This window comes from Myiozetetes cayanensis, unplaced genomic scaffold (genome assembly GCF_022539395.1).
Source record: "Myiozetetes cayanensis isolate MyiCay16 unplaced genomic scaffold, myiCay2020 scf10, whole genome shotgun sequence".
Taxonomy (NCBI): Eukaryota; Metazoa; Chordata; class Aves; order Passeriformes; family Tyrannidae; genus Myiozetetes; species Myiozetetes cayanensis.
In genome coordinates this window covers 17,083,810-17,210,959 of record NW_026086605.1, presented here as the reverse complement: position 1 = coordinate 17,210,959, position 127,150 = coordinate 17,083,810, and the positions used below count along the sequence as shown (strand labels likewise).

The 127,150-nt window shown below is 38.9% G+C and overlaps 1 protein-coding gene across 3 annotated transcripts; it reads left to right on the top strand.

Moving 5' to 3' along the window:
- The first annotated feature begins 49,664 nt into the window (after window positions 1–49,664).
- On the top strand, window positions 49,665–113,229 carry PCGF5 (polycomb group ring finger 5). 3 transcript variants are annotated; one of them, XM_050338978.1, is made up of 11 exons: window positions 49,665–49,731; window positions 58,459–58,570; window positions 79,184–79,493; window positions 89,023–89,119; window positions 93,508–93,563; window positions 93,686–93,745; window positions 97,161–97,309; window positions 98,532–98,630; window positions 99,637–99,726; window positions 101,569–101,628; window positions 103,805–113,229. In XM_050338978.1, the coding sequence occupies exons 3-11, from the start codon at window positions 79,382–79,384 to the stop codon at window positions 103,850–103,852; spliced, it is 771 nt and encodes a 256-aa protein (XP_050194935.1). In that variant the 5' UTR covers window positions 49,665–49,731; window positions 58,459–58,570; window positions 79,184–79,381; the 3' UTR covers window positions 103,853–113,229. The 3 variants fall into 3 exon arrangements, with proteins under 3 accessions (XP_050194935.1, XP_050194954.1, XP_050194945.1); XM_050338997.1 differs by lacking the exon at window positions 101,569–101,628 and having other exon boundaries at window positions 49,670–49,731; XM_050338988.1 differs by lacking the exons at window positions 49,665–49,731; window positions 58,459–58,570 and adding an exon at window positions 78,673–78,789.
- The last annotated feature ends 13,921 nt before the right edge of the window (window positions 113,230–127,150 follow it).

Genomic DNA, 127,150 nt, shown 5'->3' with positions numbered 1-127,150 from the left:
CTTTTTTTTTTTAATTGACATTCCGATCACTGTAAGACATTGGAAAGGGTAAGCGGCTTATGTACAATGCTTGTAGCAATATCTTCCTGAGAAATTGATTATTATCTCTAAAGTCTCGTAAACCCATTCTTTTCATTGCTATTTATTCTTGGATGATAAACAATTTTAGGGGAAAGGCTTTCTCTCATCATGATGACAGTCTTCTATATTTGTTGGGAGGAATTCTCTCAGGGATTACTAAGCTAGAATGATGTCTCTGGTGCTAAAAGGGCCTGTGATGTGATAAATTAGTGTAAAATTTAAGTTAAAAAAATCAGTGTAAGATCTCAAAACAGCAAGATTTGCATTTTTCTGGAACTTTGTCAATCAATGGTAATAAGCCAAATAATAGATTATGTCTTATCATGAAAAAAAAAAAAGAAAACTTAATACTGTTTCTTCAGGCAATATTTTCCTTTTGGATATGAGAGAATAGAGGCACAGATGCAATTCGTTAATTTCTGAGGATAGATGGGATACAGACAAATATATGCAGATGATGCGTGTGTTTTGGGGAAAAGGAGCTATTGAATCCTTTGGGAAAGCTCTTCTTTTGCCATGAATCAGAGTAGCTTGGAGAATGACCACCATCAGAAGGCAGTTTTATAAGTGGAAGATGCACTAATCTTTGCATTCAAAGAGTGTGGATGAACGCCAAGAAGAGTCAGTTCTGTAATTGTGCAATGCTTGGAGCTCCTGTCTGATGAGGTATAAAGTTGGCTGTAGGCATGTGGATCACCTGGCTGAAATGTATACAGCTGCTCAGGTGCTTCAAGTACGACTTGTACATAAGTTCTTCACCAAATCAAGACCTAACGATCCCACATGTTGTTTATATCATTAACATCATTAGCATGCTGCATTCCTGACACTGACCTTTCAAGGTGTCTCTCCTTTGAACTATCCCCCAGTAATCTGAGTACGTCCAAACTTGTCTTCTAGTCCCCATCATACCTATGCCCTCCCTTTCCCTGAAATGAAGCTGGACATCAGGTGGTTCCTTTACTACTCAGAATATATATGACATTAGAGGATGAGTCCCAGAACTAAAATAGAGTATGTGCTAGCAAGAGAACCTTTCAGGACATTTTTTTCCAAATCTAAGTACAGCAACAGTATCATTCCCCTCAAGTGGTATGTCCTGAATCACACTGCCAGACTTTTTTTTTTCTCACCAGTTTTGCAGCTCTGTGTGGCTTTTTCTAGTTTACAAAGGTGCTGCAACAGCTAACCCCAGTCTGTTCTGTTCTGTGAATCTTATTTGGGAGATTGTCTTAAAATCCACAACCCTAAAGGATGGCTGCACGGAGTGCTTCTGGTTTAGCAGAAGCAGATCACAGCAGAGACCTGATGTAGAAAGAGAAATGTTTGCTTTAGGAACAGTTTAAGGAGCTGTGAACTTCCTCAAGATTTGTTGTATTTGAAGATCACTTTTCCTTCTTTTTGCTTTCCTTTTTTTCTTTTTTTTTAAACAGTCTGATATATAAAACTGACTCAGCAAAGGCTAAACTGGAAGCTTTAAGTGGGTAGAGCTTCCTCTGCAAATGGTACATAAATCCAGAGTGAGAGTAGCTTTACAGGAAACCTCAGTGCTCTAAGAGGAAACAGAAACCAAATTCTCGCATCATGAGTGCTACCAAGACCCCACAGCTTATTTATCTTTAAAGCATTCCATCTATGATGACTAAAACAATAATAAAGACTGGAAAAGAATATTCCTTGATTATCCCAAGTTTCTGTTTTAAAATGGTGGCACACAGTGGGTAAACCCACTTTAACCAAAGGCTGGGATCTAAATTAACCTGATGGTAAATGCTTTTAAGCTAAATGTCATGTAAACCAAGGCAACACTATTGAAATAGCAGAAATGCACTGATTCATATCAGCTAAGACTCTTGGCTTATCACAGTTGCTTAATATTGGAGGGGAAGTAGCGTAATGAGCTTCTAACCTTGTCCTGGATCGTAACCACTTAATCACCTTTCACCAAGTGATTTCTCGTTACAGTGGTAATAGCAGATGGTCAGTGGGTGATGTGTGACGGGAATCTGAAAAACTTTTGCCACTCCTCTGAAGGATAAGGGCAGAGCAATGATCAGCAAGGTGTAAGGCAACTGGATATTGTCACAAAAATCCTCCACAGAGAAAATACAAAAGGACAGTAGGCTCAGCATGGCAGAGGGAAAACTGTGGCACACCTTGTTCCCTTCTATAAAAACAGAAACTCTCTGGCTGGTGTAAAGAATGTTTGTAATTAATTTTTTTAATAGATTAATGGTAGAGTGAAAGCATCATGTGTGATAAAGACGATATTGCCACATCCTGTCAAGTGTACGACCATCCTGTTTTCAATGCTGTCACTGCTGTACCCGTCTGTCTTACATTTTCCAGCACTCTGCCCTTGGCTCTGTCCATGCATCTGAAGATGCTGCCCTTTGGATGCCACTGTGCCTGGCTGTCTCTTGTCCTTTTCCTACTGCTAAATAAGTAAAGGTATGAAAACATCAGTTGCTGTGGAGGGGCTATACACCTAAGAGGTTATTGATCCAGCAGACTATGTTCCACATGTACATCTAACATATACTCTTTGATACTTTTTTCAAAAAGCAGATTGGTAATTAGTTAACTATGATATGAAAATTATACCACTCATGTTCCAACTTTTTCAACATAGTGATATGTATGTCTGTCTACTTTTTCTAAAGTGATCAGGTTATTGCTATGTCATCTGTTTAGAGACTTCTTATCAATGTGTATTTTTGTGTATGAAACACATACATAAGATGCACATTGTCTCCATATGGGAAAAAATACCCACAAAACGATTTCACCTAGGAATATAAAGTTAGTCTTCAGTACAAAATTAGACTGTAAGAAATTGTTAAATTAAAAAATTAGATTACAGTTCCATTTTTTTCAGATCAGTTGTTATTGAAGAAACAAAGGAGTCATAATCTGGGAGGTTGCTGGTCTGGCCAACACAGTCCTCTGGTGTCAAAACCCAAACCAGCAAGGAGTCAATAATTGCATCACTTAAGATACACCTTAAAAAAACCCTCCTCAAATGAAATCAGAATTGGAGATTTCACATAATAGAAAAAAATACAACTGTGATTTCTATTTAAAAACAAGGTATTTGAATTTATCTGAGGCTGTGAGCTTTATCATAATGGCATTTCTACAACAAGCAAATCGGATAATCCATCTTAACGGATCCCACTTAACAAGCAAGTGCAACAAAACACACCAGGAGGGTTGTTATCTGTGGTCTAATGAGTATATCTATTGGCTGCTTGCTTTCCTAGTCAGCAGTATGGGTCAGGGTCCCACTGCTCCAGCACATCAGCATGATGCTGTTCACGTAACCTCTGACTACATTTGTGTGTGGTCAACGATGTACACTATTCCTTCAGCTGCTGCAAAAAGGCTTTTCTGTATCAATGTGGAGTTGTCTAAAAGGTTTCTGCCATTCATAAACACTCCAGAACAGCTCCAAGTCAGACAGGAAGACAAAAGTGCTTAAAGTAGAGAAGAGTGAGAGCCTGCCTGCAAATCCTGGTCACTTGAGTCATGATCCGGCAGACATCTACGCTGACCACCTGCTCTGCAGTAAAGTACAGGTAGTACTTTTGACTAGCAACAAGGGAGAATTCAACTTCATTTCAGAGAAGCTGGCATTTTTTAACTTTACTTTTATTTAGAATTTCACATTGTTTAACTTAAAGCCTCCAGTTTTTGAATCTTGCTATAGCTTTGCCTGAAGGCTCCTAAGTATTCCCTCTCACCCCAGTAGTGCAATGTCTTTTTGCTCTGCTATAGTTTTTGGTGATGCAAACCTCCCTCTGAAATGCTGCATAGCATGCCCAGGAAAAGATCTAGCTCCTAGCTGTCCTTCTCTCCTCACTTACACAGCAAAAGTAGCAGCTCAGGAGATGCAGGAGAGCTCCACTGGGCAGCAGTGCAAGACTTCACAGGCTGTACCCGAGGGACTGGTGTTCACTTTCTGCTGCTTCTATTTAAGGAATTCTGCTCTGCAAAGGTAGCAGGTTTTGTGTGGGGCTGCTTAACAGCAGTGACCAAATAACCTCCAGCCATTGCTTTTCCCTGTAGCCTCACATTATAGCACATGTTGAAGTAGTTATTCAACAGGATTCCCAAATCGCTCTCCAGGCAGAATCAACCCAATTACATTCCTCCAAAGGGGAGACCGTGGGAGATCATCTAGTCCAAGTTTCTGCTTAAAACAAGGTGAAAATTCAATTCAGATAAGGGTGTTCCAGGCTTCATCCAATCAGATCCTAAAAACCTCCAAGGAAGTAGATTTCATACCCCCCAGCCATCCAATACCTGAGTAGCTTCATAGTGATTTCTCTTTCCTCATATGCAGTTGAAACTTTCCCTCTTTCAATTTGTTATCATCCCTCAAACCTCTGTAAAAACCTGACTCTGCTTTCTTTTTAACCTCATAGGCTGTTCTTGCTTTCCCTGAAACCTTGTCTTTTCCAGGCTGAACAAGTCTGGCTCACCCAGCCTTTTCTTACACGGTCAGTGCTCCAGCCCCCAACCATCTTGGGACTGATTTTACATCATTGTTTGGACACGTGATGAACATACTAAACGACGTTGTACCAGGAACTGATCCTTGTGGGAATCTGCTGGAAATAGTTCCACTCGTTACTCTCACCACTTTGCAATCTGTCACTGAGCCAGCTTTTAGTTCTTCCAAAGTACATCCTTTTAATTCCATACGATGCATCCTTTTTAATCGTACCAACATATGCCATGAAATGAAATGCTTTGGCAAGTCCCAAGTAAACTGCATTAACATGAATGGTGCTCTCTACCAGACCTTTCATCTTGCAAAAAGAGACTTTTTTAAAAAGATCTGCTTTGCTTCCAACCACCTGGATGCATGTAATGTGCCTGATTCTTTCTTGATAAAGTTTTGGTTAATTCTTCCCTCTGTTTTCCCAGAACCCAGTCAGGTCAGCCTCCCTGTTGTTTACTCTTTCATCACTTTCAGCCAATCAAAACATCTTGGGAGCTAAGGGAAAACAAAAAGGAGCTTCTCTGCTTTATTGACACTGAAGCTGTCCTGTGAGATCTTTGGATGCAATCCAAGAGGATGCTCCACCTTAGGGAGGTTCCTGCATCTTGTGAATAAAAAGGGAGCTCAGGGAACCAAAGTGAGAAAGGATTAGATGGATTTTCCTTTAAAATATGAAGATGTTTTCATAAAGAATTGATTTGTAATCTCTTAGCAAAACAGAAGTGTGTCACAACACTTATAACATGTGCACTCAGGTAGAGCAGCCTCTCTCTCATTTATAGAAATCATATCCACTGTAGCATTAGAAACAGCTTGAGGAGATTTTGAAAATCACTATTACCTGAAAAGAATAACCCTTTTATGTTTGGAGGTTGGGGGGACTGTTTATTATTTGGGTTTTTTTGCTTTTAACATATTGCAATTAAAATGTAAATGTGTAAATCTGCTTCACATTAAATTGCTGAAAAGCTTTTTCTCCCTTTCATGAGATGAGGTTTTGTTGCCAGTGAGGTATTACTGGATTTGTATCCAAGCTATTTTTAACAAATATCTCCTTTGAACGCGATAATACCAGGGAGGGTGAAAAAAACACTGATGCAACTTTGGAATTACATTACATCATATTATGTTGGTCATCCTCTTGAGGCTAGAGGGTAAGTATTTCTGTGACTGCAAACACAGATAGAAAAATCAGTTTGCTCTTTTTTTGTCAATTTGTTATAGGTACATGGCATATACTAAAAATGCAATTTGAATTTAATTTTAAAGAAGAGAGTAATTAAAAAACAACCAAGAAAAAAAAAAAGCAAGCAAGCAACAAACCCCAAGTGCACCTTTTCCTCTAAAGTTTGTCAGATGATGAACTTGGAGAAAACCTTGTGCCCTTCTTTAACACAGAAGTTTTACAGGAGTCTGTTGTGACACTTCGACATGGGATTTCTGTACTCTGTTTCATTTCAGGAGAAAATGTAGGGAGTGTATGCAAAAGGAGGAAGTAGGAGTGAATTTATCTAAGTTGGTTTCTCTGGGTCTGCAAACTGCGATGTATTCATCTGCAGACACTATTTTTAGTAAGTTGTTATTTTACAGGGAAAAATACCAAAAATTTCCCCCATAGCTATTTTGTCTCAGCCAAGGCATCTTCACACCACAGTCAGCTGGATAAGGAGACCATGGGGTAGGCCATTCCCCCAAAAGTCTGTTATCCAAATTAAGGAGCTAGGAAGGTGACTAGGCTGTGATTAGGACGAGCTGGTTCTTCCTGAGGCTATGCCCATATCTAACTCACATACCCTATAAGAAATTTTCCATGAGCCCTGCTTCTTTTTGCATGTCTTTTTAGACCATCTGCCCGTGTAGAGGCAGGCTATTTTCACTACATACAACATGATAGAAAGATGGGAAGATACTTCTTTTCCCCCCCTCCAGTGTATCTAGGGTGAGGATACAGGACAGCATTAATACAAATGAAACACTCAATTTCATGGTAAGAAACGTAAAAACGAACACCTAGTTTCCTTTTTCTGATGGATATAAGAAAAAATAAGAAACTGAAAGTACTGAAGGGCATTTTCATTTGTCAGTGCCCAAATTTTCAGATAGTTGAGGGCTCTAGCTTGGCAGCCACAGCAGGGAATACTTTCAGTGAGGTTCCTGTCTGAATAGCATGAAGAGGCTGTGCCTTCTCTGCCACTCAGATTCCAGACCACTGTGCTGTCTTTCTTTCAAGTGAGTTGGCCATTCGATTCTGTTGAGAAACCTTATGTTTTCAGATAGTGTTGCATGATCAGGGGGGGAAAAGACATTGCTTTCTCACTTAGCAGCACGAGTCAGAGAACGACTTTGGAGGAAATAAGAAATCACCAGGGTCTTTGCTAAGAAACTGCAGGTTTTGAAACACATCACAGTTTTGGCTAATTATTAGGTTTTCTTCATGAAATCTCTCTGCAATCCTTAGCTTTGACAGAAAGTGGAAAAGAAATACTGAAACATTGTATGTCTAAATTCCACTGGGCTCCTGGCTTTCCTGAAGCAAGGAAGTATAGGGCATCTCTGACTGGCTACAACTTTGCCTGAATTCCAGCTCAAATAGGTGGAGAAAAGCTTTTTCCTTTCCTTTTCAATATTCTTGGGCCTTGGTTGTCAGAGGCCAAAGACACGGTCACATTCAAACTCTTAGGTTTGCATGGGCTGGCTTAGAATGCCAGACTGCTGAGTTTATAGCCAGGTACAGGTGAATTTGTAATACTTGCAATTTCCTATTGGGCTTCAGGTACAGGTGAATAGTGCACGTGTTCATTATGCTCTAGGACAAGAAATGATTCTAGAAAATATGTGAAGGCAAATCTAATTTTGCTTTTATCTTTATTACAAGGTGGTAAATATCTAGCTATCAATCCAAGAAAAGCAGCAGCCTCACTGTCTGGATTCTCTTTACCTTTTAGCTGAAGCATGTCACCTAATCTTTCTAAAATTTACACCACCTGGACCAAAAGCCCATGTCCTGTATCAGAACTCTTGATACGTACATGAAAATAATGAGTGCATGTTTATTTGGTGGCTGGCTCTATGAAGACGGTGAAGAAGTTGTCTTTATCCCCAGGTGCCAGAAGTCATTCATAAATAAAACTAGGGGAAAAAAAGTAATACCTTGAGTATGGGATTAAAATGTAATTCTATTTGCTTTTAATTGCAACTATACATTTGAGAAGGGCACTTGTTAATCTCTTATCAAAGCATGTATGTTTTTCTTTGATCTTACTATAATTTATTGTCAGCAGTTACCACAGGCATCTGTAATCCTGCTTAAAATCCCTCTATGCATTCTGCTACCTTCCAAGCTGACCTTTTTCCATCCATAGTGGTGAATGTGTTCTCCCTTTTGTTTGCATGTGCATCTCCCATTTGTCTCCATTGGAGTTACTGGCACTCACATACACATGAATAATCCTTTGAAGTGCGCCTTTTCTTTATATTTGTTTCACGTGATCATTAATTAATACGATTATTTGCTACTCAGGAAGATCTGAGTTTCTTATATATTAATGGAGCCTTTAGAATGTGGGAAAAAAAGATAAAGAGTTTCTTCATTGTTGTTGTCTAAGAATAATGGCAGGGACATATAGCAGGTTTCACAGAGTGATTGAGTTTCACTGACATCTTTTATTTAAAGAAAGACTAAAATGGAAAGTTTCAAACATGCAAAATGTTATAAACTCTGTCCCCTGTAGATGCCAAGGTAACTGGCCTTGATAGTTTTGAAGCAACTCCATAGTTGTTTTGTACTTGCAGTGAGGTGCTGGTCTTCCTCACACACAAAAGGCATTTTGCATCATGAACTGTCTCAAAATCACTTACTTGGCACAGAAGTACTCCAGTGAAGTGTACACTTCTGAAAATGGTATCTAATACACTCAGAGACTACAGTACCCATTTCTTACTGAAAATAAAACCAAGCACAGTGGACTGTAGCAATTACTTAGAAACCAGAAGGGAATTAGATACCAGTTCAGAAACAGAATCAGGTGACTTGCAGGCTCTTGGTCTGAGAGTACCTCCATGTTCATGACAAAGTTACAGCCAGGTGGAGTCAGTCTATGTGGTGCCTATGGATTTGTTTACAATACAAGCCTACAAATACAAAACTGAACAGATTTTAAATTTTTGTAATTCCAGTATTTCATTCAAGCAAATAATTCAAAGGTTTTGGGGCGAAATAGTAAATTTTCCCTGTGCATTTCAGGATATTTTATCTATTGCTTTTTCTAGGTAGTGTGCAGTTCATAACTTATATGAGTTGAAGTCTATTGCCTAAAATCAATAGTCTCCTGAGATGCCACAGATGAGTATGAAACTTCCCAACAATCAGCTCTTACCTTAAACAGGCTAAAACCCAGTTGGCTGAAGCTAATATGGCCAAAACAGAATTGATGCTAACAGAAGAAGCCCTTGAGCTATTCCATTGCTATTTAAGAGCATCATCAGTTAAAACCAGAAATCCCCAAATCATAAATTAGTCTGCATCACCTTTTGAAAACCCAGTAATCATGAAATAGGTGCTCCCTTCAGCATCTTTGCAGAACATTGTGCCATAGTTATTCTGGACTTGAATTGGTTGCCTCAGTTCACTTAAGATGAAACCCAACCATTACACCCTCTCTTTGACCAGTGCGCAGCAAATTTATCTCACTTTTGTCCTGCCATCTGTGTGCCGTCAGCCAGTGAGATGGTTCATAAAGAACTGTCATGTGAAGCAGAGCATACAAATGAAAGCATTCCTAGATGCAATCAAATGACCACAAACATCACTATGTTAAAGTGCACAACTTGTCTCTGTGTCAAGGCCTTTCACCTCTCTTTCAGGATGGTATTTTCCTAAGTCCACTAAACACAAAAATGCAACCACAAGACTTCCCAGCTGAGAGGAACAAGTTAGTAATACCAGTTCTGCTCACAGGAGAGAAAAGGAAACTTATCTGAAAAATTCACTAAGTGTTGATTGTTCTAAACATAGCCTAGCCTCCACAATCCTCTCTTCCCAGTTTACGAGGACATTTATCTGTGAGATTTTTGCTAGGCTGAACTAGTGCAGTGAACTCTGTGAGCTTTGCATACATTCTGCCTCATTAAGATGGCTTGAGCATGAGGAATAAAAGGGAATAGCTGCTAATAGTATCTTTTAAAAAATGATGGGAGGTATTTATTACTCATAATAGTTGCAAGTGAGGAAGAGGAGCCAAGTAACTGTTAGAAGCATCAGTCAGAAGTGGACGAACTCAACTACTCTGAGGATCTGAACATGGAGCTGCAAACACACTTCTTGATCAGAGCAAGTGCAACACCACCCCCACAGCCTCTGCAGCTGCAGGTTGATGGAGCCATTAAGTCCAGGGAAAACACGTGGGGTCAGAAGCTTGCAGAGTTTTGGCTGAGGACTAATAACTGCAACAGCTGCTGACTCCCCCTTCTACTCTGTCTGCTCAGGGAACACAAGACCTTCGCACTAGAAACTATTCCCAGCTGCAGCTGGTAGATATTCGTGACAAACGTCTAATGGCTAAAATTGTGCGTTGTGGACAGTGTCACCTTTCATGTCATATGGGGACAATTGTGTGTTCTCTACTGTGGCTGGGATACTGAGCTGTCGTCTTAACATCATCTGGAGCTGTACTCCTAGACCACCAACTGCTGTCACTGAGCAGTGAGTTCTGACTGCTGCTGATGCCTTCTTTGTATCAAGTTACTGTTTTCTACCACTTCAGATATACCAGGACTGAGTAGCTGCCACTGTGTCTCACTGCAAGAGAGAAAGTGTAACTGTAGTAGCCCTGTCTATGAATTGCATTTAAATCAGATTCAATTCCAGGTTACAGCAGGACAAGGGACATGCGCATCCTGTTGCATAGTGCTTGCAAGTTTGGGCTTCTAAAGGCAGTGTGCCTTTTGTGCTGATGTCTGGTATCATCAGAAGAAAACACATGGAGGATTTATTCTGTTGATGAATGGAGGGAGCTGCTACCAACCAATGTGAGGTTTCCACTGGATTACTCTGTAATTCATTTCTTAAAGTAATCCTGAGTCCATCTTCTGGGAAAAACATGCCTTTCTACTAATTTACACTGTAGAACTAACCTGAAATAATATTTTCATGAATCAATCAATTTTCCAACTCACAGAATTCTGCAATCTTACAAAAATCTGCTTTTTGTTAACATACAAAATGAGATGCCACAAACAGCCCGAGGAGCTGTAAAGCACACAGAGAACTACTATACTGTGTCGGGGTGCAGTGCAGGCCAGTGACCAACAGTGCAGTGCATCCCACATATGGGAGCTGTTGGGGACACACAGTGCACCAGCTCTTTGTAGGCTCCAGTGCTTTTAGGGCACTTCAGTCCAGGCACAAGGGGGTGGCACAGTTGATCTGATCATGTGTCATGTCCAGACACATCCTGGATATGTTGGACTTAGGGAAAACAACAATTTGGCTGTGTTCAATAGCCAAATAACCAGAGGATTCCTCTTGAAGTAGGTTGTATATTGCCACCCCAAGGGTCAGTAGAATTGGTTCATCTGATAATCATGTGTGATCATCTGTCTTTTTCGAGCTCTAAATCTAGATTTGATGGACAGAGATTTGAAATCAAGGCCAAAAGCTCAGCCAGAAGAGAAGAAAACATTACTTGCTTTCTTTGCTGTGTAAGACAAAAAAACCTAGAGCCCAGTTCCTCTCCTATGGAAGGACAGGACACATTGTATTAGACACTAGCAACCTTTAACAGGTTCTGGGATTATTTTTACAATTACAAAAATAAGCACATGAGTTCTTTCTTGTTTACAGGACAAATGTTGTCACAAAATAAATCCAGCAACAAAGGGGAGTGGCAGGGAAAGATGGATAGCCTTTGGTTTCACTGACAGTCTAGTCAGATGAAAATATCTCCCCTATCTCTGACCCTCAGGGTGTGTTGCTGGTCAAGTGAAGCCAAGTTGCATAATGTTCAGCCAAGAGAGAACCAGTTTTGGGATGATGAGATTTACTCGAGCATATTTATGTGTATAGACTCAGTTTAAAGAACCACTGCAATATTTGCCATCAAGTAGGGAAATGGCCTCATCCTGAAATGTGCTGAGATCACTTGCCCAGTGCTGAATCACTAGACTCCTGTGGGAGTTAATCAGAGCTGAGAGCTTTTGATATCTTAGGGTGTACTTCATATGCAGTGTGATGTAAAGGATACTGCTTCTCAAATGCTGACAAGCCCTTCTTTTCCCCTGCAGTTTAATTCTAGGATTTGGCACAGAAATGTGTATTTTGTGTCCCCTGTTGTCATCACACACATAAATTATAGTTTAATTGGTACAGAGAGATGAGAAGTCCTTTTTGAGTAATTTTTCCATAGCTAAAAGGACTTTTACTCATGCAAAGCAGAAAAATAGTGCCTGTCCCAGGGTAAAACTGAAAGTTAGCAGAACTTGAGTCAGTAATACCTCTTCCCATTTCTCTGATGTGCATCCTGTCTCTTGACATGTACTAATTTAATCTTTCATTTTATAATGAAGAAATCCCTGAAAACATAAGGTTTCTTAAAATTTGCAGGAATATTGTTTCTGGTTTGACTTGGGTTTTAGTTCTGTAGTTGAAGAAAATATTCCTAGAAAACTATTGAATTCAATCTGTCATTTGATTGATCTGTATTTTTAAATTCACTTGTTACAAAAGAGTATCAAATATTTTAAGGAGCATTTCAGCTCAAACTCAGCCTCTGAACTGGATGCCAAGAAACAACCAGTTTACATGAAATGATGCACCTGAGAAGGAAAAAAAAATAGCCCTAATGATTGGCAAATTTAGGAACTTGTTCAGAATTCAAAATTATAGGTTTTGGCTGTCATGTACATGAAAAGAATCCTTCCTAGTCCCTCTGACGGTGGCGTTGTGTCTGCACTTATGAGTGTCATAAACAGATTGTACCAAATCCATTCACAATCACATTTCTTATATTTGCACTCACACTATGATTCATTGTGAATGCCATCATACTAAAAATAACAGGAATGGTGATTAATTATATTAAGTGCAAGTGTAGACATTGCTCCTTGCTATATCTCTACTATCCTTTCAATGTTTCTTTTACACCCTTTCTAACGAGACAGTGAAAGTGAATCTCTAATCCATAACCTCTAATCTCTGATACTATATTCTAACATACTAAGCTGTTCTTGAAATAAACCCCTCTGGTTTCCTATCTCATTTGTATTCTCCAACTCCCACCCACATATTTGGAAGCTTTTGAGGCATAGTTTGTTGTTCATACCACAACACAAAAGACAACTATCCATGGGGCTGCAGAATTGTGTGGCACTAATTTACATGAAGTAGGAATTCATAAATCACAAGATACTTCTCTATGATAGTATGATTTAATGTAACTTATTCACATTCATACCATATCTTCTTAAAGCAACTAGAAACACTTCTATTTGCTTATCATTGCATTTTCAATAAATGGTATAACAGTTTATTAGAATACTAGGAGGTATTTAGCAAGTAAGTTACTTTTAACCACAAAAATGCCCATTATAGCTCATGAAGAATTAAAACTACAACAATATTTATAAAGAATCATTAACTGATTCTTCTTTTGTAAAAAATTCCAGCCACCCCTGCCCTCTGCTAGCAAGCTGTGCTGAACTAGCAGGTGTTTCTACTAAGGACCACAGACCAGCTGACCCCCTCCAGGTGGTTCATAAGAGAGGAGAGGAGAGGAGAGCAGGCCACCTCCACGTGGGAAAGCAAGTAGGAGTGCAGCAGCTTTGGGAGACAACAGGTTCACTTCTAGCCCTGAACTGAAGTAAGTGTTGCCTGTGTTTTGGGCTATAGTTGAGCGAGATCTGCCTGCTTTCTTTACAGTAATATGCTGTAGCCTGTTTACTGTGTTTGTGTTTAATTGTCATATGTAATGGTGCCTCAAAGGAGTTGTGTTTTGAGATTATTGTCTTTGTGATCTGAGATGTTGTATAGAAGTTTAGACTTCTGTTTGTGTGTTTGGAATCTGTTCTTTAATTAGCTGCCCCAGGGTGACTGACCAAAACAGGAGGCAAAAGTGGTGTAAAAACTTTGCAAAGTTCTGTGATTCTGTAACTCTAAGTTGCTTGCCTTGCTTCTAAGAGTTCTTTAATGTCTATGACAAAAGATAATTCAGAGGAGAGGATTGGTAGAACACACCTGTTTCTTGTAGAGCAGTAAGAAAGGAGATAAGATGTGACTACAAACCTTCAGTTTGTGTGATGGACTACTTGTCAATCTTCTGCAGTAGCAGTATTTTCAGTGGGATGAAGGAAGAAAAAAAAAAGGTCACATTTGCTTTTTTGATCAATCTGCATTTCTCTGTTACAGCCTTCTAGTTCCTCGTTTGAAAAAAAAAATCTTGAATGTTCAGAAGGTCACTCTAACACTTGCAAAAAAAACCCAATCAAACAAACAAACCCCTACTCACCCTTAAAAACCTACTATAAATGCCTTGTTCCATCTTTGATCCCAGTTTCCACCCTCAGGATGCAGAAGGGATGAACTAAGAAACCACTAAGGCATGGGGACTACCCTGAGACATACTACTTATTTCAATATATTTATGGAAATTACTGCCAAGTATTCCAGGGGAGGGGGAAAGAGATGGGTGCAGGATGTTTGTGTTGAAATGTTCCCAGAGCCTCCCATATGCAGAGAAGTACCTGTGTTTGGCTGGAGCAGGGCATGGAGGAGCTCAACAGCTGCCACACGTGGCCTCTGCTCCAAGGGGTTCATCTCAGCTCAGGGTAAAGGGTTGCTGAGTCCTGAAGGCAGCAGGTACATTGTGAAAGGGCAGTGGTTGTTACTGAAAAGTACCTGCTGGCATCAAGCTGTGTTTTGACTGGAAGTACTCCAGTACTCACCTTAATGCTTATTCATAGGTATCAAGGAGTGTGAAAACCATGTTTAGTTGAGTTGCCAAATATCATAGGCAAAGAAGCTTGAGTTTTGTAGGGGTTCTCCTTTTTGGTCTTGCTGTTTCACCAGAGTTGGAGGGATCTCCAGCAGCTTTTAAGTCTCTGCCTCTCTGTAGCCACCAGCAGGTCCTTGTCAAAAACCTAATTTTATCATTGACTTTTTTGAATAATTACAGGCCTATAGATGGGAAAGGGTAGTGTCTTGTCTTGTATCTATGATGATGCATCATGACTTACTTTCCCCCTGAAATGCTTAAAAACACCATGAATGATGTTTTGTACCTCTTGTGGCTGAATCCTGTCCCTTCCTTAGCACCCAGAGCAGGTGAGCTGGATTACTAAACTGTGTTTGGCTGCAGGTAACAGCCAGAGCCTTCCTGTGACTCTCTAGCACTGCTAACACCCCTGCTAACTCTCTCCACAGCTCCTTGTTACAGGCACTCTCAGTGCAGACATTAATTGTTCCTTCCCCTGTTCCCCAGCAGCAGTGAGGCTGCAGAGGAATAATGCACAACAAATAGTTTGACTCATGCACACCTTTAGCCTCTCTACTCAGCAATGAGACCTGCATTTGCACATCAGCTTACGGAGGAATGATTTCCATAGCAACAGCAAGAATATGTGGGATAGTATGAATACTGCCTTGGAGAGCACAGAAAGCACCTTCTTAAGAAATAACTGACTGCATGGGTTCTGAAAAAAAAAAAAAAAAACAGTCGCAGTTGGCTATGTGGAGGCAGTGTTGTGTAATTTTTTTTGTTGCTGGTAATAAAGAATTCATGTTTTGTTTTAGACAACATCACTTTTTAAAAAGATATTCCTGTGTACAGAGAATGGGGGACTTCTGCTTTGTGTAAACTGTTAGTGGATGCAGAGACCACGGAAAGATCCATGGTGATTCTTCAGTAGCACAGTGAATTAATAGTCTTAGTGAAGATCTAAAGGGAAGTTACCTGAGGCAAGCATCAAGGGGAGGGAAGAATGACAGCTTAGTTGATTGAGGGGGCAGGGAAGCAGGATCAGGTGATAGTCCCTTTAAATAACAGGTTTTATGGTCACTACTGAGGGGCAGGCTTTCTGTTATCAGAAGACAGGGAGGTGATGCTCTAGTACTTGGGGATGCAGAGCAACAAGACAGGAAATATGGATGAAGGAATGACAACTGTTTAATTCTTGGTGACATGCATATGTCTGTCTTCCTCTTGCTGCTGTTGTCTTCCTGATTCTCTTCCTATTTGTTTTTTGAGAGGTTTTTGTTGAGCAGCTCCATGTAGCCACAAAGCAGACAAGTATCTGAACAACCCCACAAGGCTTCTCTGGGGAATATGGTCAGACAAGTGTGTTGATATCTATAGGTTCAGATGTGTTACTGCCTCAGGAGGATTGGCCCTTTCCTTCCTGGTCCTTTCATGAGCTTCAGGAAAATGTGTCCTTGGGCACTCACCTGCACCAAGCTCTGCAGTGCCAGCAATGCTTACTCGGATACAAACAGCTCTGCCTTTCTGAATGGCATGAGACTGGAAGGAATTGCTTCAACTCATTATGGGTGGAATGAAAAAAGGAACAATGATGATTTTGTCACTTCCTTAGTAAGGTGGTATGTAACCAACAATGTGTGCAGTACTGCAGCACCAGTATCTTAAAAATAAACAGTTCTGGAAGAGGAAAATTTCTTCATGTTTCTCATAGTACTAAGTTTAACAGCGAAAACCATTTTAAATCTTGAATCCCATGCTTAAATTGGATGCTGCAGAAAAGCTCCACATGCCGTAGAATTTCTGTCCCTTCCATGCATTCCATACTCATCTGGATGAGTTTTCACAGCCCATCTTTTTTTTTTTTTTTTCCCCCTCTGCCTTTTGGTTACTATTCCTAAAGCAGATTTACTTATTGACTTACACAACCAGCTAATATTTTTTTTTCTTCTTCCCTAGCCTGAAGGCTTCTGTGCACTCTGCTTCTAGCGTTCTGTAACTGTGCATGCAAAGTCAGCAGCCACACTGAGAGACTTGGGAACACACCCAGTTTAAGGGATAGAAGACATGCCTGGTTTTGTCTGCTCCATACTTAAGATAGTGAGAAGGCCAGTGTGGGCACTGTGACCACTGGCTGTGGCCCTGTATGGCTGTGTGCCTCTAAAACAGCAGCTGGAGGACTAGCTGGGCTCCCATATTTGCAAATTCCCTTTGGAAATACATGTGCTCTGGCACTTGTCCTGGGAAGGGACCCTAAACCTGTGTGAGCAAAGAGCAGGTCTGTAGGATTTCTTCAGGCAGTGGAACTGGGAATGGCAAGCCAATGGCAAGCCCTGACTGCAGAGATCAATAATGGTGGGTTATCCCACAGTGTTTGCTGCTGTGGGGTTTAGATCTCAGGAACAAAGCAAGCTATTTTCTTTTAATGAGTATCGTGTACTTCCAGCTTATGCTTTAATAGGATTAAACAGTCTCAGCATGGCCTTGGCAGGATTTCGCATACCCTAGGGCAGGATAGTCTAGACTCCCTGTCTGCCCCAGGCATCCTCACCCTCTTGATCCTGGCATGTGAGGAGCATGGCTCTGTGGGCACCCTGGTATGGCTAAATCCAGTCCTAACACACACTGCCTTAATCTGGGATCATGTTATTGCCTGTATAAGAAGCAGATTATTACCTGCTAACCTGAATTTTAAAAAGGCAAAGGATGAGCTGGAAAAACTGCATTCACCGATGGAAATATTATACTAAGGGATACATCTCTCTGAAGAGAATTGGGCAGGAACCATAAGTAGTTCAGTGGAATCTCCCTCTGCAGGAATCTTTCCCTCCTCCCTCTTTTTTCATCTTTTGTCTTCTGCACATGACTTGGTCCTGTATAGACATGTAATGTCTAATGCAGTGTGACCATCTGAGAGTGTCCTTGTTCATGGGGTTGCTTATTCCAGGCTGATGTGTTGCAAAGAAGGCTGAGAGTCTGAAGCAGCATGGAATAACAGCCCCATGCTGCTTACACTTGGTGTAAGAAATGAGTTTCACTCTGGGAGCAGGGGATCTCGTAAAGTGAGACTTGAGTGCCACCTTCTCACTCTTTCTTCTCTGCATTTACTTTATTCTCCCTCCAGCTATATCTGCTCTGCTCACATGCTAGCTCTCCTGGCAAGTCTGAAATATGGGAGTTATAGACCCACATTTCAATGCCTGCCCAGCAGACACTGTCGAGGACATGTGCACTTTCAGGATGGAGATTTCCTTTTGCTGGTGTCTCTGAAGGCAGCTCTGTGGAAGCAAGCTCCAATTAAAATGAAAGACTGTAGAAGACCAATACTGGAAGCTTTTTTGTTTTATCCCATACATCTTTTTTCTTCGTGGCAATGCCACGTGTCTGTGTCAAGGCTATAAAATAAGATACCTCTTTTACAGAAATGAATAAATCAGATGCCATTGCCATGTATACTGAATGGAGAACAAAATAGCAAGAGCAGCTCATAATAAAGTTCCTTTTATTGAAGCAGTAAGGGCCCCCATGACCTTCCACCTAGCCTTTAGGAAAGTGACTCAGCTTGGCAGCACTAGCAACAAGGAGAAGATAGCTTTAGAGTTGTTTTGTTAGAGGAAACACACATTAAATACAGCCTTGGATTGATCAGGTATTGGCTCCTGAAATAAGTGTGACAAAGAGGATCTGCTTTCACTTCTCTAAGTCTCATACAAAGCATGTGTCTTGAAAAGAAAGCATCCTCTGCTTCTAACACTGCCTCTCTCTGCCATCTTTCTGGGGAGGCACTTGTAGAGTGGAGCTGAACAAGGAAATTCAGAGCCTTGCCAGAGGCTGCAGGGTGAGGCTGTGGCAGAAATGGGAGGATGCAGCTCTCTTACCTTAACTGAGTTCTCACCTTTCACAGTTGTTTGTAAGTCAAAATCAGTGCTTTGAAGTCTTGCAGTGGAAAGCTCTGCAGCTGAGTGGGATATTGAACTCTTTCTTACATAAATGGCATCAGGAAATAGAGACCCCCTCACCCCATTTTCTTTTAGCTGCTCCTCTGTCATCTTCTCCAAACATAGGAGCTTCTATGAGAATGATCTGGTAATCTGCTTACCTAAAACATGCAGGTGAAAAGCCACTTACAAGTCACTGGAGTAGATGGAGCAAGATAAACAGGGGAATGAACTGAAAGCCCTTGTGAGACAGGCAAGCAAATCCAGTGCTTCCATGATGGTGAGAGTGAACCTCCTATGGAGAAAGTCTGAGTGGAAGAATTGTGGGGGAGAAATGAATGTGACAAGCTGCAGAAATCACAGTGTAACTGGTCAGTGATCCTTGTGGATAATGAGAGGTAAAAACACTGCAGAAGTGTGCTTCCCCTGTGGAGAATGACAGCACATGCTGTTTAGGGCGTTATTTCTTGTGCAGGCTGACAGGAGTTCATGCCAGGTGATGCACTCTCACCTGAGGAAGCTGATTTGACAGACCAGTGTGGCCCTCTGAAATGAGCCATCTTTCTGCCTGACTGCAGTCCTTTGGGTGTGACTTCCTGAGGGCAAACCACTGGTCTGCTCAGAAACTCACATCATATGTGGCCTCTTCGATAGCTCCCTTGGTAGGAGCTCAGCTGCAGATCTGGGATCCTTGTGGGACTTCATCAAAGCATTCTGGACTTCCAGGTGAAGAGAGTTCAGAGAAACTCTTGTGTTCCACATGAAATGTAATAGCCAGGAGCAGAGGAAGAGAGCAAAGGGGACCTGTTTTGCTTTTACTTCTGAAATAAACTTACTCAGCAGCTCTAGGGAAGGGGACATTTATTGGTGTAATTGGTTGTACATCTTGAAGGCTTGTAGAAAGCATGTTGGTGATCTCACTTCTAAAAAGAAGTAGCTGAGAAATTATGGAACTGATTCTTACTGGTCTGCTTCTCATGTAGGTACTCACTTATTGACTATGTATCCTCACTTCATAGCAACAGGGTGGTTGTTTCCCTACCAGAAACTGTACTTTTACTTTCTAAACAGTCTCTGAATCTATTCTCAGATAGATTCAGAAAGCAGAAGCCTCTGCTTTCATCCTTGACAGGGCCTACACAGCTCTGGATTTAAGCCAGGAAATTCTGCAGGTCCATACTCAAAACCATACAGTATTGCTTGGTACTTTAATTATCTGCTGCTGTAGGTTGTGCCTGCAAACATCTGCAGTTCAGATTCAATCATCACAGAAGATGGCTTAAAGGGTGTCCTAGAAAAGCAGGTGCCCTGTGGTGTTTCTATGTAATGTAGGAAGACTTGACAAATGGCTCTGGGAGGGAGGAACCAGATCAGTTTAACTTGAAAACTCCTTAGTGAGTGAAAACTTCATCTCAATGCAAGGAAAATATGCTTAAAGCTGAGGAGTTTAGAGGGTAAATGGATTTTAGCAGTTGTGCTGAAAATGCTTATGTCTCAGTGTTGGGGAGTGGGCAAGGTCTGCTGGTGTTAGCTTCCCAGGGCAGAAAAACTGAAGTCCAACCCATGCTGGGCTCTTCAGAGGTTTTGGGGAGAGAGGAGTATGAGCAGGAGGGCCCTGCATACCAACCAGCAGTGAAAGAGGGAGAGGAACTTCTGTTTAATAGCATGCTGGAGAAAATGGCTCAGGTTTTCCCAGGGCAGCACTCAAACTGTTTACAGTGCTTGGTTAGCAGCATCTGGGGATGACAAGTTTATTCAGCCTTGTCATCTAATACAACAATGGGTGTCTTGTGAACAAAATATCTCAATGCACTGCATAGCAAGCGAGACCTCTCCAACACCAGCTCTTGGAGGGTGGGATGGTTGTCATGCCACACCCACACTCTACATGATGATGCTTCTGTAAGCTTCTGCAGACCCTCATTTTTAACAAGCAAAACTCCTATAGCTAGCTCCAGAGTGTTTGGAAATTGAATGGGGGTCATGTCTTGTGTTCAAAGCAGATGCAGACTACCGTTAGTTTGTTCTCAAAGGGTATATTTGTTTCATGCAACAGTGCACAGTGAACTCCTCCACACACACTTGGCAATTGCTGACTATTCTCTGCATTTCATGTGGGGCAGTTTGGTGCAACATGACCATTTCCCTGGGCTCCAGAAGCAGTAGAGCTGTCTGGAGGGCTGCAGGCAGCCCTCTGGCTGCCCTGGGCACTGCCCTGTGTGGATGTTGCTTCTGTTGCAAAGCTCACCTGATTCTATGCACTTTCACTGTCAGCACTGCAGACACCAGTACAGCTGGCACAGAGGTAGCTCCTGTGACTTTGCCACAGAGCAGCTGTGTCTGTAGCACCTTTAGCAATGGTAGCACTGGGCAGGGATTTAGACTCTGTCTAAAGAGTCTTAGGCTCTCAATTAACCTATTGGCCACTCCTCTGTGCTGGCATCCTGGCGAGTTGGCAGCCAAGCCTGCAGATCCCCCACAGTCAGTAAGTGCACTTGCACATGCAGGTCTGGAAAGAAGATGAATCCTTCTTGGAACATTCTCCAAAACAGTGAAACATGTTCTCCTGCAAGCTAGAAATTGCTGTAGCTTTCAACAAAACAAATCCCAAGAACAAGTTGCATATCATCCAAACTGTAGCAGAACCGTAGTAGGATGTATGTTCTCAGGGGGAAAAAAGCTACTAAAGACAAGCACTCTGCTCCACGTGCTTGGGGGATAGGGCTGGGGAGGGTGAGGAGCAGAGATTGGAACAAACAGCATGTGACAGACCTTAGCTGTGTTTTCTTATGCCAGGCTGGAAGATGCTCAGAAGATAAGCTGAGTGTAGGAACCTGGACAGAGCAGTGCTGAAGAGATTTCCATGGATCACTGTGCTTTGGTTACTAGGGCATTAAGCAAACTGCTTCAGTGCTTTTAGAAATTTAATAAAGTGCATAACAGTTAATCCAACACTGAAAGTTAAATGAGATATCTCAAGAGTGTCTTATCTTGGATGGACTTGGAGAGGATCTGGGTCAAGGACATCAGCTGTACAAAGCACACATCCAAGTGCTACCTCAGGATGACCAATGTGGCTTGCTATCTGGCATTGTTTCCCAAAACAAAGCACTCACCTATGCTCTATTTAAATAAGGTTTAAATGTGGTAAAGAAGGAAAACATGGAGAGGAGAAAGCTTACTTGTGAAGACTATGGTGAGCAGATTTCTAAAATGAAAGGGGAGGGAAGAAAAGAGGAGGCACTGTAAGATATAAGGTGGCTACTCATGATGCAAAACTTTGCTTTTTTTTTTTTTTTTAATTTAGGTTTCCCTCAACCTACTTGTAAGACCTATTGATTAATCATCATAAGGATGGGTGATTTAAAGCAGTGAATTACTGGCTATGGAAATATTTACCTTAGAGTCTTCATAAAAAATTTAGCTTGTCCATATTTCTTTAGTCAGAAAAACTTATCTTGTTCTTTCTGGTTTTTTATCTCATGATATTACAGGGGTTTTGATAACCTGGCATAGACTAGATGTGATAGGAGAAATGACAATGGCATAGAGGTACTTTCTGTGGATGGTAGAGATACAGCAAGAAAGTGTCGAACTTGTGCAAACTGACCCATGAAGAATTAGTGGAGAATTGGTAGTTATAAGGTACCCCATACCATTTATTTTAAGGAAACTATAAGCAACTTTTTGGGATAAAACTTTCCATGCTGCAAACAAATCCTCCTAGGAATTTTTCTCATTTTCAAGAGACAGGCTTCAGAGCTCAGAGGATACAAGGATTTGCAATGTGGAAAACATTCTGGCAACTTACTCCAGGAGAAAATGTTTTGAAATTATTTGTTTTGTATCAGAGTCATTCCATAATGAACCAAATCTGCGCTTTTATACGTGCCATACAATGAACATGGCAAAAAGAGATGTTCACATATATGCTGGAAAATACAAGTGTGATGCACAGCTGCTTAGTGCTCTGAGCAGTCACACTGTCACAGTGCCATCCTTCCTGTAGCACTGCTTCAGTCTGGATGTCTACTGTCTTCAGTGGCTGACTGAGACACAGTAATGATCAGCTCAATCTTACATATATCCCATGATTCCAGATTGTTTTCTCAGCTTAATAGTCAATATCCATGTGGACAAATATCAGTGCTTTAGCTCCAGCTCATGCTTTTGCAGAAGGCTATACTGATGTGGCAGCCTGACTCCTTCAATTCAAGTGACTTTAATTGTTCCTGAGATACAGCAACCAATACCAGGCTTCAAGTGGGCACCACTGTGGGGGTTATGGAGTCCCCTCTCTGACTCCAACAGTAATTACTGGTGATCTTGCAATAAAGCTCTCTTGGTACTATCATGTGAATAAGCTGTGGTATTAAAATTGCAGCACTCATCAGAATGATGACAAAAACTTTCATATGCTTGTCCCACTTCATTAGCCCCTGAGTATGAATAAATGGAATAAAATTTCTTCCTGTCAACTGCTGAGTCCCTTCAAGACAAATCCCAGTATTTCCTGTTGCAGTAAAAAGCAGTCATGTTTGTTTTCAGGTCAAGTTAAAAGTAATTTTTTTGGTAATGACATGGAGCTATCAAAATAACCCATTTCAAGGTAGTCAGAAGCTTGAGAATGACCTTTAGTCTAGAGCAGATTGAGAAGTCATAAAAGGGCTAAGATAATCACAGAATATGATCTGTTCTGCAGGGTGCTCTAATCAGATTTTCATGACCTTTTTTCTTTAAAACAACTTTATCATTAACGTAAACATATAAATGTTGCTCCTTTGCTTTTCCTTTTTGATTTTCTTGTTTATTTCTTAACTATAACAGTGAAGGTATTGCAATTTCTCTATTTCAAATAATTTTTCACTTTCTTCTTCTCTCATTTTAAAATCCTGAGGATAAGCCTTCCCTGAAGACTCTGGTTTCCCAATTTTCAATAACTCCAAGTTCACCCAGCTTAAGCTTATTCTCCTCCTTGTGCTTTTATTGCTCTTGCTTTAGGTTCTGCTACTGCATGTGTGGCAGTTTTGCCTTGATTGCTTTCCATTTTCTCCTCTGCCTACAGGAAATTTCATATAGCAGTCACCCAGTTATTCATCCCTTTTTGATCCTTGCTCTGCTACAATTTGGAGTCTTAATGTCTTCTCTCCACCACTGTCTCTCTCAACCCTAAATCCAAATCAGAATATCAAGTAACTTGTATTGTGTACTTTTTCTCTCTTACAGTCCCTCAGATCTTAAATATCCACTAGGATGGATTCTTATCAGTTGTCTTGATTTCATGCTGTTTTGCTGTTGAGATCTTCATGAGAAGTTTCCTTTGGCTTGCTACTGTCACCATTTCTAAGATGGACCTCAAAATCTCCTTGGCCAATCTCACACAGGGGCTTTTTGCAAAGTGGGGTCCTCCACCTGCAGGGATGGCACTTCCAGCCTCGAGCTACTGTGGGGTGCCTTGGGAAGCAGAGCCTCCCTCAGTGGCTCCAAAGTCCCTTGGTGTCTCTGGCAGTAGGACTGATAAGGGGTTTTTTTACATATTGTCTTTCCAAAATGAAAACATTGATTCACTAAAAAAGACTCATCTTTTAATGGAAAATTGCTCTTCCTCAAATTCTTATCACTACCAGAATACAAAAACAGAGCAGCAAATAGCTACTGATTAAGATGTGTTCCCTGGAGAAACAGGTTCAATGCTCTCATCAGAATAGGATGTGGTAAGGCTGTGAGCCCAGGTATATGGTGTCTCAGGTAAGTGCCTGAATTATTACAGGATAGAAATTTTATGCCTGTTTACCAAGCACTTTCCTCTTTTCTTCATTCTTTGGGGATTTATGTAGCAAAACAGTGGAACCATTTTTCCATAAAACTCCATTAACCTTATGCTAAATTTCTATTTTTGAACTGTATATTTGATTTGTCATATGTGGAAGTTTGCTTAGGGAGGTCTTGGCTGGCACTTGTTAAATCTGTTTGCAGATTACTAAATCCTATTGCATAAGAGGACATTTGTGTAGCCAGGGGCCATGCAAATACCTAGATAAGTGCTCATGTGGGTAAATTTCTTCTAATAGCTTTTTCTTTATGTGCAAGTAACAGTTGTTTTCCTGCCAGAGAAAAGTATTGCAATAAACATGAAATACAAAACCATGAATAACTGGAAGTACTTCTATCAATTAAAAATACTTCTAAAGAGAAATGTGAAGCATTTAATAATGTTTACATGTGGAGTTTGGCACTCATTCTTTCAGTGCTGATACAAGATTCCAGCAAGAACAGATAACTATGAGGAAGGTAGTTCATTCTATTGATGCATGCTTGGCTATCTGCTGAGCTTTCTTAGGAAAGTGAGATGATCTGAGCTGGGGGTATTTTTTTATAAACTAAAACTGAATAGTTTTTTCCTGATTTTAACCCTGAATAAAGGAGCAGGAAAATGAGTGATACGCAGATGTTCTACTTAGGATACTGTACAAACTTGCAGAGCTGAGCAGGCAAGAATGAAAACTATCACAGTGGAAAACAGAAAGCAAAAATGGACAACTAAAAATTGTGACATAGTCCTAAAAATGAAATATTTTTCTACATTTTCTCTTGCTTTGACTGCACCATGCGTCTATCTCATTCCTTATTATATGTGTTAGGGAGAAGAGGGAGCATAAATTGAAACAACCCAAAATGCATGCTTTGCCAAAGTAATGAAATTGCATTTCACTGCTGTGATGACTCCCTAGACTCTGCCTTTTGCTTCCTGTAAGCCCTTTTTTTTTTTTCCTGTGTGATCTCACAATCCTCTGCTGCACCAATCCATTATTGCTTCTGCAGCCACATAGAGTTCCAGACTTTTGAATTTACTCTCATTTGAACTTGATGCACATAATAACCATGCCTCCCTCACTAAGGCATAACACTCGGCTGACAGCTGGGTAAGCCCCTCAAATAAGGCCTTGGGCACTGCAACATGAGTTCTTGGCTGAAGCTTTCAGGTATAAAAGTAATGCAAATAAATAACTTCATGTTATCATGGTGATCTGTGTTTTGCTTTAGAAGTCAGCCTTTTCAGTAAGTCAACAAGTGAAGCATAAAATTACAGATGTAAACTTGTTCCAATGGATTTGTGCTCATGATCTCTGTTGCTTATTGTTCTTATGTAGTTGTTTGGCCATGTGCAAAAGGATGAGAGGAAAGGACTTGTCCTTCAGTAAGGGGAGTAATTGACTTCCAGTGCACAAAGGACAGTCATTGCAACAGTCTCAAAATAATAATAATGCAGGCAAGCAAGCAAGAGCATTGTGTTGTCATTATACCCCCTGAATTCTAGTTACTCAGGGTTTACTCTGCCTTCTACCTGTAATGGTTTAGTGGTGCTCATTAGTGCATCTGTTTACTGCTGACAATATAAACATGGAAGAGGATTTGGGTCAAAAGACACAGCAGCTGCAATAAAATTACCAACAGATTAATCAACAGGTGTCTTATCTCTGTAGGACTGAGTTATGGTCCAACCCCTGTTAGTTCTACAGGCTGGGGAGAGAATAGGATCTGTATCAGCTGCTAAAAGCATCTTCTTTGTTTTCCAAAGTCAGAATAATTACCACTCATCCCAATTTAATTTGTAGTAAAAAAGCCCTAGTACTGCATAACAGCACCAACACAATTTCTTTTCACAGTGACTGATAAATTCTCTTGGACTCCAAACTTCTTTTTTACTTTTAGGCAGCTTTTGATTTTCCAAAAGTGTTCTCATAGGGTTACATTTGAACAAGTTTATACAAACAGACTTCATTAAAGTAGCAGGGTAAATTTCAGACAAACCTGTAAATTTTGGAGTTTAGTTAACTCAGCATCTGGATTCTGAAAGGACAGCTTTCAAGGATAAGAGATTTCATACAATCCTTGATAAATAATGTTTCTACCAATAAAACTTGGGTTGTGAAAGTAATTCTTTACTTCCCTTTTCACCATTTATTAAAAAATAACCTTTTGTGTGAGAAAGGTGTCAATGGTATTTGAACAACTTCTCTACTGTTGATTATCCAAACTTTTCATCCTCATTTAACTCCACTCATGTCATTGGCAGTGGAGGAATACCCAGTCTCCTGATGATCCATGAGGCTGAAATAGGTTCTACAGCTAAGATCACTTAAAGGATAACTCAAATTTATATTCATAAGTTGTGCATGGGTGTGTGTTTTTCTCTCTGATTGATGCAGTTTCTCCTATAATTGAGCCTATGAAGCATAAACAAAAACTTCCTCAAAGCTGTGCTTCTAGAAACAAGACGAGAGAGTGGCTTGCCATTAGAGTTGCTTAAATTATCAGGTGCTTTTTGATTAGTGGCTAAGCTGGAATGTTCAAGAAAAACGTTGGGTTGAGACTAAGTGAAATTCTCTTGGATTTGTTTTCCCAAGAAAATAAGGAAAAGATCTTATCTGTGACTGTTTCACTTGGCTCAGAAGCAGAAATCTTGCTTTGCTTTAGCATCTGCTTGGCAAATTTCAAAACAAATGTCAGCTAAATGTCAAAGTATTTTGATTTTCCCAGTTTTTCCTCTTTGGTCACCATTATATTCTAAATCTGAACTGAATTAATGAATGCTTTCTCTACCTATTTCCTTTTCCCAATGAATTTTTCAACAAAATATTTACTGAAGTGTGCTTTTAACTTCAACTTCAGTTGCAGAACTCCAATCAGAAGTAGGTCTTGTGGCCTTCGAAAAGGTTGGGCATTGAAGTCTTTGTCCAAAGAATGACAGGCTGCTTTTCTGCCAGTTAAGAGCCTTGTCCATGTGAGGCTCCAATTTCCCTCGAGTGGGGTTGGCATTACTGTTCCCAGAGCTGGTGTTGCTGCCTGAGGCCCTGTTGCACCAGGCACTGCCCTGGTCCAGAGAATAAAGCTGGTCCCTGCTACAGAGAAGTGGAATTACCTCTCCAACCATGCAGATGGTGATGTGGAGGGAGATGAGCAGCCAGTGCCTCGGGGAGGGTGGGCAGCAACCACTGCACAGGGGGCAGTGGCAGTGACAGCCAGGTACCAAACAGCTGTCAGCTCTGTGTTGCTACCTAAGAGAGACTTGAAGGCAGAATTCAAAAGGGAAGGAGGAGTTCCCTGTAAACATTGGCAGAACCATCTCTCCTCAAGCCTGAAGGGCAGAATGGTAGGGATAGAAGTGCCTGCTAGAAACTTCCAGAGGGCAGCAAAGCCTGAGAGTGCTGTTCTGCTTAGGGCCAGGCAGCATATTTCCCCTCCCGCTCTACACCCTGTGCCCATTGCTATAGCAGATCAAGCCATTCTGTTGTGTAGGAAGACTGAACAAGAGCTGCAGACTAAATAAAGAAAAATAAACATAAAAATAGTCATGTACAATGTTAGCACTGACTGTGGTACAGAACCATCTTTCCAGTATCTGTGGGGGCCTGGAAGATGGGAGAAACCAAAAATTCAAACCATCTCCTTCCTACCAGTGTGTTAGGATGACTGTCCAAAGAGATGCCAGACAAATAAACCAGATTCTTTGGTGGTTTGAATATGCCTCCATTCTGGATCTGAGTGGCAGCAGGATCAAGCACACTGAGCCCTATTCTAGGTTTTATGTGCTGATTCTGGATGGAGATAAGGTCCAGGCACCCAGGTCAGGTCAAATGTTGGTTCCTTGAAGTTTTTTGTGCGCAGGAATCCAAGTTGTAGTTTCTTCCAGTGTTTGTACTGTGGCACAGTAGTGCTTGGTATTCCATGGAAGTGCTCAGCCTTAGTCCCCAAATTGCACATCTGTGTGACCCTTAAAGCAGTCCCTGCTCACTTGCTTTATGCTTTCTAAAGCACCCTTCTTGCAGTGCTTTAGGATGACAGAGATGCATGTGTGTGTAAGAATTCATGCATATGTAGTTTTTAGTGATGAAAAGGGTTTTTTGCTTTAATTAGTGCTAACTTTCAGCAATAAGGCTTTATGCATTTATTGGTGTGGCTGCCAAATTTGTAAACTGAATGATTCAATAAGTCTTCTTTTCTTTTGATAATTGCTGTGAAACAAGATGATGTGAGAAAACTACACACTTCTTTCAACGTTGAACTGTAGATGTGGAATATTTGAATTAATAGATTCATTCAAATACCTCACTTTTAGCCTTGTCCATTCAGGAGGAAGGTTAAAATCACAACTTGGGTTGGCACAGAATTTTAGTCAAGAATAACATGAATCATATTATCGCATCAGAATATTTTAGCACCTATTAAAAAGAGGGGTAAAGCAGAAAGAGGAAGGTTTTGAACAGACTTTCTGTTCTATAAAGCCCAAAATGAAAAGCTTTGCATGTGGGTTTCCTGTTTGTTTAGATTTATCCTATAAAGTTCTAAATGCACTGAATATTGTATGAAAGGCCCTTCAGCAGTGGCTTACCATTGATGTTAAAGGGAAGGGTGAACGTTGAGCTGTCATATGGAACTGTTGCAAAGCAGCATGGAGATAGTCAAAGAAAATCACTTCACTGTCCTGGGTAAGTTAAACTGACTGCATCACCTGATGTGTCCTTAGGTTACCTGCTACCTGCTCACAGCGTTTCCAGTCTCATGCTGAGCTGTGATCTGGTCTGCCTGTGAGTCTGTCCTGTTCCCACAGTCTTCCTGATCCACTGAACCCAAAACATAGCTTCTTCCTTCGGTTTTGACCACCCTCTCCTTTGCTTATTTAGATTGAAAGCACCCGAAATGCAAGTTTGCCCAAGCCCTCTGGATGGTGCCAAACTGCATAATGTCTTTTACAACTGAGGACTCTGAGCAAGAAGCTTTGAAACTCATTGCTTACTTGAAACCCCTCGTAGGGCTAGACCAGCCCTTAACTTCATAGCTCCCTAAGTTTATGAAATAGTTCCTGGACTCCTCTTATTCAAGCGTTGTGTTATGATTACCAACTATTTTCCTTTCCTTTCTACTTAGCAGTAGGAAACAAAATGGAAGATTTTTTGCCCCGTTGTGACACAAGGGAGTTCTGAGACAGAGGATGACACAGGATGCACTCTCTGCTATAGGTATCAGAAAAAAAAAAAAAAAAAAGGTGTCTTTTTAGATTATTAGTGAGTTTTATGACCTGAAAAAAAATAAGAGATGCCCTGAAATTGTTAACTGTAAGGACAAGGGGAGGATGTTTTTTTTTCTTTTGGTGTGTAGTTAAGAGAAGGAAACCTGGCAACCCACAACTATCATGAATACTTATTTCAGTAAAGGATACAAGAACTATAGTCCAAGTTCAGTAGATGTTATCAGCTTCTCTTTGTGACCACAGTAGTGTCTGGTGGTATACACCCTTCTTCCCACACAGGAAAGACAGATGACTAGTATCATGAAGGTCAGCCTGATTAATCACCACTGATTTCCCTCTAGGGAGCTGCAGAAGAAAGGTTCTTTGGAGACCAGTTTGCAACAACATCCCGTAACAAGGTCTCCTGGTCAGTATAAAGGCACTTTGTTCATGGCTCTGGCTGTGAAAGAGGAGACAGAAATTGTGAAGGACCATGCAAAATATGTTCCCCAAATTTAACTATTAACATGATTATGTTAAGTGGAAATACCAGGTTATCGTTGCCAACCAATTGCATCAAGTTTTACTTAATTTGTGGCCTGACCTGGTAATACAACAATAATTAAAATGTACTATCCTCATTAGAAGGAAGGAAAGGTTTGTTGTACAAAAGACTAATTAGATTACTTATACCCTCAATGTTAAGAGCTTTTGAAATCAAACCAATAACTATGTATAATTCATGAGACTTGTTTTTCTTCCATGTGTAATTACTAATCCAGAAACCCACCACAAAATGAATTGTGATTTACCTTTGAGGAGTCTATAGCTTCTCAGCTATGGATTAAAGGAATAAATTACACCTTAAGAGTTTAAAAAAACAAAACTAAACTGTCTGAGACAGAAAGGATCACAGTGAATCTAGACCATTCTTCCTCCACAAAGTGGGAGAGACTACATTCTTAAGCCCTAGTGATGATGTATTTACTACTGCTTACACTCTCCCTCTGTCTTCCTTTCCTCTTGGAAACCCTTGATGATGGATATTCTATGTCGTGTCTACAAAACTTGCTGCAGAAATTTACTAAAAGGATGATTTCTGCCCCCTTGGGCTGTAAGCTGCCTGTGCATCTGGAGTGTTTTGAGATGCATAAATCCTTTTCCATCTAGTATGCTCCCAGCATATTGATCAGACATAGCCTTGATGATGTTACCAGCACTCTGTAAAACAGCCCACACAGTATGGGTCTATTTAGCTGGGGAAAAAAAAAATCAAACCCAAATAGCAGAACAATGTAATTGAGGTACATCTTAACAAAAACACCAAAGCCATTACCTTAGACTGTTTCCTGTTGAGACTGTGGAAGGTTTCTCTCATGATTTTAATTGCATAATTATAAAATTTGACTCAGCTATTAAGTTTTATGTCAGCTCAATCTGACAAAGCTAACAAAAAGACAGGGCTCATACACTGAGTTTTCAGTGGTCTCAGAGAAGTAAATCACATGGAGGATGCTTATTCAGTCGTGTAACTCCATATCAGTTTTTGCCTCCTGGGAATGAAATGGAGTCCCAGTGATGCCAAAAGTAACTAATAATACATTTTCTGATGACCAAAAGAAGACTGAAGATGCTGTGGGCCAAATCTAATGCAGCTACAGTGTTTTAAGGCAATTGATTTATGTCAGTCTCTGTTAGTAGAAGATTTAATCCTCCATGTTCAGATGACATCACTTTGGAAAAGCACTTGTTAGACAGTGGGTTTTTTATCCCTTGCCCCCGCCCCCACCTTTAAACAGTAATAATGAAATGGCAATGTTAGCTGGCTTACCCCACAACACACATCCCCACCTCAGAATTCAAGGTGTATAAGGGCTGCCCCTAAACCAATCCTGTGATAGATACATAGCTCTGGTACTTGCCTATTCCATAGCCTGGCTAGAGAATATGTTCCTACAGAACTGCTCCTGCCCTCCTGGCCAGTGTTGTAACAAGTGCTGTTTGGGGTTGGCCTGATACAGAGCACTGCAGCAGGGAGCTCAGAGCTTGGGGAGTCTTTATGTTGTAGAGGAAAATAAAACAATGAAATTATAATCTTTTCAGATAAATGCAATATGCTGTACAGCTTCAGAAATCTGCCTGGAACACTCAGGCAGGCTCTGGGTCTGTTGCACAGAGAGACCCACACTATACATCCTAGAGGGTAACTAGTAGTCTTCTCAGGGCCAGGGAAAGAAAAGGGTAGGATACTGAGATACATTACTGTCTTTGCCATTGCAGTGGAGAAAAGATGTGTCGAGAGTTGTTAAAGATGCAATTGCTTTATGGTTAAGTGCAAAGTGGCTCTATTGTTGCCCAGAACTCTTAAGGAGAGAACTCACTGCTGTTGATTTCCTCAGTGTATGTCCTAGTTATGGAGGCTGTGTGCTAGGGGGTTGGGATTTGAGCCAGTGTTTGGCAACTCCAGAAATCAAAGACTTAGCACTTCAACTCATTTGCAAGTACCGTATAATGAGCTTTGAGAATTCCTCTTTAGTCTGAGTTTGCTCTCAGAAGGAGTTCTGTAGCCTACGTATATTAGGGCAGCATAAATGACAGATGAGTCAAAGCCTTTTTTAGTCTCTTCTCTTTTGAACCTGTAGAAGAATTATCTGACTTGACTGTCTGTGCTCTCCTGAAATTAATTAGAGCTTTACTTCCACTACTTTTAGTCTCAGTGAAAGTTTTGTTTCCTGCTCATCATGACAACAGTGAAAAACTTCTGAAACAATATTTAACAGCAAGCTCAGCACTTTCAGGTTCCTCCAAAAAAATTCAAAGGTGAGAGTTTAGATGTTTTCCCCACTGTTTTCAGATTCTAGGAAGGTAACTAAAATCTTGAAGCTAGCAGAAAAGGGGACACATCATCAAAGCTAAAGACTACAAAACCAAGCCAGATCACAACTGAAGTGGGCTTCAAGGCTTTCTGTGAACCCTCTAACTGCATGGAATAAGAGACACTCTTTTGTTCTTGTTTGCCTTTTTTTGAAAACTTTATTTTTAATTTTGAGATACATTTCACACATTAGTTCTGAAAAGCATCTGGTGTTGCCCTAGCTACTATTGAAGTCAGCTGAAGCTTCAACTCATGAAATGACCAAAGACCAAGCTCACCAGAGTGACCAATTGCAATGGAAAAGAAAGGAGTATGGTCCTATTAGGGAATAAAGTGACTCACTGGGACTTAGAAAAGATGGTTTGGTAGCAGACTTCTAGTGTGATCTCTACACGTCATTTCTCCAGTGCTTCAGTCACCCTTATTCTACCAGAAGCTATTTCCTTACACTGCAGGAAATTATCTAAGACACCTAGCACATAAATGACTTTATGAATGCCAACTCTTAAAACGGACTCAGGCCACCCTTCTCTCTAATGTAACTGGGATTGCAGGTCTCTGGAGTCATAATGTTTTCTGGCATTACCTTGGAATCATGGCCACAACTGCCAGAGCTAAAATGTGAGTAAGGAGTAACAGTGTGACTGTGTCTGAGAGCTTACAGAGAGTCACATTTTGATACTGCTACAGATGGCAGTTCTAGGTATGGGACATCTCCAGAAGTTATGCTGTTCTCCTGAAAAGTAGTGAAGTTACAGCTCTTGCTGTGGTAAGAAATATTTTCTTGCACATTTAGGACTTGCAGTGGATTGTATACTGATTGCCTAACACCAGCCAGAACAGCCCCATTCTGGAGTCTCCTCCAAAAGGAAAAACAGGAACACTGATGTAGGCAAGGACTATCTGAAAAGTGAGGAGAACCAAACCTGAGCAAGATGACTAGGACAATGAAATCCAGTCTGCTTCTTGTTGTGTTGTTATTCAGGGTTACAGTGGAGAAGTCACACAAACAAGAGCCTCTCATGTCCAATTTCTTCAACAATTGACAAAGTAAAGGCAAATGCAGGCTGTTCACTGTTGTGGTGTTCAAAGTGCTAAATACCAGCTATTCTCTTGTGGTATTTTTTGATAAAGACAGCTAAATAAGAGTAGGGGGAAGTGCAAGGCTGTTCTAACTATCCTTTTATATGGATATGTTTGTATATATGTATTTATTTTAGTTTTTATGTATATAATTGTGTATGTACAACTTTTGAGGCTAACTTTGGGCTTTAGATTGGACATACCTTTTTTAGATTTGAGTTTGTTCACTGGGTAGATCTTTGCAAAGTGATAAAACTGCACTGTAGTTAAAGATCACATCAGTCCTGCCTGAAAATCTCAGCTTTTAGTGAAAGCAGCAGGAATTAATATTGTTATCGTACCTGCTCTGACTCTGGTTTAAAATAAAATAAATAGCTGATTTATTAAAATTTTATTGTTTTTCATTATTACTATGAAACATTGATTTATTACAATTAGAAGCTAGGCTCTGCTGTTCCAAAATACAGGTGCATACTGGACCAGTGTTGATGATAAACCCCTGCTAGTAATCACATTAGCATGAATTAGAGTATCCACTGCTAAAATGTTTATTATAAGATCTACTCTGCAGAAATCTTGCTTTGCATGGTTATTATCTCTCTTGCCTAACATCCTCTTAGCTCCATTACTGTAAGCAGTATAAACTATACCTTCTTCTGCATGTTTCTCAAAATGTCTCTTGTTGTGAAGGTAGAATCAAGAGGAGCACTTGATGCAGATCATATTGTGATGCTGCTGAATAATGAAGAAAGAAAAATTGGTAAAGGAGTGATTTGAATTCTGCCTTCTTATGGCTGAATGGAAACAGGAATTGGGGGAGGAAAAACTTTCCAGAGTGGGATCTTGAGATAGAAAAAAGCCCTTGGTTCTAGGAAGTGTTCAAAATATAAATTATAAATGGAGAAGCCATTTTCTGTTTTAAAAAGGTGTATGGATTTGTATCCTACCATCTCGAAGGCGACTCAGTTTCCAAATCTGAATGTTTCATTGTAGGATAATGGTAGACAAATATTTGTATGTGAACTTGAGATAAAGCCACAAGGGAGGACATGGAACAGCGAGAAAGGTAGCATTTCTCTCTCAAGCATACTGTCTTCTAGCACAGAAAATATGAGTTCTGAGCAGATATATTTAATATCTCATCTTAAGAAAATGAAAAGGGCGATTTCTAATTAGTGCTCACCTGATTCCCCAGAGCTGCCAATGCCAAAGAACTTTGCTTCATTTAGATCCCAACAAAATCTTTCTTACCAGCAAAAATGTGATTCTGATCATCAAACTCTAGTAAATTCTGGGTTTGTGCTACCATATTTGTCATTTTACAAACTGGTACTCAGTGCAAAAATAGAAATAATAACACATGCTGATGCTTGTACTGGATCTAGCATACCAAAAGTAGCAGTTCAGGTGATAGACAAAACTGGCAGATTGCCATTTAGACACAAGAAAACAATTCAAAAGTGATAAGAAATTTACAAATGCTCTGTATATGACAGCAGCAGAGTTCTTGTCCGCATTAATGCCTTGTTATTTCCAGGTTACTCCAAGTCCAGTGTGTGTGTTTGAAAAATGTACACCTTCAGTTGAATGAAAAAGCTTGGATTTTAAACCGTAGCATGAGTGCCAGAGGTGGATGGAGATTTTTGGTGACAGGGAGGGACTGAAACAGTTTCAGCTGCTCAGGTTTCAGAATTGTTTAGTTATTTCTGGGTTGCTGTGTAACTGATGCAAAACACAGATAAAGAGCTGGGGCAAGGAGAGTAAAGGCTATTACTAGATCGGTCCTGAATGTGCATTTATTTCTGCCCTCAGCAGTTGTAGCAGTCACTGCTGCTTGCTGGGGATTTTGATTCCCTGGGAGAGGAGGCCACCAGAAAAACAACCCTGCAACAATGAGTACAGCTTGTCTGCTAAAAAGAAAAAGCATGATTGTTGTGAGAAAGGGTACCTCTATAACGAGCACTTACATTACCCTGGAACTTGGCACTTCTCTAACAGTTCTCTGCACACAAACTTCCCAACCAGCTCTTTATGTGTACACGGACAGTTAGTAAGAAAAATTGTGCTGTTACCCCACACCAGAAAAATATAAGACTCCAGGTATATTTGTTAGAGGAGGTCTGTATTGTCTTGTGCAAGACTGCTCCATTAAACACAAGAAATACTAAGGTCTGGACTTGATTTGACCAGCATATATTGCAAGGAGCAAACTTGAAGAGAACTGTGCATCTGCACCAGCTGCCAGGCAGTGTGCATGGTCTCTGCCAGCCTTTGCATTGGCATTTCCCTCCATGGTGGGAGCCAAGAAGGAGATGAGGAAATGGGGTGGAAACTGAGCAAGAACTACAACTGGGAAGACAGACAAAAGAAAGGATGGGAGATGTGTGTAAAGCTGGGAGAGGACTTCAAGGAAGTGGTGCTGTCAGGCCATCATTACAGATCTTAATTTAGGGCAAATGTGCCTTTATGGTGCCATACAACCCTGTCCCCTATCACCTGTGTAAATGCTTCTAGAACACCATAAAGGTGTCTTGTAGAAGAGGCACCTTTTTAGGCTATTCATCAGAAATATTTTTTTTTAAATATGGTCAAATTGTTGGCTTATCAGTACAGCCAGGGTGCTAGAATTTCTGTGTCATTCATATGATAAAGCTATTAGGAGAGAACCTCATCCATGACTTGTTTTTGCTTCATTGCAGAGCTAACACTCTCCAGGTTCGGTAACTTGTTATGACTAACAACTTTTTGGAAACACTGAAAATAGCTCATGGGGAGGGAAAAGGAAGGGAATCAAAGGAGACAATTTTCCAAAGCCGAGCTTCTGCAGAATCAAGGAGGTGTTTTCTGAAAGTTTGCTTTGATCCTGTTTCTAGTGAAAAATACTGTGAAAAGAAAACTGTATGGCTTACAGGATAAAAAAAAAAAATCTCTAAAGGGATTAAATCCTCATTCTTCTACTTGTCTGAACAGAGACTTGTACCTGACTTGTCTGTGAAAAAAAACTTAGAAAATAAGATGGACATGTACTGATGTCTTTTTGCTTCTATAATATGAAATGCCATCCACTAGATAAAATATCTTTAATGCACTATTTGCTATATTGATATTAGGATGATGAAGCATGTCCTTTGGCAGTAGTTTAGTGAAGCTCAGTTGTGTTTACTGTAAGAAAAAGGGAAACTACTGAGGCAAATGAGAGCCATTAAGATGTTTTTAATCTGTTAACAATATTAACCTCAGTTTCCTTTTATGTGTGTAGATTTGCTGTGGATACAAGTAGGAATTGCTTTTTAGGTATTGTCAACATATTGTTTAAATTGTTCTTTTCCTTCTTTGTAACTTCCTTTTTGTGGGGCTTGGAATTCTTCGTCTGGTTTTCTAAGGAAACAAGGCTTATGCAGTCATGTGATTTGGATGTGGTCTTGCATCTGTTTGTCATGCTGTGGCAGCTTTTTAACTCATTAGTAAACTTTAACCAAATTACAGAGCCACAGAAGTCTCCAAGCACTTTATATTCTTATATATTCATGAAAATCAAAAGTCCATTACAAAGGGGAAGAGAGAAGCTTTAAGAGTGGGAACTATTTTACAAGGGAAAGGGCCTCTACTAACGACAAGACACAAAAGATTCCACATGAATATGAGTATACTAAATCCAGATAAAACTTCCTTTAAAATTCACACCCAGTTTGCTACCAGTGAACTCAGTTCCCACACAAAATCCATAGCAAACCAGGCTCCGTGAATTCCTCTCCTCACAGAACCATTTGTTTTGTGCATGTGACCTTGGCCAAGGGTAAGTTAGATCCAAATGCAGCCTGTACCTTACTAACCTTGTTTATTCAGGCAGATCTGGACTAGACATGAAGAAATAATTAGAAAAATGCTGCATTTTATGATCCATTAAGCTTTCAGTTGGCACTTTGTGACACAGTAAATAGAAATGCACAAAATCATTTCTAGGGCCCTTTATTAATTGCTCTGTTTCTGGGAAATCTGTTTGGAAAGTGGCCTGTTAGCACTGCCTCCTCCTCTCTCCTGCAACAGCATGCAGCTTTTTCACCTCTAATGAAGTTTAATCAACACACACACACACACAAAAAAAAAGTGATAGGCGTTCCAGGTCACAGGCATTGGGTGACTGAAACACTGAATGCTTTTGACAGAACAGAATGCACTTTGCAAATCTTCCATTGTTCTTGGATGAACAAAGGTAGAAACATGGACTCCTTACTGCATTCTCTGCAGCAGTTTTGTCTTGTTGGGGGTTATTTGTGTCTTCATTTTTGTGTAAGTGAAACTGTGAATGAAATAATTCTTTTGGCATATAACTGCTGTTTGAATTCTCATTCTGTTGTTCAGTACTTCTGAATAAAATTAACCATAGTGATCCATCAGTTATTTTGTGTTGAGCTACGGGCTTTGTTTTCCTGAGGTGTTACATGTATTTTTGTTACATAAATCAATTCAAAGAAAAGATGATATGTCTTATAAAGCATTATTTAATGTCTTACAGTGTTACAAACCTGATAATTGTGAAATTTTTGTATTATTTTCTATACATGAAAATCAAGAGTTTCTATTATTATTTGCTCCCTGAGGAAGAGTCTTAGAAGGGAAAACTGAGAACAGGTTCAATTTCATAGTTACAATGTTTTATACCTGAAACAAAGCTACTGTTCTCACCTAGTGCTGTAAGAAAGCTCGCACGCAGAAAATGTTTCCCTTTCATGTTGCTCACTTCCCAGTTTCAGTACTGATGGAAGGTAAGAACATTCAGCTAAGATCACTTGGGTTTTTCTGGTTTTAGCAGGTGGTGACTCTTTAAAGATCTGTCACCTTTCTCTTGCTTCACTAAAATCTCTTGGCAGGGATAATAGCTGAGCTGAGACTGCTTTTTGTTCTGTGTACAGTTACCTTGTGTTCACAAAGGACTGGTGATGTCGCAGCTTGCATCCCTCCAACAGTATTACTGGTGTGCTAGAAGTAAATAGAGGTAAACCACTGAAGCAAGACAAGTTTCAGAGGTGCACTATTAGCTTTGCTACCAGCTGCAGACAACAGCCAGGATTCAATGGCAAGTTACAATCTGAAGGCTTCTTGACTATGTTGCAATAGGATTACTTCATCGGTGTTGTATTATTTCCACTCCCTTCCATGAGGACAGCTTTCTATTTTTTGCTGTTAGGGAAACCACATTGCCTGGAAAGATATCTATATTAAGATGACATATTATATGCTGTTGGGAAATAGATTTGCATTTGATTGGCTTATTCTTAGAAGATTAGTCTTAGAGACTAACCATATACAAAAGTATTTCTTCAAATGTCATTTTGTATGTTTAATGTACAACTCGAAAAGGAAGGCTCTGCTAAGACCTGTCTTCAAAGATGCTTAAAAACTTTCACAGGGATTGAACACAGGCCTGGCCACCAAATGCTCTTATAAAACTAAGTACTGTGTGTAAAAGGATGCTCTTGTCTTCTGTAGTTCTGTACCTTCTGTTCTGCTTAAAACAATGTCTCCTGCCTGGGCTCAGAAAATCTGCCTGTCCATGGGAATATTAGTGCAACAGAAAGGAGAACAACTGGAAAGACCCAGAGAAATATATAATTATTGATTCAATTTGCTGTGATTTTTTTAATCTTAAAAAATTTCTTACTAACTTCTTGGAGAACATGGAACTTGAAGTACTCTGAGGTTAGTGGGATATTTGCATTATTAACCCCTCCTCTCACAGTATCTGGAACAAATGTCATAGTAGTTTACAAAGGATTCTACTGGAAATCCAAAAGTGTCTTAAAAATACAGTAATATTGCTCTACATAAAGCCACACATCTCTGAAAATCTAGCTGCAGAATGAACCATCACAGTACTATAAAGCTGAATAGCTTTAATACAAAATGCTGAATTTCCAAAAGCTGCTAGCAGTAACCCTTCTGTTTTATGCACTATTAAACTGGTGTGCAACAGGCTATCACTGAACGTTCGTTCCACATTTTGCTGAATGAAGAATGAATGCAAGGCATCATCAAGGCAATGCAGGTACCTTCCCTGCAGAGAGCAAAGATGAACTAATCAGGAGCTGCTGCAGGGATGGAAAAGGAGAGGTGTGGAATACCAGCAGTGTGCAGCAGTGATGCTTATTTGGAAACTGTGAGAGAAGGAAGCAAGATGCTGGAGCTATTATATAAGCCATTAAAAAAAAAAATAAGAAAGAAAGAAAGAAAAACACCCCAACCAACTAAAACCAACAAAATGCAAAAAACCCCCCAACTCTGAACTGTTAGCTATATGGCCTATTGATGCTAATAGGAAGAGTACTCACTTGGTGTCTCCCTTACAGCTGGAAACAGTTTGGTAGTGGATGGATGTTCTCAGAAGATAAATTATCTGTAACAAATACTAGGAGTTACTTTTGGCCTCAAGAGTCTGGCTAAGCATAAGGAATGTATGAACAGCATTACCTAATCCCACTAGTTGTGAAGCTAATTAATTTAACCTTTATAATTTAACCTTCAGTCTAGAACTTGCATTAAATCTATTTCATAAAGGAATGTGGCCTCTTGCTAACAACTCATCACCCTTCATATCCCTAGGTCTACTTACCTAGGAATGCAGTTGAGGGAAAACTGTTGAGGGAAAGTGGTTGAATTTTCTGAAAAGGAAGATGGCATTAAAGCAGGCATTCTGTCAGGAGGGATTAAACTTGGGCTGATTAAATTTGCCTAAAATCTGTGATGGAGACAGAAGTCTTCTATCTACCAGGCAGGCTTAGCATAGCTAATGCCAGTGCAAGTCTATCCTGTCGCACCTTGTGCTTCTTTCTTCACCTCTTCAAGCAAGGCAACTGTGATAGTGTGGCAAGGACACACCTAGCTCCAGTTGTCACTCTTCTGTGGCTTTGCAGTCCAAACAACCTCCTGAATCAGTGATAATAAACAGAAGATCAGCACGTGTTTTTACAAGAGAGTAGGTGTATTTTTCATTCAAAGTCTCCCAGTTCCTCCTCGTTCCTTGGTGTGATGCAGCCAGGACCACACTGAAGGTATCAGTACATCACTAAGGGGCTCATTCATGTAGAGAGAAGAAGAGGGGCTCCATCTAATGGTTTAAGAACTGCTGTTCTAAATGAAATAAATAAGTGGGGCCTCAGGCCAGGCTTACTCAGGTTTCTGAGGCTTTAGAGATTGAAACATCAAGTGATAAGCAGTCAGATATCACTAGAGACTACCACTGGTCAGGGTTCTCTCATTTAGACAAATATCCTATTTCATTATTTATTTCACCAAATACTGTGACTCATTTTTGAGCCTGGTACTTGACAGCTGAAAGAATTAATTTCAGATAGAAACTAAAATTTGTTTGCATTGTAGAGGATTTTCTTTTTGAATGAAAACACAACTAGTTATGTCTGGGCTTTTGAGACCCAAAGTTCTAAGTGGTGTTGTCACAGTAAAATAAAATTCACTCTACTCTATCTGTCAAAGGAAATCTTAAAATATTAGTAAAACTATTTGAAACTGAGAATAGCAACACTCAAATATCTATATGTTTTGATATTTGGTCCAAAAAAGAGGAATTTTATTATTTGTATTTCTGCATATATGTAGTTACAGCTGATGAAGCCTCACCTGTGTGTCAGCTACTAATCCAAGTCTGACTGGCTTATTTTGTATGGTGGGAACAGGATTATGAAAATTATTTAGTTCCATGTAGGAAATAAAATTGGTCAGGAACCAGATGTTTCCTACCTTAGCTCTAATATATGAGGGCTTTTTAATTAAGTTTCCAAGGTATTTGCTACCTTCTGTTTTAAGAAATATGTAGACATAACATAGTCTTTTAAAGAAAGAAAGCCTTCTGTGAAACATGATTTAGAGTTGACTGGTGCCACTGGTACCCTTTCTTCTTGCCCTTCCTAGATGAGATGTCTTCTTGAATCACAGCATTACAAGAGAGAAATAAGATTGTAAATGAGGACATCATCCTAGCCAAACAGAACCTATCCATGTCTCACTTGGGTGGTTCACCAGCTGGTTTGTGCATCCATGTTTTTATTTCCTCTTCCACAATGTCTATATCTAAGCAATTATGAAGGCTTCTCTTTTCCTCTAGTTGGCCTACATAAGTCTCTCTAGTGCACTTAATTGGTATATTTAAAATTAGTGACTTCTATCAGTAGCTAAGGATATGTGGGGCTGGACAGATTGTAGCCGAGAAAATATAAACTAAACACTCAGAGAGGAAGAATAAAATTGCAGTAATTACAGTCCTCCAGCCTGGCAAGTCATTTAATGTCATTGGCATACTTCATCCATGTGATCTTGTGGGCAACAGATGGAAAAAAGTGGTATTGATTTTCTTGAATTGCCCCTCCAGAGTTTGTGAATGAAATCCCCTAAGAGCGTGAAAAGGCCTGATGCTGCCACGGCACCTGCAACTAACCCTCTGATGGGCTGAGAACTTCAATTGTACTGGCACCTTACATGCAACCTTTCTCTCTATGGTTTTTGTTTTTCCAGTCTTTGTTTCCTCATGCTCTTCTGTTCTTTCTCATTTCATCTCCCCAGCTATGAATCAGTCTTTATCAAATATGCTACATACCAGTGAAAAAGTAACACCTTAAATTCAAAATTCAAATTAACTCTATAGCAGTGCATATGGATCCTGAATTTGGCAGGAATTTAGATGAGATCTTGAAAGTTTCATTACATAAAATTTGGGGGTGTAGAGTTTTTCAGTTTCACCAATTCATCTTGTAGATTTTTTTCTATTTACAGCTTTGCTTGTATGAAAATAGATTCACTGTTAAGCTTAGATGTCCACCTGCTTTCATTAACTTGTCACTAAGAATGCCTGTAAATTTGGTTGCCTAAAGTTCTTCCTCAAAACTTTGAATTTCGGATTAAAAGACCAATATGTTTATCATCAGGTTACAGAAAACATAGTTTGGACTTTTAATCAGCATTATAGGAAATTGTTTAGTTAGTACTAAGTTTCTGAAGGCTAGATCTAACTGGAGTTCAGCTGGGTGTTTGAAGGAAATAAGATCTATAGAGCCACAGTTTGTCCATCTGCTGGCTTCCCATCCCTAATGATGTTTCAATTTACAGGCAAGTTCCAGCTATATTTGACAGATAGAGACTTGGAAAACATGAAGGTCCTGGAAGAGTTCTGTGTCATTTACAGTGAGGAGATTAAACATACCTGCTGTATCTGTGGGTACTGGGGTATTTAGGCCCTCTAAATACACATCTCTGAACACACACAGTTCAAGGCCATATACCACGTGCTTCCATTTGTGCCCTAGAAGGTGACGTGTTTGTTAGGTTGTTGTTTGTTACCAGCCCTGCAGGGCTGTAAGAAAATGGATTTACCCCTTTGTGTTCAGCACAGGGTTTTGTCCCACTAAAGTTCTACTGCCTGCAGCAACCAGAACATCATGCAAGATTGTTGCATTATCATCTGTCCTTCTCCCTGGCCTTGATTGTGAGTGCACATACCCAAAGTAACACTCAGTGTCAATGTTTCTGTGTGGGATTACAGCACCACGAAAATTAAGCAGTTGGTCAGTAGTTTGTTCATTCAAAAGTAGCCAATCAGAGTGGAGGGATAGGCAGAGAGAGGAGCCAGAAGTGAATGAAAAGGCCTCACCTTGCATTTGATAAACAAAAATAACCTGGTAACTGTTCTGATTAGAAGTATAAAGACAAGTCTGTCAAATTCTCCTTCCTTATCTCTTGGCTCCAAATCTTTTCTATGTTTGCCAAGAAAATATACTAGTACGCCAATACCTGATAAGTAAATCATTCACTGATTCACTTTCAAAACATATATATGTTGCCGGATAATAATTTACATTCTCAATAATAACTGTTCAGACTGCTCACATATGCTTTTACAGTAGTTTTACAGGTCATTCAGGATTAAGAACTTCTGGATCACTGTTGTCTGGGGAGAAGTTTATAAAGAATGTTACTGTGCTTCAAGTGATGGTGCCAGCTGGTACATGCAGAGGGAATAAAGAAACGTGTAAAATAAGTTCATGATATGGGGCAGAAAAAAATGAAGATTTATACTGTACATTTTAGAAAAATAGATTTTTTTTTTTAAATACAATATAGGGTGTGCTGAGTCCTTAGTATTTGGCAGTGAACAGGTTGATCCTTAAAGTTTAGGAAAGCTCCCTCTCATATAGGAATTTTTCAATCTATTTGTGCTCTATCCTGTGGGAAGATAGATTCTTTTTAAAGAAATTCAAGGAAGATCTCTGATCTGTGGGATGGATTTGTCACACAAATCTTTCTTTCTCCTCTTATCCTTGTACTATTTCATCCCATTGTAAAGGAAAACTCCAGTATCCACAGCTCTAGTTATCTACATCAAGACCTCAACTACTTTGTCCTAAATATTTAATTGCCTTAAAAATTGTGCTTTCAACAAGGTCCACAGACTAAACTGAAAATAAATACTGCATAAGCAGAATTTTTTTTTTCTCTCTACCTTTTAAAAATATTTATTCCTACATTCTAGTTGATATATAAATGAAAATTAAAAAATGTATTTGCCCTTTAAGTACTAATATGTTCAGATGCCCCAGTGAGGATTGTGACAAAACATACCAGATGAAACCCTTATGACTTTAAGTATTCTGAATTTTAATTTAGAAATTGGTGTAATAGAAGAACCTGACTGGTTGGAATTTATCTTACTGTTCAAATTGCCAGCAAGACCCACTGCATGTATTTTAGTAGAAACTCTAGAAATCTACAAAACCTGATTTCTAGGGCTCTTAGAAAAAAAAAAGTGTCATCCTACTTTTACTTCAACTATGGATGTATGGCTCAAATCAACACTATCAAAAGAAAATAAGACAGAATGCAGGAAATATTTTTTTTTTAGGATAATCTGGAAATGCTTACATAGCAGGGAATAATACACATGATCTGAATTTTGGCATCTAGATTCACCTCCTCCTTGCGAGCACCTACTTTTCTCCTTTGCCTTGTGAGCTGTTTTGCACACCATGGGTTACAGAAGGGAGGTGAAGGAGACCAGTTATGTCTCCATCTGTAAATGAAAAGTGTTCCTGGAGATTCTGTTCTTCCATCCTCCTTTCCTTCCTTCATTCATTCCATTTGGCAGTGTAAAGGTGATTGTCTGCTGTGGTCTCTGGGCTGCGAAAAGATCGACTTCGTTCAGTAATTATGCTCTGAGTCTCTTGATAAGGGAACATCTCCTCAGTGAAAGGAGATGTTGCTGTCATTATTGAGCACAGGTATCAGTCTTGTCCTGCCATCCCACTCAAATAAAGCATCAGTAGTTAGTCTGTTAAAATCTACTCTCACAATTCTCTATGAGCAGAACTCCCCAATGTGAAAAAGGAGACCACCTCTATATGCCCTTTTCCATTTTTGGGGAAGATTGCCCACAATCATAGACAGGTATTTTATCCTGCCTGTAAAATGACATCTTGTAATAGTCTCTTATATGATGTAATTATACCTTAGTTCATGTTCCATAAAATGATGAAATTCAAACTACTGCTGGGAAACACCTTTCTCTTATATTATAACTGAAATGCTTCCTAATAATACTGAGCTATAGATCACGGTCGAGTTAAAAAGAAGTAGTGAAATGGAAGGAAGGGGAGAAAGTTTCTGGAATGGTGTAACTGGAGATATGAGTTGTCTTAAAGCTCTAGAGCGGGTCTGTGGAGACTCCTGCTGCCTTTGCAGGAGTGCAGAATGCCCTGATGAGGGTCTAGTCCTGATACTGCTGTAGCTGTGCTTATGATCTGCTCCAGCACTGGAGATGTTTGTCTTTTATGTACATATTTATAATGAACTAAAAAATTATATTAAATGAGCCATTTACCAAGGATCTCAACAGCTGTGTCCTGAGGAGAAAGTAAACTCTGAAATTTTCTTGTTAGGCTCTCTATCAACTTTGTAACTAGGCAGCTGTTCCAGCTGATGGAAGATAGAGGGATCATCTGGTAATTACTCCTCCTGCTGGAGCTGAAGCCAGGCTGAGCAGGTGTTTTACAGCTCTTTCCCTTTGCAACTGAAGGAAAACTCAGTCTAGTCCGAAGGCCAGAGAGCACTTGTTTTCTGCTGTGTAATTCATGTCAGGATGTTTCAGTATTTACAGAATAAAAATAAAACAGTGCTCAAGTTGAAAATATCCACCAAAAAAAGCAGAAATCACAATTTAGTCTCACTGATGGTACAAGATCTCTGGAATTATAGTAACACTAATCTGTGCTCAGTAAAACCCAAGGGTGCCTTTAGCTGACCAATAAGCAATTGATAACCTTGCTTGGAGAGCAAATTAGTTACACGAATGAAACTGATATGCTTGAAATGCAAAATCATAGTGTAAAATAGTATTTAAAATAGCACCATGATTCTAAATAGGGAGTGAGGATTGGTGATACTCTCTTGTGAAATGCAAGTAGTCATGGAGTGCCCTAGAACTCTGCTAAACAAGAGAGCTTAGTAGTCAAATTCTGGATGAAAAGGAGAGAGGAATTCATCACTCTCTGGCAAGAAGTCCTAGCTCATAAGAAAGCTGCATAATTAATGCTAGATATTTTAAAGCCATGATTTGCAATTTCTATGTGATCTTTGGAAAAGGAAAAATGTACCCTGGCAATATTCCTGAGGAGGTAGGGAGGGCACCCAGTGAGACTTATGTATATTAAGTCAGAAATTAGAGCCAGGGATCTGAAAGATCCCTGATATACGAAAAGGTTATGGCTTGTCCTTCACTGGAAATTATGTGAGCTTATTTGAGAATAAGCAGAGACACACAGAATCTGCTAAGGAATTGAAAGTTAACTTACAACCCTAAATGTAGCAACTGCTGAGAACCAAATTAAACACTTTGATTTTGCTTATTTTTGAGTTTAAAAAAATGTTTCCCAACCACATATTTTACAGTTGAGAGGGACATTCATGCCAGTTCTCCAAAGATACATTATCAGAAGAGGAGCTCCAGATGTGGCTGTTGTTCTAATCAGAGTTAACTGACATCTTATAAAAGCCATCATCTTATGGAAACACCTACATATTACAAAGCTTGGCTCTCTCAAGAAGAGAGCCCCAGGAAGTAGTTCAAGGCTTCTCACTCTACTAGAAATAAAATCAGCAGAGGAAGTGAAAGAAATATAATTAGAGAACAGAGTCTTGAACCAGACAAACCCTTTTGTCCTGTATGCAAAGTCTACTGGGAAACTGCAAAGTTGTTTACACTAAAAATTCAGTACCATCTAAGATATAAAATAAAACTGGAATCTGTAGTTCAGGTTTTCATAGGCACTTAATGGATTTAGACCTTTATGTCTTACATTTCAACAAATCAAATGAGTACTGCCAACTCTTGTGCTTTGATTATTAGACTCTCACTATTTGGTGTCTCCTGGGAGACAAGAAAACATGTGAGAAGATAAACTTTCATCTAAATTTATGATTACATATGTATGTACTTCTGTTTAAATATGTGACCCTCTTGGCTGTGAAGAAAACCTTGAAAAGGGAAATCTGAATCCATAATTAGGTAGACAGAGAACATTTGGTGAAAGAACTGTCAGTACTGAATCATTTTTCACATTGCTTTTATTGTATGCCTTCCTTGCTGTCTTAGTAAACAAAATTAATCTGCTCTGCCCTCTGTCCTGCCAATGTCTAGACGGTTACTGGTAGCTGCATTTCCTACTTTTAACAATACCTTGTTATTGTTTATCTTCTTTATCTTTAAAGAGGTATCTATACCTCTTTATCTTCTGGTATGGTTTCTTCTGTGACTTCAATGTAGGTACCAGTTGTTCCTCACTGGCAGTTGTCTCTCTAATGGTTACAATGTGGTACTATCTTGCCTCCCAGAAACCAGGGAGCTCTCAGAAGTTTTAATGCAGCATTCATCTTCCAGTAAAATCATTGAGTGCTCAAATACTTTCATGTACAGGAATAAATTCGTTCTCTTTCTGACCTTTTCTTTCAGATTGTTTTTTCATGAGTCAGACCTTCTCTATTTTCTGCAAATGAAAACTTAGAGTCAGAAGTTTTACTTACCAAATCCCCCAAAACCAAAGAAAATCAAATAAAACCAAACAAAACATCCCAAGACTTTTTGTGATAGGACCCAGGTAAAACAATTCAGATGTGTCTCAGCTTTCAGCGAGCTTGATGTAATAGCTTGAGGTATGGACAGTCTAATTTATTTTCAGTGAAGTTTCTTTTATTCTCTAAAAAATATTCTGTGCATTGTGTGACCCCCATTGAGTATGAGAAGTTGAATGCATTGCTCTGATATAACAAATCTGGCTAAGTATCACAAACACAATTGTAACTAATAGCTGACCTGACAGTCAAGACCAACACTAGTCTGACCAGCAAAACCTCAGAATATTCACTTCCTGACAGGACCCACTGATGTCTAAATAAATGTGATGCTGTGACCTGATCAGATGATGCTAAAGCATCTTAAATTCAAATATCCTGGTAAGTCCTCCCAGGAAGTGACTAAAAGGGAAAAAGTTCTAAGTAAGCAGGAAAAGGAGAACTCTTCCCTAGATAATGTGTTTGTTTTTTTCAATGCAATGCTACTTGGATCATGGATAGATTAAAATGAGTCCTTCAAAACCACTCTCCTGCTTTCCATCTAAGAATGGAAGTTGAAGTCATGAAAGGTGCTTACGTGCAGAATACTTAGCTTGAAGTCAGCATCAGCAGTCCTGCTGGTCAACTGCTCTACTGACTTGCAGGAAAATGGTTCTGGCCAGGGGCCTTATGCCAAACTTTGTGCAAGAGGCAACATGAAACAGTTTATAGGGACTATTGATTCTGTTACTGGTAGTGAGTTGAGTGATTTACTATTAAATGCCAGGAAAACTTGATTGAGAAGCTTACTCATCTGAAAATGAGTCAGGGAAATTCCTGTGGTGCGTACTAAGAGTGCAAACTGGGGATTCCTACGGCAAAGAGCACTCACGGCATGTATTTTGATATTACATTTATTGCCATTGCCGACCGTGGGATGAGAGTAAAAGGAACATTAAGGTTGCTTAGTTAGAATTAATGAATACATGACTAATGTCACGCAACGGTGTTCTCATTAATTCCTTGGTTAAAACTGTTTCTTTCGGTGGAAATTACCAAGGATGAGTCACAATCAGCGCAGCAGAAACAAACTAAGGAGCAAATACCCATCACTGCGATGGCCTTTTGCTTACAAGAGGAGGGGTGGGGAGATGTTTCTGTGCAGCCGCTGTCCGCGGGCATCAACCCTCTCTGCCGGGGCGTGCCCGCCTATTGCCTGAACTTTGAAGTTTTCCGGATGCGAAGAGCATAGAGCAGAGAGCATGCGAAGAAGGGTCTGACTGGCGATGTCGTGTGGGTCGTGTGCTCCCGTCACCAGCTCCCCCCGCGACGGGGCCGCACCTGCCCGGGGAGGGGCGGGGAAGGGCTGCGGCCGCTCCCGTTACCCGGCAGGGGCCGGTGCGGGAGCCGGAGGGAGCGCACGGCCCTCTCCGGGAGGGAACGGCAGAGACCCCGCGGGGCAGCCCCTCCTCCGCGGGCGCCACCGCGAACAGGGGCGGAGGCGCGGGGCCGCCAGAGACACCCCGCGCTTACATAACGAGCGCCTCCGGGGGCCGCTCCGCCGGTGCCCGCCGGTCCTGCCTCCGCCCGGCCGGAGGGCGGCGGACAGACCGGAGCCCTCCCGGCGCCTCTGCCGGCCCCGCTCCCGCCGCGGGCACGGACCGGGCAGCGGCTCCGCCGCCTCAGCGGGCACACGCAGGGCGCATGCGCCTGTCGGGCCCGCCGGCGCGCCGGGCATGCGCGGGGGCGGCGGCCGGGCAGCGTTCGGGGGCGGGCGGGCGCGGGCGCTGGCGGAGCCCGAGGGGCAGCGGCCCCGAGCCCCGCGGGGCTCCGCCGGCGGCCGAGCGGCTCCCGGGGCCGCCGGGGCGGCAGCGCCCGAGCCGCGCTGTGCCCCAGTTTGTGTCCAATCAGAGAGTGCAGCGCCTGACACCGGGCGGGCGGCAACGCGTAAACAAGCCCCGGGAACTCCTCCGCCCCCTGCGCTCCTCCGCGCCGCTCCCCGCGCCGCCCTGCAGCCGCCCCGCCCGCCGACAAGTCCGGCGAGGCGCGTTCCGCCGCTCCGCCGCCCTCCCTCCCCGCCCGCCCGCCCAGCCGGCGCCGCCCGCGCTGCCACACGCACCCACTCCCGCACACGCCCGCGGTGCCCGCGGCCTCTGCAGGGGAAGGTAAGGGGCGGGCGGCGGCGAGGAGCGGGTGCGTGCGGGGGGATCATGTGTCATAACAAGTTGTTGAACGTGACATTGCTCTCGAACCGCGGCGGCGGCGGGCGCGGGGCCGCCGCCGAGTAACTTTGTCCCGCGATTCGGCGCCGAGCAGGAGCCGGCCGGGCAGGGCTGAGCCGGCGGGGCCGGGACCGCGCTCGGGAGGGGCCGGTGCCGATCGCGGTGCTCGGGTCGCCCGGGGGGGACGGTGGGGTGACGGGCGAGGGCTCCGCGTCTGGCGGCTGCTGCGGGAGCCGCTGCCGCCCCAGCGAGGATTTTTCTAGCAAGGCGGCAGGGCGGGCAGTGAGCGAGGAGCGGGTGCCGGTCCGGAGCATCTCCTCCCGCGGGCGATTATGCCCGCGGATGCTCCGTGGCGGTTTTGGCTCGCTTCCGGCGTGATTAGCTCGGCTTATTATGTAAGATGTCACCGAAGGAGGAGAGGCACAAGCCCTCGGTGTGGCGGAGCGGGGGACGCGCCGGTCCCGCCGCGCCTTCCCAGCTCCAGGTACCGGAGCAGAGGGAGCAGCCCCGGCCCGGAGCGGGCGGGAGGGAGGGATGGGGAGCTCCCCTCCCTTCGCAGCCCGCCGCTGGAATACGGCTGCTCGTTTTACACGTGGGTTGGGTGTGTTCCCCATTTGAGTAGGAACGTAACCTGCTCTGGTTCCTCTCCCTTGTTTGATTGCTTCTTTTCTCTTCCAAAATGAAAAATAAACATTTGAGCATAAAAAAAGTTTAAGAACTTGATTTTTTGCTTTCTTTATGTACATGTTTAGTATGTTACCATGATCTGGAGACGATTGAATGAATCATCAGTTCCATGGAATAAAAGCAAGTGAATCATCTCGCATACACACGCACAAAACTGAGAGGGAGCGTAGTTGTTACCGTAGACAGTGAAAGGTTAGTGTCAGTTTCTGATGTGCAATGGGATGGCAGGAGTATAGACAGTGCTCAGAAACCCGGCAGGTTTCCTGGGGCTGGTTTGTGAACTGTGAAAGTTTTACAACATTGAATTGCAGTTTTTCTGGCTCAGAATTTGGATGGTAACCGCTTTCAGTTATCAACTTGCTACCCGTTATTTTAGCCAAATTCTCAGAAGGGGGATGTAAATGTTAAGAGCTTAGTAGCTGTGTTATTCGAAGTGTATTAATTTAAAGTAAAATTTAAATGAAAATGAAAAAAAATAGTGTCACACAGTGTTCATACCCTGAAGCCAGAGACAGATTCCAGATGCTTTTAATCTTTGTTTTGTTTTTGCTTAGTTTTATTAAGCACAAAAAGTCTCGGTTAAAGTAAAAATATGTATTTTTAAAAACTAAAGCCAGTTTATTTAATAAACACACTGGAGTTGTACCTAGATAGACTTCTGTTCCTCATCCTCTTGCCTGTTGCTCTTTTAAATGGGATTGAGGCAGGATCCTATATATAGTTGCTCTTTCAACTCCAACTTGCTTCCAAAGGGGAATTTCCATCCTCCACGTTTTCTTGACACATCTATCTCTCCCTAGAGCTATAGAAGGCATAATATGAATTTTACAAGATTAAGTCCTCTTTTTTTCTCAGCATACCTGCCACTGGTGAGAAATGAAGTCACTCATTATAGTGAGGAGGTAGTGATTTATGCATACAACCGCTTGGTTTTACAGTATAGAAGTATGTGAAGATCTTTGTATGTCTTGCTGGTAAACCGTTCTGTTTCCTGTGGCATCCTTTATCTCACTGCCTATGTTTTGTACCTCTAGTCATTCTCTAAATAAGAATGGAAGACTAAATCAATCCCAGAAAGGGTCGGTCTGGGTATTTGTCACTGTTGGGGAGAAAGGATGTTAACATTTTTGATATCTGGATCTGTACACCAGCACTTCATAGTTTAACTACAAGATTGGAGAAGCTAAGTTTGGGAAACCTCTGTTACTTCAGGGTTCATTGTATTGTTTCAACACCTCACTATCAGAAGATTCTGAAGTTATCCAAGCTAAGACTGCACCGGAAAGTGAACATGTAATAGGGAATCTCTTAGGTATGTTGGGTGGTCAAGTTAACAAACAGGAAAAAATACTGGTTTATTTGTGCATTTAATTCAACAGCCAAATAGCATTAATCCTTTTATTTTGAATTTTCGTACATAGAAGGTAAAACGTACAGGATATGTGGTGTTCTATGTCCCAAACCTCAGCTGAAAGTAGTAAAGGAAATAATACTGAAGGTGGACTCGCCACTCTGCTCCAGCTGTTTGTTCCTGCACTATGTACACTCTGGGATTCAAAGAAGAAGTGAAAAATTCTAGGTTTCACTTTTAAGCCTACAGAATGTGCAAAATAAAGTGAGATAAAGTGTACTGACACAGACTAAGGCTAAGATAATAGTTGGTCCTGTGCAGTTCCATTTTTAGGATTGGTAAGTGCATTACTCTAGGATGCACAGCAGAACTTTGTGAACTGTGGAGGGGAATGCTGATAAAAGTGAATTGTCTGAACTTTGTATCTTGATTTTTGCTATGTTGGGGATATATAGGCTTTGTTCTTATTGTGGTCAATTTATTTTACACTGCCTTTTTAAAGAAAATATATTAACTTACAATCTTTCTGTGCTTTGAAAGACTGGTGTCAACAGTATCTTCATATGCTCTTCCAGCTGTTTCAAGTAGAAATGAATGGTTAACATCCCAGTAGGAAAACAAAACAGCCTTCTTTCCTTTTTGCAATTTGGTTTCAAGACCCTCTCTAGACATGCAGCAATCCCAAGCAAGGTTTTGAACTACTCCATAGAAAGACATATTGCTCATGTTGAACAAGGGATTCCTTTCTCCAACTATTGAAAACTTTGCACCAAGTGCACAGTGGCTTGGGGTTGTTTGTTCCCCAAATCCTCAGTTAAAAACATGTATGGTGGTTGTCTGGGAAGAAGTTTAATTTCTATTACTAGTCTCGATTATTTATAATACTAAGAAATAGTTGGAAAAAGTTGATACTGTATCACTCAGAGTTGTAGCTAATCTGTTTTTGAATGATGCTGGGTAGAGCCTTAGACATTTCTTACAGTGAAGCATATTTTCCTGACTATTGTGTTTTTATCTTCAATTTTTTCCAGTAGATGTAGTGTCATGAAAAGTAACAGCTTGACAGGCTTTGAGACTGAAGCCCATAATGAGCAGAGCAGGTGTAGCACTGGCAGCAGCTCCACTGGGCTGTAACAGGACTGTGTATATATGTAGCTGTGCGCCCGTGGGAAATATCAGTGTTACTGTCTATCTTGATTATTGCTTATAAAATAAAAATCGTTCACTGCCAAGTGTGCGATGCTTCTGGAATGAAAGATACATAGTATTACTTGAGCACTGTGGTCTCAACAGCTATCACTAGGAGTTCTTGCATGTGAAACAAATAATTTTGACTGGTTACCTAAAGCTGAAACCATTTATCCAATTATTAATAGTTAAATTCATGCACATCTCAGCAGCTTTCTTAACAGCAGACCAAACTGTTCATTTGCTATTGTGCTTTGGTCATCTCTTTCCTGTTAGGGAATAATTTTCTTCCTTTGTTTGCCATCAGTTTATATACGTTTTGAGACTTGCCTGGAATTAAATAAGTAGCCTGCTAGTTTGCCTTAATAATCCTACTCTCATAAAAGACCTGACTAGGAAAAGACAAGAAGACGTACTTTCTTAGAAGAGGTTTAAAATCAGAGTAAGTTATTGGGAGGATCTTCACTTCCTTGAGATACTGTTGTGTTCCTGACTGCTGCATCACAGAGAGCTTCAAGTTGTTGTAGTCTGTAATGGTTCAGGAACTGCCTTCTCAGTCATCTGCAGTGGCAGCTGAGTTTGCACTCATTGTTTTAAAGAGTGCAGCCCATGAACATGGAGCAATGACTGCTGAAGAACCAGGTGTCTGCACTGCAAACGTGCCTTTGGCAGCCATTGTGCACAGCTTCAGTATCGGCTCTTCCACAAGCAGGAAGACCACTTTGTAGTCATACCATTTCTACTCCAAGGAAATTCTTATCAAAAAGAACCCTTCCCACACACCCCAAATCACCAGTGGAGATGTACCAAGAAGCAGTGGTCAGACCTGAATGGTGAAGCTGTGATTTTTTTTCTTGATTCTTGGGTATGATCCTCAGTCCATGCATATTACTGAAGGCAGTGTTGTAGAATTATTTTCTGGCAGCTGAATCAGTAAGTACAATCTGATACCAGTAGGGAAGGCCCTAGTTTGTAATTGACATAAAATTGCTTGCATCCAGTTTGTTATTCCCATCTTCCAAACTCCACCCTACACGCCTGTTTCGCTCACCTGTTGTTACAGCTCAGTTTTTGTAATATGATCTCTTGGGGAAATACTTTGTTATTAATTCTGTATTTGTAAAATCACAGCACCTCATATTCTGGCTGGTTTGGCTTCCGGTCTCTATGGAAATAAGTAATAAGTAATAGCTTTCATTTTAGATCTTTTTGCCTGAAATCTTCACTGTGTTTCTATCCCAGTGCAAGGAAAAAACCAAAACAGTTCTCCTGAAGTTTTAATAGAACATTTGTTCAAAGACCAACACTAAAAGTAACTTATTACTCCAAATAAACAACAGTACAAATGAAAGAGAATAGCAAATCTAAATTCACATTTTTGTGACTCATGTGAAGCCCCAATGATAGAGACTGAATAAGAGATCAGTTTTGTTTAATATAGTTCAACTGGAAAAATCTCACAGGAATTCTCAAATGTGATGAACTTCTGTAAGGGACAGATTGGTCGTAACTTTCGTAGTATCTCCTGATTTTTCTTTTAAAAAAATAATTTGTGATTTTCTTGTGTAGCCAAGGCACTCTATAGTACTTGGAGTAGAGGTTTATTCAGTTGTGAACTTGGAATCACACAATTCTTTTTGTACCTGAGCTATCCTGATTCCCTTCAGAGAGATGAGGAGTTAGAGACCAATTATAGACAGATGAAATAGCTACCATTGACTTCTTCCATGAGGAACCAAATGCTGGGATTATAACTTAATGCAGAGGCAATTTATCTTCTCCTTGTAATTGCAGAGGTGACTGTACATTGGCACTATACCACAGTATAGGAAATACATTGATTTTCCATGTAGTGTTACATAATACATTCATGGTAATTTCTCTTTGCAGTGGTCTTTAATACTATTAAGGTTCATGGACTGCTTTTTCAGGTGTAGTATACTTGTTCTGTAGCAGGTTCAGTCAGTACTAATGAATTCCATTTTACCAAACAAAACAAGAAAGTACCAAACTTAGTTTGTAACAGCTGTGAACTACTAGTTGTATGATCATATTTTGATTTTATGACTTTTTTTGAGACAGTAACTTAAATTTCTCAGTGGCGGCAGCTGACAAACTACTTTGCAGAAGTAGAATAGCCCAGATTTCTCATTAGAACTGTAAAGTATTCTAATATGTGTTCATACACCTAGTGTGGATGTATGAGAATGCACTTGGGTTGATTCTTATGTTGTCATCTGCCTGTAGATATTTTCGTTTTCAGTAATTTTTAAATGGGGGCAATGTATGTGAATAAGAGCTTTTAAAAAAATAAACACAGATAATAGAAGACAAGAACATTGGGTGTAACAGGTGTATTCTGCCACAGTTTTTTTGTGAGTTTTACTGAGTACCTTGAACCATTAAGAAGTTCCTGTTAGGGAACAGTCTCGATTTCCAGTCTTGGCATTCTCCTGTTCGCTACATTTGTCATAGTCTGTGAATTTGTGATGCAGATCAAAATTACTGGTATGGCCCTAATTGCAATTTTAGCTTTGTCAGTCCAGGGATAGTGCTGCTGGCCTTGATCAATAGCAAGGCTTGATTCATGAAAGCAGTTCTCCAAGACTTAACACTGAGCTTCCCTGGTAGTTGCTGATGTAAGAATACAAGGTAAAACTGATGACATGATGTGTAACGAGATAACTAACTTCCTGAATCTGAAATTACATAGAAGACAGAAAGTTATTTTTAATAGCAGAAGACTTTGCTTTGTGCTTCCTGGTTCTGGTTGTTTCTTTTAACGATGCTGGTAGAATATTATTGCTTTGCTAATTCCATTTGGATTGGAAAGTCTGTTTATTAGATTATTCCAACATGTGGTCCAAGTCTCCAGAAGAGAAATTACCACTTTTCTCTTAGATGCAGAATGTACCAGGATTATCTGTTTACTTAACTTTCTTAGATATAATTTTTCAGATGACTTTTTGCATTGTGTTACGCCTTAAATTTACATCTTTGTGTACAAAGCACAGTAAAGTGAGGGAATCCAAAATTTAAATATTCTGAAGATAAATTTCAGTGCTAGTTACTACTGATCAGATCTGACAGAGAAATTCTCTCTGCCACAAAAAAAAGTAGTTGATCTTGAGATAAAAGTCTTAAGTGATTCTTAGAGAAGTGTTACCACTGATTAAAGCAAGTGTAATTACATTTATTTCCTTCCTCAAGAAGAATGGAATATGTAAGAAACCAGGCTCTTGATTAATTTCATAATGAAAACACAGTTCTTTTTTGAGATGAAAGATCATTTCTTAAATAGCCAGTGTGTGGATTGAATGAAGTTAAAGATGTTTCTTTCTTTCGTGGTTTTATGAAATTGTTGTTTACTTTTTTGAAGAATCATCAGTACTAGCTGCAGAGACAAAAGATCCTTTATACGATATAAATGATATTTTGAGTAAGTATTCTTGGTTGATTTTGGCTGTAGAATTTCCCTGCATACAAAGTGATTTTGAAGAGCTGCTTAAATCAAACCAATATTTTTCAGCTTTCCATCTTAACTCTTTTGATATATCATAGATAAAGTAAATTTTTATGCTTTCATCCCAAATACATATTTACAAAAGTACGGGTGTTTGGAGTTTTTTGTGTAGATAGTGATCACAGAGTGCCAATGGATTTATTTGCAATAATGTACTAAGTGATGGTGCTTCACACAGGCTAGTGTTTAAAATCTACGGATGTGTAACTCTTGTGCATTAATTGCTAAAAACTTAGAACATAAATTTACATGGGATTGGCCTACAATTCGAAATTGCCATTAATTGCAGAGGAGCCTTTCCAGTTAATTTATTGTGAAGCTGGATGAAACCAGTGACAGATTTGTAACAGAGGAGCTTTTCTATAACATCTGACTTCTCAAGGTATGATAGCTCTTATTGCATCAACTGATACAATAGGGAAAACCACACAAACTATTGGGCATACGAGCCCTTCCTCAGGTTTTGAACAATCACAGCAAACTATGAACTAGGGGTGCAGTTTCAGCAGACATCTACAGCTACTGCTATTGAATGAGGGAAGTGCTGCTACTATGTCTTATGCTGTGTGAGCCCTGGCAGTCATTAAACCCCCAAATAAATTAGGTTTAACTAAACCAGCAAGAAACTACTAAAAATAAGTTTTCTGCTGGTCTACTGTATTAAATGGACTTAGAGATGGATCAACAAGCTCCAGAGCTTCCCTTCTTTTTTGTTTCAACTGGTTTATTAGATCAGCTCTCCTTTCAGCTACTGGTAAGATTTAGGACAAATTTGGAATAGTTGCTGTGAGTTTAATTTAATTGTGGCAATTAAATAGCTAATTGAGGAAAAGTGTGGTTATCACCTGTAAAACAAAGGAGTTATTAGTATGGGCGGGAATTGTAAGATAGTGCTTCATCATGGGCAGATGGAAAACAGATCATTACCACCAGAACATTGAAGGCTTTAGCTGGAGTGTCACCACGCCGTAGAGACAGTATATCCCATTAAGTCTATTATTTTTGATATCTAGAAGATCTGTGAATACTCATTTCCATGTTTGACTTGGTGATCAGGGGTATGAAGTGAGGGATTCATTCTGGCACTACATTTCTCAAGCACCTCTGACATGTAAACATTTGCTAAGATCTGCCAAACATTGGACTTTTGGGTTTACAGTTTCCATCTTTTGGTGTGTGTAGGGGGGTAATATGTGATCACACTGACAGGCGATGTGCTGACTGAAATTTCCTGCATTTCTTACAAGTGACGACAGCTACTTGCCACGTAATTTTTACTGTGTGTTTTCAAAGGCAGTGTCTTGGGTCCCATGAATCCACAGTAGTATTCATAAAAATACATATAATTTAGAACTTTAGCTTCTTCTGATGAGAACTACTGTAACTTAAGCTTCAGTTTGTCCATTTGACTTCATGCCAGTGTTGAACATGACTGTAAATATAGGAAAGCCTAACCAAAAGTACTTCTTGTATTTACCATGGTTAAGTTACCATAGGCTGTTCTAATATAGCTAAAGATACGTAGCTAAAGATGTTTAGGCTGTATTCCTCCTCTAGAGTAAAGGCAGTAGAGCAGGTCTTTGCAGCATGCCAGTTTGAAGTACCTTAGGAGGTCCCTCCAGGAGTGAACTGCATTGCAATTACCTGCACCAGACATTACTGGGCTTAATGACTAAGAGTGTTCTTCAAAGTTGTTTTCCTGTGAGCAAGTAGGTGCTAAATATTTTCACTGGGGGGGGAGGGCTGGAGTTGCTGTCTGTGTAAACATATGTTTGCAGTCTTTTGTTTTTTAGGTTTTATGCTTGTGCTTTTCTCTGCAACACTTCAGAGTTAGCAAGGTTTCATATTCAAGGGTTTATTTTTTCACTATCTCTTTTTTTTTTTTTTTTTTGCATGTTCTTTCTTATCTCACAAACACAAGGAACTGATCGAAACTCCAGGTAGAAGATAAGTTTTGGAATAAGAAGACACTTGTGTACACTGAAAAGAAATCACAGAAGGATTGTTGAGAAGAATCTAGAGTACAAGTTCTGGTATGAAATTCTAAATATTTTCCTTGGAATTCAGGTCACTTGTCTGCTCTGGAAGACAAGCCTCACTTAGCATAGAGTGTAGCATGTAAAATAGTTCCACTGTGTCTGTGCTGACCAAGCAATGATTACTTCTGACTAGAAAAACCAAGTTTAAATGGGTTCAAACTAGCATAGCTCCTAGTCTGTTGTACGTGGTATCCACTGAAATATATGTCATGCTTTAACCAAATGTGTCTCTTATATATAAGAAAACTTTTTATTGTATGAAAACTGGCCATAAAGTCAGGTCAGCTTTCTAATGCCTGATTTTTTGCCACTGTTAAAAATGTTTTGAGTATGATTTTTTTTCTTTCTTAAGATGTAGGAAGGAAAACGATTTGTAAATACTATTGAGATGCATTCTTCAACCTCCACAATATAAAATCAAAAGGCAATTAATTTTCTAAACACTGAAGAGGTTGAAATATTACACACCTTTAAATAACATTGTATCAATATTCACCTGGAGAATACCTCGGTCTGTTTCTGACTTTGTATTTCCACTGAAAGCATTAGCAAACATTCCATGCTTAATTTAAGGGCCCACAGTTTGAATCCTGTGCAGAAATTCTGAACTTAATCCTGTGAATTTGCACAAAGCCAGAAAAAAGGTCTTTCACTGAAAATCAGATAGTTAAATTAGAAAATGTTAAATGCTCTTTTTTCACGCCTGTAGCACTAAAATTGTGGTTTGTTTTGTTTTCTTTTTACTATTAAGTATTTCCAGAATTGTGTTATGTAGCAACTCATCAGAACAAAACCAGGTATACTTGCATTACAAGTTGACTGACTGGAATCAGTCACCTAATCCTAGAGAAATGGCTTGATTATTTTTAATCTTATGTAGATGGACTTATTGGTAGAATTTCAAAAGCTTTCTCTTTGTAAGGACAAGACAGAAGATGAGAAGGTTTCCATGTGTGTTTTCTAGGCCCTCATCCTACGTACTGTTATATAAAAACACCTGAAATTCAAGCTATGATCTCACTGTTTGCAAAGTGCCAACTTCAGTTCATGTGAAGTGCTGCTGCTAGAAGTTTGTTAGTTCTGTGTTCAGGGCGACCAGAAGAAAGGAAAGAGATCAGGGAGAAGAAAAACTCATTACAAAATTAGTTTAGGAAGATGACACAAAACCTAGAATAAGGACCACTGTATCAGTAGAAATTAAATGGAGATATAATGTGGCAATTTTCTTAAAGTAATGTAGTTGTGATTTCCCTACGACAGACACTTGATTCAAATGTTAGACTAGAGTCGGCTTAGTTGTGAATCAAAAAAGCATCACAAAGGAGATGGAAGCCAAAGAATGCATATGGGGGGGCTAGGCATTCATATCCTACCAACTCTTTCCTCGCTTAAAACTGCAGAAATAATTCTGCAGTGTTTAGTTGTTTCTCAGGGAAACAGCAGGAAAAAAGCACAGAAAAAATGGGAGCGATTCTAAAATTGATATATTCCATATAAATGTAATTAAGCTCCCTGGTATTAGACGAGTTCAAATAGAAATCTCATAGTCTTCCATGACCATATTCTAGATCTAAGATCTGAGATAATAAAATAGAAGAATAGGATAAATAGCAAAGGAGAAACCACTATGTAGAAAACTATTTGTAGGTTCTATTTACAGAGTGCCTTATTCTTCCATCACAAAGCACAGACTTCTAAAGGAGTTTTGAAGGGTCATGGTATAATCAGTTGCCAGTGTCAAGAGGAGACAAAGAATGAAGGTAGTCTTAGATGAATGGGCAAGGGGAATATCAAGCAGTTGTTGAATTACATTTATTCAGTGGTTGTTAATGCTGTGATCACCACTCATACTGAACTTGGTTCTGGCAATTGCACTTCAAGAAGGATGTAGAAAACTTGAAAAGGGTATATAGAAGACTTAAAAGAGTGATATAGTGCTTGGGACACATGCTTTATCATGAAAGATTGGGGGCACAGCTTAGTAAAAGTAAGCTAAGGTGGCACTTCCAGACAGTAGTCTCTAAATATTTTCTTTTGGTCAACTATATGGAAACATTTGAGATAAAGTAAGTGATATTCAAAACCAGAGTATTCAGTCTAGCTGATTAAAAGAAAATCAAATTACTGTAGCTTAGCAAATGAGGTAATAACAAACAGACTAATTCTGATTAGTATTAAGGATTTATATTTTTTTTAATAGTTGGAACTACTAATGATAGTTGTAGATTACCCAGCACTAGAAAATTTAGAAGGATGATTTAGTCAAAATAGTCTGTTGAACTTCATGATAAAATTAATATATGTATATATAAATTGTAAATGATTTTTTAATCTTCCCTTGTGGTGGGTAGTATTAAAAAGTATGTGGAAAATAAAGCAATCGTTATCCCTGTAGCTCTGTAGAAGATAGCCTTTGGATGTAAGGAGAGCTGTGTACTGTATTTGCATAACATGCTGGTCTCAAAGTAGGTTAGACAGCTGCTTGGCCATTTAGTTTTCTGTAAAAATACTGTTCCCTATTTGTTCTGTATTAAACCCTTCTCCATTTACATTTTTATGTTATTTAAAAATAAATATAGAAAAGATGTGTTGTTTTAACCGTTGATAAAAACAAACTAGCTAGGGTGCAGAATGGTCCAAGATCAGCGTTCCAGAAGAGTTCTTTCAGAAAGAAGAAAGTCAGACTTGAGTGAATGTCTCATATTTATTTTTCAAATAATAAGATTAGAGAAAATAAATACTGTGTGGAAGTGTATGCTCAGCTTCCCCAAAGTAACACAAGGATGTATGTTGTTTAAATAGAACTAACAGATGCTTAGGAATCTAAAGAAGCCAGGATTCCTATCTTTCAGGCTTCTCTTCATTGTGGCAGATTTTTTTCATTCCACTCATAGAAAATAAATATTTTGTTATGATCAATAAACATCCTTGTTAATAACCACATTCTTTAAGCCATTTTTTTACTATATTTCAGTGGTATGCAAGACAGAGCTTTGCTTTAGATGTACAGTAATCTTTAAGCCCCTTTAGGAGATTCTCAGTTTGCTCTAAGAAGTAGATTATACTAGTTCTGCAGTTCTTCAGTATTCATAGTATTTTTTATATGTGACAGTGAGGCAGTGTTTATTTTAAGAGTCCAAAGCCACAGGTTCAAATCCCCTTAAAGTCAATAGGGAAAATTGCTTGCAGTGACTTTTGACTTATATAGCCTGAATGTTTTGATTTCTATTTTACCCATAAAATTTATGTATGAAAATCTACTGCTAAGTGAGTTTTTTATTTTTGATGTAATATGGCATTTCAGTACTCAGTGAGAGGACATTAGGAATATTCAGTAATGCAAGTGGTGCCTTACTATGAATGCAGTAAAAGTAACAAGTATCAGTGAAATGACACCCAAAAATACTATCTAGTATATTTGTATCTAGTGTATTCCAAATCTAAAAAAATACTCAATAACTTGATATAAGTAACTGTCTGTTATGAGATGGTGTCATTAATCTGTATGGCTCCTTACAATGTATTTGTTGCCATATAAATGAAACATCTTCCAGCAGTGCAGTAAACAGTGTGCCTAATATCTGTCACTTGCTTTTCGTATGCGTACTCTCCCCAAGGAAAGAAGCATGTGCAGTACACAGGCATGTTTTGGTAGAATTTTTGGGTTTATTTTGGGGCAAGTGTGTTGAAAGCATTTATGTTGACAACATGTAATCAATATATAGTGTTACACAAAATTATTCTGTTTATGCTGATTGACCTATAGGCAAACTAGAGACTGAGTTGGATATTGCCTGGGTAAGTACTTCATCTGACACCCAGCCCACTGCCACACTCTTTCCATTGCTCAGAGATTTTGGTCATGTCATACAATGCACATCTGCATCTGGCCATGGAGAAATGGGACAGCATACACCTGGCTGTAAAACAAATACAGGCTTAGTCATGTCACAAGTGTGCATAAACCCTCAATACCTACTCATACATTTCTGAACAACATAACAGAAAGGTGGGAAATTACTAATTTTGTTGGTTATGTTATTTTTGTGGGTTAAGCCCAATAGGCAACTAAGCACCACGAGCTGCTCACTCACTCACCTCCAATCCCCTATGGAATGAGGAAGAGTAAAAGTAAGAAAACTTGGGGGTTGAGGTAAAAAAAAGTTCAAAAGTTTATAAAGTGAAGGTTAAATGAAAGATGACAGAAAAGAAAAAGAAACAAAACAAGTGAGGCAAAGGCAATCACTTTGTACCTCCCATAGGCAGATTGATGCCCAGCCAGTTGCCAAGCAAAAGGTAGCTAACTTCCCTAAACTCCTTTTTCTCCCTTGTTATGGCTGATCATGGTGTTCTGTGTCATGGAGTCTCTCTGATTAGTTCAGATCATCTGTCTGGTTGTGTCCTCTCCCAACCTATTGCACACTCCCCAGTCTTCATTGTGGTGAGTAGTGAGAAAGAGAGAAGGCCTTGATGCTGTGCAAACACTGCTCAGCAATATCTAGAACATCAGTGTGCTGTCAGCATTGTTTGGGTCAGATACCTACAAGACAGCACATTGTGAGCTGCTGTGAGGAGAGTTAACTCTGTCCTAGCCAGTACAGTTAATTAGCAGGATGACCTAGGAAGCATTTGAGACTTAAGCTATAAAAAGCTAGAGAGAGCATCTGGATAACAAAATGTTTTTCAGGAACAAAGAATACAGTATTTATTTTGTAGGTAACCTTGGTGCTTTTGAACACATATCATAGGTCTCATGGCAGAGGAGATGATAAGTATTTCTAAGACTGGGAAGGAAATCCACACATAAATGATATTCAAGGTACATATTTGTGTGTCCCAGTGAAGTTACTCAAGACTTGAAAGAATTGAAAAATAAGAATTCATGTTTTTCTTGGACAGAAATTTGTACTTAGGTCTATTTCATTCCTTTTACTGCAGAAAACAGACTACTTATACAGTTGTGTTCATTGCATAATGCTCAACTTTCTCAAACTAGAGTATCAGTTTTCTTCTGCAGGAGCTTTTTGGATGTTTTGCCTAAATGTCTTATGTTTCTTCCTACTCCTGACTAACATAATGCATTCCTTTTTCTAGAGAAATGAGATCTGAAAGATCATACTTGGCATTAGTCTCTAGTGAAACTGAAATTTTTACTGGAATCTACTGAGAGTTTTGCAGGTTTACTTGCAGTGCTGTTTTGGGAATAGAAAGAAAAGAGGTTGCTGTCATTTTTGTTGCCTTACTGAGATATAAGCAGTTCAGCATTCCTTGTGAGTAGTTTTCTTTCCATAACAATGCTTGAATATTGTGTGAAAACTTTAGTCTTTCCTCATGTCTGCTCACATGTCATTAGTGAAGTGAGCCACTGTCTCCACTGTGAAGTGTTTGCTTGAGGGCTTATGGAGTATGGAAGTATTTTAGACAGAGTAGAAGGTGCTTATAGTATCTAACCATCCTGGGCTTGGGATGTGTGAAATTTGGAAATGTCATGTGAGCAGTTTCTGCCTGTGCAGTTGTTATCACAACATAATGTAATAAAACACCCTTGGAATTATAATGCAATCTTTGTGGCTTCAGGACTGAGACGTGTAACAGGCTGGTAGACCAGAGGACTGCTTCAGTTCTTGGTATCATCCACAGGCTTCCAGCATATTTTGTGTTTTTGTTTCAGTGACTGTAATATTAACTGCTGCTTTGTAAATGAGCGTAACTGGGCATTTTTATTTCCTTTTTAATAAGTAATGTATAGCTGTAAAACACTATATTAGTACTAAATGTGTACTAACAAACAATCTCTTCATCACAGCAGAGGTAAAGGACATTTAATTACATCACAGAGACATAAAAATAATTTGTTTCAGAAAGTCATGGCAGTATTATGTTGGATTAGGCTCTGTAAACAGCAGTATTCAAATTCATGAGATGTTTGTTAATATGAAAAAGATTAGTTGATGGGTCTGATTCTTTATCATCTTAAGCAGTCATTTACTGTTGCTTAAAAGTGAATGCAAAAATGCAATTAAAACACAATATTCTGTTTCAGTCACAAGTGCATAAAATTATGTATCTATAAATACACAGACACATACTATATAAGGTATGAAATTCCTAAGAATCCAGCTTTTTATCTTCAAATATTTTAGCTTGCAAAATGTTATACCTACCTCCATATGCTGAAAATTTGAGACTTAACTTTTAATTCGTTACAAATCCTGTTCTAAAACTAACTGCAGATATCTTGATTATTTTCAGTAGCTAGTATCAATAGAAATATGAGGCCAAATGTAGGTTAAGTGTTCACTATGGCTATTTTTTTTTAAATAAAATCTCTCACCTCAGAGATTAGGTGTCTGGCTTAAATGCATGTCAAATGATCTTTCAGATGAAGAGGAATGTTGTGATTAACACATTGTATTGGAATTTAAGAGTTGGAGGTTTAATTCCTAGGCAGTCATGTCTTCCTGTGTGGCTGACATCAGAAATTTATTAGCAAACAGCTAGAAATATTTTACTCTTTATGTAAAATGGGCTCAGTAATGCAAGCTTTTCTTCACACAGACTTTTTAGACCAGATGGCCTTTTAAAGAGTGTGTTTCTACTGCAGCTGAAGGTATATTAGCTGAATTGATATATCTGCAGTAAGTATAATCTAACTAGCTTTGTTAAATACCAATAAAAATAGTGTTGGGTGTTTCAGTAAATGGGACCCAGCTTGCCCTTAGACCCTTGTGTGACGAGGTTATGCTGATGTATGTGTTCACTTCCATTATTAATGGGGTTAGCTAGATTAAAGAGATCTCTTTTTCCCCTTCAAAAAAAAAATTGGTTTATTTTTATCAGCTTTTGTCTTCTTTACTAAATCTTGCAGTCAGCCTTTAGATTTTCTTCCAATTTATTGTCCCATAGAGGCAAGCATTTTCCATCCTCTGTCTTCCCTTTGCCCTCCCTGCCCCAAAATACACAGATTCTGCCTGTACACACAGGAGGCCAGAAGGCAGCGCGCCTCTGTGGCTGCTCAACAAAGCTCTTCTGTTGGGCAATACTAGTTGACAATTGCCCCAGAATTCTAAAGTTGTATGATTTCCATGGTGCTTTCAGAAAAGCAAAAATTAGACATAATTAAAGCTTGCGTCAATACAGTTTTGCCCAGATTTCCGTAGGGCTGGATAGTATTAATGCATAGCCCAGACCCTGAATCTGGCTACCTCTCATCCTGAACCAGCTCTAACAGAGAGGCTGTTTCCTGCATGAATTAGCCACTTCTGAAATGACATTCTCTTCTATGACGATTGGGCTATAGTGTTCAAAAGCCAAGTGGTAAACCGAGTATGAAACTTATTTGATTGAGTGATTTTATACCTTGGAAGGACATTTTCTGCAGTTTGAGATTGTTGAGATTTCCTTTTCATGAAGGATTTATCAGTTACATAAATAACATGCAATAACATCTCTACCCCTGTAGAGCTGTACTATTCTGAAAAAACAGTTATTTTTCTTGAAGCTAACAGGTAAATTGTTCATCAGGTTTTGAGTTCAAATTTGGTGCTGTTAAGAAATGTAACAACCCAAAGAAACAGAGGAATGCAGAAGGGAAACGAAAAATAGAAAAACTTGAATGAAAGGAAAGAAGAGGGAAGTTGGGACATGCAAAGCAGCTAGTAACCTAGTTTAACAGGACTGTGTATTTTGCTGTTATGCACTATTCCAGGAAGCTATAGTGGTAAGTCTGTCCTTAAATTATTTAAAAATAGCTTCTTCATAAAATAAATTTTTTAGACATGTCATGGAGCAAATGGAAATGGACACAAAGCTGCCGTGTAATATGATACCAATCTCTAATGACTTTTAGGAAAACTCAGCAGCTTTTGTTTAGTATACATTATAGCATTCACCACAGTGGAACCCATAGGATAATGTAGACAAGGAGGTGACAGAGCGAGTGGGGTTATCCCTAGTAACCATGCTGCACACTCAGGAGGAGCCAGTGTCATGGCTGTGGACAAGACCCCAGAATTCACCATGGCATACACCTCTGATACGGTTCAGACTCAACTGGAATGACTAACACTTTCTGTTCATAGGTAGCCTAGAACAGCAGGTAGTGACCATATTCCAAACCTATTGAGTAATTCTGGGTAGTGTGTCACAGAATCCCAGCATCATCTGCTTTTGAGCCTGTCAGTCCCCAGCATGAACTTGGGCAGAGTGTTGCATCATCTGAAAAATTGCTGAGTATGCACTCTGTGCCATCATCAGGCCAGTAATGACGATGTTACGCAGTACTGGCCCCATTCTCAACTCATGAGGTACTCCAGTAGTGACTGACCTCCAGCTGGACTGTTTGTTGCTGATCATAACCTTTCTGACACTTGAGCCAGTTTTCAGTCCACCTCATTGCCTGTTTGCCTGTTCCAGCCCCTCTGTTCAAAGCAGGGTTGACTAGACCAGTTGTGAAGGATGGAGACTCTGCAGCCTCACCAAGCAAATAATTCTGGCATTTTTTCACCCTTACAGTAGATTTTTTTTTTCCTTATGTTTAAATGGGATTTCCCATGTTTCAGTTTGTGTCCACTGCCTCTTGTCCTGTTACTGGACAGTATTAGGAAGTCTCTTGCTCTGTCTTATTTATTTCCCTGTCAGGTATTTACACACATTGCTAAGAACCCCCCCTGAGGAAGGCCCTAAGAAACCTCAGTTCTCTCAGCCTCTTCTCATATGATAGATGCTCCAATTCCTTAATCATCTTATAGACTGTTCAAGCCCTTTGTATGACAAAATCATAAACAGAGGGGAAAATATAATGTGGCAGAGTAGCAGGTACCTTTCACTTTTTATGGTCAGTATTTGCATCTTGTCTGACTAAAGTTACTTTGTTCTGTGGCTTTAAAGAAGAGACACTTACCAAAGAAGTAGGGATCTTCAGCACTTTTCCTCTATGCTAAATAAATTACTTACAGTATTCTTGTAAATAGTTACAAGTTTATTGCTCTTTGGGCACCAAGTGCCATTTAAGTTGGCTCCTGTTTACATCAGCAACAGTAGTTTGGACAATAACTTCATGGAAAGGTTATGTACATAGTGAGGATGTTTGCTCTAAAATTAATAATATTGACTTAGTACTTACTAAGTAAAAGTCACAGTTCTAAAAATTGGGACAGGTATTCCTAGACTCTAGACAAACTATGGAGCTACTTTTCTTTCATCATTCATTACTGGATGTAATCTATCTACAGCAAAACAGCATACTTTCTGATTCTCTTCTTTAGAACAGTCTTTCTTATGTGGGTTTGTTAGCACCATGTTAATTGTACAAAAAATTTTACTTCTCAGGAATATTATTGAGTCTCTCTACTGAAATGCATTAATTTTTTAAGGACTGAAGAATACTAACATTAAATAGATTATTAGGAAGCAGTTTCAGTACCTCAACTTGAGACTTTTCATCTGTTCTTGAAGTTTTTACGCTGTTCACCAATATATAAAGAAAAAGGAGGGGAGAGGGTATTGCTTCACTGGTACAAATGTGATGCAAACGGATGCAATGAAGAGAACTATACAACAGATGTTAAATATATCAGATAAAACTGTAAATTGGCAGTATATGTTTGAAGGTATTTCTTTTTGATGTATTTTGTAACAATGGTTTCTCTCGTGATTTTGGTAAGTTGCTGCTTAATGGAAGACATAGCCCCCAAATACATATTTTAGCTCCTGACTGATGGAGGGTTTGGATGGCACCAGCGTTTCTGACAAGTTTAAAAGACACGGGATAAAACACTAGACAGCATTCCAGAATTCTCAGCAGGAAACATTTAAATCTCCTTAATTTTATTCCTACTGATCTGTGGCAACTGAGGTCTTGTATTTAAATGTGAATTGTTAAATAGACAGCATGATGATGATAGGAGCAGACTATGTGTTCCATATATCAACAAGTTCTCATAAGCCAAATACCGTGTCAGAATTTCATATTCCCATCTATGCATTTGTGATAAAAAGAAATAATTTCAAGAGTATTATGCCTTTTATTCTTTAAAGTCTACCAGGGGTATTAGATTAGGGAATTGCGTGAGATTTGCCATGTAAATTGATAGGTGAAATCTTCTAGCTATAATCCTCTAGAACCTATACTTATTACAGTACTGAAGAAAATAGTCACATCTAAAAAGACTCAGTAAAATGCATACAGATTATTGCAATTTAGAAAGGTCAGAAATGGTGTACCTATAGCATAGTTTATAATTTACTTTAGGAAAACACTCTTGAAATGTACTTAACAGGAAGCTCAGTTCATTACAAAACGTGAAATATTTTGAAAATAAAAGGGTTTAGGGTTGGTTTGTGGCGGCTTTTTAAGTGTGTTAATACAGTGAAAAGAAAAGGTAGCTGGCTAACTGAAGCTGAGGTATTATATCTGTGATAGATCTTATCTCATGGAATCTCGTGGTGTTTGGCAGTGACTATAGGATTTGAAACTCTTGCAATACAGATTAGAAATAGCAGTGAGGTGTGAAACAGTAGTAGAGAATGATACCTGCTCTCTGCTGATTTATATATATATATATATATATGCTGATACACCTTTATAAGATATAAGGAGTGGCTGTTACATATATATGTACATTGCTGCATGGACTTGCATACTAAGCTTGATGAAAGCTAATAGTCACTTTAATGAGCAGGACTGTGGGACTTGCACAGGCTGTGGGCATGCACACTGAAGTATGAATGGTAGTGTTTATAGAAACCAGGCCTAACCATGAAATGTAAATATAGTTCACCTGCCATTTAAGTGTAGGTGGAAGAGTGTAGTGAATTTAGCAAGAATGTGATTCTTCCTAAATGACAGCTTTTTGAAGAGGAAATTAAGATCTGTTTTTCTAAATATAAAGCAAAATTCTTAATAGAATGACACAATTTGTGCATTTGTCAAATGTTTTCATTAAGTGCCATTAGATATTTAAGCACCAAAACAGATACTTGTTTTATTCAATGAACTTGATCTCCAGAAGAGCTTTTCATGTACTAGTGTACTTAAGAACTCACTTTTTAGACTCAAAAGCATGTTCATACTCATGAAGTATTAGCTGCATATCTTACCAAAATTGTCTTCCTAAAGAATTTTCTAGCAAAGTACTTCACAATTGGGTCTAGTTGATGTGACCAGACAAGTTAGTAATGTGAGAATGAGCTTCTGCAGACAGGACAGCTTTTTAAAAGCAGGATATTCTTTGTATTTTGGAAAGGACTCAGCCCTTCTCTGTCCAGTGCCTAAAAACAGGGAGTCCAAACTGCCATAGCCTACTCAGCTAAAAGCCATGTGATCTCATTAGCACCGTGCTGAACCCAGACTTCCCAGCATTACAAAAGGAAGCTCAAGATACAGATATGGTAAACACAGTCTCACATATTTTGGTTGATTTTGTGCTCAATCTGATTAAATGCATATAAACTGAGAATATGCTGTTTGCATGCAGGCAGAGTCTGAAGACCATGGTTTTGTGATTGCAAAAGCACCCCTCAAAAACTTATTTTTCATACTTGAGAATTGTTTTATACATCATTTCTTCAGAAAACTCAGTGATGATAATGTCAGATACAGGCACCATTTGTGCAAAGTTTTCTGGTTTACTGAAGTCATGGGACTAAGGTTGGGAAAACCAGCACTGTCAACTTCCTAAGGTAGTGTCACTGCAGTACTGGCATATAATGCCAAGTTACGGGCTGAGCAGTGATTGCTCTCCTGAGAATAGCTTCTGGCTAGAGTCCTGAGCTTCTCTCTCCCCAAAACTAGCATATTATTCACGGGAAGAATCAACTAAAAGTATCAGGTTTGCTTAATCTTTTTCCGTTAGTATAGTGGATAAACATTATTAGTATTTCAAGGTAATGCTTTCAGTGAAATGTTATTTGGAGTGACTCTCATTTGTTAATGTGAACTGTTACAAATATCAAAAATATATAAAAAACTTCTGGGTTTGCTTATTCTTATGGAATGTTTTTTATCTAACTCAGTAGGCCAAATTCCACAATGATTAGGGTCATATGATTGGATGCACTGGATCACATAGAACATGTTGCTGCACCGACCTTTAGATATACACTAAATTGCTGTCAAAAAAGATGTGAAGAGGATGTGAAGCTCGGTATCTTGGTCTGCACCCTGTTTTCTCTTAGTTTATCTGAAGAAACATTCTGAATTTTACAAGTTAAAAGCTAAATTCACAAGTATCTCTATTAAGTTTTCTGCGATAGCTACTGTTTTAATGGGCTGACAAAGTGACAGTTCCCATGAATGAGTCTTCCCATGTGGCAGAAATGAAATGGAGTCCATCCAACATTGTGTTATTAAGTTAAAGGTTTTGTTCTTGAGAGAGCTGGAAACAGAACTCCTGTTGAAAATCGATTGAAGTAGAGTAGTTAACTCCCTAAGACATTGTGAATGTCATTAATTTGTCATGTAAAAGATGAGGCAATTTGGTTGCTACTTTTCTATTTCCTTTCAAGCCTCTTTGTTTGCTGGTTCTGCCATCATAACAGGCATGAGTAGATTTGTTGAGGATTGCTTTTGCAGAGCTTATTGAAGTTTTAAATTTGTTTTGACTTAAGATCTAGTAGCAAGTCTTGTTTTTAATTTGCAGTGCAAGTTGATTGCATAATTGTGAAGCTGTTTGACATGTGTGATACAATTTGATTTGCATTCCTGCCAGTTTTCAACTGTAAGAAACAAAATCTGTTAGTAACAATTTTAGCGGGAGTCACTGGAGGGTTCTTACAGTTTGTTTTCATTGTTTTCATTTGTCTTTCGATTTCAAGGAAATTGAAAGATGACACTTACAAAACTATTTGAACGCTTCAGGTTATTGTTTAGCTGTGCTGTATATGTTGATGTAAGGGGCTTTGATAATTTCAGGAGGAAAAAAAAGAGTGGAAAAATACGTAATATAACATATATATATGTATAAAATGCAATATAGAGTGGAAGAGGCTATATATTACTGACAGAAACAAGGATTTAAAAAAAAAAAGTGATAGAATTGTAGCAAGTAGCCAATAGGATGTCTTGTGGAAAAGCATAGACTTCACTTAGACTTGATTAGAAAACTCTAAACCTATGTTCATACTGGTATAGAGATACTTTTTCCCTGGAAGGATACCTACATAGAATTGGCAAAGTGTTTACACTATGACCTGCAAATCCTGAAAATCTATGGAGGAGACATAGTCTTGCCCATGCAGACAATAGCTATATTCAGGCTGGCCTGTGCATGTTACCCTGCTGGAGTTTTTCTGATAGTGTGGCTCTGATTGTCATTGATTGATTTATTTTTTTCCACTGTGTAGTAGCAGGGAGACCTGAAGTAGCATTAATTCCAGAGCAGATTTTCTCTGTAAAAGCCACAGAAATAGCAGGTGATACTATTGCAGAGAGCAGAGTAAAAGGGAACTGAACTAGCAGAAACACATAATCAGATAGCAATAGGTAAAATAGTTAAGAAGTATTAGAGATTATACAATAATAGAAACGGCAGCACAGGTGTGGGTGAATTCAGAGACAGTCTAACAAACTTTGCAGTAGAAGTGAGAAACCAAAACTTTTTTGGCCAGGGACCAAAACAGTAATTCTGAAGGTGCAGATGTTTTTGGGTGGAAAACAGCTGATTAAGAACCAAGGTAATTGTTTCAAATGATGACACTTCTTTAAGATGTTACCAAAATGCTCTATTTATAAAGAATTGCTAGACTGTGTACTTATACAGAATTGCTAGAAATTTATATAAAACATACGACTGTAAAAGACTACTTTTGTCATTCCCTGTGGTTCCCCACAATCACAGGCAACTCTGAAATAATGCCTCCTCCATCGCAGCCTACAGAACATACCACGAACCACAAAACACTTCTCTCAATACCCTATAAAAAGCTAAAGGAGATGTAGCACAGCAGACCAAAGTGCATGAAGTTACAGTGTGTCATGAAGCAAAACCAAGAGAGGTTGAGGATACCACCAGTATTTTAGTTGCCCAGAGTTCCTAACTCCACCACAGATCATTGTTTTTTTAACCAAGCACATGGGCAAATGGAGTCACAGAAGCAGCTTGATTTCACATCTTGTAAGCCTCCTGCTGTTGTCACTCCCTGTGAGCAATCTCTGATGGTTCAAAAGCAAACCCCTCTTTACCATATCACCAAAAATCAATTAGCTATGAAGAAAAAAAAAAAAAAAAAAGTTGTTGGGGCACAATACAAGGCTCTGTACCATAACAAAGATTTTTGCCTTTAAAGACAAAGCAGTGTCAGTGAGATCATTCTCATGACCCATGAACAAGCAGCTTGGCTACATAGCAGCCTATACTATATGTGTATTGTGCTTTAAAAAAAAACCACCAAAAAACTAGAAAGCAACAGCTTATCACAGTTCACACAGTTGGATACTAGAGTAACTGAATAGACAATTTGGTCACTTAATATTTTAGAAATTAGAAGTTTGTCTCACTTTCTCTGGGAAGCTTCTGGAAATGTTTTTGTCTGATGCATGCAATCCTACCTATTAAGACTATTCTTCAAAAGAAAAATACAGAATAATGACAAAATAATCAAAGAAACACAAGAAAAATACTTTTTTAAAGTATAGCCGTAGCACTTAATTCTTAAATCTACAACTGCTTTCAGCTGAGTAGTTTGAATTCTGCTGTAATAGGTTGGTGGTTTTAAATTTACAATACCCCTGAGGATTGTAACTGCAGTTCTTAACTTTGTTACTTACAGGGAGGTATGTCAAGCTAGTCACAAGGTCTTCACTCAGTATGTTTAATGGTCAGCCAATAATATGTTCTAAACCAGACATTTTTTCACTTCAACCTCTGCATACGAGTGTCTAAAGTTAAATTGTCTTCTTTATGCTTGTGACAATTTCTAGGCAATTTTATTTCAAAGTTATGATTTTTTTTCCTTGCAGTGGCAGTCTCCTTCTCCCACTGCTATAACCTTGTTTCTCACTCTTTTTTTGTGTTTCCCTAGCTGGGAAGAGACAGCATGTGCCACGGTTGACCAGTATTTTAGTGTGCCAGGGAAATATTTGACCATACAGATCTGCTTGTCTTTCCCCTGCTAGAGTAACTTATTTGATTGTTTCTTCTTTACTAGCAGTCAAATATTGTAAAATCTGTAGTAACTTCCTTTATGATTTCTCTTTTTAAAATTTGCTTGAAATTAGTTCAACAAAGTTGGAACACTTTGTGACACAATTTTACCTTACTCTTGAAGTGTATCTCGAATGAATTTGTCTTGTTTATGTATCTGCCAATGGCCTAATAATACAGATGTTGGCATTTTGCAACCTGCTTTGCTACTTTACTTCAGGCTATAAAAGAAGAGTAAGCATAAAGAAATGCTATATATATCCCAGAAGTGCTATTATGTGCTAATATATGGCATCTTACAGAGAGCTCAGTAGGGATGAAGAAAAACCTTCATGGCAGAAATGCAAAACCTCTCTGCTGATAATTTTCACGAGTAAGTGATGAGGATAAGAATAGCCTAATTCCTATAATTTCTTATCAAATGAAAAAGGCAGTCTTCACACTGAGCATAGTAACATTGTTTATGTGATACACAATGTTACTACTCTTTGCCTAAAAAGAAAAGAAATATGATGCATGGACCTGAGATAATGCCAAAGGCATTGTTAATGACAGTAGGAGTTAAGTTAGTAAATTATTCATATATATAAGAAAGTACACAAGATGGAACAAGGAAAGTTCCAACTGAACCTAAAGAAATAAAATGAGGATTGCCAAGGGTTGAGACAGGTTGTCCAGAGAGGCTGTAGAATTGCCATCCTTGGATATACACAGACTTTCTTTGGATGAAGCCCTGAGCAATCTGAATTAACCTTAATGTTAGACCTGCTTTGAGCAGAGGCATTGGACAAGATGGCATTTAGTATATAGTTCTATTCTAGATAATGTTCTACTTGATTGGGAATTTCACTGGAAATAAGAGATCCCCAAGTGGTTATATGTGATCTCCTCTTAACACCTGAGTAAATGTGCAGTAAATTCAAGTAAGTTGCCTGCAGTTTGAAGGAGGTTGATTTTCCTCTCTGTTCAGCATTGATGAGGTGACCCATGGAGTGCTATGGTCAGTTTTGGGCTTCTCAGAACAAGAAAGATGTGAAGTGAGTCCAACCTAGGGCCATAAAGATGGTTAAGGGATTAAGTGTTGTTCATTTGAAGTGAGGCTGAGAGTTTGGGGACTGCTCAGCTGGGAAAAAAACAGCTCAAGGGGATCTTATCAGCATGTATAAATACTCAGTGGGAGAGAACATAGATAAGTCAAACTGCTCTCAATATTGTCCACTGACAGGACAAAAGGTAATGGGCACAAATTGAAACACATGGAATTCCATCTGATAACAAGAAAACTTTCTTTTTTTTTTTTAACTATGAAAATGATCAAAATGGGTACAGATTGCCCAGAGAATGGGTAGAGCCCCATCTGTGAAGATAATCAAAACCCCACTGGATACAGCCCTGGACAGCCTGCTTTAGCTGACCCTGCTTGAGCAGACGGGTTGGATTAGGTTATCTCAGGAGGTGACTTCAACCTAAACAATTTGGTGAAGTTTTCAAGTTTTTAAAAGTTGTAGAATGGCATTTTCATCAAATGTCTAGAGGCTCAGTTCCCTCTAAATATCATTCAGGTTGCTACACAATTTTTATTAAGAGAAGTAGGGATTTATTTTCCATTAGTTTCCTAGTTCAGATGTGTCCCAGTAATTCTTCATCTACAAAATGCAAGTAACTCTTAGGATAACTGGAGGGTAGCTGGAGACTTGCCTAGAAACAGACTCCAGTGTAGCTCCGTAGGGATGTAACATTTTACCAGTGTAGATCTACTTGCAGAATTAGAATTATTCACTCATTTCAAATGTTACTGAGAATTTGAATATTGACCAGTGTTTATTTTCTCTTTGGAATTTACTTGGGAACTGATGTCGAACATTGGTATTTTTTTAAAATGTTGGAACTGCTTTAATGAAATGCTTGGAGTTCACATATTCTTGTGTGTCCTGGCTGTTCCTTTAAAAAGATACATTTAATTCTTATTAAATGTAAATAATTACTCTGTTTCACATGTAAAGAATTACATTCACATGAGGATGATCCAGTAGTTCTCTAAGGATTTCAAGAAACTACTCCTCAATGTTGATAACACTTAGAAAGCAGTCTTTATTTTCTATTTTTTAGACAAGTTCACATATGTAAAAAAGAACTTGGTTTAAAAAAAAAGTAAGCACTGTGTTAGAGGGCACTCTGGGAACTGCTGAGTACAAGCCAGTTGATGAGAAAGTAAAAAGTTTGAGAAACACAGAAAATGAGAGCAGCTGTATTTTCATCACTCATTTGAGGACTATAATCACCCTCTCTGTCATACCATGTTTCCTTTCACCTGTACGTGATATATATTTACTCTGATGAGCTAAGTTCATTTTCTTGATTCTGTTTCTTTCATATTTCGTGTTTGATTCTTTTGAATCAAACACTATTCCTCTGTTGCCTTTTAACTGCTATAAGTAGATCAAAATTCTCATATCACTTATGGACCTGTATTTTTAAATAAACCTGTTGTATGTAATGCTAGGAGTTAACTACCTTTGAAATTATAATTAATTCATAAGCATTTATTACAATAATTTTCTTCCTTATGATATAAAGTGGGAGTAAGTATTTAGGATCTGCTTTCATCTGATAATGAAATGAGAGCTTCCTTGCTGCTTCTTGTTTGCTCTTTATGTTGTGGTCTTGAAAGGTGCTGAAAGCTTCAACTTTCATCACCTTCAGTCAGCATCTCATAAATACACTTGGTACCAACAGGACTGAGTGGAGAGATGAGGCAAGAATTTGTCATCTACACTGTCACTTACCTGGCATGGGACTGGTTGCCCTTAAAAGAACTTCAGTATTGCTTGTGGGAACCTATTCCAGTTGTGTATGTTTACAATTACTACAGTAATTGCAACTGCCGTGTGATTATTACTGTATAGGCTACACGGTATAATAAATGACCTGAGTTTTTGATGTGCTTGAATCAAACACTGTGCATCAATTACTGTGCAAACGTGAGCCTAGCTGACTAATTTGTTTAGAAGATGTTGGGTTCTTTTTTTTTCTAGTGAGACACTTAAAGTATGATTTGAAATCTCACTTAGAAACCAGTTTATTTTTAAAACAAGTCTTACCAGATGCAGTCATTTTGAAACAGCCAGGAAAGTATCAGCAGTTGCTTGTTTTAAATGCATGTATGTAAGTTTAATAATGCTGTATCATACTTAGCCTACATTCAAGCAGGGCCACTCTCATGCTCATTCTGAAAAATGTCAACTTCTGCTAAACTGACAGAAGGTGACTAAAATATTCCATGAGATGTATGTAGTCTGTGTTGTCTATTTCTCTGTTTAGTTTAGAGTTCTGTGTTCTTTAGCCTTTGGCTCATCAGTGTGTGCTTTATGGTATAATAATGCAAACAATAGTTAACAAGAGAAGGCCAAAGCCATTAACTCTTTGTTAAACTGTTACTGTATCCTGGGGTGCATCAGGCACAGCATGGCCAGCTGGTCAAGGGAGGTGTGTGTCCTGCTCTGCTCTGCACTAGGGCAGCCTCACCTTGAGTGCAGGGGGCAATTTTGGGCACCACAATATAAGAAAGATGTTAAGCTATTAGAGAGTGTCCAAGGGAGGACAAACACCACAACGAAAATGGTGAAGGACCTTGAGGGGAAGCTGTATGAGGAGCGGCTGAGGTCACTTGGTCTTGGTCCAGTTTCAGCCTGGAGGAGACTGAGGGGAGACCTCATCACAGTGTACAGCTTCCTCATGAGGGGATGCAAAGGGGCAGGCACTGATCTGTTCTCTGTGGTGACCAGGACGTGAGGAAATGGTATGAAGCTGTCAGCAGAGGTTTAGGTTGGATATTAGGAAAAGGTTCACCCAGAGGGTGGTTGAGCACTGGAACAGGCTCCCCAGGGAAGTGGTCACAGCACCAAGCCTGACAGAGTTCAAGAAGTGTTTGGACAATGTTCTCAGGCATATGGTGGGATTCTTTGAGTGTCCCATGCAGGGCCAGGAGTTAGATTCAATGATCCTTGTGCCTCCCTTCCAGCTCAGCATATTCTGTGATTCTATGCTGCTTCAAAAGTTCTGTTCATGTTGTGAACAAATAATCTTATGCAAGATGAATATTTTATCAGCAAAAATTATGTATGTTCTGTTGAATTACTCTGTATCTGGCTTATCATGTATTCATCATTGTACTGTAACTTTAATGGTAACAGTTTTTAGTGCACCTGACTCAGACTGGCAATTGATTTGATGCACGTGTAGATCTGTTGGCTGGTAAATATTCCAGAGGTAAGAATGTATGGCAGGAACAGGCCAAAATTATTATTCTCCTGTTGTAGCACTTACCCAAGGATGAAAGGGAGAGTGCATTAGAGAGCCAATGCAAAGTGAGTATTTATCTAAAAATGTAGAATGGACAAGCAAATACCTAACACAGTCACAGGTAAAGTGGTGGCATTGCAGCTGATACAGGAACTGCCTCCTTCTTATGTTTTTGTCATTATTGTTAGAAGTAGTGTAGAAGAAATTTTCTAGAAATAGTAAAATTGAAAAATTAAGGCAGCTTTAGTTTTCTGGATAATTACCTGGTGCATTTCTTAGAAGAGGGAGCAAAGAGCAGGTGCCCTGAACCGTGGAGCTTTCACTCGTGCTTCGCCGTTCTTTGGCTATTTGCTCTCGGTTCGAGGAAAGCACATGTATGTTCACAGGACTTGGTTAACTTACTCCACTGTTTATCATTTGCATTTGCGGGCTGGAGAAATGGGTTTAACTTTCCCTCTTCCAGGGGCAGAAGCTGAAGTTATTTTCAAGAAGCGGCGGCGGGGCCGGGCTGGGCTCCGCTCCTGCTCTTACCTGGCCCGGCCGCCCCGCTCCCTCGGGGGCTCCCCCGGCGCGGGGCTCCGGCCGCCGCCGCCCGGAGGGCGCTGCGGGGCTCGGCCGGGGAGCAGCGCCTGCGCGCCCGTCCCGCCCGCCCCGGGACCGGCCGCGGCAGCCGGCGGGGAGGAGGGAGCGCCCGGAGCGGGGGGAGGCGCGCCGCCTTTCTCTTTCTCTTTCGCCGGGCGCCCGCCCGAGGCCGCGGGGCTGCGCCAGGTACGGCGGAAGGCGCCGCAGGTGCGGCAGGGGAGGGACGGGAGCCGGGCGAGCGGCGGCACAGCCGGGGCTCCGCCGCCCTCTCCGGCCGCGGCTGCCGCGGGGCGGCGGGGGGTGCTCCCCGCGGGGCCGCCAAGGCCTGCGGGCCCGGAGCGCCGGGAGGGGGGCGCAGGGAGGGCGGCGGGGCCGGCCCCGGCCCCTGCACCTGTCACCGGCCCCGCGGCTCGTCCGGAGCCTGGCGGGGCGGGGCGCGGCCTCGGAGCTCCGCGGCCGGGCTGCTGTTATGTAAATAACGGCCCGGTGCCCCCGCCAAGTTCATGGCGACGCTGCTTCCCGGGGCATCGCCGCTGTCCGGCCAGGTTTACAAAGGTCTCTCTTTCCACGTGTGTTACAGGTAGGAAAATGACTCGCCTGTCACGGGAGCAGGAGTTATGAGCCATGTCCCAGTGAGACCGGCGGAATTAAGAGCAAATGCCTGGAGAAGTCCAGTTGCACAGAGCAGTGCTACGGCTCTTGTGAACTGCGGGTATCGACGCCTCTCAGACTCGCTTCTCTGGCCCCGAGCACTCTGCCAGTATTTCCTGCCCCACGAATGGCTACTCAGAGGAAGCACTTGGTGAAAGATTTCAATCCTCATATCACCTGCTATATCTGTAAAGGCTATCTCATCAAGCCAACCACAGTAACCGAGTGCCTCCATACCTGTAAGTAGTACTTTGCAAAATATTGCCTCCTTCATAAGTGATGTTTGCTTGAAGTGATGCTTGCTTGTTAATGTATGTAATATGATCACTGTACTGGTTTCTGTTCACTGAATTTTTACATGAAATTCTCTGAATGAATTCAGTCTCAACTGGGGTTTCCTAAAGACTGGTCTCCAATCTGGGTCATCTTTAACTGTGTTCCACAGTACAAGAGAGACATGGAGCTCCTGGAGCCAGGTGCAGTGGAGAGCTACTAAGTTGATCAAGGGTCTGGAGAATCTCTTTTATGAGGAAAGGCAGAGGGATTTGAGAAGAGCAGCCTTGAGAAGAGGCAGCTGAGAGGGGACCTCATTAATATGTATAAATATCTAAAGGATGGGTGTCAGGAGGATGGAGGCTCTTCTCAGTGGTGCCAAGCAATAGGGCAAGAGGCAATGGGCAGAAACTGATGAATAGGAAGTTCTACCTGAACACAAGGAAGAACTTCTGTACTATGCAAGTAACCATACACTGTAACAGATCACCCAGAGAGGTTGGGGGGTCTCCCTCCCTGGAGATACTCAAGAACCCTCTGGATGCAATCCTGTGCCATGTGCTCTAGGATGACCCTGCTTGAGCAGGGAGGTTGGACCAGATGACCCACTGTGGCCCCTTCCAAGCTGACCAATTCTGTGAAGGTATGTCAGCTCTGCTGAAACGCCTTGTGAAGATACATCTTTTCTTTCTCCTAAGCTAGTGGTGATTGTGCTGGCTCTAACACCAAAATTGTATCACTGTGGCCTGGCTGATCATGGTGATATCATTAGTGAGGTCAGGTGTGCTATTTTGATAATATAACTATGCTCTTGAAACTTAAGCTAATGTATCTGTTGGCAGTGTGCATGATGGATACACAAATTTGGTCAGTTCTGGCACACAACTCTCTGTAATGTGTTCCATGGAAAATGCAGAGAAGTACTTGAAAGTTGGCAAAATATTTAGGGAGTAGATTTCTTTCAATAAAACTGTCTCAGGAAAAATTATTCAGGTTGTCTTAGGCTCCTGATATATCTTAAACATTGGCGTGTATGAATTATATTAAGAGTATGAATGGTCCTGTCAAACTCAGTCATCTTACTTCCATACTTGATTTTTTTACATGTATTCCTGAATAGACAGTAGTTTGATTGGACCTTCTTGAGAATTTGATATCTTTCCAAATGAAATTTGAAGTCTTCTAAAAGAAGAGTAAAGGGAACTGTATGCGTCTGGTAATTTTTCCATTTTCAGACCTTTAATAAATATCAGTTAAATGCCTTGTCTTGGAATTTTCTGTCATTTCTGCACACTGTTGTTCTTGCAGTTGTTATTGTCTTCACTGTTAATTTTTACATTATGGTGTTATGTCCCTGCTATATCACAAACATAGAGAATTAAAACAATGGAAGCCATTGTGCATCAGGAAAACTGTGGCATAGTTGCCATCACAGAACCGTAGTGGGATAATTCACACAACTTGGAGGGCTTCAATAGATGGCTATAAACTCTTCAGAAGGGGTAGGCAAAGGAGAGCTAGTGGGGTAGCACTCTTAGGGAGTGTTTTGGGTGTCTAGAACTTAATGCTGGTGATAATAGAGTTGAGTGTTTAAGAATTGGAGGGGAAGGCCAACAAGGCCTATCGTTGTGGATGTCTGTTATAAGATCACCCAACCAGAATGAAGAGGCAGATGAAATACTTTGTAAGCGGTTGAGGGAAGTCTCACAGTCTCTAGCACTTGTTCTGTTGGACAACTTCAACTTAGCAATGTCTTCTGGAAGTACTCTACAGCAGAGAGAAGACGGTTTAAGTGGTCCTGGAGTATGTGGAGGATAACTTCCTGACACAGCTCACAGGAGTGAGGCCCTGCTGGATCTGCTGTTAATGGACAGTGAAGGACTGGTGGGGAGTGGAGGCTGTCTTTGGGCACAGCAATCACAAAGGATAGTCTTCAATTCTTGGAGAAGTTAGGATGTTGTTTAGCACAACTGTTCCTTGGGCTTCTGGGGTTCAGAATTTGGAGCCTGGTTGACAGTCCTTTCTTTGGGAGGCAGTCCTGAAGGGCAAAGTTGTCCAGGAAGGCTATACATGCTTTAAGGAGAAAATCCTACAGGCACAGGAGCTGGCTGTCCCCATGAACCAAAAGATGAGTTGTCAGAGAAGATGACCAGCTTGGCTGTACAGAAAGCCTTGTCTGGAACTCAGTAAAAAAAGGAGAGTTTATTAATTTGGAAGAAGGGGCAGTAAACTCTGGAGGACTGCAAGGATGCCATGAAGTTATGCAGAAAGAAAATTAGAAGGGCCAAAGCCCAAGCAGAACTTAATCTGGTTACTGCCATAAAAGAGAATTGAAATTGTTTCTGTAAGTCTATGCATGAGTAACAAAAGGAGGTCTAAGGAGAATCTCCATCCTTTTTTGGACACAGAGGGAAAATAGTGACGAAGGATCAGGAGAAGGCTGAGGTACTTAATAGAGGTAAATTAATAGCAGTAAACATATTATTAAATTCTTTCCCTTTAAAGAAACTTTCCCTTTAAAGAAAAATTCTGGTATTAGCTAATTTTTTTTATGGTTGAAGTTTAATGAGCAGTAGTAACTTTTAAAAGGTTCAGGTGAGGGGGAAGCAGTTACTTCAGTAATCAGCTCAGACTTGAAAAATGTTTTTATTCTGTATGTTTTTGTTTAGGTGGTTTATTTGTTTATTTATTTTTCACTCCCATTACAAAACAATAATGGCAGAAAGAGTGTTCTCTTCTCAGTAGCATCTCTTTTGTTCACTTGTAGATTGAGAGCTCTTCACTTAGACAGCTCTGTTACTGCCTCGTCCCCACATTAGAGGACATGAATTTTGCTGAGCTGCCATAGAGTTGCACAGATCTCCTCCCCAAAAAGCTGTTTGGGTCATTAAGAAGAACTGCAGGAAAGAAGGCGGTGTTTCTTTAAAGCAAAGTTTAGTTGCCAAAATACAAGCTTACAGTGATGGAAAGGAAAAAGAAATGAAAAAAGTGATGACATGGAAGTCTTATGTCTGTAGAGGAAAAGGTGATCTCTGAGTGGCAGAATTCAGGACATCACAAAATACAATGATTTTAACTATCCTTTGATATTTGTTTTGTACTATTAATTGCCATAATTCAAAACAGTGTTGCACAAATGATCAAAATCTGCAGATATTAATGGTTGAAGAAGCAGCATAAATTCATTAGATACTTGGAGTACAATGTATTGCTCTGGATAAGATGAAAAGCGTATATTGACATAGGTGTTCTGCAGTGATCATAAGGGAACTGTTGTGATCAGTAGCAACCAAAGCAGTTAGCAGTTCATTTGCACATTCTGTGTTGTTGAAAAATGTTAGGTAGTAGAGTTCTGCTCTGAGAAATGAGTGACTTTTTAATAAGAGATATTTCTGAAGGAGTTTTTGGAAATGTTGGGCAGATAAGTCCACCATTGACTGGGAAACATAAGCGCAACTTGGGCATCAGAAGTACAAACTTTTCTATCTCTACTGTGAAGGAAATTATTATCTTACTGCAAAATAATTACTTATTCTGAAAATTCAGTACTTCATTTTTTTTTGCTACTTCCAACAGAATGGTTTTGTTTTATGGGCTGAGACCTTTTTCCTAGTCTGTTACACAGTTGTCATGGGTGTTTAAGAACTATTGATTGAAGCAGGCTGGGTGTGAGCTAAAGGGCCATGTCCCATCATCTGTTGTTTAGTACAGCGTGCGCTTACAAAACTTGGAAAATAAACTTTTCTCAGGAATGTTTTTTAGTGTCCTAAAAAAATATCAGACTGTTTACACAATCATAGATATGCTTGTTGAATTGGACATCTGGAGGCTGTCTAGGCTAACATGCATGAGACAGATTTGTTGCCAGCACTATACCAGGTCAAGCCATGGCTCTGTATAGCTGACATGTGGCTTTTCAAGCATGGTGTATCTACAGCCTCTCTCAAGATCCATTTCCAGTGCTACAGTCTTTACCTAGCTTTACTGAATGTCCTACCAAATGTCGATGTGGGACCATTGTTCCTTGTGATAGTATTTGCCACTCCCAAGAAGACTGGGCTCCGTCACTCCTGTAAGTGCTGTTTGGGTGGTACAGGCTGTTATTAGATCACCTGATAGTCTATAATATGATTCATTTTTGGCAAATTTGTATTACTTATTACTGATTACATTTTTGTCCCTCATGTCATTGGAAATTGATTCCAGGGGCCATGATGTAATCTACCATCTTTCCCGGGAGCTAGGGGAGACTGTTGAGCTGTACTTACCTGGGTCATCCTTCCCCTCTTTATTAAAGGTGGATATAACATAATACCCTTTTCTAGTCACTGAACACCTTTTCATAATCACCATGATTATGGTGATAAGCTTTCATCTTAGTGAATCCTACCTGGCCTGTAGATTTGAATATGTCAGGTTTTCTCAGTAGGCCCAAACCTGCTGCTCCTTGGCTGTTGATCATCCCTCTCCTTCCCAAATCATGCTCTGCCTGTGAAGACCAAGGCAAAAAGGTACTGAGGACTTCAAACCTTTCCGTATTACCTCCTCCCAAGTTGTTTCCTTCATTCATTATCGTTTTGTCTAAACTTCCTTCAGCTACTAGCATACTTACACAATTCCCTTATGTCTCTCACTAGTTTTAGCTATGGCTGGGCCTTGGCTTTCCTACTTTTGTCCCTAAGTGCCAGAGTACTGATTTTATATCTGTTTCCCATCCTTGTCTCCACTTCTAATACGCTCTACTTTTGCATATTAAAGAACTTTATGCATCAAGCATTTCGTGTGCACTAAGGAGTTCTTCTGACAAAATTCCCTATACAACAGACTGGTTAGCTCTTGAGGTCTATATAAATTTTCTCTTAAAAACCCAGCCAACTCTCCTAAGTTTCTTTCTAATGATAGATTTCTTGGGAAATCTGACAAGGAGTTGCTTAAACAAGTTGAAGTGCCATCTCCTGGAGTTCAGAATCCTAACTCTGCTGTTTAACTATGTATCCTTCCTCAAGATCCTGAACTCAGTCCTCCTGAGCTATTTGCCTCACCTCAAGGCAAGCTGTCTGTGTCTGTGTTCCTCACCAGTTTTTCCCTGTTTATGAACAGCAGATCAAGTGGTGCATTAATCCTAATTGGTCTCTCTAGTATTTGCCTTAAGAAATTGTCGACCAAGGCAGTCTAGGAACTTTCAGAAATGACCTTTCACACAGCAAAATTACCAGATATGTAATTTTCAGTATCAAACGAATACTCCTGAAACCAGAGTGTTTTTCAGATTTTGCTAGAAACCTGTGCTCTCAACAGGAGATCACAAAAAAACTTATTGCAGCAAAACTCACCCTCAGACAGGTGAGCTGAGCTGCTTTCAGACTCCTCCTCCTGCAAAAGCTTTAGTCAATGACATGTAGCAGGGCTTAAAGGTTATTTTAAAATAGAAGTTTTCAACACGAAAAGTCTTTCTTGGTCATCATGTACTAAGATTATGATGCTCCCTTTTAACAGAAGGGAATCCGGTTTGGCTGTGTCTGGTAATTGTAATAAAGAGTGGAATAGTCTCACATGTGTAGTTTCTGAAAAGGGTGGTTAATTGTATTGAAGTTTGTGTCCTGTTTTTATGCAGACAATTTCTCTAAATGTAAGTGCTTGTAAAGAAGGTTTAAGGTAGCTAATTAAATACTTCATTATACATACCAAACAACTTCTTTGCCTACACTGAGATGGGTTTGATGTTCCACTAGCTGTGTGTATCCTGTACCCCTCCTTTGCTCACTGGATCAGAGAGTAATTAACTTTGAGAGAGAAGATCTGTGAAAGCATTCAAAGGATGGGTTCTGACAAAGAATTTGTCCCACAATTAACTAATTAAACTTTCTCTTGTAGAATATTTTATTTCAAAAATGCAATATGAAGTTTTATTTAGGTACCTCATTAGTCAACATTTAAACAATAACCTGGGAGGAGTCTACCCTTTGAACTATAGGTATGTGGATTTGCATAAGATATGTACATTTTTGTTTGCCTAAGATGGCACACAGCACAATCCTGACACTTGTATCTGTATTTTTCATCTAATTACGAAGATCTGAAAGAATGTGTGAACCAGATACCTCTGTTTTGGAAAACGTAGCATTGTCTGTTATGGTTGCCAGCCAATTAGCATATGTCACACAAGTACTTTTATCAGCTGTAGAAAATCATCGTATGTGAGTTTAACTTCTATTGTGTCTCACCTGAAATGTTATAGTACAATTGTGAAATTCAGGTCCTCCTTTCTCTGGCATTCGTACCATACACCTCAAAATTCTGCAAACTGTGTACATTTTGGTTAAGCAGTTTCCTTTCTCCTGTTTGCTGCTATACCATGACCTACAGTAAAGCAAATGATACTGTGTCATTTTGTTAATCTGTACTGGAAGTGTAAAAGGTTTTTCATTCAGTGTTTGTTTTTTTCCTGAGGAAGTGAATTAAATATATTTGTAATTTATTTGTGGTTAAAGATTCCCTTTTTCCCTATTTTCACCCAATACTTAGACTTCATCCCATTTTCTGAAACTACCAAGTGATAGACTTTGAAAAATGTTCAGTGATTTATATCGAGAGTAACAGAGGACTCTTATACCTGTCATATCTGAAAATACTATAGGAGTATCATGTATCAGTTTGTTATTCTTGCATGCTAGAATTTGTAAGTATTTTTTACCTTTATATTGCTATTGATGAATCACATTTAGTTTTGATGGGCAAGTCCTCATAGCACCTCATAGGTTTGCATGAGAAAAAGTGAAAGTTGTTTTAGATTACTGCAGTATTGATTTACAATTTGAAGGTTTTTTTCATGGCATTGAGCTGGCTGTACAAACACTTGATCCAGATCTGCGTGTTTGTCGGCACAGGCAATACATCCATATAGGACTGGAATAAGATTCTTGGTTCCTTGTGATGTTTTTTTCTGTACATATTTTACTCAGAGAGCTTTCTTACACTAGAGATTAAACTCTTCATTAATCATTAGGTCCATTCCTGGACAGTGCATGGCTTCCAAGGGTGTCATCTTCTCTCAAGGAAAGGTATAAAGAGAGCACATAAATACATTCAGACTGGGGAATTCAGTTCCTTTCCATAGATTGGTTTGTATGATAAATATTTCTTCAAATTACATTATTGTGGATGTTGCAAAAGAAAAAAAATCTAATACAATCATAGAATGGTTTGGGTTGGAAGGGACCCTTAGGTAGTTCCAACCTCCCTACCATGGGCAGGGGCACCCTCCAGTAGTTCAAGTTACTCAGCCTCATCCAACCTGGCCATTTTCCAGACAAAAGAAGGTTAGGAGTTGAGCTTATCAGTCCCAAAATTAATATTGACGAATACCAGTTACATTTGTACCTTTTTTGCCACTTTGTTTAAAGTTGGTGTCAGGTTAGAAAGACTCCATAGAGGTGCTGCTGTTTATACCAGACAGGAGGCTTACCAAAAAATAAAAATAAAGACTAACTCCTTCCTTTATTATAGGAGTTAGCTGAGAATCTTCATATCTTTTCAATTTCAAGGATAATTTCTGTTATTTTCAGTCCTAGAGGAGATTCTCAGTCATATTAATGGGGAGATGTTATAGAAATCTTAACTACATGCATTTTAAAAGTTAAGACTTGTGCTCTAAGTTCAACATGTTCTTAAATGCTCTGTTGGGTTCACATGGGGGCTTCTATAAGGGTGATGAAATTCTCTCCATCATCTAAGCGTAGTAGCAAAATATTTACTTTTAGGAGTATTAGTTAGAAAACGTATGTAGAAAAATGAAGAAATGTTGTTGTAGGTACAATCACATTTGCTGCTCTGTACCAGACTTACCTTCTGGAAGTGTTAGGGAACGAATGTGCAAAAATCAATTAAGTCTAGTAATTTAACAAATTATAAAAGATCTGTGATATAAGAAGAGTTCTGTGTTTGCAGGTTCTTGCATCTGTATGCCAGTGCTAAATACCTCACAACTTCAGGCTAAGCAAAAACTAACTCATAGTCTGAGTTCTGAGTGCTGCTCTCATGTTATGAATGTTCTCAGCTCCTTTGGAGACACCATGTGCAGAGGATGGTGCTGTGCCCAGCTCAAAGGGCTTGTCTGGCAGGGCTCGTGGGCTTCCTGAGCTTGTTTTACCAGATCACCAGAGATCTACCCTGCATCCAGCCTTGCTATAGAACCATTTAGCTTAGGGAGAGTGCCAAGAGCCAACCAGAGAGCTCTGAAGTTTGTTATCGCATTTAATATGGAAAGTTGATTGTAATTTCAACCAGAGCTGTGAAGTTAATGTCCTGAAGTGAGTGTTCTAAAGCAGCTGGAAAAAACACTTACATAGAGGTCTAACGTGTGTGCATTATGAGCATCACCTGATTTAACATAATTCTTTTGAGCATATTAAGGCAAAGACAAATGCAGGCTTTGCTTTTTAGGTGACACTTGTTAAAGGAATTTCGAGATTCCTTAAAGTTGTCTTATAATTCAAATTTACCACCTTGTTTAGAGATGCTTATGCTTCTTTGGGTAATTGCTGAAAGAAATTACCGTGTTTCAGCAGAAAGCATATTGCAATCACAGCAGTCCATTTATTTTTTTCAGTCCATTTACTGATGATTTTGCAGTTGTCATTTGAGTGTAGGTGAAGTAATAATAAACAGAGGATAGAGTTTATCTCCGTACAGAATGTTGTAATGCAGTAGTAATAGCAGGCATATTTGTTCTCATCAGTTTGGCTTCCATTTTCTTATTAATGGCACTAAAATCTACAGTTTGCAATTAATCATTTGGAAGCAACAGTAGTGTAGCACCTTGCTTAGTTTAATTTCAGTTTATTGGGGTTTAAATTCCCATTGTTCTTGGTTTGGGTTTTTTTATACTTGTCATGATCATGATCCTAATTTTTCTTTGTAAGATTCAAGTATTAAATGTTTACTGTAAATTCTGTCATTGCTTTTGAAAGCACTGTGTCAAAAGGAAACACTCTGAACCTTTGTACAACTTCTGTAAACTTTTCCTTTACAAGAAGTATTTAAACCAGTATTTTCAGTTGGAAGCAAAACATTGGAACAAAAACGATGTGCATAAGTAATTTTCAGATCAGCTGAAGTGATGGTTGGCTCTGCTGTGCTCGAGCTCCCCAGCATGCACCTTCTCAGAACCTGCTCTTTAAGGGCTACATGGTATGGGCTTTGCATTTTATGATGTTGGGAGAATTCTAAGTAGTAAAAATACCACATACTTTAAAGCAGTGCTTGTCTAACCTGTGCTGCTGAACTTGGTGTCTCAGCGGAGCAGAACTGTGGCTTTGAGGGACAAGAAGTGGAGAAAATACATTGTAATTATTTACTTTGAGATAATACTCTTTTATTTCTGATACATGTAATAGTTAGCAGGTATCACTAGATCATATTAAGCAATATTATTTAAATATTGTCTAAGTTGATTTTTTCTTTCTTTCTTCCTTTTTTTTTTCCTCTGTCTCTCAGTTTGTAAGACTTGTATCGTTCAACACTTTGAAGACAGCAATGACTGTCCCAGATGTGGCAACCAAGTGCATGAGACCAATCCACTAGAAATGTTAAGGTAAGGTGCTATTTCACAACATTTGCTAAAATGGAAAAACAAAAAACTGAACAAAACCCCTAACATCTTTATCCTAAAAGGGAATTCATTGTTTGACTTATTTGTATAATGCATATATTAACTGTTCTGAGCCATATAGGTTGTCATTTTCTCAGCTCCCACTAAATTGTAAAATGATTTTTTTTCAGATATAATAAAAGGAGGAAAGGTAAGGGAAAGATACTGAAAGACTGGGTATATATTACAAGTTAAAATAAACATTTTAGTACATCTATTAAGCAATTAAATGAACCAGATACCTTTTATTCTTTACATGGAATTAAATTAAATTGTAGAGTTTCTTTTTTCAAATTATTTAGGGCATTCCAATCTACATGGCAAATTTTTTCTTCTTACAGCTATGTTGAAAATGAAGCATGCAAATAACAATGTTTTTCAGGGCATAGATCTGCCAATCTGAATTGAAATCTACTGTGAGATTAATGAAAAGATCTTAATGAAAAAAGGTTTTGACACTAAAAATACCCTTTTTTGAGAGTTTGTGTTTTTATATCACATAACACACCTTTTTAAAAACAATTACTTTTCTTGGAATTTTGGATTCTCTTTTAGTGATGTCATGTTGAAATAAAGGTGATAGACATCCCTTAAGTATAAGATGGAGAAATCAAGAAATGTCATCATAAGTGGAAGAACTTCATATTTACTTCAAGTGATGTAAAGAGGCAAGAGGGCACTCTGTGCCCTCTCTCCCATCAGTCCCCCCACCCCACTGCACCCCGCAGTATTCTTATTTTGTAATACCGGTGTGAACTTAGGGAGAACTATTCTTGGCTCAGTGTTAAAATATACATTTACATCTGGCATTTTACTAGGGTTGGGATCATTTCCTGATGTCATTGTGTTGCTACAGATTTGTCATATATTGCTTTGATTTTTGACTCGTGTATGCACAACCATTCCCTTGCTTCAGTTATATACCAAGAGGGGAGGAGATTGAGGCTAAATTCAGCAACTCTAAAGGGTGTTATTGGCCTTAGTCTTTATCATCTGAATGTTTTTGGAAGAGTAGGGCTAAGAGGGCTTACTTATGTAGTAGAAAGTACTTTTTTGATCTCCTGTGAGTATTTGAGGTGCTGTGTGAGCTGTAATAGAAGATGCTACTAATGAGCTGAAAACAAAAGCATTTTAGAAATATTTTCATTCTGATGGGACCATTTCCTAGGAGACGAAAAATGCATTTTCTGAAACATTTTTAGTAAAGGAATACTGTCCTTTGAGCTGGAAAGTAGAGATGGGTGAGAAAAGTTAGAGTGCAAGCCAGAAATGTGGGAAGAGCTATTTTCTGTACAATTATTTCCTGAAATTCCTTTTAGAGTCATTTGGTCTGTTTGCCAACAAACTGCATATAGTTAGTAGTTTCCTGGTTATATTTTATGAAACAGCTTTAAACATTTGCTAAACAAATAATCAGAAGAGCACATGAACAGTGTAATAGAATGATCTTTTCTTGGAAGTTGCCTGCATAACTTAATGCATGTCTTATGCTCTGACCATAGAGACCAGCCCCATCATTGCTAAAGAATGCAGTCATTTTCTGAGAAATGGCATTGAACACTAGATAGTAGTTTTAACTTGAGATCTTTCAGATAAACTTTATAAACTACTTATAAACTCAATTCTGAGTAACTTCATAACTGTGAGGATTTTTACATGTATCTCTTAGCTGGCAGCAATTAGGGTCTGTTGAAACTGTGACTGAGTCTGAAACTCAACATTGAGTTCTAAAATGAAAATGTAGGAAGTGTTAAATACTATAATTCCCTTTACTGATTTAGCAGAATTCTGCATCATCAGTACTCAGTAGGACTATGTTGACTTTACCATGCAGACAGGCTTCTTTTTCTCTTGGTAGCATTCTTCTGTGCATGCAAGTTTTCCTGAATGGTAGTCTTAGAAATATTTTGGTTCATGTTTGCTGATAATTATCAAGAGAGTATTGATCTTATAAGTCATTCAGTATTACAGAAGAGGTGAAAAAAGAAACTATACAAAGCTGACACAAGTGCTTGGTTCTTCTGCCTGTACGTTGTTGTTTGGAAGTTGGAAGATGTGGGGGTGGAAAGAGTTGTGTCTAAAATATTAATGTTCTTGTTACAGCATTAACAGAGAGTATATTAAATAACTGAGACTGAATTTTTCAAGTAGTCTTGGTTTGGAATGGGTTTGATGCAAGTCACAGAAATACAAATCTTTATGTTAGAGTGCTCGTAGGTTTGGATAATAGCAACACTGTAAGATGCATCTGAAATTGAGAATCTTTTATAGTTTAATTTTTTTCCTATAATGTAGATTTTAATGCACTTAAAGATCAGGTAGGATTTTTTTTTCTACCTCTTTTAAAAGTACTGATTAGTATTTATGCTCTGTATGGACTAAATAGCGTTTTTGTTTCATTTTTGGAAGAAAATAAAGACATTAACTGAAGTGGGAAGCTGGTTCTTGCTGCTAGCATTGTAAATTTGCAAAGTATGCTGGAGTTTTTTTACTATTTTAGCGTTACCAGTGACTTTTGTTTTGTGCCATTGAAGACAAATTAGAAAGTGCAAAGTGGGATCTTTCAAAAATAAATGTAGAAAACCCAGCATGTATTGTATCATACTGAGGAACTGTGGGATTTTTAATTAAGGTAGTGGCGTTCTCTTTTGAAGTCCTCATTTCGTTTCTCTTAATCAGTACGTTATGAAGATTGGAGCTTTCTTAATATGTGAATTGAACTCCATTTCTAAGACAGGTTCCCAAGTTCCCAGTGCTCTGCTGTGGGAGCTTCATAGAAAGCAGTGCCATCTACTTACGTTAGATACTGACAGAGGAGGCTACAAAATACGTCATTGGGAAAGGTAGATCTGTATTGTCCTCTGTCAAAAGTTAGGCACTCAAGACATCCCACGATTTTTGTTTCCTTCTTATCTATGAGAAAGTGTTCTCTGTGCTGCTTTGTTTTAGCAGAGGTAGGATTCACTAGCTGATTTTTTCCTTTTTTTTTGGTCCCTGTAAGAAGAAGCAATTAAAAAATGGATTATGGTTGTAGCTTAAACATGAATATTCTTACGGTATGATTGTATCCATTGATGGATACCACAGGAAACTAGTCTCAGAACTAGATGTTTGGGTAATAGGTCTAATTGTAAACTTTGAATTACAGATTCTGTAAATTACTTTGAAGTGCAAATTCTGTAAAGCAGAGAACCTCCAATACTCATATATGTATTATAAGAAGATAATTGTTATCCGTTAAATATGTACATATGCACATAACATGTACACATATGTGTATTTGCAAATATATATGTAGAGAAGTACATTCTGAGTTGAAAAATTATGGCACTTAAAAATATACCAAAGGCAATTATTGTATTGTAGTTTCTTACTAAATTTCAAGGTACTTTCTCTGGCCGTATTACTTTGTATTTTGTTTTGTCCTGGGTTTTTGTTTGGGCTGTGGGCAGTGGCAGTTCCTGTTCACAAGAAATGACATAGAGAGCAAAGAAGATAAAGGAAAAGAAAACACAATGAAATACAGAGGAAACTGAAGAATAAGAGAGACAAGGAGAGGAAGTGGAACAAGAAAACAGATGATAAATTAAATGGATAGGAGAGTAGGTTAAATTCAGAGAAAAGGAAAGAAAAGTATTTTAGCTTCAGCAGCAAAGGTAACTGCACTGTGTCCAGAGGAAGAGACTGAAATAACTAGTTTTGGCACTGATATCAGGGTATGAGAGGACGTGCCTGTGCTGTGTTCTGTCTTCTGATATACAAACTCATGGCAGATTTAAATAGTTCAAAATAATTATGGGTACTGAGAACTGTCAAGTCAAAGCAGCATGGATGCTCTGTGGTCTTCTTTATCCTGCCAAGATCAGTTTGTCTGTGGTGTAGTGAGCAGGGAATAGGTTGTTCAGGTTTTCATAACAGGCTTATTACCAAAGCACTTGAACACTTAATATGATAATGGAGTTTATAATTTTCATGCTTACTACTTATGAACTGGACCTTAAAATTGGATACTACTTTTCCAGTCTGTTCCTTTTAGTAACATGAATGTTTGCATGTAATAAAAATTCAAACTTTTGTTTCATTGTTGTTCTTATAAATTGAAAAATAAAGTCCTTGGTTATTTAAAAAATAAATTAATTCAAGAGGTGGTTGAGATAAGCTTTGATGCATGTTGCCTCTCAAGTTAAAATCAGTTGGCTTTGACAGGATTTATTATTTACCAGAAAAATGCAACTCATTTTATTATTCAAAAGGTTTTGTTATTTAAACATTAAAAATTCTTAAAATACTAGTTTCCATTTAATGTGAAATGTATTTTTTCCCTCTGAAAGGCTGGATAACACCCTAGAGGAAATTATATTTAAGTTGGTGCCTGGACTTCGAGAACGTAAGTTTCTCACTTGGTTTTGGGTACCTGCTTGGGTTGATGGAGGGAATATTTCTATTTCTAGTTGTATATCTGTATTATTGATTAAAAAATTCACATTACTGTTCTTTGGTATTAACTAGAGGAACTGCAGCGAGAGATCGAATTTTGGAAGAAAAACAAACCTCAAGAAAATGGACAAGGTGATGATTTTTTTCTCTCTCGTCTGTGTGTTAAATAACATTGTTCATTAAGGCGTGTTTGTTCACTTACACAAGTACATTGTTTTTACTGAATTCATGGTACTACAGAAACTTGTAGTAAATCTGTGTAAGTGTAGTGTGGGCCATCATTTACTGCTGCTTATCTATTAACCAGTTGTTTTACAAACACTGACTCTTTTACCATTATTTTTATTTGCATTTCCCTGTGCTCTCACTTGCAACACTCTCATGATTTCCCAGTTAAATTCTTAATTTTCTTAATACAGCAAGATACAGATTTTTTTTTTTACAGAATTTTTACAGATTACTTTCTGTTACTGAATGTGACCATCTGTTAAGTAGGAGGTTGTCAAGAATTAGTTACGACAAGTAGTAAAACAGTTTTCCACACATGCTAAACAATTGTTTTATATAGATTCCACAATGTTGTGGGGGTTTTTTGTTGTTGACCCATGAAGTTTGAAAGCTCAGTATTGAGGTACTAAGTGAGGACTACATCCAACTGTTTTAATACCCCTTTAATTTGACACCACAGCCTATTTGATTTGATTTTGAAGAACTTTTGAAAGGCTCTGCTAAGTTAAAAAATAGCTCTTTTTAGTAAAGAATAACTGTCAAGAAAATATCTTGTAATACTCTTCTGCACTCACTTGTTTATATCTTCCTTTCAACTTCATAACATTTCATTTTCTTTCTCACTGGTTTTGATGATTTGCATTCAGCATCCATTGTAAGGGACAAGGTTATTTTCTCTGTTACGTAATTAAATGAAGAACTGCAGAACAGTTTAGATGAAGTTGTGTTAGTTTACTACATCATACTATGTAGTGTATACTTGTTCAGTTTTAAAAATACTTAGAAAATATTTATATAAAGGATAGACATTTCTTGACCTTTTAGAAAATTATTTTCTGCTATATACATAAATAGAAAGAATTAACACAGCATTTACAAATTTGTAGAATGTAACTTTTAACCAGCTTATTCTTCTGGTTCTTACCTTCCTCCCACAGTTTAATGGGAAACCTAATGGATTATTTTGTGAAGGAGAGGCAGGCTCTGACTCTATAAATATGCTTATGAGTAGCTATATATGTATCCAGCTCCATTAGTGACTGTATTCTTGGGCTATGGAAATTTGTCTCTACATAGCATTTAAAAGTCATGACAACTCATTAAGACAAATTATGAGCATTTAAGCTGTTTTCTGCCATAAACAAGCATTTAGAATTTTGCCCAAGAATGAATTATTCGCTGAGAATAATTTCAGTAAGAAGAGACTGTTTCAATTGTCAATACCATGCCCTACAATCACGTTGTCAATCTAGTTTAAGAGCCTGTCAGTTATGTCCTGTACCACAGGTCATAGCACAGTTCCCAATCTTAGCATCTAAGATATGTAAAAAAATCCCAGGACTTAGTTTTCACACATCAGAAGGAGGAAGGAACTCAAACAACAATGCATATCTCAGGCATTGGTGGTGTCAGTAGGAGAGTGGTCACCAGAAAAGATTAATGGGTGATGAAACACACAGTGATACAGAGAAAAAAATAGTCATTGGTCCTTTCCAGCCTGAACTGGGGAAGGAAGAGGGCAAACAGCTTTACAGGAACTCACTCTCTGGTGATTAGTTTTATAGTCAATAACTGAGAAAAGCACAGAAAGTAGACAATATCCAAGGTTTGCAAGGAAGATGAGAAGAAAAAAGAGACACCAGTTTATTCCCTAGAGAGAGAGGGGTGGAGGTGTTTGTTTGGTTTTCCTTTCCTGTTCTTAGCTTGATGTTTTTTGACTTGGAGAACAATGAGCCCATTCTGGTGAGATTAAATTTATTTCTTTTTAAACTTCTATCGTATTGAAGTTTAATAACATGCCTGTAATGGAGCATCACATTGATTTTCGGAGGCTGCCTGTACAAACATCATTAATTCTAATATCTACAAGGATTTTTCAGAAAATATTCTGGTGCCATTTACATGGGGTAACATTTGAATTTCTATCAGGATACCTTGGAAGATGTGACCTTTTTTGCATGTGTACCAGTTTCTGGAATTATTTTATGATGCGAAATTTCCTAGTTTCCCTAGTTCTGTAGTTGGTTTGTTTTTCAAGGCTTTTCAAACTACCTAACTAAACTTTCCTCCATTATTCAGCATTGGTAACTGTTGAAAGTTGTGGATGTTCTTGCAGAAGGCTCTGTGAATCATAGGCAGGCCCTCAGATAAGTGATTGTGACGGACAAACTGCACGTGCTGGATTAAGAATTTGCTTCCTGGACTTTCACAGACAAAGAAATCTGAAGTTTGATACTGAAATTCTGTTCATAGGAAGATGATAATAACAATGTGTATATGATACACAATCAACTGAATGTGTCAATAGCTAATTAGGGGATTTAAGGACAAATATAATTATAAAATAATTAAAAGCTGTGAGAAAGAAAAGTAATGAATAGCTTAAAACTCACCTTGAATATTTAAACTGAACAAAAGAGCTAGTTACTGTGTCAAGAAACTTAGTCCTGGCTTGGTATTTATTAAAATTTATGTTCTGTTTTCTCACCTATACTCTTCTAAATTACTTTAGAAGTATCCTAAGTGTAGGGAAGCAGCAGAATTTGATATGAAAATTTTTCAAAAAGATGCAAAGGCATCTTATTCAACTTAATTGTGATAAAGTTTTATTGCAGCAGAGAACAGCCTTTGTTTTAAATCTAAATAAATAAGTTGGGGATATGGAAAAAACCAAATGTATACAACAGGACTATTGTGTACTGTATTCCAAATATGTAAAATTCACCCCATTTTATGGTTATTATTTACATACATGTGGCCTTATCTGGAGGTATTTGCTGGTCTCAGCATTCAAGTGTTCAACTTTGCTAAACTTTTGAAAATTGTAGAAGATGGTACCTTTTCTAGAGAGGTAGAATTTTAAACCAGGAATCCATAGAACATTTTAAACCAGGAATCCATGTTAACAGTATCAGTGAAAAGAGATAACACATTAAATGTGATTTTGTAGGATATATGTGCTCTGCTAAGAAAACTGGGACTCTTCCTTTCTTACTATTTTTTATTTTTAAAGGGGAATAAGTAAGTGCAGAGTTGCAGGGTTTTAATTATCGGACACATCAGAAGTAGACAGCCGTAACCATTATAGTCCATCAGACTAATTATTCCATAGAAATCCACTGTTTGCAGATTGCATTAAAATTTCAATAGGAAAAATTTGTTTTCAGAGATTTTTTAATTAGTCATTAAAGAATGCGCTGAATTAAAATTGTATAAAGTTAATTTGAAGAAAAAATATGCGCATGAAAAGGTTGTATTTCTTAAATATGTGACTTTTATTTACTTTACACTTAAATAATTTGATCTTCATATTTTACAGATGAAAGTCCAAAAGCTGATAGACCCAAAGTAGATGAGGAGTGTGATGAAAATGAAGAAGATAAAGACTATCACAGGAGTGACCCACAGATTGCTATCTGCCTCGACTGTTTACGCAACAATGGGCAGTCAGGAGATAATGTAGTCAAAGTGAGTAGTAAACAATCTGTGCTGTTGTTACTGATGGCAGAATGGCATCTTAGAGGAACCAAATTATTTTATAGCCATTAACAATAAACCTTAATGTGGTGATCTCTCCCCACTTCCACGCTTATTTAATCCTTCTTTTTGAGGCATTTCAATGCATCTTGAAATTTTTTTAAAAATACGGTTCCATACAGGAATTCATCTGTGACTGTGGAGTTTTTTCTGTGTATGGATTATAGTTTTGTAGTCTACAGCCTTGATGGTATATCACTGCATTACACAACAGATTACAGCATACCACAGAGGTACTTATAAAGCTAGCTGTAGGTGAGCTGCCTCATACTTTCAGGATTACTGTCTTAACATGCCAGCATGAACCTGCTTTTGAGATATGTTGTGCACTGAATGACTGGGATCCAGATCTTCTGAGCTGTAAACCTGATTCTGACACAGATGTGTTGTCTGTGGCCTTGGGCAGGTCACCTCCATCTGCAAACTATGCAGAGTAGTACCTGCCAACTGCTGTTTTAAGAATTAAGTGTATTTAGTTTCTGTTCTTGAAGGGGATTACCTAATGATATTGAGTATAGAGGAAAGTCTTTAGAAATCCCCTTAGATTTTAATAATGTTTTATTAAAATACAAATAGAAGAATTTAAAAAATAATATTTCTAATAAAATTACTTTGTGGTATGTTAACACAGTAAGAAAGTTTTGATTCATCAGAAAAACATACCTCTATGTTATCACTCCGTTTGTGCTTTATACAGTGAGAAATCTGTGTCTCCATCACCATGTGAGAGTCTCAGGTTTCCAGTCTTCTGCTGAATCAAAACCATTAGGATCTGGATCACAGAATCTATGATAATAGATCATGTCTTTTTTTCTCAAGGACTGAAGAGTTTCAAAGAAACACAACATTTGTTTAAACCCGGGTGTTACTAACACAAACACGTAGATTATTTAAGTTCTTCTGGGGGTTTTCATGGTTTTATGGCAATTGGGCTTTGTTTTTTTCCTTTCCACCCTTTGATATCTTTTAGAAACTTTTTTAGAACCAGAGATGGGTCAAATGAACTTGTTTGTCACCTTTTAAATTTTGCAGAAAAAATGAACCTACGATGCCCTTATGGATTAGAAGAGTTAAAGCTGCTCTTGTACTAAAGATTGCTCTAGTTTACCAGAATGTCTAACATGGTTTTTCTCATTTGTTGCTATTGCTTTAGGGTTTAATGAAGAAATTTATCCGCTGTTCTACTCGAGTGACTGTGGGAACTATCAAAAAGTTTCTCAGCTTAAAATTAAAACTTCCAAGTTCTTATGAGGTACATTTGAAAGAAAAATGCTTTTATTTTTATTTCTCTGCAACATAATACATTCCTGTGAAATTTAATCATGTTTGAACCTACTTCCCCTCTTTCCAAGGATACAGGAATTTAGACTGAAGGACAATTTCTTCAACCAGTTCTCTTACAGGAACCAATGACTCTATGAACTGCAGCCTCCCAGCTTCAGTCAGGGATAGGGCTGAGTTAGGTTAGGTGCACGTGTGTTGCTGCAGTTTGCCCTGTTTGTCACAGTGTCATGACATGCTGACCAGCCTTTTTGGTGTCATTTGGCTTTGTTATTTTATCTCTCTTGCACCTTAATGGCTTGTGTTACAAAGAATCTCTTTACCTCAAAATGCTTTTTTTCCTCTAAAAACCAGAAAAACTTTATAGCTCTAGTAATCAAAATATTGTCAAACATTTTCAGTGACGCATAGCTGTAACATGCTCTAATACAGTTTAAATTAGTCATTTTTCATAATCAGATGATTATTTTTCTCTGTCTTTTGCTTTCAGTTAATGAATGTTAGTATACTTGGAAGTGCATTTTTTTGTAATTTATAGTTATTTTTAAACTAATTTTTTTAAATTAGTTTGCAATTTATTTTTTGTATGACAATTACGGTACTTCTGGTTTGTATCTTTGGGTTTGAAAGAGTATTGGCATAGTAAGGTGGTCTTCTAAATACAGCAAAAGTTTTCAAACAGATACTGTGTACTATTGCTAAATATAGGGAATGTTTGTCTACTAGTGATTTCCTACCTTGGCAGACTTCTTTCTGTTCACCCTTCACATGAAAACACGAATGTGAAAAAAATAAAGTGAAATAGTAGTGTACAAAATAGCATATTGTCAGCATGTTGTATTCATCCAGGTTTGATATACATGTCTGATGGAATTGTTGTATAATGATAGAAGTTGAGGGATTAACTCTGAGATACACTTAGGAGTTCATTTAGATACTAAAATTTTGTCTTACTGTTTGTTCTGTTATATTTTAAGCTGGATGTACTATGCAACGGAGAAATTATGGGGAAGGATCATACTATGGAATTCATCTATATGACAAGATGGAGACTAAGAGGCGAAAACGTAAATACTGTTACATTATAAATAATTGATATTTTGGTATATTTATTATAGACAGTATACATGCTTTCAGGGCTTGGTCCAAAAATATAGTCTACAACCCTTCAAAAAACCCTTACTTAAAAATGCCTTTGCATGTTTGCTGGATTTCTTATGTAAAACCCTGTGAGGGAAACGCTGCAGCACATATATTGAATAGATTCTGAAACTTCAAAATAGCAGATATACAATGTTTACATGCAAGTTCTGCTCCAAGTTTTAAATCAAGTATCTGAAAACCCAAGCGCTTGTTCTCTTCCTGCAAATGTGCTTTTGGTGACCTTTTGAGTTACAATAGTTGGCGAATCTGCATCCAGCAGTTCTTCAGTAAGAACCTGCTTTATTCAGTCAGTAAACTGAAAGTGACACTGGAAAATGATTGGTGAGATCTAATTGTTTCATTACTGCTTCTGTTAGTGCTACACAGATTTTTTTAGATGTACTGTTTAACACTAACATCCAGATAACAGCCAAATGGATTTTCCTTGCTGCATGTGTATATTTTTTAATAGCAATATTTAACCTTTTTACAGACATTTTTTTCAGGTCAGATACTCAGTTTGATTTAGTAGCCCTTATACCGCCTTGTATATTTAATTTTTTTTGTTAGAAGTCATATCCCCTTTGTTTCCCTTTCTTTTATACATTTGTCTGTGTGTGGCTGTGGATTGTTCTTCAGTCTTTATTGCTTTGTAGTATATACAGGGTTGTTGTCTGTCATTACTAGTGGAGGCTAAATTAGGAGTGTAGAAAATTCCAAACTTTCTATATTCTTTTTTTTTTTGTTTAAGCACCGTAGTGCTCAGAATAAAAAGCACTGGGGCACGGACAGGAAAGACAGAGGATTAAACACACTGGAGTTAACAATTCACAAGTTTCTCAAAGTTTTACCTTAATCTGAAGCAGCAGGGGGGAGGATAGATTTTGATAGCAATTAGGGGATTTAGTGTATATCAGCAAGTATTCATTAAATTTGAAAGTAATATTGAACTGAAATTTGGTGGTTGCTGAAACCACAATATTGCACGAATAAGGAGCTTAAAGTAGTGTTTTTTCTAGTACTGTCTAGAAATCACTGAGTGCTTGGCTTGCCATTTTGTATTTTTGTTAGCATTGGTTTTACTATTAGGAAGCGTTGAGGCAAAAACTTTAATGATAATGGGATTTTTTCATCCTGCAGCACGTGCCTACAAATGGACTTTTGGCAGATGCGTTGTATTGGAAGCAACAATAACTATCATTTTGACAAATAAGACATTTGTACTGGTGAAACTTTTTCAAAAATCTCAGAACTAGAGCTTTTAATGTTAAGCGAATATAAGAGTTGACAACTTGATTAAGTTTGTAAGTTGTGTTTACACACACACAGTATAGTCAGTTATGTGTTCATCGTTTATGTAGTTTTAAATCTGAAGTCAGAGATGACTAAAACCTGTAAAAATTAAACTGCTGTTAATAAATCCAGTCATCTATAGGCTTTTATGATTTTTCCCTTAATGAAGTTGCAATGGTAATTAGCTAACAACCTCTTCTTCTGAATGAAGATCAAATAAGTCCATTATATACATCTTTGGTACTATTGGCCATGAGCTTTTACTGGCATACCTGTGGACCTTACATGAGGCAGACAAGTAAAGGGAAAATGTCCATTTATTCATTAGAGAAGTCTTTCCTGTTTTTAAATAAGTTAACTGTGAGTTTTAAATTTGAAAATAAAAAAAAAAAAAAATTAATTCTCTAAATGGTAAATGTGTATGTCCAGCTGTGGATGCCTCTTATCTGATCAGAAAATCATCTCCTTCGCAGTTTCGGTGTCAGAACTGCTCATCTTCGCAAGTCTGCTCACAGGATGGCACTTTTTATCAGGTAAGAGGCACTCACGACTGTACATATTACAGTCATTAAGGTCCTGTCAGCACTCCAATTGTAATTCAACTTGTGGAGTTTTTATAATTCCTCACTACAAAGTGCTAAAACTCTGTGAGCGAGGCCTGAGCATTTTCATTCCCTCAGTGCAAGGTTTATTGAATGAATAAACACAGTCCATTCAAAAGGATTAGGAGTTTCTTTTACTTTACATTAGGCTGTTTAGGGGTTTTTTAATGGAGAGATACCCTTCTGTAGAGTGATATCCATATCAGTCTCAAAGAATTATCTAACTCTTCCTATCGCATCCTTCTAACTAAGCAGCATTGGGCAGTCACTGACAAGGGATCAGAACTGAAGAGTGTGAATCAAAGAAGACAACGTTGGTTTCATCTCTTTATGGGAATTATTATGTCCTTTTTAATGGAGTAAAGAAATGTTAGATTTTTGTAAACTATATTTCTTTCATGTATTTTAAAATCAGAACCTGCAAACTGAAGCTGATTTCTAAGTTTAATGACCAATCTGGTTCATACCTATTTGAAATGATATTTCAGTTTCCTCACTGAAAATTTTTTTTGAACTTCTTTCTAAAAGTTACTTTGCAAGTTTGAAATCATATTTTTGCATGAGTCAAAAATTAAAGCAAATGATAGAGGGTCACTCCGCACTACTGATGGCAGAGCAACCTACTACACTCATGCTTACTTCAGTAGTTAGAGTTGTTCCAGCACAGTGCATTTTATTTGTACAGTTTTGTAATTTTGTTTGCAAAAACACTGAGCCTCACTGGTTTACTTGGCAATTCAGTGAAGTGACTGCTCTGTCTCTGTCTGTGCAGTTCCAATATGATTTGCGTGCTTTTAGAGACAATTTATATAATCAAAGTGAAAACCGTGTGAAATAGCATTGGTAGTCTTATCCTTTGCAAATAAAAAAATAATCAAAGACAAGTAATTTATGGTACTACAGATAGTCTATGTTTGTTAATTACACATGCAGACTATACATGGTGCTCCCTGTCTTCTCTTCTAAATACTCCTGATACTGTTAATACCTCTTGGTTTAGGTTGTGATTTCTCTACACTCCAGTTTGTAAATGCCCTGCAAGTGTGATCACATTTAGTTCTCGTGATCATTTCACTCTCATGTCATGGAAAGTTTATTAACCCATATAGGCCTCTGCAGCTGTATCTTTGTTTCTTCATCTCCATTGCATTTAAAAGATGCAGCAAAATATTTCTGGTTTTACTGATAGCTTCTGTAATAATTCTTTGTATTTCCAAATTTGCAATTAAAAAAAGCTCGAATGAGCTTTATTCCTTTGTTCTGTGGCAGAGAGGTATTTAAGCCCATACAGCTGCTGAGCCAATGAGATTTTCCAGTGTTTTATGCTATAGAAAACATCCAGTACCCTAATGAAGTTAAGAGGAAGACTTCAGACTTAAATGAAATGCTGACAGGCTATAAAAATAAGACATTTAGTGAAACAACACTTTGAGCAAGGTGTTCTACAGCCCTGTTGGGAAACCCACCCAGTCTTGCCTTTCATTTCACAACAGCTTTGTCCAGTTCAGGAATCCAAGAAGTTGATTTGCTTTTTTTTTTTTTCCCTTTTTTTTTCCCCACAGTAGAAACTAATAAAAAGTTATCACTAGATCTGAAATTAAGGGGTTTGGATTTGGGGGAAAATTAACCCTCATCTCTCAGAAAATCAGCTGACACCAATTTGACCTCTTGTTTTTTTTTTATAGTATAGCTATGGAACCTCGGCATATATAAAATTCAAACAAAGTACACCACCTGTAAATTTACTTTGGTTTAGAAAGTAAAAAATTTCAAGATTGATTTTTATCAAGTGCAGCAACACAGAAATAAAAATTGTTTGAGTACTCCAACTATATATGTAATAAAACATAAGTATTTAAACATGTGAAAGCAGATAGAGAAATTTTGTATCAATGACAACTAATAGATTTGAGGTACGGGTATAGATTTAGCTGTTGTATGGAATTGTTTCTTATAAATGAAACTGTCATATACTTGTGTCTTAGGGATTAAATGCTGGCTATTCTTAAGGCAGTTTTTTAATTGCATTTTCTTTGTATGGTTTATGAATTATGTCTTCATGTTTTCTCTGTTTTTGTTGTTGTTTTTCCCTTGCTTTTGTTTTCAGTCTTACCCTATGGTACTTCAGTATCGACCTAGAATTGACTTCGGTTAGACCAAAGGGCCAGAACCCACTGAGATGAATCCTGCACTATTTGTTTACCCATCGACAGATTGCACAATGAATGGATGTGCCTGGATTGGGGGGACACAGCCAGATTTTCAGCATGCAAATAAGGACATTGTCTTTCTTAAAATTGTCAGTTGCATCTCTGTTGTTTCTATTAGAGCAAGCCAAGTGCCATTCTGCTACTGAAATGTGCATAAGATATTCGTGTATCTTAAGGGTGTGCTGCAAATCATAGCCAAAATCATGAAGTGTACAGTCAAGATTCAAAAACTATGGAATATTTTTGCTTGCGTGTTAGAAAATTTTTCTGGTCCTAATATTGATTACATTAGCAAAATGGCAGAGTGCTCATTCCATGTGGTGTTGCAGTTTCACACACTTACTATTTTACTGAATATTGTTGTTTAAATCATAGAGTACTGTACAAATAACTAAGGATTATACCTTGACAATATTTTATATAGAAAATATATTTAGAAAAGTGGTGGTTGGGCCACTACCTTTTTCTTGATAAGGTTCTCATGGGTCCAGGTATAGCTCGCTCATGAGTGTGCAACAGTCCTTTTACAGTGAATGAAGATTAATTACACTTAACAGGAGATGTAGAACGTGGTAATTCAAAATAGTAATTTTAAATCTTCTAAATAGATTCTACTAATATTGCTTAAAAGCACTGCAGCCTTTGTGATTGCACTTTTCTATGGTTTCCCTGAAGATTGGAATTTGGGATACTACCTATTTTTGGAAAATGGTTTCTGGTCAGATTACATTTCTTCCAATTAAGCTTCCACAAAAATGAAGCTAAAATAATATAAATGTCTATGGAAAAAATAAATTTCACTACAAAATTACAACCAAGGCAAGATTTTACATAATTATTACCTCTCATAATAAGCATTTCCTTTTAAGATTGGATGGAGGTCTATAGTATGTGAAGACAAAAATAATATATAGCTTTAATTACATATTGTACCTCTTGCAACTATCTGGAGTTTAGAATTCATTACAGAAATTTTCATTAGTTAAAGTCACATCATAAAACTTCTTCCATAAAATTAGAGGTAGTGCAATACTGAAGATAAGCAGTCTGACCAATATAATTGTTCAGGTCATCTTTTTTTTCTAAGACCTGGTAGTGCTGGATAAAGCGATTGTTGCCTTAGGGATTGCAAGCATAATGGTTCTAGTATGGAATTTTTATTGGGGTTTTGGGTAATGTTGCAGGGAGCATAGCAATGTGTATGTTTTCTGTAGTCTTCCATTGTCTTTGCTTAATAGTCAGTTGAGTTTTCCTCTTCAAGTTCTCTGGAGATATTTATAGTTCAGTAGCTTTATGTAATTTCTACTTAATAGATGCCTGCTAGTGTTGTAGATAGCTATTTACTTTCTTTATGCCTTTTGCATACAGCAAAAAGGAACCAAGTTAATTTTTCAGAAGCTACTGTAGAGTGAACTGGTCTTAGACAAAGTGAAAATTCTTTCTTGGGATCAAGTATAAAAGATGGATGCAAGGCTGTAAATCCTTTGTAAGTGTATGTCCATGTACATTAGTATGTTCTGTAGGAGAAATAAGCATGTTATGGATTAAATCTGGCCCCTTTAATGTTGTTAGGAGTTCTAACATTGATGACTTGAGGAACATCATGCCTAGGGCAGGTTGAATTCTACCATTGCACGCCAAAGCCCATACGACACACAGAAATAAAGATGCTGTCGGTAGCAGTCTGTTTAGGAAACCTGCTATTGCAGGTCAGGTTTGCACATATTGTGCAGGTGCCAGTGGGACTGGGAAAGCAAAATGTTAAGGAAGTTGCTGCCCCTTTCTGCAGGCACAGTGTGCTGGCCGATACAGGCACATGTTCGTGGGAAGGGGTGCATGTCCTGGCTGCAAGGAGCAGTCACCTTTTTGCCCACCCAGTCTGTGATGTGCTACTTGACAGAAAGAAAATTTTCCATGTAGGGAGGGCCCTTCTCTGCAGAGCCTCTAGGGAAAAATAGATTCTTTGTGTATATTGAGGTTCTCCTCATGGAGCAGCTTGGAAGAGCAAAGCATGCATTCTGATTGCGAATCATTTTTTCTCTTTAGTATACATAGTTGTTTTGTACAGTAGAAATAGGATATTATTTGTAAATATTTACATGCACATACAAATGACACCTTACAGTTTTTATATATTTCGTGTGTTTTTATACCAGAATTTTCACTGTAGATTCGGTTGGCATGGAACACCTGTTTCAGTTTATCACAAAGGTAATGGTAGGATGCTTAAGCATAATTTCTGCTTGGTTCAGGGCACAGTTCAGGGCTGAGTTTTTTTCTCAGCAATTGTGCTTGCTGTTTTGACAAATTTGAACAGAGTTGTTTTAAAAAGACAGGAATGCATCATTTTTAATCCATCCACCTAGCAGGGCCCCTGTAATAGCACTGTTTTCATGTTGCCTTTGGAATGGTTCCTAATAGAAGCTTTCTTTGACTGTTTGATAACTTTCTGTATTCATAATTCAGAGAACTGTGAATTCTCTCAATCAGAATTGGACATTGGTTTAACTCATGGTATTTGCTTGATGTGAGTTAAAACTAGGTTACAGAAGACAAATCTTCGTTTTAAGCATGGAAAATACTGACAGATCTGAATCGACGTTCCCAGCTAAGAATGGTGGCATTAAATGCATATGAGCTAACCACCTACACTTTATGCATTTCTGATTTGATGGCACAGTGCCCGAGTGCTGCTACAGTTTAATAGTTTTTGTAACAGTGAAGTGCCAGTGAAATACATATCTTAACTGGGCAGCTTATATAGCACAGGCATTGCCTTCCTTACAGGAAATTTTTCTCATGTATAGTACATATGTGCCATGTGTCTACAGATATGCATATTTAATTCATTTGTGCCAATTAAGAGTATCTGAGCACCATAGGAATATGAGAACGCATGTGCAGATTCCTGTGTGCCAAAGATGGGGTGAAGTGAAATGAGTACCTAAGCATTCCCTTCAGACTGCACCATATGCCATCCTAGAGCAGATGCCTGGATGGAGTCACACTTTCTGAGCATTCCATGACAAAGTGTCACCACTGCATGCTTGTAAAGCTTAGGAATATAAAATAAGTGTTGCTGCCACTGTGTTTCTATGGCTTTCCCATATCAGAAATACCTAGCTGCAGAGGGATAAGACCTAAAAAATTCTGCACTACTACCTAACCTTGCTGTCTCTTATTTAGCACATATGGTGCTGCTTTGTTTTTCCCTTAAAGTGAAAAGCTCATTAATTAGAGTCATAAGCAACTTTTTGTTCAGCGTAACTGATTGCTGCGTTTATCTAGTAACAAGCTGTAAGCTAGAATTTACAGACAAGATCTTCTAACATCTCAAACAATATGGAATTAGATAATTAACCAAGAAATGTATCTTCCATCATGCATTACTACACTGCTGGTAGCTAAGGGCCTAGTCCTGTAAACCTTTTTTTTTTTCTTTTTAAATACCAAGTAAGATTACTACAATAACTTAAGTGACTCACCACTATAGTAGGTACTGCTCACTTGAAAGCTTCTGGGATTTGGGTCCTAGGAGTATGCAATGATGTAAGTATATTCTGCATACTCAGCTAGCTTGCAGTTATTGTGCAAAAAAATTATAAAAGTATTATTTTGACTTTATTGAAAATGTTATACAAAACAAAGTGCCTGATTATTAATACTGAATACCTTTTCAGCACATTATTTGCATTTGACAGGGTAATATTTGCTTCTGTATTTTATCTATGGTCGTAATATTTTCAGCAAGAATATTTCATAAACATGCTGTACTGAGAAGCAGGGGAAAACGGCATAAAAAGAAATATGACCTTTTAGATAACTTAACCCTATCTCAGTAGAAATTATATGAAAAAAATACTTTTATATTGAAAATATTCCGTTTTCTGCATAAGGGACCCTTTAATTCTGAATCTTGGTCTGTTTTCCTCTATAGGTTCCAGCAATATGACTTCACTTTTCTGTTATTGAAAACAGTTCTAGTGCATCAGGAGAAAAGAGATTGATCCCATTCCATTTAGATAGAAGCTAGGCTCTTGTTCTCTGATGCAGACAAAGTAATGGTCCAGAGTTTCATCTCATCTGCCCCATGTATACCTGTTACACATGACCTTGTGAGAGACATGAGCTTTTTTTCTTTCTCTACTGCTTTCAAAAATAACAAAATAGGCCAGGGTTTAGTCCTTTAATTGAATCAATTACTGAGCTTTATTATTTGTGGGGTTTTTTTACGTTTTCATGTAACTGAAAACAAGAAGAGGCATCCGCACCCCAGAAAAAACATTCTTGAGAGGGCTTGCAACAAAAGGTATAGCATCCAGCTCAGCCAGATACTATGTCTGGTAGAAATACTAGAGAACAGGTAGCTGTTCAAAGCCAATCCTAAATCTCAAAATAAACAGACTGAGCCTTGCGTATAGAGGGGCTACATAAAATACTGGGCAATTACATGCACTGATCAAACTTATTTTTATCCTGGAAAAGTGCAAAGGCATTAAGACTTACATGCCTATCTAAGAGCTTAGTCCAGTTTCTTCACTTAATCTGGCAGGTTGAAGGCATCTCTTTGCTTCCTACAAAAATGCATATATCATGCAGCATATTCCCCTCTGATTTTACTTTGTGCTTTGTTATCTTGTTATTTTCTCAGTTAAAATGCCTTAAGCAGGCACTTTCTGTCCTCTTATTAATTCTAGGTCATTACACATCTTTTGCCCATTCCCATACCCCACCCCATTTCATACCCAACAGGTTAAAACATTGAGGAATTATGAAGGCGAAATTGCCCATGAGGTGTCAGCTCACACGTTTCATTCATCAGGCAGCTCTCACGGATTTCAGCAGAGTTTTCACAGTTCTGCATTTTGAATCCTTTTTGAACAAGGTCATATCTTCCACAAGGGGTTGAGCTAAAGACACTTGTTTGAGTAAGGATTGCAGTCTGCCAGAGTATGCTCCAGGATGAATAACAAGACATGAGGGGATTGATTCACCCTAAAGGAAATGTGAAAAGCTTCCAACTGCACATTTACCACTGATTTTGTGACATAGGGATTGTCTGACCTTCAGACCTCAGCTGAAACATCCATTGTAGGAATGTCCTCCAGCAGATGATCTTGTAATGTTAATATATTTCTCTTCATAAGCAGACTTAGTTGTTGATTGTCTAATTGCTGTCTGCACTGTTTGTAGAGAAAATTAAAGCATTAGATTCCAGAATAGGAGTTTGATTAATTAATGAATTCCTGACAGATTCTTTCATCCAAGGTATGTGCCATAAATCTTTTGAATTCAGGTAGCTTGCTGCTACAGTTGAGTAAGGCCGTGGTTTCATTCTCTAGTGAGCAGTTTAGGTCTGTTTGGTTCTGGAGTGTGGCAGTGGAACGGAGGAGCTCTGTAGATGGGTAGAAATGTCTCGGTTATCTTTTGCACTTGCAGAAGGAGACCGTGTTTTATAAGCTCAGAATAGAGGAGAATTCTGGAATGAAAGATGTCTACAGGTTGAAAGTTTTTGCCATTACATTAATTTTAACCAAAGAGAGGCATTCGTTTGACTTTGCTTGTTTTTCTGAACCATTAGGCATACTTTTCTTTGAAATTCATACTAAAACTTCCATATGTATTTTTAGGAAATACTTCTACCATGGTTGACAGGATGAGGTGAATAGAAGTAGCTACTGTGCATTTTCCTTTTTTCTTGTGATAGTGAGTGGAAAGCAAAGTAAGAGTTGAAGGAAGGTTGCTATTCGATACACAAAATCACTGCAACAGTATAACATTTTGCTGCTAGTTAACATACTGAGGTTTTTATTACAAATGAAGTTGTAATGAAGATGTTTATTATCAAAGTGCAAGGCACATATTTTATGATGGTATTCTACTCCAAAAAGTCAGTTTTGTATTGAGTATGGTAGGTATTGTTCCTGTTGTCTCCTGAATTTTGATGCAGTAAAATGAAACGTACTCCCTTTTTACTGACAAATACCACATACTAATCAATTTAAAGTCAGTCTTCATTGTCAGATATTTAGTTTGTTCAGAAAAAACAAGTGGTTTTTCTAAATAAACTATTTTTATGGATAATAAGCAGAACTGAACCATTGGTAGTTGTCTGTGTCACCAAGCTGAAGGGTTAGGCACACCTGGCAGTTTCCAGAACAAAACAGAAAAAACAAAACACAACAGGAATAGCATAAAGGTTAACAGACATAGAGTAGCTCTTTGAGTCCTAGCTCGTGTTCCCAGAGAAAAGCACAAAGGCTTGCATTACTGATGTGTCTGCTATACCTGGCCTGTGAACTAACAAAAAGCTTCAGTGTGCTGTCAATCCTGTAAACCTTCCAAAGCACAAAATAGTCACCAAGCTACTTTTAGGGTTTCTACTTGTAGTTCAATGATATTTTGGAGGGTCGAAAGGACAGACTTGGAGGATAATGAGAAGATACTAAGTATGTTTTACAGATTTTTTATAGCTATTTTTTTAGCAAATGGCATTGCTGTCCTTGATGTGAGACCATTGATTAGCAAGAAGTGATTAGTTTACTTGTGCAGTATAAAACAGAGAGACTAAAGAAATCCAAATATCTTGATTTCCAGGATAGTGATTAGCTAAACTGGAAAGTAATAGGTCAATGTAATTATTTAGCTGGCTGAAAGATTTCGTTCTAAATACTTACCGATCGTTTTTTTTTTCTCAAATACAAGCTTCTTAGCATAAACATGAAGCAATGCATCATTTTTTCCCTTATTGCAGACTTAACTATTGAAAGAAAAATATTTTGCATTTTTTTAAATTAATGCAAAGCCTGAATTGTTGGATGTTCCAGGCTACTGAATAGATGATATAGAGTTACTCTCAATGGATTTTTTGGGGGTGGGGGCCTAAGTGTCCTTATTATAAGCTGTGATCCAAGTTATGATAAGAAAGGAGCCTATGGTGAGCAGTAATAATGTTCTAATGCTTCCTTGCATTTGATCAGTAGTTACCAGTTTTTAATAAAGCAGCCCTCACAGTACTTAGGAGCTCATAGAACATATTGTGATCTTATGTTGCTAATTTGTTTTAAAATATAAAATGTTTTAAGCTTTTTGTCAAAAGTGATAACATCATATTACAAATAAACCTTTTTGTGGTTGTAAAATTTAGCTTATAAATCATTCAAATTGAAGTGAAAAAAAACACAGGTCATTGTTAATGACAGTCTATCCTACTATTAAGAATATATGTATTTTTGTAAAGGAAAAGCACTTGTAGATATTTAATCAGTCCAATATCTATCTATGTTAATGTTTTGAAAAAAAAAAAAAAAGAAAACAAAATGCTGCTTAGAGAATCACTTACATATTTTTATTTTTTGTGCTCAAATGCATTTTCTGTTGATTTATGGGATGTTGTTTATTCTGTGTGAAGCTGTATAGTTAGTACAGCTGGGCTAAATGCATTTCTCACCTTAATCAACTATCTGACTATGATAATATATTTTGTGTCTGAGCAGAAAGCTAATTGCAAAACTTAGGCTGGTGGTGCTGTTTTTCATCTTCGATATTAGCTTCATCCTGCCTTATAACTTTTCTACTTCGTAATAGGTATAAAAAATGCTACCTGTTTTTTGTGATGTATGTGTTTTAATGGACATTGCAGGGTATATTTGGTTATTTAGTTGAATCTTACTGTGCTTACAAACACTTTTATAAAAAGATGACACAATTTTACTTACAGCATTTAAAAAACAGTCCCCTGGATGAAAAAGTGTGCAAGATTAGTTGAGTTTAATACTTACTTTCCTACAGAGGAAACTACTGCTGGGTACATGCATGAAACATGATTGCATCACTAAAGTTTCTGAGAATTTAACATTTTTAAAATTTAGAATTATTAATTTCTTGTAATATTTTGTAGCTCTTTGAAAACTCACTTTTAGCTATATTTTGATTTCATCATGTTGCTTTAACACAGCTTCAGGGGGAAAAAACAGTAAAGCAAAGAATTTTATTAAAGTACAGTAAAGAGTGGCAACCATATTTGTTTGTAGTTATTAGTGTACAATCCAAAATCTGTTTACTTATTTCAGTGGGATTCTACAGGGATATAATCTGGGGGCTAACGTGTTGCTCAGTTGAGTTGTTCAGCTTGACCTCAGTGGAGCGACTTTCTGCGATTGTCCTTGTAGCTAAGACTTGAAATGGCTGTTTTCTTTCATGGATGGCTAATATTGTTTAAATTTATTCCTATTATGTTAGCCACACAAGTAAAAAAGTTTTGCAACACTGAGTGTGTACACTAGGAGTAGAATTCATTGTTAGGAACTCAGCTGACTAAATACTTGTATCCTTTTCAAACTGGGGGAGAAATTGACTCAGAGTATGAACATTTGAAATGGCATTCTCCTATTTGTATGCATGCTTCACGAAGGTTTGCAATTGATCAGCACTTGATGTATTCGTTTTATTATATGAACATTGTCCATTTTTATAATTTTTGTTAAGAGCTAATTTCTGTAATAATTCATTAGGGTTGACATCTCAGGGTCCACGAAGTAGCAGTTGAAAAACTTAAATCCATTTGATCTGAGTGCAATACAAATATTGCAGGCTTGTATCTTTTGAAGAACCAAATATATTGTGTTTTGAAGTATTTTAAAAAGCACTGTAAATTTCACCCAGTTCTACCAAAGGAAGCGGGGGGAGGGTTAGTCTTAGAAGCTGAGTGTGGCCCTGGAAAAAAAAGATGAGACACCTGTAACTGTCAGTACTAGTGAGCAATTTTATAATTAGGTAAGGGAAGTGCTGGTACTTGGGGTTTTTTTGGCAAAACCCCGAGGTTGTGCCTCTTGATGTAGAGCAAAGCGTGCCTGTTCAAAGCTGCATCGACATTTTTAAGCAAGATTTATTTTCAAAAAACAACTCATGCAAACCCTGTAAATGGGCCTTTAGAACTTTGTGTGTAAATTTATCTGGTATGTAATGATATTTCTAATAATGAACTACCTGTGTGGCTCAGTACTGGTGATGTTGCATTGAGTGCTTCATGCTAATGTCAAGAAGGTTTACAGCACCTTTGTAATGGCTGGTAACAAATGACAATTTGGCCTGACCCGTATGCTGCAAGATGCCTCTAGCCCAGTTGGATTAATTTTGTGAAAAATCTAGATGAGCAAGAAGTATAACTAATCTGCTTACTAGCACTGAATTGCTCCTTTCTCAAAGCAATAAATATATTCATGTTGTAACATCTGTTGTGCAGCCTACAATACGAGTTGTTTTGTTGCATTGTTTCTATATAATTTATTTTGTGCAATAAAAAATCTCTGGTTTTATCTGACTCCTCTCTCGTTTGTAATAATATTTGAATTAAAACATTTATTTGCTTTGTATCTTAATCACGGAAGCGTACTGTCAACTCAGAAATGCACAGTATAAAACAGAGTGTAGTAATATTATGCATTATAGAAAAATCAGAGGGGACTCACATGGCCTAATTTTGTTCTACTTAATGTCATAGAGTGTTACCATTCATTTTCACAGGTGCAGAGTCTGCCTCACACTAAAGCTGACGGGATTTTGCACCCCATTTGTGAAATATAACCAGGTGGGTTACAGAGAGTGACTCTGTGTTTGAGGCTCTGTTTTAAAAAAACATTTTCATAGAGCTTCTGCCACTTTTTTTTAACCTAATTTCACTGCCTTTTTTTTTTTCCTTTTTGTTCTCTCCTTTTTGATGTTTTTCAAGGTTAATATAGCTTCAGCAGTGTTTATTGTTCTGTGCATTTACCTTCTGATTACCCTTTATTATGTTGTTGGGTTGTTTTAACTCTAAGGTGGTGTAAAATGAATGTGCGTGCAAATTGGAAGGTAGAGGATATCCTTACAAATGAGCCCATGGTGTGAACTGGCATTCTTCATACTACATACTGAGTTACTGCAAAGAAAAACAATGGAGGGAGAGCTGTTATTCAAGGGAACTTGTACCTTTTATCAGTTATATGTTACTGTGAAACCTGCAGTACCACCATAGGAGCTCGGAGATGTGGTTCAGATTTAGAAACAATAGAAAGGATTGTTGATTAAACTAAAATGATCTGAAACAAAAAAACTATTTTTCATCTTCTTGTAAAATCCTACATGTTATCAGCAGAAGATAATTGCTTGTGAGCATAAAATGTGAAGGTATATATAGTATGTGGCACTATGTACATCTGATTAAATAACAATTGTTTGTTAAGTCACAATTATCTGTTAACAGTCAAAGAGCAGCTGTGGCACCACTGGCTGTTGTGTAAGCTGTGCAGATGAAGCAGTGCAGCCTCATTGTCTTTCTCTGAACCTTTTTCATGTGGGATATTTGACCTCAGATTTGTCGAAGGTCGTAGGCTAATACTTTCCCATCTAAAAGTGTTCTTTAAACTTAAGGTCACTCAGTGAAAAAAACCCTCAAACTTTACTTAATGCTTCTATGTAATACTATTACATAGTTTATGAAACAGAAATTGAATCATATCTAAGTGCAAAATTCTGCTCCTAAGTAGAGAGCAATGTTTCCTCAAGCAAGGTTTCCATTGAAAATGCTGGTGATTAAATTATTTTTAAATAATTACTTTGTTTCAAGTAGCTAAAAAGAGGGGGGGAAAAACATGCATAAAAATAGAAACAAAAGCCTGATCAGTCATAAACCTGGATTATGTTTCATTGAAGGAGGAAGGTAGGGGTTGTACAAACAGCTATTTACATTGGGGCATAGCATATGAATTTCCTGTTAGAACTGTGATTCAGATTGCTTTCTACCCTGATTATTTTTTCCTGTTTTATTCTAGAGGAGAATATGCTATGCAATGTCATTATAGGCAAGAATAATGTTTTTCAAAAGAAAAGTGCCTTTCTAATTTAGGTTTCATTAAAGAAACAGAAATTTGCTGGCAGTATGTAATAGGAGCACCTCTTTCCAGTGGCACACTTCCAACACCTTCATTTAGAAAGAAGACTGCTGCATTCATAATTCATAAAAGCGTTGGCATCTATCCTGTTAAACTCACACAGGAAAAGAAAACATTCTTATATGCAAAAACACTGTCTGTCTTTTCTAGACTATTTATAGGTGAAGTTCTGTCCTTTCCTGCAGTACACAAATAACTACAGTAAGTGCCTTTATAGAAATACCAAAATACACATACACAACATATATGTGTCAGTGCCTTGAAGACTTCCAGTCCTGCTGCCAGTAGCCTCTACAGATTTTAATGTCCTAGTACATCTCTGCAACTGGAAGAACTTGTTACTAGCCAGTATTTCTCTTTTAATTTTTCTGTCCATGTCTTTCTCAAAGTAGTAGGATTTTATCTTGACTAGTGTCTAAAACATGTTTTATTCCCATGCTCCTCCCTATAACCTGCTAAAAGTGACGGTGACATAGAGCACTCTGTGTGCTCACAATGTCCTTGTGCTGCACCCAACATCCAGAATTCTGAAGGTCTTAAAGAGTGAGCTCAGGAAATTCGCTGCTGCTCCTGTGCTTTGCTAGTTTTTATTAAGGTTGAATTTGTCAAGCACCCTGTTACTAATGACGAATTCGTGGAGTGAATTTGAAGCCATTAACAAGGAAAGAGAAAGAGATGTACTCCAAATGGGTATCCCCTCGGAAGCCAACAGCATCCAGAATAGCACCTGTACTTCTATATCTCCTTTCTACAGTGTTGATTGCATTATAACGTTAAACAGCAATTCCACTGCCGATTTCTAGACCCTTTCTTTTTCTCCAAGTTTTCAACTCAGATTGTTATTCTCTGGTAATGAAAATTCCTGGAACAAGAGAAGAAAAGGCAGGATACTGCTGAATGGTACTGTAATTTGAAGCAGTCAGCCTCTTTCCATGTTCTGCTGGTTGCAGAATCTTTCTTCTTAGAGTGAAAATGTGCTTCCAGAGTACCTTATAAATAAGCAAAGAACATTACTACTCTGCTTGAGGTAAGCAGTATGCAGCTTGTTTTTCATCTTTGGAAAAATTGCTGTCGAAAAGCTCTCTGGCTAATACTTTGAGAGAATGAATGTGCATGGTCAGAGCATTGTCCATGTGATTTGACTTTTTTTTTTTATTAATTCACAGAAAAATGTGTGCTAGTGAATTTAATATATTAATAAATATGTAAATTGTGCTATAGCTTATTTAGATAAGTGATACTATAAAAGGTAAAATCTGTGTTTTCAACCAAGGGCTGCTATAATTCAATTTTCTATACTTGCTATAAAAACCACAAGGTATTATGTCACAGCATCACAACAGCATGAAACCAAACACATTATGTAGATGCTTGATCAGATAAAGGCATGTGCTTAAATACCACTCCCATGTGTAACTTGCAACAGGTGTAGATAGGCTTTTAGTGCTCCTGTTGTGGAAATATGAAATGGCTTACTGATATCATGTTCTCCATTTGTTTCACAGATTGTATTTAAAACAAGATGATCACTTGGAAAATAGATGCCTACCATGTCAAAGGAATACAAAGTGCTTTGTATGTTATGAATTTAAAACATACACATGCAGGAGTGACTTTGCCATGGCAACATGGCCATAGCTGAAAGTAGAGTAGAGCAACTTAGCACAAGAAAATAATTCAACTGCAAGATAAGTTTTCAAGGTAACAGTAATGTGAAATCAGAATTCACAGCTGAATCTATTCAGTCTGCCCCCTGATTTTGGAGAAAAGCGTCAGTAAAACCCTTTAAGTGATTGCACAGTGAGCTGCCTACCATCCACATTCAGCCTCAAAACACCGATTTCTGCCTGCAGCTCCTGGCCAAGACTATTCTAATTCATAGGGTTAAAAAAATTCAGAGTAAAATGTTTTATCCCTAGGAGCCTTAATATAGTCTCATTTCACAACATGGGGAAACTAAAATAATCACTGCTTAAAAAAACTGAAGAGAAGCTAAATTCTTCTAAATCCCTTCTAATATCTTCTGGATTTTGAGAAGGAGGTGGATTGGCTAGGAGAGCCTACATGTCTTTCCAAGGAGAGGGCTGTATACTAATTTTCTTTATTCTGATGTCATCTCTTGCTAGTCACAGGAGGAGACTGGCTAAAACCAAAGCTGAGTAGCCCATAAGAAAGTCATCCTTCACCTCTGGTAGTTCTTATCTGTCTCAATTGCACAACAGCAGGTGGGGACAAGAATTTCCAGAGATGCAGCATCACAGCAGCATGTGGAGGAAATCACTCAGCACACCAACACGAGGGAGTACCAGGCAGCACCCCAGAAGAGCAGTAACGAGCCAAGCAGCTGAGTACAAGTTTCTACTGGTGCACTTCTTAAGCTATTCATAGCTCTGTGCTATGGGGTGGAAACCGGCAGCAGATTGACAGCAGCTGGGTGTTTTGAACCCCTTTACAAGGTCACTGTCTACATGTGCACCACGCTTCATTGTAGACAAGATGTTTGCCCATGGGTTATATATAAAATACTGGATTTCAAAGTATGTTACCTTTCACCAATAAGCATTTTTAGTATCACCCATCTTAACTGCTGCCAAGCATGACTCAGGTTAAAGTAGGTAGCCAGCAGATACAACTGTATCTTCTAAATGTCCTCACATTTTACTACTAAGAAACATAGACTTAGTTCCAGCTACTGTGTGTAGTCTGATTGTAAGAGTTACCAAAGAGCTTGACCTTGGAAAACTGTGGAAGAGCATCCTAGAGCCTTACTACAGAATTGCTGGCAGAAGCTCTGGCAGAAGACGGGAGACTCGGTGTGGCCATCAGCTCGAGACTCTGGCTATGAAACCCAGTGCAAGACTGAGCCTGTGGATCCACAAGTTTCTTGTTGCTAAACTCCTTGGGAACATAGCTCATGGGGAAGGAAAAACACCTGTTGTACAGCAGCTCTATCATCTGCTCTGCTTTTATTTTTCCACAAGGAATAAGAATCATTGAGAGTTGGCCGAAAATAGTGTGGTAAAGAGTGTATAGTTGTGATTATAAATTAGATTTCTCTGAGAAAGTAAGCACTAGAGAGTGTTCCATAGTATTAATGGCTTCCAAAGGAAGATACCATGTCCCAAGACCAAAAGCATCATGAGTTGTAGCCTGCTGTTCAGAGAACTTGTCCAAATGTATTCCTCACAGAGGCTGATGATTATTTCTATTGACTCAGTAAGTCAAATGTGGTTTTTTCCACTTCAGTACAGGATCAATTATAATCTTCTCTAAAAGACTACATGTACAAGCACCTCTAGTACAACAGACCACAAGGCACATATACGTTTTTTAATTTGAGGAGCCAAAGCTGAACTGAACTTCTTTCTCTTCATGCATCAGTAATATTTAGAAAAGGAGAAAAAAATCCATGTTTGGTGAGTGATGATCCATGAATGCTGCATTAAGAATGCTTGAAGTGTCACAGACTCCTTCCAAGCAGTGCTTTAGATGACTCCAGTTGTGCTTCTACAAAATTCACAGAGGGAGGTGGCAGGATTTTCTTTGACTTCCATAAATATGCAAGCAAGACAGCAACACCCAGATGCTGAAGTGATTTTGAGTAAGAATGGGGAGCAGCAACACAGCACACAGCTGATTGCTGTCAGCAGAGCAATGTGGATGTATGCAAGACCCAGGTTCCACAGTGGGACACAAGGCAAACACAGGCATCCATTCAAAGGAATGGGACGAAAAGTTCCTCCATTGCTCTCTAGAATCAGATGGATTGAGGCTTGTTTAGCTTTCACCCATACCCAGGTCTTTTGTTAAGGGTGTAATATATATTGAGAATTTGTGCTTTGTATTCAAAGAAAAATTACTTTTTTATCAATTTTCCAAAAGTGCACAGCTTTTCTTTTTCTAAATTTAATGGTAAAATCCAATCATGGAAGGTCAGAAGGCAAAGTTCCTACCTTAGCACTGAGATACCTTCAGTGGTATGGAGCGACTGCAAATAGCAGCAAGTGAAATTCTGTGAATGGAAAATGTCTTATTAAATAGAAAAAAAACTAGAGAAGATTTAAAAAAATAACTGAAATGTACATCAAAGTAAAAGCCAAGGAAATGAAAAAAAAAGGCAGGAAAAAAAGGGCTTGTTAATGGTTTTATAGATGTTATCCATGCTCATTAATATTTGACCTTTTTCCTGTACAAAGACAATAGTTGAGCCCTAAGCTATTAGAATAGAATTTACAGCTGTTAATGATCAGTCCAGAGCAACCTTTCCCTGGGCCCAGATGTGTCCAAGTCAGCATTTTGAACTGTAAATGATAACTTTACTCTGGTTAGGCAAAGAAGTGAGTTTAAATGCAGGAGACAGCTGCTGTAGATCAGATGCGATAGCTGGGGAGGAGGTGTAGAGAGTTATCTTACGCTCTGGAAGCTCCATCTGTGTGCAGTCTGTCATCAACCCTGATCTTTAGGAGGTTGGGGTGTTAGTTAAAACAAAGTGACTCCATAACCCAGGCAGGATAATGCACCAAACTCCACTCTGCAGCTCTAGCTCTCTTGTGTGGTGAACATTTTTAGCAAAATCCTTAATATTCAGGATCTGCTCCACAGGTGGCACAGCTGGGCTCTTCTGATAGCATTTATACTAGGTAGTTAAGTAGAAAAACAAAGGTAAATTGACCTGATACTCTGCTGCCCAGCAATAAACAGAAAGAGTTATTCATATTCAGGAGCTGTTGGTAGGAATTTGCTGGATGTTGTAAGCTCATATATATCACAGAAGGATTTTTCCCGCCATCTTCCATTATCAATTCAGTTCAAGCAGCCAATGGGCTTGTGAAGCCATAAGCTTTTGGCATTGATTTTGCCAGCAGCAGTGACTGTTCTGCTCGCTCTTCACACCAGAAGTCCCATTTAAGAAGATGCATTATGTTAACTAGTCTCCATCCTTGCAGGTTGGATCTCCTATCAAATCAGATCTTCTTACAGAAGACTTTCCTCTGTTCATTCATCATCTTTGTCCTTTTAACAGCAACAGCTCTGCTTGAAATTACAGCGGTTAATTTCTTTGCAACCAGCTCTCCCAGTGCCAGTCTTGTCAGCAGGATGGAAATTGCTGCTAAAACAGCAGTCACAGGTACGTGCAGTTGCTAAGATCTGAATGCAAAGCTGTACTCAACGACTCCTTCCTTATTAGCACAACATCAAAGCACGGGGCATCCTCCCCAGGTAGCTCCTACTCTGGAAGACTCCCTTCTCACCTGCATGAAATGGTACAAACTCATAGGCAGGTTCCTGGGGCATCTGCAACATCCCCAGCCTTACCCTGGCTCAGGGGGCAAGTTGATTTGCTCCCCAGCTTTCAGCTCAGAAAACTCCCAGGAGATAAATTCTGGGAGATGAGCTAATTTTGTCCCTTAACTGATGACACCTGTAACTTGCCATGCCCATGGTAGTGATGGTGTAGAGATGCTGTAGAGACAGGAGAGTTGGTTTAGGTATGTAAGTATATCTGATATGTAAGTGCCTTAGTTGGCTGTACTCAGTTAAGAATGCATTATGTTAATCTAATATCCTTTTAAGTAGTAGATAGATAAATCAGTTTCTCCTTTCATTCTCTTTTCTATCATTATTTATAGTGTTTTTCTCTTGGCTTTAGTTTTATATCATAGGCTTACAATGGATAGTTCCAGTTCCTTCACATCTCTCTTACATTATGCTCTACAGACTGCAAGGAGAAATGCTCTACATTAATACTTCATCTCTGAGTAATTTCACAATGCATATTTCACCCATGAAATCCTCTTCTTCATGACAGTGCTCTTTTTTTTTCCCCTCTGAGCCTCCAGCCTCTGTGGACACTTGCTTCAGCTGTTAACAAGCTGTCTGGATGTTATGCCTGAGAACACCTGTATTTTTTTTCTTTTTTCTTAAGCATTAAATTTAAACCTTCATTTTTCTATTTTCTTCCAAACTTTACCTAAGACTAGCTAACACACTCATTAAATCTGGTGCCCCTTCTACCCAAGTGTGACTCCCCTGGAAATTTAAACTGGGGTCAACTCCTGCACTGCCTTTGCCAACGTGTTAGGATCAGGAAGATTGCATGTGGTAAGAATTAAGGTAAGAGTCTTCTGGAGGAGAACCTAATTCTGAGCTTTCTCAGTTTAAGCCTGGACTTTCTCCGTGAACCTCAGGTTCATGCAAAGCAGAGATTAGATCCCAAGGTCCCCTTTTTAGCATACGCAATATTGAACCTCATTTTTCTTGTTATAAACAGGAGTGCTGCTGTGTATTTTCTTCCTGTGATTAATGCTATTGTTCATTATTTCCCTCAGGTTGGCAAAAGCAGACCCTAGAGTAGTTATGAGGGTCTCCCCACTGGCATCCATCCAAACCAAGCTGCAGGGTTTCCTCATGCTCTCCAGGTGAGTCTCTTCTTTCTTTCCAGTGTGGACCTCCTCCTGGGACAAAACAAGGCAGTGGGACTAGTTCCTCTGTCCCACTGGGCCAGTTTTAGAGCAGTGGTAAATTGTGCTGTGCACAGGGGGTGCCTAGTTAGGGTTAATGTCACCTTTGAATTCATTTCAACACAAAACCAGTATTTATAGTAGGAGTGGGTTGGCTCTAAACGTAGTGAGAATGGATCAGAGTTCAACACTGCTCTTTGTTAACCTTTCAGTCAGCTAATTAAAAAATCAGAACATAGTCTTGCTCTTTGCATTACTTCCTTATATAGATAAAGTATTAATTTCAACCTTAGCTGCAAGAGGACATTGGCAAGAGATGTTTGGATCCAAGTAGATTTCTGGCTTTGTTTTGGTCTGTTTCTGAACATCTGCTAAGGTGGGTGGCTGCTTCAGGGGGAAGGGAAAATTAACTTTATTGATTGAGTAATTTCCTTTATAAAGGATCTGAAGGGGATGGCTGCCTGCAGAAATAATATTTGTTTAATGGCCTTATTTGGAAAATGAGTCAGTGAGAAAATAGCATGCAAATCCCCCAGCTTATCTCCAGCAGGGAAAGAACAGAGACATGCTAAGAAAGGAATAAAGATGCTGACTTAGAGATGACAAGCTAAAATGACCCTAACAGAAACTTTTTGTAATGTTGAACTGAAAAATCCAGTAGGAAAATGTTGGAGGTGGCCATTTCAAATGCTAAAACCTCTTCCTAATGAGAAATATTTGCACAGAAATAATTGCCACCTGCAAAATATGTGTAAGTTCACAGGTGCCCATTAGTGCTGGGTATATAAGGTTTTGCAGCTCTATACTTTACTTAACTTCACCTACCTTTTCTAGGAAAAAAAAAAAAGGACCTAAAGGAGAATGTAATGGTGTATTTAAGGTATAAATAATAAAAGAAAGGGAAAAGAAACATCTTTGTGTTGTATGAACTATTTCCGCATAATATGCAAGCATGTCAAGGCCACAAAAAGTTAAAATATCTCACAGATAAGTCCTTGGGTTTCAGGCAGCCAGGCAGCAGCCCATCTAATTAGCTACAGTTACTGTCTCTTTAGCAGCTTTGTCACTGCTGACCTTTCTCTTTTACTGCGAGTCTTTGTAAGAGGACATTTTCCGTAGTCTTTTGTCCTGCCAGCTGACTCTTTAAACCCAGGAGCAGACTGAAGTAGTTTCTACTTTCTACCGGTTTCTTCGTGGGTGTCTTGGGTCTCATTTTCTCTTGTGCTCCTGAAGAAATGCCAAGACCTTGCTTGGCTTCATGTCGACGAGGGCTTGGAGTGCCTGCTGAAGAAGGGGTAATCTTGTTATTTGGAAACCTTGGGGAAAGACCAGCAGCAAATTGATGCAAAGTAAATTATTGCTTTTGTCCTTAGCCTTGAGACTGGGGTGGGCAGTGGTAGATGAAACAACATGAAATCTGATACTTACTAAGCTTTTAGAACTCATGCATTAGCCTGGAGGCTGCCCATGGAACAGAATAGCTCTGTACTGATGTGACTGAAACATTCCCTGCCAAAGCTAAAACCAAAACAGCTCAGCACTGGAAAGGAGCTACTCTGGGAGTGCTGTGGGAGCCACTGTGCTCAGAACTGCCTCATCCTGGGGAGCTCTGAGGGCATTAGCAGCTGGGAAATGCTTCGAGGCCTTGTCCTGGAAGGTATAAAAGGTGTGCAACAGTGTTACTTATTTTCACTAAATCCTGCCCCACCTTGTTGTGTGGTGTAGACATCTCTAACACGGGTAATGCTCCTCTTTTGAAAAAGCATGCAATAAGCAAAGCAAGCCCTCTGAGTATCTGGGGCTTTGCAAAGCAGATGCACAGTACTGGGAGTGACCAGGGGGTCTGGCTGTGCCCTGATGGCAGCACATGCCCTCCACTTCCCTCTTGATGGGCACTGCTTCGCCTCATGCCTGTGCTCCTCTCCATGAAACTGTTGTACAGTTGGGAGACAGTGGAATACAGACTTTTAAAAACACTTTGATTTATCATTGCCTGATGTCAACATTATTTTCTTTCCCTGGTGATGCCAGAGAGAACATATACTGCAAATGATGGTGATTTTTCAAAGATGTAAGTCCCTATGCCCAGCACTGGTGGTGTGTTCAGTTTTGGGCCCCTCGCTACAAGAAAGGCTTTGAGGTGCTGGAGTGTGTCCAGGGAAGGACAGCAAAGCTGGTGAAGGGTCTATAACACAAGTCTTATGAAGAGCAGCTGAGAGAGCTGGGATTGTTTAACCTGAAGAAATGGAGGCTCAGGGAGACCTTATTGCTCTCTGCAGTTTTCTGAAAGGAGGTTATGGCAAGGTGGGGATCAGCCTCTTGTCCCAGCAAATTAGTAATAGGACTCAAGTTGTTCCTGGGGGAGGTTCCTGGGGAGGTTTAGATTGGATATTAGGAAACATTTCTCCATGGAAAGGATTGTCAAGCATTGGAACAGGCTGCCCAGGGAAGTGTTTGAGTCGCTGTTCCTGGAGGTATTTAAAAGAGGTATAGATGTGGCACTTGAGACATGGACTTGGCAGTGTTAGGATAATGGCTGGACTTGATCTTAAAGGTCTTTTCCAACCTAAACGGTTCTATGATTCTGTGATTCCAAAGGTTATGACAGGGAAACAGTTGATCAGAGTGGTCCTGAAATATTGTGCTGCAAATATGACCAGCAAAGGGAGGATTGCAAGATGTGAAACAAGCACAAAACAAGCTATGAAACTATAATGAGGTGTGGGCTGGCCTTTTGTAAGGTTATCAAGAAGACAAAACATTTTAAAAAAACTCAACTTCCTACAAGTCAGAGGACATTAGCTCTGGCCAGTGAACATTTTGGCAACTCTTTAAAAGATGATCCTTCTAAGAATAATATTTAAACCTTCTGTTTACAGAAAGGGTTGTTTTCTGGCCCTAGACTGCGGAGCATTGTTATCCTTGTTCTGTTATAACATCACCCTCATGTCCCAGAGAAATATGAATTAGGTTATTTCCTTCTAACTGAAGCTTTCCCTATGTCTTAATTGGATGTACTCTAATTTGCCTTGTGAGGTTGGGGAAGAAGAACATTCTGTGCAGAAAACCCTGCCCAGTCCAGGTCATATTAGACCAGGAGGTCTAATGAGCAGGCTGCTGAGGTTGTTCCATCAGCTCCTTTGACCTGCCCCAGAGCCTCCATCAGCTTACAGAAGAGAAAATAATTCAGCACTGCAATAAAAGTTTTCACAGTACTTACAGGTGGATGAAGATCTGCAGTACTTAATGTAATGGAACTCAATTGTTTAAATGGCCAACGTGTTTATAAATTCCTAGTCTTCCACTGACTTTTTTTTCCAGAGGCAGCATATTCAGAATTCAAAGCAGTGTTGGTAGTTCCCTTTCATGCCAGCTACCCTGAGCTGCACCCTTTCTGTTAGACTCTATGTTAGGTAGTTCCTCCACTGGGTGTGTCTTATGAAAGTCAGACAAGTTCTGATCTCTGTCCCAAAATAGCAAACATTAGTTTGCTTTGTTTGGATGTCATGTAAAGGATCAAGTCAGTTGTAAGTGTATGAAGAACATCAAACAACACTGGATTTGCTGCATTTTTTGTAGTAGATTTACTACAGCTCTGTATGGAATTCGATGGGGGCACCAATGACTACTTGTAGAGTTCAACTGGTTCCATAGGCAAAGAAAAAAACCTAAGGCTTTAATGTCTTTCAATCTGCACTGGTGCATTTGGGCTTACTCACAGTAGGAAAACCAGCAATATGTATTTTTTCTTAATCAAGTGCAGTTACTGACAAATTAACATATTCAGTGGTGAACCATTAAAATGGAGAGCTGAGGAGGAGGCCGAGCATATGACAGAGGAGAAGAGAACTAAAGGAGGGTGGGTTTGTTTGTCCTGGAGCAGAAAGGGTTGTGAGGATCCAGTTACGTTCTTCTGCCATCAAAAGGGTTCTTTGAGAGTTAAAAGATAATTTCAGTAAGAAGAAACTTCGTTAAATAGTAAAATTCTTTGTAGGCAGAGGAACAGGGACTGCCACTGAGGTTACACAGCACTGAGAATTAGCATATGCCTCTGTACTGGTAATACTTGTTCACTGCTAGAAGGAAGCCAGATTAAGCAATGCTCCTCACATACTCCCTTCTCAGACTATTTGGGGGTTTAATTGTTTTTGCAATTTCTGAACATATACTGTGTCCTTGGAGTTGCTGTCCTGACAGTGGCAGGGGGAGATAAAAAGTTTCAGGTTAGAAGCCCAAGTTTCATGGGAATTGTAAATGTCTCAATGAATTTCTGAGGATCTTTAAGCAAGCAAAGTGAGAGACTGCTCCGATGTCTTTGTGTAATCAATTTCAACGTTTATGACTCAGGCTATGAAACATGCAGTGCTGAATTATTCACTCTGGTCCCAGAAGAAAAATAAGACACCATCTCTTACTACATGTGAACTCTTATTACAGGACAGTGGTGGTATGCTGAACTCCTAAAAATCCGCTTAGTATAAATTAACTGAAAGTAGCAACACATAACAGGCTTGGCTTTTGGACATATCCAGTTTAATTTCATTGAGCTTTTTGGGGTTTGTTTTTAAAATTGCTCTTTTCTTAAAGCACAGGAAAAGCTGAAGTGAAAATATGTGTATTTGTGTATTGGAATAGCACGGTGTAACATGATAATTGTTATTTCAGTTGCTTTTGATCTTTCCACATGAGACGATAGGGCTGAAAGGTTGAGCAGGGTCACAGTCTCTTTGGCCCCTGGGCCTTGGCTATGGATGCCTGAAGTAATCTTCATTTGACACCTTCACAGTAGTCTAAAGCACTTAGCAAGTGATCTAAGTCTGGCTTATGAATATCTGTTGGCATTTTTTCAGGAAGATCATGCCCTGAGACAACCCTTTTGCAGTTTGATTAGCTCTGAGTAACCCCAATCTAATGCTAACTTTGGTTGAAAAGAAGCTGTAGAGGAAAATCACTTTTCAACCAAAAGGTCTATTTCACCTGAACTGTAAGGTCAGTGTAGCACTTGTACGTTATTGGCTCAGTATAGACAGCATCATTATTACCACACCAGTTTTTAGACAAAATCACTGATTTGTGGGGTTTTTCTCAACATTTTAGATTAGCATTCAGAAAGCCTGAGGAAAGGGACATGGAAAGTCTGTATGCTCAGCAGGAAGTTGCCTGTAAAATGTCCTACTGCAGGTTTCAAGCTTTAGGGGAAGGCGGAGAAGCCTGGTCCTGGCTCTATCCTGAGGACACTTCAAGGTCCATTCCTTCAAGGAGCAGGGTATGGCTTGCTTTGTGTCTCAGATATGAGCCTCTCCCTTTGCAGTGGGTGGTTACTGTACTTTCAGAGAAAGCAGGGGCTTTACATTTGGTTCCCTTCTCAACTTGAGAGAATTCAAATCCATGTGTCCTATTTCCAAGGCAACCACTTATCCTGGAAGAACACCCTTCTCTCCTTTTGAATGTGTTCTGCCAAACCAAAATTAATTAAAAGGAGAGAAAGCATGAATGGAAAGACACAAAAAAGCTACAGGACTGTGGGCTACTGCTTGGGGCGCTCATGAAGAAGAGGGGAATTGTGAGCCATGGTTCCTGCCCCCAAGATGAGTTGTGTTTGGCACTTGGACAGTAATGCATGCAAACATTTCTGGCAGCAGACAGAGCAACCAGAACTCCCTGCTTGCACTGGAGTGCCCTGAGCATGGTGAGTGCTTCTCTGACCAGTGCCATGGCTTCAGATAATGGGATGGGGAGTGTGGTCTCAAGGAAGATGAAGCTGTCACCTAGTGACAAAGACATCCTCCTCAGAATCACAGCTTTCTTGCCCACAGGCAGAAGCAGCTAAAACTCAAATTGATTAATTGAG

Coding starts and splice junctions, on each gene's coding strand:
- PCGF5 (XM_050338978.1), top strand. CDS start 79,382: ATGGCTACTCAGAGGAAGCACTTGGTGAAAGATTTCAATCCTCATATC. Junction 79,494..89,022: donor AACCGAGTGCCTCCATACCT/GTAAGTAGTACT, acceptor TCTGTCTCTCAG/TTTGTAAGACTTGTATCGTT. Junction 99,727..101,568: donor GGAGACTAAGAGGCGAAAAC/GTAAATACTGTT, acceptor TCTCCTTCGCAG/TTTCGGTGTCAGAACTGCTC.